Source organism: Urtica dioica, chromosome 10, assembly GCF_054948205.1.
Source record: "Urtica dioica subsp. dioica isolate 48M chromosome 10, U.dioica_male_clone48M_v1_H2, whole genome shotgun sequence".
NCBI classification, from domain to species: domain Eukaryota; kingdom Viridiplantae; phylum Streptophyta; class Magnoliopsida; order Rosales; family Urticaceae; genus Urtica; species Urtica dioica.
Window position 1 is genome coordinate 22,839,313 of NC_142765.1, and position 114,741 is coordinate 22,954,053.

General features: G+C 38.0%; 16 protein-coding genes across 18 annotated transcripts; 10 read left to right on the forward strand and 6 right to left on the reverse strand.

Moving 5' to 3' along the window:
- Positions 1–1,287: 1,287 nt before the first annotated feature.
- On the forward strand, positions 1,288–3,771 carry CAS (calcium sensing receptor). The gene is made up of 5 exons (XM_089627603.1): positions 1,288–1,844; positions 2,634–2,826; positions 2,953–3,094; positions 3,186–3,317; positions 3,491–3,771. Exons 1-5 carry the CDS (start codon positions 1,371–1,373, stop codon positions 3,726–3,728), a joined length of 1,179 nt encoding a protein of 392 aa, XP_089483729.1. The 5' UTR covers positions 1,288–1,370; the 3' UTR covers positions 3,729–3,771.
- A 4,772-nt stretch (positions 3,772–8,543) lies between these two features.
- Positions 8,544–13,997, reverse strand: LOC149384130 (callose synthase 12-like). Of its 2 annotated transcripts, XM_089628101.1 has the most exons (3): positions 10,568–13,962; positions 9,102–10,208; positions 8,544–8,996 (listed from the first exon to the last, which is right to left on the reverse strand). In XM_089628101.1, the coding sequence occupies exons 1-3, from the start codon at positions 13,928–13,930 to the stop codon at positions 8,742–8,744; spliced, it is 4,725 nt and encodes a 1,574-aa protein (XP_089484227.1). In that variant the 5' UTR covers positions 13,931–13,962; the 3' UTR covers positions 8,544–8,741. The 2 variants fall into 2 exon arrangements, with proteins under 2 accessions (XP_089484227.1, XP_089484229.1); XM_089628103.1 differs by having other exon boundaries at positions 8,544–10,208; positions 10,568–13,997.
- Positions 13,998–27,219: 13,222 nt separating this feature from the next.
- AAE17 (acyl-activating enzyme 17) lies at positions 27,220–33,817 on the forward strand. Its single transcript, XM_089628416.1, has 14 exons — positions 27,220–27,624; positions 27,996–28,125; positions 28,231–28,487; positions 28,627–28,831; positions 29,179–29,219; positions 29,335–29,460; positions 29,667–29,740; positions 30,395–30,615; positions 31,035–31,129; positions 31,212–31,428; positions 32,101–32,226; positions 32,310–32,408; positions 33,143–33,355; positions 33,448–33,817. The coding sequence occupies exons 1-14, from the start codon at positions 27,365–27,367 to the stop codon at positions 33,556–33,558; spliced, it is 2,175 nt and encodes a 724-aa protein (XP_089484542.1). The 5' UTR covers positions 27,220–27,364; the 3' UTR covers positions 33,559–33,817.
- Positions 33,818–34,949: 1,132 nt separating this feature from the next.
- CDF1 (cell growth defect factor-like protein (DUF3353)) lies at positions 34,950–37,376 on the forward strand. The gene is made up of 5 exons (XM_089628417.1): positions 34,950–35,103; positions 35,206–35,282; positions 35,897–36,279; positions 36,951–37,027; positions 37,132–37,376. The coding sequence occupies exons 1-5, from the start codon at positions 35,045–35,047 to the stop codon at positions 37,280–37,282; spliced, it is 747 nt and encodes a 248-aa protein (XP_089484543.1). The 5' UTR covers positions 34,950–35,044; the 3' UTR covers positions 37,283–37,376.
- A 2,093-nt stretch (positions 37,377–39,469) lies between these two features.
- Positions 39,470–41,379, reverse strand: TET12 (tetraspanin12). Its single transcript, XM_089627987.1, has 2 exons — positions 40,839–41,379; positions 39,470–39,781 (listed from the first exon to the last, which is right to left on the reverse strand). Exons 1-2 carry the CDS (start codon positions 41,340–41,342, stop codon positions 39,470–39,472), a joined length of 816 nt encoding a protein of 271 aa, XP_089484113.1. The 5' UTR covers positions 41,343–41,379.
- A 3,549-nt stretch (positions 41,380–44,928) lies between these two features.
- Positions 44,929–45,579, forward strand: LOC149384134 (uncharacterized). The gene has a single exon (XM_089627988.1). It carries the CDS (start codon positions 44,929–44,931, stop codon positions 45,577–45,579), a length of 651 nt encoding a protein of 216 aa, XP_089484114.1.
- Positions 45,580–47,211: 1,632 nt separating this feature from the next.
- Positions 47,212–48,945, forward strand: LOC149384135 (smr (Small MutS Related) domain-containing protein). The gene is made up of 2 exons (XM_089628075.1): positions 47,212–48,057; positions 48,128–48,945. Exons 1-2 carry the CDS (start codon positions 47,384–47,386, stop codon positions 48,192–48,194), a joined length of 741 nt encoding a protein of 246 aa, XP_089484201.1. The 5' UTR covers positions 47,212–47,383; the 3' UTR covers positions 48,195–48,945.
- Positions 48,946–51,896: 2,951 nt separating this feature from the next.
- LOC149384136 (vacuolar ATP synthase subunit H family protein) lies at positions 51,897–55,909 on the forward strand. 2 transcript variants are annotated; one of them, XM_089628822.1, is made up of 12 exons: positions 51,897–52,101; positions 52,190–52,232; positions 52,319–52,444; positions 52,529–52,631; positions 52,832–52,904; positions 52,978–53,043; positions 53,185–53,302; positions 53,852–54,013; positions 54,133–54,258; positions 54,430–54,555; positions 54,849–55,028; positions 55,332–55,909. In XM_089628822.1, the coding sequence occupies exons 2-12, from the start codon at positions 52,203–52,205 to the stop codon at positions 55,578–55,580; spliced, it is 1,359 nt and encodes a 452-aa protein (XP_089484948.1). In that variant the 5' UTR covers positions 51,897–52,101; positions 52,190–52,202; the 3' UTR covers positions 55,581–55,909. The 2 variants fall into 2 exon arrangements, with proteins under 2 accessions (XP_089484948.1, XP_089484949.1); XM_089628823.1 differs by having other exon boundaries at positions 51,898–52,105.
- A 1,914-nt stretch (positions 55,910–57,823) lies between these two features.
- MIS12 (minichromosome instability 12 (mis12)-like protein) lies at positions 57,824–61,071 on the forward strand. Its single transcript, XM_089629272.1, has 7 exons — positions 57,824–58,048; positions 58,126–58,183; positions 58,565–58,684; positions 59,520–59,615; positions 59,732–59,870; positions 60,615–60,752; positions 60,854–61,071. Exons 1-7 carry the CDS (start codon positions 57,927–57,929, stop codon positions 60,919–60,921), a joined length of 741 nt encoding a protein of 246 aa, XP_089485398.1. The 5' UTR covers positions 57,824–57,926; the 3' UTR covers positions 60,922–61,071.
- A 672-nt stretch (positions 61,072–61,743) lies between these two features.
- On the forward strand, positions 61,744–66,298 carry LOC149384138 (2-aminoethanethiol dioxygenase, putative (DUF1637)). Its single transcript, XM_089628403.1, has 6 exons — positions 61,744–62,191; positions 62,859–63,483; positions 64,208–64,356; positions 65,242–65,401; positions 65,599–65,799; positions 65,874–66,298. Exons 2-6 carry the CDS (start codon positions 63,156–63,158, stop codon positions 65,999–66,001), a joined length of 966 nt encoding a protein of 321 aa, XP_089484529.1. The 5' UTR covers positions 61,744–62,191; positions 62,859–63,155; the 3' UTR covers positions 66,002–66,298.
- A 96-nt stretch (positions 66,299–66,394) lies between these two features.
- On the reverse strand, positions 66,395–69,732 carry ENO1 (enolase 1). The gene is made up of 7 exons (XM_089628402.1): positions 69,145–69,732; positions 68,006–68,313; positions 67,683–67,837; positions 67,289–67,606; positions 67,063–67,209; positions 66,920–66,970; positions 66,395–66,679 (listed from the first exon to the last, which is right to left on the reverse strand). The coding sequence occupies exons 1-7, from the start codon at positions 69,576–69,578 to the stop codon at positions 66,614–66,616; spliced, it is 1,479 nt and encodes a 492-aa protein (XP_089484528.1). The 5' UTR covers positions 69,579–69,732; the 3' UTR covers positions 66,395–66,613.
- Positions 69,733–74,557: 4,825 nt separating this feature from the next.
- On the forward strand, positions 74,558–80,603 carry LOC149384140 (Phosphoribulokinase / Uridine kinase family). The gene is made up of 13 exons (XM_089628980.1): positions 74,558–74,681; positions 74,781–74,871; positions 75,653–76,029; positions 76,720–76,834; positions 77,033–77,228; positions 77,318–77,431; positions 77,519–77,692; positions 78,205–78,399; positions 78,787–78,909; positions 78,988–79,100; positions 79,389–79,512; positions 79,619–79,891; positions 80,251–80,603. The coding sequence occupies exons 3-13, from the start codon at positions 75,684–75,686 to the stop codon at positions 80,467–80,469; spliced, it is 1,992 nt and encodes a 663-aa protein (XP_089485106.1). The 5' UTR covers positions 74,558–74,681; positions 74,781–74,871; positions 75,653–75,683; the 3' UTR covers positions 80,470–80,603.
- Positions 80,604–81,806: 1,203 nt separating this feature from the next.
- LOC149384141 (Ribosomal protein L7Ae/L30e/S12e/Gadd45 family protein) lies at positions 81,807–83,209 on the reverse strand. The gene is made up of 4 exons (XM_089628168.1): positions 82,959–83,209; positions 82,533–82,602; positions 82,311–82,416; positions 81,807–82,219 (listed from the first exon to the last, which is right to left on the reverse strand). The coding sequence occupies exons 1-4, from the start codon at positions 83,092–83,094 to the stop codon at positions 82,058–82,060; spliced, it is 474 nt and encodes a 157-aa protein (XP_089484294.1). The 5' UTR covers positions 83,095–83,209; the 3' UTR covers positions 81,807–82,057.
- Positions 83,210–86,600: 3,391 nt separating this feature from the next.
- LOC149384142 (protein STRICTOSIDINE SYNTHASE-LIKE 11-like) lies at positions 86,601–88,798 on the forward strand. The gene is made up of 3 exons (XM_089629275.1): positions 86,601–86,882; positions 87,260–87,532; positions 88,104–88,798. The coding sequence occupies exons 1-3, from the start codon at positions 86,644–86,646 to the stop codon at positions 88,585–88,587; spliced, it is 996 nt and encodes a 331-aa protein (XP_089485401.1). The 5' UTR covers positions 86,601–86,643; the 3' UTR covers positions 88,588–88,798.
- Positions 88,799–89,190: 392 nt separating this feature from the next.
- SPPA (signal peptide peptidase) lies at positions 89,191–96,926 on the reverse strand. The gene is made up of 13 exons (XM_089629548.1): positions 96,471–96,926; positions 95,982–96,165; positions 94,993–95,130; positions 94,739–94,909; positions 94,570–94,673; positions 94,152–94,219; positions 93,300–93,463; positions 93,127–93,196; positions 92,299–92,453; positions 91,766–91,871; positions 90,354–90,441; positions 90,121–90,264; positions 89,191–89,662 (listed from the first exon to the last, which is right to left on the reverse strand). Exons 1-13 carry the CDS (start codon positions 96,894–96,896, stop codon positions 89,432–89,434), a joined length of 2,049 nt encoding a protein of 682 aa, XP_089485674.1. The 5' UTR covers positions 96,897–96,926; the 3' UTR covers positions 89,191–89,431.
- Positions 96,927–107,246: 10,320 nt separating this feature from the next.
- LOC149384144 (uncharacterized) lies at positions 107,247–108,321 on the reverse strand. The gene is made up of 2 exons (XM_089627989.1): positions 107,984–108,321; positions 107,247–107,265 (listed from the first exon to the last, which is right to left on the reverse strand). Exons 1-2 carry the CDS (start codon positions 108,319–108,321, stop codon positions 107,247–107,249), a joined length of 357 nt encoding a protein of 118 aa, XP_089484115.1.
- Positions 108,322–114,741: the final 6,420 nt, after the last annotated feature.

Genomic DNA, 114,741 nt, shown 5'->3' on the forward strand with positions numbered 1-114,741 from the left:
TCATTGGAGTTGCGCGCTTACTCTGATGCTGATTGGGCTGGTGATCTTACGGATCGCAAGTCCACCACTGGATTCTGTGTTTTCCTTGGAGATTCACTCATCTCTTGGAAGAGCAAGAAGCAGGATGTTATTTCTCGCTCTTCCACTGAAGCTGAGTATCGCGCTATGGCTACGACTACATGTGAGATTGTTTGGTTACGCTGGTTACTTGCTGATCTGGGTGTCACTCTTCATCATCCTACGCCGTTATACTGTGATAATCAGAGTTCCATTCAGATTGCTCGTAACTCGGTCTTTCATGAGCGAACCAAACATATTGAGATTGATTGTCATTACACCCGCCATCATCTACAGCTTGGTACAATCACATTGCCATATGTTCCCTCTTCACTTCAGATTGCCGATTTATTCACGAAGGCTCATTCCACTTCGCGCTTCCGCTTCTTAGTTGACAAACTCTCAATGCTTATTGCTGTAGCATCGTGAGTTTGAGGGGGGATATTAGCGTATATATATAATATATTAGTCATTATTATTATTATTGTATTTATGATTATTTCCCTTTTTCTTTATTTCCTTTTTTGGTTGTATTAGGGTTATATATACCCAGACTATTCTATTCTGTAATTCATCAATTCAGACTTCATCTTTTTCTCTGAATCCCTAAATCTTCAGGAACCACCTGTGAAGAGAACCGGTGCAAGCTTCTCCGAAAGGGACACGAGGCGGTGGCGATCGAGTTCGAAGCTCTTTCTTGGTCACCGGCAACGGGGAATTGGAGAGGAAGATTGTAGTGTGGTGTTTGGGTATTTGGGTGTGGTGTTTGAGTATTTGGGTGTGGTGTTTGAGTGTGGAAAAGAATGATATTTTGGGACGTTAATCAATGTTGACTATATTTTAAAATAAATTGATAATTTGACTACTATTTTAATCTCTCCTCTTAATAGAGGCTAGATACTAATAAATCTCTTTTTTTTCCTTACTAATGAAATCGTAAACAATAAGTAAATAATGTTAAATAAAACCCAAGATAATAAATCAATTTTTAGAAAAAGACAGTATGCATAAAAAAAAAAAGAAAAAAAGAAGAGAAAAAAGAAGACCGTCTAAAACTTAAAAAAAAAAAAAAAAAAAAGCTATTTTGTAAAAATTCTAAACATTAAAAAAAAAGCTATAAAAAACAATATTTACTGAATAAAATTGCCACATTGGAAGGAGTAGGACCACCACTGACCAATCAGCAAAGGCTTTGTCATCGACGGCCAATACTCGTCAAGATTTTAGCCCACTGATTCCTGATCACAACTTTCTCTCTCTCTCTCTCTCTCTCTCTCTCTCCATTCTTCAGCGGTGGCCGGCGATTCGCAAAGATGGCAATGCAAATGGCCGTCCGAGGAGCTATAGCCACCCCAAGAAAAACCCAACTCTCAATTTCATCGTCATTACCGAATCCCAAGCCGAGGAGGGCTTCTTCTTCGGTCTCATTCCCGGCTTCGACAACGCTCACACTTCTCGGGGGTCTCGTCGCAGCAACGACGTGGCACGAAGCAAAGGCCGTGGCTTTCTCCAAGGACCAGATCGTGTCTTCTCTGACGGAGGTGGAGAGCTCGATCGAGCAGGCTCAGCAAGTGGGGGCGAGCGTGTTCGACACGACGGGGAGAGTGGTCGACGCGGTGGTCGCTGCTCTGAGGCCCGCCGTCGAAGCGGCGTTGCCGATCGCCAAACGGGCCGGAGAGGAGGCTTTCAAGCTCGCTTCTCCGGTCGTCTCCGAGGCTTCCAAGAAAGCTCAGGAGGCCATTCAAAGCGCCGGAGTCGATACCACCCCGGTTTTCACCGCCGCCAAGGTTCAATTTTTTTTTTTTTTATTTTTATTTTAATGTTAATTTGCCACATTTATCTTGGGAAAACATTATTTTTTTTTTTATTTATTTCTCTGTATGCTATTTGATATTTAAGTCTTTAAGGTGATTTTTTTTTTTTTTTTTTTTAGAAAAATGGTCATGATTTTTCTTTTTCAAATGAAAAGTTTACTCTTAATAAAATCTATTACTCGTTAATAAAATGGTCTTTATACACTAATTTTTACGCTACTTGAATTTTTGTGCTACATGATATTTAAGTCTTTAAAGGAAGTTTTAGCAAAATGGTCTTTATATTATTTTTATTTTTTTTTATTTCTTTTTCAAATGAGAAGCTTATTCTTAATAAAATCTGTTACTCGTTAATTTTAGTGAAGAAACTCCTTAATTTATGTTGTTTAATAAAAAAAAAAAAAAAACTGCAAATTTAGATTGGTAGAGTGAAAATTTGTTTTAATGGTAAAAACTAAAACGTTATGAATAAATTATTTAAGTTTGTAAATATATTTTGAGTTGTCAGGTGCTGGATTTGATTTAGAAACAAAAATGCCAGGGAGAAAAAAAAATGCATTGTTATGGAAAGAAAGTCAGTGTGATTCTCATCCCTACCTGGTTCTGTGTCCTGGCTTTATAATGAACTGAATTTCCTCGGGGGAAATTCTGTATGATAAATTTGAGAAAGATACTGATTGTGTTATACAATTCCACAAATGCCACAGTGCTGCTAATACAATTTCTTTTAATTTTTTTTTTCTCCTCTTTTTTCTATTAAAGACTGTAGCCGGGGCAGCACAGCAGACTGGGAAGGTGATCGACGTTGCAAAGCCGATCGCTTCATCGGCCATGGATTCCATTTTCTCGGCAGAGCCGCTCACTCTCGCTGGCTCGGCCGGAGCTTTGGTCGTTGCTTATTTCCTTTTCCCACCTCTATGGTCCGCCATTTCTTTTGGCCTCCGAGGTTACCGAGGTTGTTGATCATTTCTCTTCGAATCCCATCATAATTTCTCTCTGTCCGTCACTTCTCGTTCTCTTTTCAATGTGGGATCGTCGAGGATTTCGCTAAATGTCTTATATTTTTATTTTTTATTTTTAGGTGATCTCACCCCGGCTCAAACGCTTGATCTCATATCAACGAAGAATTACGTTTTGGTTGACATTCGAACCGACAAAGACAAGGACAAGGCCGGAATTCCCCGCCTTCCTTCTAGTGCCAAGAGCAAATTGATCTCCGTCCCGTGAGTAATCTCTCGATCAGTAATTTTGGCTATCCCAGATCATATCATACTCTTCTTCTGATTTTTTTTTTCTTTTCTTTTATTTATTCAGCTTGGAAGAAACACCTAGCAAGTTGAAAGGTCTTGTCAAAAACGTTAAGAAATTGGAAGCAGAAATCGCAGCCTTGAAAATATATTACCTCAAAAGAGTCAACAAAGGCTCAAACGTCATCATCTTGGACTCGTCAGTATTTTTTTTTTAACCCATTTCTTCTCTCATTATTTGCGACATTTTGGTCCCTAAACTTATTTTACGAGCAAAAGACGGTTACTCAAACTAGTAGTTTTGTGGTATTTTAGTCATGTTCATAGAATATACCAAAAAAAAAAACTAACTTGTGGACCGAAATGTGTCAGATACGCTGACTCAGCAAAGACGGTGGCGAAGACGCTGACGAGTCTGGGGCTGAGCAAGTGTTGGGTGGTGGCGGATGGGTTCTCCGGGGGACGAGGCTGGCTTCAGAGCCGCCTTGGGACCGATTCTTACAACTTCTCATTCGCCGAAGTCTTTTCACCCTCGAAAGTCATTCCCGCCGGCAGACGATTCGGAACTACGGCTTCCACGCCCTCGTCCGCCCAAAAACTGCTTCCGTAATGACAAGTGTTTGATCCTGAAAAAAAAAAAAAAAAAAAAACAACCGAGTTCTGTTCTCAATGTGCATAAAGCATTATGTGTTTAAAAAAAAAAAAAATTAGATTGTGACTGGGTTGTGGGTATTTGTGTGGTGTATAAAATTATTATATTACTCAAACGATAGTCTTCCAAGTTTGTTTAGTCCTGTTTTGAGACGTCGATGGTAAGTTCGTTTTGTAATTGTTTTAACTATGGGTAGTGTAGATTTATAGCCAATCTGAAACTTATAGATTTTGTTTTTAGCCTATGTTTCATATTTTTTAGGGAAATAACCAATAAGCTTAGGTGGCAATATTTATTAGACTAATTTGCCATTTTATTTATACAAACAGAAGTAATGAAAATATAAGGAAATTGTAAAAAAAAAAACTGCATATTTTAAAAAAGAAACATGGTAATTAGAATTTGTCAATTTTGAAAACTTCCTCCCTAAATCACGTATATTAATTTCCGAAAAAAATGATATTGAAAATATACGAGTTAAAAAAAAAAATCCAAAGAACATGATGAAGCTTGTCGAAGAAGATGAAGACGTCTTCATATTAACAATAATTAACAACTATTAACGAAAATTAACGTTAATTGTCAAAAAATATGAAGAAGAAATCTTGGCATGTTGAAGGTTAAAAAAAAAACTCAGATCTGGTTTTGTGGAGAGAGAAAGAGAAAGGCAGCGGTTGGAGTCGCGGGTGGAGTCGCGCATCCAGCAGGCGGAGGAGAACCGCACGGCGCTACTGCGGGCCCACCGGCAGCGGCGCGCCTCCCTCGGGGAGCGGTCGTCCCAGACGCTCCTGCGCAAGGCCGCCCGCGAGACCAAGTACAAGGAGCGCGTGCGCGCCACCATCCACCAGAAGCGCGCCGCCGCCGACAAGAAGCGCCTCGCCCTCCTCGACGCCGACCGCCGCCGCGCCCGCGTCTCCCGCGTCCTCCGCGTCACCAAGTCCGTCTCCTCCCAGAGGGACCTCGACGCCCGCCGCTTGCGCGACCGCCTCGAGGACCGCCTTCAGTGAGCCCGCAGGACCAGGGCCGACTGTTTGCGCCGCAGAGGACCAGGGCCGACTATTTTTTTTTTAAATTCCTATTTTGTAGAGAGAGAGAGAGAGAGAGAGAGAGAGAGAGAGAGAGAGAGAGAGAGAGAGAGAGAGAGATAACGTGGATACAAAAATCTGGTAACTACTTTCTACAAAATAAGAATTTAACATGCACAAAAAAAGGAAAAAAAAAAAACTTGATTTTAAAAAACTAAATTAATTATTGAAGGACAAAAAAGTAAAAAATATTAGGCCACCTAATACGTTTGGCTATTTCCCTAAAAATCTCCAAACATATGCTAGATCACAAACCAAACGTTTTAGGTGGCCTAGTTAGTTATAAATCTCTTTAACTATTAATACACACATGATTAAAATTTTAAAACAAACATACATAAATCGAGGCCTTTTGTGCAGCTGACGAACAAACCACACAAAAATCATGAAAGATTCATATTAATCGTCACGGACTAACCGGACTAGTGGTGTCAATTGAGTCCGACCGGACTGCCACGGGCTAACCGGCTAGGCCTTATGGTATAAGCTTTCAAGTCTGGCTTGGGGCCTCAAAAAATTCTAGTTCAGACCCGGCTCTGGTCCTAATTAGACTCGATTCGGGCCCAACTCATTTTAAATAAAATTACTAACTTATTTTTGTTTAAAATTTATGTTTTTTTTTTTTTTATGTTTAAAAAGTACTTTTGACACATACACCCAATTTTATTATTGATGATATAAATATTTTTTACTACATTTTTTGTTGTTTTGATTAAAAGTGTTTATTTTGAATTTTAAAAAATACGTTTTTTAATATTTCTTTTATCATTATAGTTTGGACTTTTTAAGGCCCAATTTAATCCATTTTCAAGCTCGGGCCTGCGCTCAGCTCTGAGGGTCGAGAGCTTGGTCATGGGTTGATCCTAAGGTCATATTCCATAGGCGCGGCTAGGCCCGGCCCTTCAATAAAAAGGTTTGGGTCGGGCCGGGCCCAGACCTCTTTTTGGCTTAAAAAAAAGGACCAGGTCGGGTCCTCTTTTAGGCTTAAAAAAATGGGCAGGGCCGACTCGGCTCGACCCTTTTGACACCTTTACACCCGACCGCTCAAAGATTAATGTTTTTTTTTTCAATTTCTCAATAAAAATTATTATATTTTTTTTCCTCACAAATTTCTCACTTATCACATGAATTACTTAATGTTATTTTCTTTTTAATTTATTTATTATTTCTTTTTCTTATTGCATTCTACTTAATTTTTTAAATTTATTTATTAGCTTGCTGGACTTAACCGTGCGAAAGTGTTTGAATGCAAAAACTTTGTATTAATACTCAGGATAAATGGCTTGCTCAAATTTATGAATACCTTACAAATGAAACGAAGGATTTATGACTTGCTCAAATTTTTGTATGTCTTGCAAATAAAATGAAATGACGCTCCTATTTATAAAGTTGACTAACAAATATTGAAGACTCTAGAGAATTAAGATTTTTTTTTATACAAAAATGTCTCTTCTAGCATGTTCTCTAGGAGATACAAACTTGGACCACCTTCTAGATGATTCCGCTGAGAGACTTGTAGAGTCTTCTAGAATGTGTTTGGAAAAATGGCTCCTTGTGCGTTGTTGTCTCTTGGGTCAGAATGTTGCTTGGGCCCAACCTCCATATGCTTGTGAGCTCCATTGGGCCAAGATGGCCGTCTTGAGCTAACTTTAGTAGGCGCGTGATGTTCTCCCCTATCTAATAACGTGACGCCCTTGCCGCGTCGTTAGTCTTGAATTGTTGGATGAGTTCCTTGGAATGTTAAAATGCATCTTCGTGTTTCCAACAGGCTTTAGTCTCCGTTAAGCCCTTCCACTTGACAAAGTATTCTATGTAGTATTGGATCCCGCGCCTTGTAATAGTTCGATCTGTTAGTTACTCTTCAACGATTTTGTCGCACGAAGTAATCGCAGTTGTTGGTGCTCTCGTCGGTATCCCTCTTGATGGGTCTTCATGGTATGGCTTAAGTTGGCTCACATGGAAGACTTGATGAATTTTCACCTTCAGTGAAGTTGAAGCTTGTACGGGACTTGGTGATTTCCTGCTCACATCGAGTTGTGACACTCGTTGATGAGCTCCATCCTCATTAGGTTGTCCCATCGTGGCACATAGACTCGATTCTCCTTTGAGTAGAGTACTCTGCCATCAAGCCATAATTGCATTGTCTTGCCCTCGTGCACCATGGAGACAATAGTCTTGGCTAATGGTTCTTCCTCTAGTCCCGTATTGATTCGCTCCATCATCGTGCTAGTTACTCGGTTAATTGTCGTGAGATCCGCCTCCCGACTCAAGGCATCCGAGACGACGTTTGCTTTGTCGGGCTTGTACTCAAAACGGTACTCAAATTCTGCCTAGAAGTCTTGCCAACGAGCTTAGGACTCAACTTCTTTTGAGACCTACATCCATTTCCTTAGAAGAAAATCCACTATCAATGAGAAAAGCTCTCAAGAATTCGAATTATAACGTTTGCTAGATGCCTTGTCCGAGAACTTTAGCCGATTCGTCAATTTTGTTGTTGTTGACATTGTCATTAAAATTTTCAACGATTTATATAAATAATTTATCATTTAAAAAAAAATTAATCACGTAGTCAAAAATTATTGAAACTTGATACTTTGCACATATATACTATTTCACTAATATTAGATAATCTTGCATATTCAGTTAATTCCAATTAGTTATAATACCAACGACAAACTTTTTGGTTAAAGCCAATAGATGTTGTAGTGATATATGTGAATATTAAAAAAAAACAATAAATCATTTAGATACCGTGCCTAGAGACTATTATTGCTATTGTTTTGCGAAAATAATATTATGTAGAATTATAGACACCTTTATTGCAACCAGGGTTAGTAAAAGAAAAAAAAAACATAATTTAGCACGTACACTCTTTTTACACGTGTCATTGCTAATATAAACCCTGGTATAAATTCTCCACAAAAGCAATAAGAAACATGGAGAGAAATTAAAGGACTGCAATACATAATTAGTCTGATGAGCATGTGTAAATTAAGTGAAACTTTCGTCAAGAATCATTGACATTAGACTGATCTGGCTGCACATCGATTACAACTAAGCTTATGAATAACCAGGTTGTTTCATATTTGCCCAAGCATATACGAACTCTTCGAGCTCGAACTCTTTCGTTCGATGATTTGTTTTTAGCCACAGGAAGAGAAAACTCAGCTAATTAAATTTCCATATTGTCAGTGAATTATAAAAATTATATATTCGGCATGTTGAAGAGAACCCAAGGCATAAATTAACATACACAAGAGAAAGCTCTTCAGATTAGTGTTCGTTATTTCGTAAATATATGCTTATGTTTTTTTTTTTATATAGTTGTTATCAGAGAAGAATAGTCGACGATAGATAATCAGAGGGAGAAGAAAAACGAGAGGAAAGAGTAACATGCAAAGTTTTAACCTTTTTTTTTTCTATATCCAAAATCTGACGGGAGAGTAAATGTGTAACAACTTAAAAGTAATCATATATTATTATATATATTAAAAAAGCACGGAAACACTATTCACGTAAACACATTTTATTAATATATTGTATTGTAGCAAAATCATCCACATTCTATTTAAACTATTTTCAGTTAAATACAGTGAAACTTGACTTGAGGTAGCTTGATATATTTTGGATGTGACTTAATCTCAAATAGCCAAATGCATAAACACCGCCAATTAAGCTAACGAAAACACATTATGTGACCGTTTTTGAAGCCGCGGTTTTATTCTGATTGGATTTTGAAGACGTGTGACATTTTATCACACAAAAAACTATATTACATTTCATACGACGACGGTGATCTAAACTATATACATCAAATTCACAAGCATATCAGCCAAAAAAAAAAAAAAAATAGATTCAGTGTGTTACCACATTCAGAATATACACCTTATAAAAAGTCATAGATGGGCTCGTTTCGGGGCTTCTTTTTTCCGGTGACGATCTGAAAGGCGTTGAGTCCGGTGCTGAAGGCTTCGTTGAACAATATCCTTGTCTGCATAGACTGAACCCCGGGAAGCCACGATAAGAAAGCCACGGGAGCCATGATTATGAGCCCTAAAAGCAAGTCATAGAGTCGAGCCACAGACACCACTGTCTCCCAAATCACAGTCTTTTGCAGGCGATCACGGAGCACCTGCGCAATCTGTAGCAAACCCCACCCGGTGGGGACAAAACCCACCAGACTGGTCAACGTGTCTGTCACGGCAAAATCAGTGAAATTTCGCAGCAGTGGAACGACCACAAAAACCCCGAAAAACAACACCAGAAACTGAACCAGGCGATAGTATATGTGATGGTTCGCTTCGTACTTGTTCCGAGCCCACAATAAGAGCGCATACACGCCAAGAGCCGCGAAGACGTAGAGCCACGACAGCAAGTAGACGACGAAGCTGGAACTATCGGCTGCAATCTCGAGTCGGTACACGATGCCGTACTGGAAGAAGAAGAATCGGAGGCTCAGAAGAATCTCCGCAATATTTCCCCATAAACCGGTGGTCCTCAGGTGTCGTTGCTCGTCGTACCACCACCTTTCCCAGCTCTCGTCGGGCCTCGCGAACACGCTGCCGCCGCGGAACCAAATCCAGGCGACGAAGCCCTCGTAGTCGTTCACGGCCTTGAGCCAGTCGAAGCCGGAGGGGTTGAACACGAACGGAGCCATGGCCCACGAGGCGACCAAGAACCAGCTCGAGACGGTCAAGGCGGCGTAGACCAAAGACGAGGTGTGGGCCGCGGCGCTGTAACGCGCGTACACGGCGAGCACGAGCCCGAGCTCGGCGGCTTTCGCGAAGTGGGTGCGAGCGTAGAGCCTGTAGTTTTCCGCGAAGGCGGTGTGGTGGACGGCGAATTCGCGGCCGGTGGGGCGGTACTTTGCGCCGCCGTGGAGGACGGTGCGGCCGAAGAAGTGGGCCCGCGTCCCGACCGAGAAGGCGTAGAAGACGGAAGAGAGCTGGAGCTGCATCATCAGCGCCTCCCAGAAGGACGCTAGGAAGCCTCTCTCGAGCGAGCTCTCGAGTATCATCGGGAGGACGGTGAAGAGGCCGAGCTGGATCACGAACTCTTGGTTCAATATCGTGGCCAGCACTACATTGCTGCTCTGCGACGTCATAGAGCCCTCGATGCCGCTGAGAGCCATGTACATTCGGGACCATAAGAAGGCGTAGAGAGCGAAGATGAACACGGATGTGCTGAAAAAGAACCCCACGGTGGTGTAGAAGAAGGAGAGCATTCGGAACAAGTCGAGGGTGTGACCCAGCCTGTACACGTCTCTGCTCAGAGACTGTTCCGCGCTGCCGCTCGCAATCTTGGCCTCAAACGCCGAGATCTGGCTCAGTCCCACGTCTCTTCCCTTCCCTACCTGAGTGCCCACGGCAATACACATACTCATTGTTCATGATGGCGGACTATTTTTTTAATAAAATGAAACTTTGACTATTTTTAAACAAATATTTTTAGCGATATAAGCCCAATAACAGAAGCATTTGCATTTTAGCCATTATTTTGTAAATATTTCGTAAATAACCAAAAATATGATGTAATCAACGTTATTTACACATATTTACTAGAAATTTACTCTGCGTAAATAGATTTTCGTGGCTATTTACAAAAATTTCTAATGTTTTATATGACTAGATAGCAACTGGACCCATTTTTAAAAGGAGGGTGAACTATTGAGCTACTGACCTGATTGGCAAAAAAAAAAATTGAAGTTATTACCTGGATGTACTCATGGTGGGTGACGGAGCCACCGCGCAGGGTACAATTGAAGCCGGCGAAGATGTCTTCGTTGACGTTGAGAGCCCTGGAAGCCTTGCTGAGGCCGCCTCGCGTGAGAAACCACAGTCTGTCGAACATGTCGGGGTGGCCGTAGTGCATCCTCACCTTGAGGACGTTGGCGAACACACGGTGCCCCAACGTCACGAAGCTCGCGTCCTGAGACGACATGAACCACGCCAGCGTCGACACCGGCCCCGTGAATATGTGCTCTCTCACCCCCAAGATCCTAGCCTTATCTCCCGCGCCAAACTCTTCCAGAAGATTCCTTACTTTGAGAGCCTCCTCGAAGTAGTTGTCTTGGTTCATATCGATCGTCTGCACCGCGTCCCCGCGTGTGAACGCGATCCCGTTGTTCTGATTCTCGGGCTTCCCTTCTCCGATCTCCAGCGCGCCTGGCAGCTTTATGCGGTAGATCTCCGCCTCCTTATCCGATTCCTCGTCGTACTTGACCAGCACGGAGTAATAGTCTTTCTCGCCTCGCTCGGTGGACACCGGGTCCACGTACGCAACGCGCATGGCTCGGTTGGTTTTCATCAGATACTGAATATCGTCAGCTCTCGGATCTTGCTCCTCTTTGTGTTTTGCGTAGTTTTGACAAGCCACCACGTACGTGAACTTCATCGACATCACAGCCTCCGTCGCCGCTGACGGGGAGTCGAGAGAGGCCAGCAAGCGCAGAGCTCGCTGGTAATACATCATTCCCCGAACGGTGCGTGCAAGTGTTTGGCCTCTGAAAGACGCCCAGAGCCTGACAGAGCTCCGTGTGTCCAACGTTCCTTGCCGGAGAATCCTCTCGACGAAATTCTCCCACTCGTCGGGGTATATGGTCTGCAAGTAATACAAAGTCGAAATCCCGTCTTCGTTCGCCTTCGCGAGCTCGTCTCTGCCGTACATCACGGCCTCGTCGTAGTAGGGCGTGAGGACGCTGAAAGCCCTCATGTTCTCCACCGGCGGAGCGCTCGGCATCCTCATGAACATCGAGTTGGTGAAGAAAGTGATCCTTCGCTTTGCTTCGGGGTTGGACGGGATGTTCTGCATCGAGTCCCGGGACGCGAGTATGGTATAAAGCCGTCGGACCTGCCTGTGCAACCCTTCTTCTGGCAGCTCGACGGCGTCCTCGAAGACGATCCGTTTCGTAGAACGTGTCTTGAAAAGATCTCGAATGACGATCTCGTACAGGTCTTGGAGGGCGTTCACCACCGCACGGTCCGCACCGACTTCCTTCTCGGGACTGTTCAGGTGTCCGACGAGCTCGACCAGCTTGGAGTAGAGTCGGGGAAGCGCGGCCATCTCGAAATGTGCGGTGAATTCCTTGGTCTCGAGACGGTGGTGGTCGATCTCTCCGAACAAGGTCGTGATTACGGAGAACTCCTCGGCGGTACGTTTGACGATGGAGAGAACCAAGTGCTTCACGCTGTCGTAGGCTTCGATCACGGCACAACGCCTGAACTCATTCTTGCAGATCTTGCGCCACAGGCACTCGTCGCTGGCGTCGGCGAACTCCGCGGCAAAACTCACCGCGATCAGAAGTTCGTTGCAGAGGAGAAAGCAAGGCCACCGAATCACTCCGACGTTCCACGAGCCACACGGCATCTCTAGCAGCTCTACCTCCCGGTCGGAGACCATGTCCTCTTCCCTGAGGATAGCAATGATCTCGTTCCATATCAGACAAAACTTCTCGCCCTTGCCCTCGCTCGAATCGAGCTTCTCGTAGGGATGAGCGAGACCGACTCCGAGCTTCAACCGGTGGACCGTGTCGCCGAGATCGCTCGACGCGCTTGACACGCGCTCCCGCGGGATGAGGTTGAACTGAAGCGCACCGGCGAAGTACTGGAAGTGGTGCCTAAGGCTTCGAGTGGATTGAATCTCGCCCAAGTGCGCGAACAGCCCGATCGCCACGCCCACCACGGACGTGTATATGGCGTACCAAATCTGCATATCCACGAGGTACACGAGCAGCACGGGGAGCCACGTCAGCGCCACCACAAATCTGTTGCTGCCAAGGAAAAACTCGTGCCACTCGTACTCGACCTTCGTAGCGCCCGACCCCAACATAGTCCTCGTCGCCGTCACAGTCGGCTCGATCTGCAACTTGTAGCTAAAACTGAACTTTGTCGCCAACACCGCGCCCCAAAACAAGGCATACTTCGCTCTGTCGTATGTCCCTTCTCTCATCCCGCGCCCCACGAAGACCCCGCCCCGGAAGCACCGCGAGTCCCCGACCCACGAAGCGGCGTAAAGCGCCGCGGCCACCGCGAGAAAAACCGCGACGCGGGAAAGATCGTCCCTTTGCGTCCATATCCTCCCGTAAGACCACCCGAGAGCCGCGGTCCACGCAGCCTCGACGGCGATCTTGAGCAACATCTTCGCCCCGACCGCCTTCGTGTCCCACGACACGAGGCCGTGCTGCGTCGCAGCGTCCAGAAGCGCGCGAAAAAGCCTCATCCCGCTCCACGTGACTAGCACCGACAAAACCCGCAAAAAAACGACCCGCTTGTCCTTTTCCCGCCCTTCTTTTTCCAAGACCACCACGATCGAAGCTTGGAGGAACAGCACGTGCACGATCCACAGCCTGTCGAAGCTGCGGTACAAGCTCAAGAACGACCGACGCTCCACGAAGCCGGCCTTGCGGCCGGCCGCCGCGAAGAAGTCGCTACGGAGGTCGATCGGCCACTTGAGGCTCTCGAAGCAGCGCCGGGTCCAGAAGAACTCGTTGACGTCGTCGTAGTTCCGCCACGCGCTGTAAGGTGCGGTGGCGTTCCGGCTGCCGGCGACCTCCGCCCTGATCGCGTCGTGGATCGGCTTCACCACTCCCTCAAGGAACGCGTGGTCGTTCGCGCCCGAGACGACCGAGGAAGAGCGACCCTCCAAAACGTCGTTCAGTTCCGTAGCCATGTGGTGGAAAATGAAGCAAATGCATTCCGGGACGAACCTGAGACTCGCGGACTCGCCCCAGATCAAGAGGTACAGCGAGACGTAGAGTAGGTCCCGGCCGTTGCGGTGCACGCTGGATTTCTTGCCGAGGAAGGAACACCACTCCGTGTAGTTTTTCAGGAGCTTGTCCCGAAACCGGCGGACCACGGCGGCGCCGGCGGAGATCTCTCCGGTCATGTGGGCGTTGGCGAGGTGGAGGACGATGTGCTCTCGCTGGTTTCTGGCGTTGTCCCGCTGAAACCCGAAGAGCAAAGCCACCCACTCCACGAGGTCTATCGACTCCCACCGGAGCGCCGCCATGGCCGCGACGACCGAGGGGTGGTCAGAAACCAGGTCGTCGACGGGGATTATGTTGTACGGATCGGCCATTATGATCCAAATCCAAAGAACTACTGTTGGGATCGAAGGCTTGCTGGGTCTTTCACTATTTATGTCAACGCGGAAATTTTCCGCGAAACTTCGTCAACGAAGCTGATGATTTGACTTAGTACATTGTGACGAAAATTAGGAAGGTTTTTGAAACTATCAGCAATTTTCCAGTGGGTATTTATATAAACAACGGGAATGATTTTTGTCCCGACGCACGACCCTCACGATTCCCCACCAAAAGTAATAAACACAAAAAAAACTCTTTAAAATTGTCCACTTGTCAGAGGACGTATGGATCGTCCAAATTCGGGCTGGTGTCAAATAGCTTAACATATATATGCACACACATATATATGTATCCATCGGTCGGTCTATCCATCTTCTCTTTCAGTATCAGTATACATCTCAATATCTCATTGATTTTTTTTCATATAAACATTATTTTAATCAAATAAATTGACTGACTCCTTCTTGGTTGAAGAAAAATTGATTCTTTTATAAAAGGTGGATAGTCGTGTTAAAGGTTAATGATAATTTATACCTTCACTTATATATATGAGAAAAGTAATGATATGAATTCACAAAAATATTACTATCACAGCAAAAAGTAAGTACTAATTTATTTTTAATAGATAAAAATATTGCATGAGATTAATTTATATAAAATTTTAAGATAATCATCTAATTAATGTTTAAAAAAACAAAAAATCAGTTAATAGTTTTTAATTTATTATAATTAATTAGTAATTATTTGAATACTTGAGTCGAAGTCAAATGATTATAATCCAATAAATTACATTTTACTGTTTAAGTGATGTTTCTAAAAATGTCCTAACACATTATGAAATAACTTATCAGTTTAGCTAAATATCATAAGCACACAAACTGAAAGTAAAGAAACACAAGATTTGACAGTTCAGTTCGGCGAAACATGCCTAATTCTAGAAGGATGATACTGTAACGCCGAAATAAACTACGATAAAATCTACTATTCTTAATAATAATTTTTTTATTGTTATTATTATTACTACTATTACCATTATTAATTTGCTTTGCAGTGAAATATCCATCGACGGCTCCAGCGATTATAAAGTGTCCATATTAAGTAATGGTGACAAATTACACCTATAACTAAAATTTTAAATTTAATAGATATGTGTGTATATATATTATGTCTATACATGTGTGCATATAGTATTATAACTAGTCTTACGTGTACATAACAGATTTTTTATTATTATTATTACTTTGGCATAACTTCTTTGAGGTGTAATGTGAATATACGTAGTATTATTTGATAGCTTTCAATTCAAACCCACTACCTAAGTTTTCTAGAAGGAAAGAAAATCAATTTCAGTTACGGTAGTACACAATTTTTTACAAGTCCAACTTGTGTACTATTTACACTCTAACAACATATTAAACATTTTTTTTTTCTTTCTTTCATGTAGCCAAAATTAGCAACTATAATTTCACATTCATTCATTCTTTCAATTTTCTACTGGCAAACGTAAAAGACTTTCCTGGTGTGCTTAGTCAACATTATCAAGCTAATGATGTGTGCATGCATAATTTCCTACTCTAACAACATACTATTATTTTACGTACATAACATATTATTGTTATTATTATTATTATTTTTGTTCCTTCGAGAATGGACAGCCAATTACGTTCATGTGTGATGTTTTTTTTTTTTTTTTGAAAACGTGGACGGCACCACGGAAAATGACATTAAAACCCTCACTTAGGTGGCGGAGGAAAAAGCGCGAAAGCGAATCAGACAAAAAACTTATTAGCATAAATCCACGTCATTGTACTGACGTGTAAAACAAACACTTCATGTTCTAGGAGATGTTTCCCCAACATCACAGAGAACAACATATTTGTCATAACAAAACCAAAACAACAACAAGTATACGAACTTTCTTTCCTTAAACAAATTATTCTTAATGTTCGGTGTCATAGATATATTTTGTTCTCATACATAAATAAAATATAATTTGGTGCTTATAATTTACATATTTTGACTAGGCCTGTACATCGGGTTGGGTTATCCGGATTTGTACATTTTCATGAACCCGACCCGAAATCTTCGGGTTGTCATTTTTATAACCCAACCCGAACCGTTTATGGTGCTAAAACCAAACCAACCCGAACCGATATTAGTCGGGTTGGTTTGGTTTGATTTATTTAGGGTGGGTTAAGTCAGTTTGTTCGACTTAATTTGTCACAACAAATGTACAAAATATAATCATTGAATCAAATTCATAAAAACCATGCAAATATTAAGAATAAATAAATTATGTCTCATCTCAAATTTCATATTAAATAAAAATCTAGACCTCGTGAAAATATGTAAAGTAATAAAAAAAAGAGTTGTAGAAACTAATATAAGTAAATCTTTATGATCATATCTAGTCTACTTATATTTTCATTTTAAAACCATAAATCATATGGTGTATTTTTTATTTTACATTGATTAACATTTTTCATTTTTCTAGAAAATCTTTTTTTATTTATTTTAATAGGATCGGGTTGGTTTATTTCAATCCAATCTCATGACGTTCAAAAACTAAACCAATCCGAAACACTTGTGGGTTGGGTTGGTTTCAACCCAAACTTCTTCGGATTATAATGGGGCGGGTTAGAGAAGAGTGTGGTATGGTTTGGATGATCAGATTGTTTGGTTTATCGATTCTCGTGAACACCCCTCATTTTGACTGTGTTATATCTTACGATAAGAAAACAATAAGTTATGTGGATACTTTATTATCATAAAAATGTAACAAATATTGTCGCTGCAAAGCGCAGCTATCCCTTTTGTTATATATATAGAGTGTTTAAATCAATGAACCATGTTGGACGTTGTCAAACGTCCATATGCAAGTTTTTAGCTATATTAGTTTAGTTTTTATGTAATTAATATTTATTATAGATAATAACAGTCTGTTACATATTAATTAGGATAGTTTGTTTGTTTCACAAAGTCAGCCCTGTTTGTTAAGTATTTTCAGCGATATTTACTTGTACTCAGCCTATAAAAGGCAACACATATCAGCAATAAAATCACTCAATTACTTCTCTCCATATCACGCTTATCAGCTTTTATTATGGTATCAGAGCAGTAATCTCTTCTTCCTACGATTTTATTCTAAAACGTTATCAAAATTGTAGGCCTTTTTTATCAACATCTTAATTATCAGTTTATTGTCTCCTCTTATAATCGCTGCTTTTTCTATTAGCAGCAATTTTTTATTTATTTTGTCTGTTGCTTTTCTATTAGCAGCAATTCCATATCAGACTATTGCTTTAGCAATTTTCTTTCCTTCTCAACAATATATACGGTCATCACAGCCTGTATTTTCTTTCCATATTAGACTATTGCTTTAACAATTCTATATATGTATACTGTCTTCTTATTTACTCATATATAATTGCTGCTAATTAAAGCAATCCTAATATAACAATCTCTAGCATCACAGACTACTTAATTCCATATATATCGATATTATTTTTTAATATCAATCGTTCAAATTGTTTCACTATCAACAAAGATTCATAAGTCTATTATCATTCTCACGTATTTTTTTCTCTTTCTCAGGATACACAAGCAATGTCTCTGTACTCTATCCACCATTCTGACAGCCCTTCCACGGTGCTTGTGACTCCTCTGCTGACGGGAGATAACTATGGATCATGGAGCCGCGCTATCACAATGGCGCTTCGTGCCAAAAACAAACTCGGTTTTGTGGATGACTGTATTTCAGCTCCAACGGAGGAAGAAGACCTTGCTAATTGGCGCCGATGTAACGATCTAGTTAGCAGCTGGATCCTCAATTCTGTGATGCCGGAGATCCGCCCGAGCATTCTATATGCTGAAACTGCAGCACAAATCTGGAACGATCTCAAAGATCGTGTTAATCAGTCCAACGCTCCAAAAATTTATCAATTGAAGCAATTGATCTCTGCTCATAAGCAAGAAGGTATGTCTGTATCTTCTTATTATACCCAACTGAAGTCCTTTTGGGATGAGCTCGGTTCTATCATTCCTCTACCTGCTTGTATTTGTGGGAATGCAAAATCTATCATTGAGCAGCAACATCAAGACCAAGCGATGGAATTTCTCCAAGGTCTCCATGACAACTTCACGGCTATTCGAAGCCAGATTCTCTTGATGGAGCCCTTTCCTTCTACCCAGCGCATCTACAATCTCGTGCTTCAAGAAGAGAAGCAACAAGAAATCAATATGCGTTCAACGCCATCAATTGATTCTGCAGCCTTAGTTGCTCCAAAAAATATGTCCCGTCCCTCAGGAAAAAGGCCACGTCCGTATTGTGAGCACTGCAACAAGCACGGACACACACTAGCAACCTGTTTCCAGATCCACGGCTTCCCCGACAAAAGGACCACGAAACAAGCTTCCGCTCACTACGCTGGAGAATCTGCCTCAACTCATTTTGCTGGAAATTTGACTACCGAGCAATACAACAAACTTCTAGCCCTCCTTGCAACTGAGAATTCTACCGAGCCATCGGTTCATCTCACAGGTAATGTACTCTCTTATTCTCCACCTATTTGGATTATAGATTCTGGTGCGTCTAACCACATAAGTTCATCAATATCGTATTTCTCTTCTTATGTTGCTATTAATACCAAAATATCTGTTCAATTACCCGATGGATCTTATGTATATGTCACTCATATTGGGACAGTCATTCATTCCCAAATCTGATTCTCACGAATGTCTTTTACATTCCTTCGTTCAAATTTAATTTGTTATCTGTCTCACAATTATCAAAATCGTCTAATTGTGAGATTATTTTCTCTTCTCCTGGTTGTCTATTTCAGGACCGAACAACGAAGACAACGATTGGTCGGGGTAGAACTCACAATGGACTTTATCATTTCGATGCTCGTTTTATTTCAAATTCTGCTTTTCATTCCCAAATTTGTAATAAGTTCGATTTATGGCATTCACGCCTCGGACACCCTTCTAATTCTCGTTTTCAGTTTCTAGTTAAAAATAATGCAAGTATTGTTGCTAATAAGAATTTTCTTTGTGATGTATGTCCTCGTGCAAAACAATCACGTCTCTCATTTCCTAATAGTACATCTGTTTCTTCTCATTGTTTTGAATTAATTCATGTTGATATTTGGGGCCCTTTTTCAATACCATCCAATAATGGCTCAAGATATTTTTTAACAATTGTCGACGACTTCTCAAGATGTACATGGATATACTTAATGAAAAATAAATCTGAAATATTTTATATGTTAACCCATTTTTTTAATCAAATCAATCGGTCTTTCAATAGAAGGATTATGAAAATCAATCATGGTAATGGTGGTATGTTCTTATCACAACTTCAAACAATCAGATCCGATAATGGAACCGAATTTCTTTCCAAACAAATTCAATCTTGGTTTCATGATAATGGAATCATTCATCAACGCGCGACACCACAACAAAATGGCATAGTCGAACGTAAACATCGTCACTTACTCGATGTCGCTCGTTCTTTACGCTTTCAAGCAAATTTACCTCTCTCTTTTTGGGGTGAATGTATCTTGACAGCTGCTTATCTCATTAATAAATTACCAACTCCATTGCTCAAATATCAATCACCTCATCAAATCCTTATCGGACACGCTCCATCATATTCATCTCTTCGTGTTTTTGGTTGCTTATGTTTCGCTAAAAATATGCATCCGCAACATAAGTTTGATTCTCGTGCCAAAGCCGGAATTTTTGTTGGGTACCCTTTTGGCCAAAAAGGATACCGAATATACGATCCATCAACAAAAAATATTTATGTTTCACGAGATGTAATTTTCCATGAACATGTTTTTCCCTTCCAAGACGTAGCATCCAAATCGTCTGATAACATACTCGGCATCACCCCACTTGATGATAATTGTGATATCTCTCCATCACCACCAAACACCGACTCTTCATCCACGTCTTTAGAGCCTAATAATCGTGCTCTCAATCAGCCAGCTTCTTCTCATCTTGGAGAATCTAGCGTTTCTCAAACAAACATTCACACTCGTCCTAATCGTGACCGCCATCCACCTCGTCACCTAAGTGATTACGTTTGCACTAATGTATCAACAATGACAAAATTTCCTTTAGCAAATTATTTCTCTTTGTCACGATATTCTCCCTCTCATCGAGTGTTTCTTTCCAAAATCATCGATTACTCAGAACCACAGTCTTATTCACATGCCATGAAATCTAATGATTGGCGCGATGCTATGGCCAAAGAAATAAAGGCACTTGAATCGAATAACACATGGTCTATATGCTCTCTTCCACCTGATAAAAATGCAATTGGGTGGAAATGGGTTTACAAAATCAAATACCGTGCTGATGGTAATATTGAACGATATAAGGCACGTTTGGTAGCTAAAGGCTACACTCAAATCGAAGGTGTGGACTTTCATGATACTTTTGCTCCAGTAGCCAAACTTGTCACTGTTCGTCTTTTACTTTCTATTGCATCCATTAAGAATTGGTCTCTTCACCAACTCGACGTGAACAATGCTTTTCTCCAAGGAGATCTTGATGAGGAAGTATACATGAAACTCCCTCCTGGTTTTTCAAAGTACAACAAAGACAAAGTTTGTAAGCTAAATAAATCGATTTACGGCTTAAAACAAGCTTCTCGTCAATGGTTCTCCAAATTTTCCTCTACTCTCATTCAACGTGGTTTTATCCAATCCATTTCTGACTATAGTCTATTCACTTACAATCGTGATGACATTTCAGTTTTTATTCTCGTTTATGTTGATGATATCATTATTACCGGCAACAATGACAATATGATCTCTAAAATGAAAACATTCCTTGCTAATTCATTTTCAATCAAAGACCTTGGACCTCTCCGATATTTTCTTGGAATTGAAGTCTCTCGGTCTAAACAAGGTATATTTCTTTGCCAACGAAAATATACACTTGATATCCTCTCTGATTCCGGACAGATTGGCTCTCGTCCATCCCCTTTTCCTATGGAACAAAATCTTAAATTACGGCCAACTGATGGAACACCTTTGTCTGATCCTACAGTTTATCGCCGCCTCGTAGGACGTCTTCTATATCTTACCGTTACACGCCCTGATATTCAATATTCTGTCAACACACTAAGTCAATTCATGCAAAATCCTCATTCTACTCATCTTGATGCAGCACATCGTGTTCTGCGCTACTTAAAAGGATCTGTTGGTACTGGACTCTTCCTTTCTGCTACCAGCTCCCTTTCTTTATCCGGCTATGCTGACTCTGATTGGGCTGGTTGTCCGACAACACGTCGTTCGACCACTGGTTATTTTACCATGTTAGGCTCTAGTCCGATCTCGTGGAAAACTAAGAAACAATAAACTGTCTCACGCTCTTCTGCTGAAGCGGAATATCGCTCGCTTTCATCCCTCACTTCAGAATTACTTTGGCTGCGGTATCTTCTTCGGGATCTTGGTATTTGTCACGACCATCCAATTCCTATATATTGCGACAATCAAGCGGCTATTCACATTGCTCAGAATCCTGTCTTTCACGAACGAACTAAACATATCGAAATTGACTGTCATTTTGTTCTTGAAAAAATTCAGAAAGGTATCATCTATACCGCCTACCTACGTTCTTGCGACCAATTAGCAGACATCTTCACCAAACCGCTCGGCGCCGATAATTTTCGTAGACTACTTTGCAAGTTGGGTGTTCTTGACATCTCAATCCCAGCTCCAACTTGACGGGGGGTGTTGGACGTTGTCAAACGTCCATATGCAAGTTTTTAGCTATATTAGTTTAGTTTTTATGTAATTAATATTTATTATAGATAATAACAGTCTGTTACATATTAATTAGGATAGTTTGTTTGTTTCACAAAGTCAGCCCTGTTTGTTAAGTATTTTCAGCGATATTTACTTGTACTCAGCCTATAAAAAGCAACACATATCAGCAATAAAATCACTCAATTACTTCTCTCCATATCACGCTTTTATTAAACCATCATACATCTTCAACATAAATTATGGCTGGAAGTGATGAACCTCGATTTAGAAGTTAGAACTATAATTGCGAACTATAGCCAAGAATATAATCAAAATAATTTTAAGAAACTGCTAAATAATAACAAATCACGCAGTTTGATGTTCTTTTTTGGGAACGACTAATTCTATAATATTATAGTTTCAGTTTACAATTCAGCTGCTTGCGAACTAGCTAGTTACCCAATAATTCAATCAGAAGCATACATAATGAGAAATGCTTTGATAATTATGCTCTTTTTTCGCCTGTCACTTTTAATCAATGTAAACCCTGGTTTAAATTCTCTGCAAAAGCGATTATGTGATGAGCAACTAGTTTTTAGGTGAAAATTCGTCAAGAATCATTAACATATAAGATTATGGAACCAGCAAAGAATTTGATCAAAATAATTAACATTAAAAAATAAACATCATGTACCTATCGAAGACATGTTTTTTTACCCTGTTAATTAATAAAGATAATAATTGTATTACTGCTAATTATAGAGAGCTTAAACAAAACACCTGGAAAAGTAAAAAAGAGCGGATGCATTACTCTGATCATATGGGCTACTAATTAACAGTTAAAAATTATGTTATTATTGAACCACTATTATTGAAAAATGGTTCAGGTGTATATAGTTCAAACTATCAGTTTAAAACTTTGATAAAGAACTAAAGCCATATACAAATTGCCTGTGTGTTTTAATCAATCAATCAATCAATCTTACATCTTCAACATAAGATTATGGATGAACCTCGATAATTTACAAGTATACTTAACATAACCAAGAATTTAATCAAAATAATTAAAATAATACCACTTAGTTAGATGATCTTTCTTCCCCATATGTATGTTACTGTCAACTAATGAAGAGTAGAAAAAAAAAGATTATGCATTAGTCTGACTCTGATGAGCAACTAATTTTTTTTTAAAGGGCTTAATATATATAAAGGAATACAACTAAAACCCATTTATGTAGCTTTTGAGTGCAGAAATTGCCTGGTTCATATCTGAATCAATGAATCCATCCATACAACGAAACTTCCAAACTAGCCAAGAATTTAATCAAAATAATAAAAAATTACGTAGTTAGATCAGATGTTCTTTTTTCTTCACATGTTACTGTTAGTAATCGAAGACGATGATCTCAACTTAATCCTACAATATTATATATATAAAAATCTAAAAAAATAATTATGCATTAGTCTGATGAACAAGCAACTAATAATGTGAGAAAAAAGGGTTTAGCTACACATTGCATTTGAAATAGAACTAAAACCCATATACGTGCATGTTGTTTTTTTTAGTGCAGGCATATGGATTATTTCCTGCGATCTGTGTGTTTAAATTAATGCATAAATTAATCAATCAGCACTACGTACTGTTCTGATGAGGCTCCGCCGGCTTGGGCTCGTCGTTGTTTTCCGAGTCTCCGGCGAACGATTTCCGGGCCCAGTCGATGGACATCTCTCCAACGACCGTTTTGGGCTTGTCGTCTTCGTCGTTCTTGTTATCCGAATCTCCGGCGAAAGCCTGTCGGACTTGGTCGACGGACATGTCACCGATGGCCGGTTTGGGCTTATCGTCGTCGTTGTTCTTGTCTGAATATCCGGCGAAACTCTGCCGGACTTGTTCGACGGACATATCTCCGATGGCCTCTGCGATTCTCGCCATGGCGAGGGAGACGAGTGGGCGGGGAGCGCCGAGGTGGTCGGCGGCGAGGGCGACCTCGAGGACGAAGACGTCGCCGAGTCCGGCGGCGAACTCGCCGTCCCACTTTCTGAGCCGATCGGCGTCGCCGGGGGTGAACTTCCTCTTCCTCTCCGCCGCGGCGTGCTTCTTGCACCAGACCAGAACTCGCCGGAGCGCCTTGGCCCTCACGTCGGCGAGTCTGATCTCTCCTTCCTCCTCCGCCCAGCTCGGCCGGTCTTCCAGAAGGTTCCAGAGAGATTCCAGCTTCCGCACCGCCGATTCCTCCGCCTGAACCACCTTCCCGTCCGACGTGGCCAGCTTCAGCTTCTTGTTGCTGTTATTACTATTGTTATTGTTATCATACGTAGTTTCCGTGGCGGCCATTGCTGTAGGGTTTGGGAGGATTGAGGATTAGGGTTTTTGTTTGGTTTATGGTTTCGAATAAGGAAGGTTTAATTTTTTTTGTTTTTAATATTTGTAGTGAGAATGGCTATGTTCATTGGGTTTATATCCCTAATTTTGTTTTGCGTGACGAAGTTTCTGCTTTGTTTTCTTCTGTAACTAACGCATATTGTTTTTCGAAATTATATTTTAATGCGGTTTTCTTATTAATTTCCACACCCAGGGTATTTTTGGTTGCTGACGTGGCCAGCGTAAAAGATAGGCACGTGTGTGATTTCAGCCTAGGTATTGGTGGGTGATTTGGCGCGGGAATCGAGAGGAGAACGAACGAAACTGGGTGGTATTAAACTATGAAGTAGAGAAATTTACATTTTTCAAATACAAAATAATACCTTGAAATGATTTAAAAACATATTCATAAATTAATAAATAGATAATCATTTGTTTTTCAAGACTCTTTTCCACTCCTCCTCTCTAGTAGAGACCCTTTTTCTTTTCACTTCCCTCGGATCATGAACTCGACGAATGAGAACTTGATCATTCTCTTCTAGCTGACTATTATCTTGTCTGCAAAATCGTCACTCGAGGACCTTCAAAGCAAGCCACTTTTCACTGACAAAACTCGGGGATTCCACGATGGGACTCATTTTCCGTCGAGGAAATACTGTTCTCGGAAAAAAAAAAAAAAAAAACACAATCAATCCACGACATAAATAATTTTCGTCATGGGAATGGTTTCACGATGAAAAAAAAAAAACTTCCATCGTGTAAGCGAGTAGTGTTTCTAGTAGTGTCGCCAAACTCCTCTACTCGAGCTGAGGTGAGGAGTGAATAAAAAAATCATCTCCCTTACATGTTTTTCAATGTGAAGTTATAATCATCAAACATGTATATTTTTGGGCCGTTTCATCCATGGTCGATGTTCAAACATGACCAACCTTATTATGAAAATTAGCACCATTGATCCATCTTCGATTAATCGCTTCTTATATGGACAATGGTTGCAATTCTAGTTCCCTCATGGTTAACTGCTTCGAAGTATGACTAAATATAGTTAATACTCTATTTGGATGAACATTTAGAGCATTGTGTCTGGATGTTCGACTCGTAGCATGCCTCATTAGAAAAAAGAGTCTTCAAACTTTCCTCACCTTAGAGAATAGAAGAAAGTGAGTTATCATGGGTGCATAGAGATTCTCCCTAATATACAATTAGGAGAGGTCCCATGCGAGTAGCGAAGGGCCCGCCAAGGCCGAGGTCCCGACCTTCATGTCGAACTTGCTCTTTGGGTTGCGGGCCCGACCTCGATGGCTGGCTCAATAGATGGATGAGCGCCAGACCTTTGATTCGAGCCTGTTCTTTGGGTCGATGGCTTGGCTGTTGGTTATTTCTTTTCACTTTACAAAAAAAATCTTTTGAAGTTCGGGTACGAGTTCGTGAAGCTCGTGACGGAAAGATGACAAGAAAAACTGTTTTTGTGTTTAATGCGGAAAGATGAATTCAAAATCATTTTAATTCAGAAACACTTTTAGCTTTTATCGTTGTTTTAGTTCTCGAGAAAATCTAATTAATTTAGATGAAGGTATGGCTAACAGAATAATCACAAGACAAAATGGTTAGAAATCAAAAAAATCTAAAATGTTTGACAAAATGAAATTCGTAGCTTTGAATAGGTTTAGTCAATTACAAATTTCTTAAATATTCACCAAATCGGATCATATTTATTATATAATATTTATTTTTTATTTAAGAAAAGCTCCAATTCTATTGAGCTTTGATCAAACAAATACAAGACTCATGTACCTCATTGTACACGCCTACCACAAGCCCTATTCGGCCTTGTGGGCTGATTTAAATTTCTCTTTTTAGGCTCATTTAAATCTTAGTGATATTTCAAAGTTATCTAACAATTAATAACTTATTCTTAAAGTATTTTTTTACGAATGCAAAAGATATTGCAACCAAGTTACAGTAGTGAGTGTGTAGTCAAATTCTCATATTTACTATAATAGTATTCTAACTCATTTCACCAGAGCTAACTTGGGGACTATGGACCTAATAACTCAAAGTTAGATAAACACGAGCGAGAACGTAGACACAATTAACTCTCTTCTTTCACTTCATCGAATCTTGGTGATATTCTACTAAAGTCTCAATACCAAAACATCTCGAAGTTATCAAAATTATATTCTTGATCCTAAAAGATAAGTGTCCATTGATTGATCGCGTCGAGTTTCTCGTATTTATTAATTCCTAGATTGATGTTAAACCCGAATCAAACAAGTATAGGTTTTTGTAATTTATTTTTGTTACATTAGAAAAAAACTACCAACGAATCTACGAGACGGGATCTCGTGCATTGGCGAGATCGACGAGGCACTATGCTGCACGTCTACAGCCCGTGCGTACGACACAACCGAGAGAAGAGAGACGAATTTGCGGGGCTGTTCTTCGACAACCCCACATCTGCATCGCTGGAGAAGCACAGGACGCGACGCTCTGCTGCCTGTGCGAGTTGAACCTTTGTGGTACTTACTATAATTTGTATATGTGGTATTTGCATTATTGAGAAAAATAATTATTAGTTTTTTTTATATATGTAGAGAAAATAATTAGTTTAAGATATATATTTTGCAAATTGTTTTGTGGTATTCATAGTATATTTGTGAAAATACTGCGATTTTTTTAGCATTTCGCAAAATGTTTAAATCAGTTTCAAAACGCGAGATGCAGATACTGGGAATGGGATATCGAAGAGATTGTATTTTAAACTTTACTTCATGTGACTCATAAATCCACTCTTTATTTAAAGTATTTTTTTTTATTTTGATATAAGTATTTTTTTTTTACTTTAAGAAAAAAAATCTAAATAGATCATGGGAAAATGGCACATATGTATCATGTGTTTTAGTGAAATGACGAGTTTAATATTCGATTTTTAAAATTGTCGAGTTTGTATTTTCTATTTAATTAATACACTATATTAGACAACAACGTCACAATTTTTTTTTTTTATTATTAATTTGTCATTGAAGCGGCATTTAATATTTATTTCTCTCCTCATTTTCATGTTTAAAAAAGAAGGATAAGATGATTTAAAAATTAAAACTCCTCGAGCGAATATTTAAATCAAATTTTAGGTTTTTTTATCCGAAAAATAACCAATCAACCAAACTGAAACAATTTACATCACTCTCACAGCTGCGAACTTTCACACCTAAAAGAAATCGCCAAATCAACCACCTTTCTTTCCCTCTTGCAGGAAGAAGGAACAAAATAAAAAAAAAAATAAAAAATAAAAAATAAAAAAAACAATGGCTCACATAAAATCCCTCGAAGAAATCACAGCCTCCGATATCGCCGCCTCGGGAATCGAGCCCGAAGCCGCCGAGAAGCTCCGGCGGGAAATCGCCGAGGTTCTGCGCAATTACAGCTCTGCCGCTCCGGAGTACACGTGGCGCGAGATCTCGAAGCGTATCCTCTCGCCGGAGCTACCATTCGCGTTCCACCAGATGACGTATCGCCGCTGCTACAAGGACTTCGGACCCGATCCTCCAGCCTGGATACCCGACCAGTATGTCCGCTCTCTTTCCGTCGAAATTTTAGTTTTTTATATTCAAGGAAATATTTTTGAGTTGTCATCATCATTGACGGAAAAAAAAAAGTAATCGTTTTATTTTATTTTATACAATTTGAGAACTGTTCCTCATTCAACAATGTGATTCCGCTATTGCTAAGTAATTTTGGCTCATCAGAGAACAATATTATGTATAGATATGGTTATAAACCAGTGGAATGAGTTATGTGTACAGAGTGACATAGATATCTTAGTGGACAAGTATCGCATGTTTGGATTCTTTTTCCATAGTTCTTTGAGAATTAGCTACTGTATGGATAAGATTAGAATCAATAAATCAATTTATTAATATTTTTCGGCATGGTCAGAGAGGTTGCGATTTCAACCAATGTTGGTAAGCTGTTGGAGAAACGGGGAAAAGAGTTCTTGGGATCAAGTTTTAAGGACCCCATATCGAGCTTCTCTGATTTCCAGGAATTTTCGGTCGCAAATCCCGAGGTAAAGTTTCATCTGTGGCTTTGAGTAGATACTATTTGTTTATAGCTTGTCGGGCCGCTTTTCATATTCCTTTTAACAGCGTTTTGTTTTTTCTTCGTTTCTCAGGTCTATTGGAAAACAGTGTTCGAGGAGATGGATGTAACATTTTCAAAGCCTCCAGATTGCATTTTGCGCGACGAAGAAACTCTCTCGCATCCAGGCGGTGAATGGCTTCCCGGGGCATATATTAATCCGGCAAAGAACTGTTTGAGCATAAACCGTAAGAGAAATTTAGATGATACGACGATCATTTGGCGTGACGAAGGAAAGGATGATCATCCGTTGAATAAGATGACGCTCAATGAACTGCGTTCTCAAGTCTGGTATAATGCTTAATTTAAAAATATTTGCAAATGCACATTTAAGGAATTCGGCTGTTTATGCCTAGTGAATATTCGTAAATGAAATTTCCTTGATTTCATTTATGGCACTTGGAATTCATTTTGGTGATGGACTTTGAAGGTTAGTCGCTTATGGTATAAGAGAGATGGGTTTGGAGAGAGGATCGGCGATTGCGATTGACATGCCAATGCATGTCCAGTCTGTCATCATCTACCTGGCTATTGTTCTAGCCGGCTATGTTGTCGTTTCTATCGCCGATAGTTTTGCTGCTCGTGAGATTTCGACGAGGCTCAAAATATCAAACGCAAAGGCCATATTTACACAGGTAGCGACACTCCTTCTCGTAAAATTTCTCGAATCTCTGTCTATGGCATGATTAACCATATGAATTCGTGGGAGTTTATCTTATTGATCTCTTCTGCATTGGCGTTACATAACGATTTTCATTATAGATTTGACTTTTGTGGAATAAATGACCCTTTCAAGGATAGAAATTGATTATTTAATGAAACAAAAAGAACATTAGACACTGATGGACCGTTTATATTACCTTAATTTTGCAGTATACAATACACGTATTTGTTATGTAACAATTTTCCTTTTTATCTGAACATCGCTTCGGTCTATTATTTTACCCTTCCTAAGTTTAGTTTACTTTTCCGTTTCTTTCAGGATCTTATTATTCGTGGTGAGAAAAGTATACCCTTATACAGGTACGGTGTCAATAATTCTTTGGCTACTCGTCAAAGTTCCTTTGATTTTTCCCTTTCCTTTCCCTGTTTTGTCTTCTTCTACAGTTCACCTCACAGGGCTGTTTCCTTTGTGCAGTCGAGTTGTGGATGCTCAGTCTCCAATGGCGATCGTTATTCCTACAAAGGGAACAAGTTTCAGCATAGAACTGCGCGATGGAGACATTTCTTGGCAAGGCTTTCTGGAAAGTGCAAAAGGCTTCAAGTATATTTCCAGTTTTCTTTTCTTGCTTGCTTACTTCAGTCTGTGTTTGCTGTTTTTCAATGAACATGTACTCTATGCTTTTGATGTTTTATTGATTCTGTCTAAAACAAGGTGCTTTATCATTTGGTGGATTATTTTCTGTTTTAATACGTTAAAACAGTTTTCATCAATATCAGTTTACTTAATTTTTGCTATCACAACTGCAGAGATTGTGAATTTGATCCGGCAGAGCTACCGGTTGACACATATACAAATATCCTGTTTTCATCCGGAACTACAGGTAATCATAAATTTGAACCATTTAGGTTGGGGAGTACTGTTTAAATATTTGCAAGTATCCTGTTTACATTCACCGGTGAGTTAGCTGAGGAGTACTTTAATTATCTATAACTCCAAGGGTTCTGATAGTTTAGTTTCGTCAACTCCTAGTATGTTGGCTTTTACAAAATCACAAGCTTGAATCCTCGAAAGTTGAAAATTTAAATAGACTCACCCCACCCTGAATAGATACATTCGTTATTTCCATCAAGCAAGAAATAATTTCTTTGATCCCTCAGCTGTACTGCTAAAATTTGAAGTTTTGACTTCTATCATTCTAGCTTTGAATTCATCCTCTTACTTGAGATTGCCTTGTCAGCCGAAAAAAGAAAACGGAATCCAAACTACTTTAAATAGCATTAAATATCTAATAATTTATCTATTTTTCCAGAGGATCCTCAAGCTTCTTGATAATCTTGATGAAGCAAATATGTTTGTAACTAACCCTATTTTTCACCTGGGCAATACTCTTACGTATCTCTTTGACTTCGAGGGTTATGCTAGTTTAGATTATTTTTAAACTCGTAACAAGTCTGGTTATGCAAAATCCATCGACTAAATGATTAATTATGTAAATTCCTGGGAATCTTAACTAAGTTGTGTGTGTGTGTTTTAGGCGATCCAAAAGCAGTTCCATGGACACAGGCAACTCCTTTAAAGGCTGCCGCGGATGCATGGTGCCACATGGACGTTCGAAAAGGCGATGTTGTGGCGTGGCCCACTAATCTCGGGTGGATGATGGGTCCTTGGCTTGTCTATGCTTCCCTCTTAAATGGGGCTTCCATTGCTTTGTATAATGGATCTCCGCTCGGCTCTAGCTTTGCCAAGTTTGTCCAGGTAACCATTAGGTAAATAGTCACATTTACAGTTTGACATTGCTAAATAGCCAACGTTTCGTAAATCTTAGGTAAATAGCCGCTTTCATATATTTACAGACATATGTACTTTTTTCGGCTGAGCCGCATTTTTCAATAAAAGTCCGAGTTTCTTTTTAAAAACAATATATATATTTACAGACATAAATCTTAGGTAAATAACCACTTCCATTTATTAGGCCACGTCATCTGTACGGCTATTTACCTAAGATTTACGAAACGTTAGCTATATAGCAATTCCAAACGTTTTAGTTGGCTATTTACCTAATCTTTTGAAAGAAAAAAATATATAGTTGTTTTAAGTATCATGACACTGTCAGATTTCACTTTATCCGGTTATTTATCTATTTATTTTACTTGTGCTGTGATACATATACTCAGGATGCGAAAGTGACAATGCTGGGCGTGATTCCAAGCATTGTCCGAACATGGAAAAGTGCAAATTCAACTCGTGGCTACGATTGGTCCACCATTCGGTGAGTAGGCTCTCCTTGTGCTCAATAATCTCTCGTCCATACTCTTTTTCATGTTCTTCCTTTCTTTCTTTCTCTCTTTCAGTTGCTTTGCGTCCACTGGTGAAGCATCGAGTGTGGATGAATACCTGTGGCTGATGGGAAGAGCTTGCTATAAGCCTGTTATTGAATATTGTGGCGGAACGGAGATTGGTGGCGGATTCGCAACCGGTTCATTATTACAGCCTCAATCATTGGCTGCTTTTAGCACACCAGCTATGGGCTGCACTTTGTTTATTCTTGGTCCCGATGCTCGTCCCCTTGTAAGCGCCAATCAAAACCCTGCAATCTGCATCTTTCGTACAATCTCCTAATTTTTCACAGCAAAAAAGGTTTTTAGCACATTTTAAGTGCCTGGATGTGAGTGACATTTTAGTCCTGAAACTAATATTTTGAGCAACACTGTCCTCAAACTATTTGGCTTATACTCTTTTTCAAAAGATAAGGACTTAAAATGTATTTTACAAAATTTATTAACTTGTTTATAATTTAAAAAGTTGAATCATTTAAACAAGATAATACTCTTAAAACCCAAAATTGTTCAACTTTTGTTTAACCTTTTTAGGATTAGAATATAATCTAATTGGTTTCTTTTGTTAAACAAGTTACTTGATGTGGAAAATATGCGAGGTTGTGAAGTTCGCTAAGAAGTTTGGTATATATATATATATATATATATATATATATATATACACGAAGAGGACTAAAATGCTACAAAGTAACTTTTGGAGTATTATTTTTCTTCAAAAAAAATTTAAGGACCAAAATGTCACTCGCATTTTATCTAATTCAACACTGATAATTGTTGAAGTATTCATTTTTTTTCACCACAGTGTTGGTGACGTGTCAGAAGTTGTGCTGTTGAACTGATTTCTATGTGCGACGAATTTTGGGTCAAGAAACTCAGTATGTTTGTTTGTATCACATAATGACAGCCAAAGAACAAACCGGGGATTGGAGAATTAGCACTCGGTCCCCTCATGTTTGGAGCTTCCAAGATATTGCTTAATGCGGATCACTATGACGTCTATTATAAGGGAATGCCATCGGTTAATGGAAAGGTAATTAGTTAACTTAAAAGCTTTCCTCTCACATCTCTCTTTACTTGCACAGTAAATGAGTGTTCATGATTTTTATTATTCAGGTGTTAAGAAGACACGGAGACGTGTTCGAACTGACACCAAAAGGATACTATCGGGCTCATGGGCGAGCTGACGATACAATGAATCTTGGAGGCATCAAGGTATACATGTCACCTCTTAAAACATTTTGTTAAAGGGATTTAAGTTCTGAAAGAAAAAAAAAATACCAGTGAAGTTGCTCAAATAGAAACGTGCAAATTGTTGGGGTTGATGAAGGAAAAAAGAAAAACAATTACGTGATCCTAAACTAAGAAAGATAACTGATACTGAATAAAATCAGAAGAAAAAAAAAACGCATCCTTAATAATTAATTCCTGGAGTGCGAAATCATGAGACTACAGAGAAAATAAGAAATTAGTGTTTAGTCTAGAAGTTGAGACAAATTTTATGAAAATGATTAGGAAGAAAAGGGGAGAGAATTTGGTGTCAAATATCTTACCTTCCTTTATCTAGTAAAAATTGAAACTTGAGATCTTAATAAAATATAATCGGCATTATCCCCAAAGGCTATATGGAGAGCAACCGAGTTATCAAAAGAACTGTTATTTTTCCATGCTGTCTATTGTGAATCCTCGTTTTGTTGGTTCAGCATGTTCTGGGATACTATATCCATTTTGTTCTGTATTTCAACGAAATTCTATCACCTTCAAATCCTTTACAAACTAAACTTAAAAGAGATGACTCGTCTCTGTAAGAAGCAGAAATGGGCAGAGAGAGAACTTAAGGAGTTGAGAAGAAACCGGTTTATTCAAATACCCGAGTTTATCAATATCACTATGAACTGCATTACAACTGGTTTATTCTTCTAATAAATTAATATATAAAAAAATTTCAGGTGAGTTCGGTTGAGATTGAGCGGATTTGTAACGGGGCCCACGAGAGCATCCTCGAAACAGCTGCAATCGGGGTTCCGCCTCAAACTGGTGGCGCTGAGCAGTTGGTCATCGCCGTTGTGTTTAAGGAGCCAAGTAACGAAATCCCAGATTTGAACCAATTAAAGGCGATTTTCAATTCTTCTCTGCAGAAGAAACTAAATCCTCTATTCAGGGTATATAATTACACTTTTTATTTATTTCTTGGGAGATTAATCAATTGTGATCATGCATATATTTAGACGAGTACTTGTGGTTTTTGGTGTAGGTCTCTCGTGTCGTGCCTCTCTCGTCTCTTCCGAGAACAGCGACTAATAAGGTTATGAGAAGAGTTTTGCGACAGCAATTTACTCAGCTTGACCAAACTTCTAAGATATGAATTGCTGTACATAAGGCTTTTTTTTTTTGCTGTTATATATATTTGTTTTTTACAATAGGGACCCTTTACAATACCAACTATTTTTTGCCATAATAATGTGCGTTGTCCGGGAACCTGTGTAATTAGTAATGGCTTAATGGGCAGTAGATTTTTCCATTTTTTTCTTAAATTTCTTTTCGATAATTATAAAAAAAAATCTCGATAATTCTGGCTGGTATTGACTGTTGTTTGAGCATATGTAGTAAGGAGTCTCTTAAGTATGTGTGTGTGTGTGTGTTTTTTTCTAAGTGTTTTGAGAATACTCGATTACGTAATCATGAATGAGTCCGTTTTTACAATTTCGTTCCTACAGATTATATGCGACATATGAGCTAGCTTCGCAGTGACGATTAAGCTTAGGAGCGACTGTTTGTGCTATATATTTCATATCAAACATATTCAAGGAAGTTCAATCTAACATATTTTTGTACTCCAGCTCAATATTCTGCTCAAAGTAAGAACTAACTAAAACCAAACCAGTGTCTTGTCTTTATGTCATGAAGTGAGCTAGTCTTGGTTTGTGGTGTTTGCTAGTTTTCGGTCTATTCCATGTCATGGGGTTTTCTACTTATCCGGTTCGAGAGTTGGAGGAGAGAAGAAGAGGAAGATGAAGAGAGCTTGGAATGCAACATATGGTGACAAGGCCGTAGCAACCGAGTCTTGGAACATATATGAGAGATATGGGAACTAATTTGTATTTTTTTCCGATTCCATCACGACATCTGTATCCAACAGGTGATATAAGGCAACCTATGATCTTATGATAGAGCAGAATCGTTTATCGACCTATTGAAGGTGAGTGAAAATCCGAGAATGGTGGTGCTGACAAGCACCATATTTGGGTTTAGCTACATGATATCGAATCAGGTTTCATGTCTGAAAGGTGGTGAGAGATCGAGCTTAGTAGTTTGGCGGGATTATCTGCTTACAAGTACTATAGAGATGGACAAAATTCTTAAACTAAAGATGGAAATATATACATATTTTAAAAATGTAAAAAAAAATGCAATAAATTCCATTTTCTTCGAGATTTAAATGCATGTATTTTAATTAATCACAATCAATTAAAAGTATATCACGTAAGAGAAATAGGTGGTGTCAAACTAATTGTTTCATCGAAAGCATTGATATCAAATTTATTAAAATAATAGTCTAAATAATAAATTATGCATTTTCTTAGACTTGGTAAGAAGAAAATAGACATTTATTTAGGGATTAAGAATTATCCAAATTTAATTTAAAATAAAACAAATGAAAAAAAAAAAAAAAAAAAAAAAAAAAAAAAGTGGATGCGCTTTGCGCACCCTGCGTGGGGTAGCTAAAATCGGTGATGTTTTAAAGAGAAACGTGACTGGTCTATCGTCTTCCTTCTCTCGCCCTTGCTTTCTCAGCTCCGAGGGCGGTCTCGTCAACAATTATCCGAATAATTAGGGTTTCTTCTCCAAAGATGGTTTCGCTTACACTCTCTAGGCCTAATCTCCAATCTCCATTCCTCGGAACTAAACCGTATTTCCTTTCTCTCTCTCGCCCCGGTTTTCAAGACTTAAAGCTTTGGTTAGGTCTTGAGATTTTGGCTGACGTGAATCTATTTAATTTCGCTTTTCGCAGTTCGTTTCGGAGAGAGTCAAGGAAGAACTGCGTCGCCGTAGGAAGCCCTAAATGTTCCGTGGAAACACCGTTTGGAGGTACTTATAATTCGAGTGAATTATTTTTATATTCTTGTTTGTGTTTATACTGGCAGAACATGTTTGTAATTAAACCAAATATGTGAATTTCTCAGTTCTGAGTGGGACGAAACTGAGAAATTTGGATTGGTGTGACTGAATTAAGAGTGTCTTGTTGTCTTCTTCTTTCCGGTTTCTTTGCTGTCTAATGTTCGAACTACAAATAATGCATTTTCTAATTGCTTCGAGACAGAGGAAAAGTACCAATGATTCGATTCTCTTGTGATTGCCTGTTGATTGGAATGAAAATAGTCTGGAGCTAAACCTGGTGACGAATAACATCCTCTAAAATTTGCAGTTGCTTATTTTATTAAATTGGTGACACTATGATTCTGTTTTCAATTCTTTCCTTAGTAACAGTGGCAAATAATCTACACTGGTGAGATCAATTGCAAGATTCATAATAGGCTTTTGTCTAATGTATCGCCATGTTAACTACATTGCCGCTCTGTATATAAGCTTCGTATTAAGTTTGTACCTGTTTTGGGGCAAGCTTTGAGAATGAGAAACTCTAATATGCAAGACCCACTAATAGAAGAATATCTGTAGTGAAAATAGTTTCTCTTTATATGCAGGCAACACCGCGAAATTCCCAAGGCTAAGAGTCTGGGATCCGTACAAACGTCTTGGTATAAGCCGTGATGCTTCTTCGGAAGAAATTTGGGGTTCTCGCAACTTTCTCTTGCAACAGTACACTGGACATGAGCAAAGTGAAGAGTCCATTGAAGCGGCCTTTGAAAGGCTTCTGATGGCGAGCTTCCAGCAGAGGAAGAAAACAAAAATCAATCTGAAGACGAGGTTGAAGAAGCAAGTTGAGGAGTCTCCGCCGTGGTTTAAGAACCTGCTAAACTTTGTTGAACTTCCTCCGACCGACATCATTTTGAGAAGATTGTTCCTCTTTGCGTTCATGGGTGGGTGGAGTATAATGAACTCCGCTGAAGGCGGACCAGCTTTTCAGGTGTGTCAAACTTATTCGAGAATTTTATAACTGCATTTCACTTCAATGTCTATGCTTCCTAAAATGGTAATCTTTTGGCCATTAAGACTGTTTGAAGGATGATGGGGAAACTCACATTTGTAGAATTTTTTTTGTTCCTATTTTGTTGACCTTAAATATGCACTGGTGAGAACTGCATGCATGTCCTTTGTGTCTACATTTGTGAGCATTTGTCTAGTCTTTGCTTTGCTCTACTCGCATTGATACTCGTTTTGTTACCCAGACTCTACTTTCTTCCTTTATCGACAATAACGGCCACGATTATTTTTCTCTTCATTATCAATCCAAGCCATTTACCATTAGTAGTATACAGTAATATTCCCTCGAGACCTCAACTCTGTTGCAGTAATTAACCATCCTTTTGTAGTGGACATTGGTTGAGTTGTAAATTCAACTTACCACGAATCCTTGCTTGAGTGATTATGGCAACACACATAATGATACAAATTTTAAACTATTATCCTTCATTACCCACATTCTAGTCTCCTTTGAGCCTTAAATCATAAGAGCAAATAACGTATTTGTTCACTAATACCCATGTTTGATAAATCCTGTATTATAAATTTCAAGAAAGCCTGTGATACTACTTCCTGCTTTATATAGTTACACTTAATAGCCTTTCATTAATGCAGGTGGCAATATCCCTCGCGGCTTGCATATATTTCCTAAATGAGAAGACGAAGAGCTTGGCCAGAGCCTTCATCATTGGGTAAGTTAACGAGGAATATGTAGTCTGTATTTCAACCATTTTACATATTCATTGCCCGTATACAATTTGGAATCGAGTAACTTAGTGTTTTTGTGTGCTTGCAGTTTTGGTTCATTGGTAGCTGGGTGGGTGTGTGGCTCTGTGTTGGTCCCAAATATTCCATCAGTTCTCATAAACCCGACTTGGACCCTAGAACTTGTTACATCGCTGGTAGTTTATGTTTTCTTATTTCTTGGTTGCACTTTTCTCAAGTAGAAACTCCAACTTTGTATTGCCTGAGTTCACTGCTATTTTACTGGAATATGCAAATTCGATAAAAGCTTAGCTTTACATGTCTTTGGTACTAGAATTATGATTTTGTCCAATTTACTTGTGCGGAAGAGTTAGAACAGGTCCATGTGATTACTGATGATACCATAAATATGCACATCACTTTTCTTTTGCCATTTTTTTTCCCCTTTGGTCTGAAAAACCTCGTCCTGACCTTGGCGGTAGAAGAATGGATGGTCAGTGTCTTTATTTTATGTTCCACAGAGCACCATTTTGGAGGTAGTGATGTGTGGACTCTGACATTGTATTGAATCATTTGCATTGCCCAAAGTCAACCAGCTAGAAAATAACTTGATCTTTCTGTAGGCACTTTAGCTTTCCCCCGGTCGATTCAAAGAAAGAAAAAAAAGCCTGCTTTCCAGTTTCCACGGCTTTTGGTTGAAATGAAACTCAACATAGAGTTTACATTGGAGTCTTTAGCCATGTTCTTCTATCTCTTGAACCTCCAAAATGGTGCCCGGAACTAAGCAATTTAACAAACCATAGGCTTCCCTTATCCTCAACCATGAGGTTTATTGTAAAGTTGTTCCAATTCCCTTTGCTTGTGGTGCCATTGTCACCTATTGACTACTGAAAGTTATTCAGTTTTCATTGATGTTGATTTTAATATTTATATGTAAGCCATATTTTACTCTATATATAATTTAGGGTCAAGCGGTTATATAGCCAAATAAAACTTAAGTTTTTGCAAAATAGCCATAATTTGTCAACTATAAGCAAATTAGCCAAAGTAAGATTAATCTAGGCTGGATTAAATTTAATCACAACGAACTATAAAGACAGAATTTAAGTTTTATGAAGGCTGAATTAAAATTAATCGAGGCAGGATTAAAAGTCGTAGTACTCTCAATTGGCTATTTTGCTATACCTAATGAAACTATGCTATTTTGCAAAAGTCATAGTTTGAATTGGCTATTTCATATCATTTTTCCTATAATTTATTTAAAAGCGAAAAAACAAACAACAATCATAGAATCATGGAGAATACATGCATAAGAAAAAAGATCAACAATCGATAGTCATCAAAATCACTTATTCGAGCGTTAAATCCAGGAGTCAGAGTTGCAATTCGAGGTAGGAGTTTTATTTCAAAATTGGAAATTTGCAGGTTGAGGTACTAGTTTGGGGTATGGTTCGGTTTCTTATATCAAGGTCAACAATAAATTACTTATAATAATCGTCAAAAAAATCTTGGTTGTCAAAAAAATTTTGAAAACATAAAATTTGACTACTTAACTGAAAAGTTGAAACATTGACTATTTTGCTAATCAATAAGTTTCAAATGCCTATTTTGTACAATTTTTCCATAATTTAACTAGCTAATATTAGGGATGGTTTTGCTTCTAATTACAACATAGGGATTAGAATGTCTCACGTCCAAAAAGTTAGGACCATGAGCCCAAAAAAAAAAAAAAAAAACTTTTCATTTAAAGAATGACTAAGATTCGTATATTAGTGTCAAGAAGAATATGCAAAGGATTGAATTCGATTAACTCGGAACTTATCTATATACAATTTCTTCTATTTGAAGGCAGATGCCGATGAATATGTTGGGAGTCAATAACAGCTATAAAACATTTGGGGTGTGTTGGAATGTATTGTCTAGAGAATTACAACTAATATAACCAATTCTACCATTTTTATAGTTACATATTATATGCATACCGTGCATCATGGATGAAAAAAATGGCGTGTAATACAGTCATCCTAGTCCATAAATTTCAAGGGGTTATATTGGGAATTTTAAATTCTTTTATTAGCTTTTAATATTCTTGGAATTTTCAACGATTTAACTAGTTCTAACTTCTAAGATTATTTAATATTACGTTATTGTTATTATAGTCACACTTTCTATCTAATTTTTTCTTCTTTTTTTTTTAAAATACAAAAAAAGAAACAATGACACAAAAGCACTGAAGAAAATGACTCATGTAACATCATTGTTAAAAATAAAAGAAAACATCACTAAAACACCTGATGAAGCAATATTCAAAACCTAAATTACACGGCCGTTTAATAAACACCATACACATCAAGATGAAGCGTAACAACCCAAGCTACAACATAAAAAAAATAAATAAATAAATAATTGAATGACAACAAAGATTATAATCAAGGTTGGGCTGATCTGTACTTAGACGAGGAGCGAGAGTTGTTGCGGGTGGCGCAGCAGCCGACGGTGTAGATGAGGATTAGGGCAACAAAGACACAACCGTTGAATATTGCCACGTGGCGCCACTGGCTCCGGATGTTGGCCAGCACTCCCGCCTTGCAAGACTTGCAGTCGAAGCAAAGCCTCTTCGGATCGTTGCTCCACGTCATGCAGTCCACGTCATCACTCGCCGGACCCGTCCCAGGCTTTTCCCAGAACGTCCCGTTCTTGTACTCGAAACCGCACATCGTCGGAGGCTTGCAACAACCCGACTAAAAAAGATAAAAAAATTAGGGTTTTATTATTAATCATCTGGAGAAATAGCATTGCATATGTATAAAATAATTGTTGTAAGATAACGTGGTTTTCTGTTTTTTAAACCTATAATATTTGGGAAATGACCATTGATATACATAAAAAAAAAATGTATTTTACATCTTTATTAGTCCTACTCCTAGTAATGAACGTGTTTTGGATTTTTTTTTTTTTTTTTTTTTGGTTTTTTTTACTAAGAGTTCTCTTTTTCTTAATTTTCCATACGGGAAGCGAAGAAGAAAGGATATTCAAAATAAATAATACATAAAAAAAATAAAAATAAAAACTTAATAGAAGTAGCTGTTATTTTGAATTTGAGAGAAAATGAATGAGACGTTATTATTTGAATATTATTGACTACCTCCGTGTGATCATAATTACGGTGAAATGAGGTTTTAGGTTCGAATTGTTTACTTAATTAAATTAATAAGAGATAAACTACGCGCTGAACAAGTATTTCCATAATTATTTAAATAAAAAATATATGAATTTAAAGGACAGTGAATTGGAAGTGTAAACTTTTTTTCCCCTATCTATAGAAACAAGAAACCGTGTGGGAATTTTTTTTTTAATTTTATTTTACCAAACTTGAACGAGACAGACACGTACAGATCCGATTTTAATTTTAATTGGGAATAAATCCAATTCAAAAGAAGAAAACAATCATCACCTAAATAAATATTCAAACCAATTCAAAATCATTCTTTTATTTTAAAAACAAAATTACATATGTATACGATCACATTATACTTTCTTAAATCAAATAACTGTTCCAAAAAAAAAAAAAAGCACAGACATGCATGAATCAGGTTTAAGAACATGCATGAACTGTTAAATTTGGAAATAGCGATCGTCAAATGATCAGAAGAATTTGGAAATAAATAAAACCCCCCCTTAAATTTGAATTATGTAATATTATTTTCAAATATTTCGAAACTTCAAAATCTGCATATCTTAACAACTTTAGCATTAATGGCTGATGAATTTAAAAAAAAAAAAAAAAGGAAAACAAACCTGAGTGGGCGAGAGATTATGCTTGTAAAACTGAGCCGGAGTGAGCGATTGATCTCCGGCGAGTGAGCGACAAACGCGAGCCTCAACAAGACAACTCCGAATCCCACCCCAATTCTTGTCATTCACAACATAATTCTGAAGCCAATGAGAGAAATCTCCGAGCCGATACTCCTTATATCCACGCCCAGAGACAGCCTGTCCTAGTCCTTTGTTGGTGACGAGGATAGCGAAAACCGTGAAGCCCATGAGACCCAATATCATCAGAAACATCACGCTCAGGTAAACGTACAGCAGCGAGTTTATCCGGCAACACGCTCCGGCGAGGCCCAGCGCCGATAGCACCACCAAGAACAAGCCCAGACCCAACAGCGGCGCGTGGATCGCACGCTGGCAATCCGTCGCGTTGTGGAAACGGAGGTACACCGACGCCGCGATCGCCGCGCTTCCTGCCAAAAGCGTGCAACCGTTTAGCAGACCCACCACGGTGTTGCTAACACGGAACATTTTTTTAAATTTTTTTTTTTTTTTTTTTTTTGCTTCTGGTAACTGAACACAGCTTTTTCTTTGGTTTAATCGGTGTTATGACCTACGTATGTATATATATAGGTTGGTTTTGCTTTGGTGGCTTTAACGGTTAGGTTTTTCAGGCATCTGCTAAATTTTTACGAGGTTGCCATCGGTTGAGACAGGTGTACGACTCTGGTTGGTTGATTTAGATTGTTAACGGTTTTTTTAGGGTGCAATGACGAGAATGACCCTGGGAATGGATGTGGGGGAAATGGGGTAGTGGGGTTCCGAGTCTTCATTGCACACGTTATTGAATAAGTTATTTATTTATATTTTAGTTAATATAGGGCACGTTGTACGGTTTCCGTTATGGAGAGAGTGGAAGATTTTTTTTTATTTTTTGTTTTTATAATTCGTTTCTTAAGAAGAAGAAATAAAATCTATGGACCGCGTAATATCAATATAATCATTTATCTAACTTGGTTAATTAGGGTTTACAATGTATAACTATTACTGTGGATTATAGAATTGGAAATTTTAAACAAAATTTCTGGAGTGTGGATTTAATTCAAGATAATCAGTTTAAAAGATATTTTGCCACTTATAAAAATAACTATATCACAATGAATATAGAGTATATTTTTTTTTTTAATTCCTTTGTAAGTTGCTATGTTTTTCAAATTTTTAATTTTTAAATTTTCTATGAATCGCATAATGTCATTAAAATCATTTATGGATTATCGAACTTTGGTTAATTATGAAATGAGAAATTTTTAACAAAATTTCTGAAGCGTGCATTTAATTCAAGATAGATGTTGATGTCGTCTTCGAGCCTCAACAATCGCGAAGAAAACAAAAAGATTAAAGGTGTTTGATTCGGTTTATTTATTTTTTTGGATCTCAAAAAGACGTCGTAAGGAAACGGAAGCCAAACTTTAAACCAAGAACTCTGAGAAAAATAGAACAAAAACGATTATATTAAGCTTGTCACAATACAAATACCGAGCTCAACAATTCAAGAATGGTTGGTAAGCGAGAGAGGGAAGAGAGGGAGAGAGAGAGAGAGAGAGAGAGAGAGAGAGAGAGAGAGAGAAAGAGAGAGAGAGAGAGAGAGAGAGAGAGAGAGAGAGAGAGAGAGAGAAAATGCCAACGAATAGTATTTGTGGGAGTGAATATCGTCCCCTTCCACCAGGCGAGTTGGACCAACTAGGCCCAAAGCCAGTTAGGCCCAAAAGGGCTCAATAGATGATCGCTAGTTCGGCCCAAAGCCCAGTTCGGCCTAAAAATCTCAGGCGTAGACGAGATCGGCCCAAGACGATAGCGAGGAATTCCTTGCTGGAGAACGAAGCCCAATTCGACCCAGGCCCATAGACATTCCTAGACGATCTCGCCAAATGATTTACGTGATCCACCTTCTCTATGAAACGGTCAAATCGCCTGGAGATGAGGACGAATACGAAATTGGTGGACTGAAGACCGGTTCTGCTCGTACACGTGTAACGATTTAAAGAAGAAGGAGGATCGACGAGCTAGCTATAAAATCCCACTCCACCTTCATTTTACGACTACTGATTTTCTGAAAAAGAAGAACATACGATTGTATCTTGACTTGTTATCATTGTTTAGATCTTATGCTCATTCCCTTTTATTTAGTATTGTTTACGTTCGAACATCAATAAAGAAATCTTATTTCGCTTGTTTCTTCTATATATTTTATATCATTTATAAATTTATTTCGGATCTCGGTTTAATCTTCATAATCGGATTCTGAGACCCTTCCTTCTCAAAAATAAATATACGAAGTCATTTAAATAATCTTTGTATAGATTGTCGGGACGAGAAATCGGCTCAACAATTTGGCGCCGTCTGTGGGAATTCACCATCAGAAACCTAACGCCGAAGAGCACAGATCGGATCTGAAAGGATGTCCTCTAACAGTGAGCACGAAATCCCAGTTTCTGGAGCCGATCCAGAGACACGGGCTCTTCTGCTGAAACTTGTTGAAGCCACCGCCGAATTCCAGAGATCAACCCGATCCCAGCCCGATAGCCTGACAGCTACGCAATCTTCGCTTCAAGAGCAGCTCGATGCTGAGCGAGCTATTCTGCTGAGTTCGACCGGTCCGCCCACCGCAAACGGGTGTAGGTTTACCCCGCTTGGAAGGCGTCTGAGCTTCTCCAGGATCCAGGTGTCGCCTAACACAGCCAGTCCTAGCAATATGGCTGGAATGGGTCAGTCCGATGGACAGGCCGAGGCCAGTGTTTGGCAAGCTCGACCGATCCAAAGCGACCTGCCGCCCCCGCCTCCAGGGGGCCCTCATCCTGGATATGTCCCTCAAATCATCAACCTCCCTCGTGAAGAAGGGATTCAAGAGGAACCGAATTATTTCGAGCCGGTAGCTTGACTGGAAAAAGATAACCCCCAGAGAGGACAAGTCCGAGCTGGATGAGAACAGTTCACCGTAGAAATCCCAAGGGATGATCACACCGCGTTCAACGCCTTCCACCAAATGGCGGAGGAAAAGTTCCGGGCTGTAGATTCTCGAATGCACTACGCCACGAGCTCGGCCCCCGAGATCGACCGGCTGATGGCAGATACTGGGCGAACCCATTTTGCTCCAAATATAACCCAGGTCAGAGTCGGGGATACCGGAAAGATCAGACTCCCCAAATACTCTGGAACCTCCAACCCGAAAACATATGTGACGGCCTTTCGCATCGCGATGGGTCGGACATGTCTGAGAGACAACGAGAGAGAAGCTGGATACTGTCAGTTGTTCGCCGAGAACCTGTCAGGAAACGCCTTGGATTGGTTTTCACGTCTCGAGGAATGGTCAATAAGTTCTTTTCAGCAGCTGTCGGCCGCCTTCATAAAACATTACTCGATGTTAGTGGAAGATATAGCGACCATGGCAGACCTATGGAACAACTAACAAGCCCGAGACGAAACCTTGAAAAATTTCATGACCAGATTTAAAACCGTCATGTCAAAAATCCCCTCCGTTGAAGGAGAATCAGCTTTGAACGCCCTAAAAAATAGACTCTGGCACGAGGCCAGATTCCGGGAGGAAATGACCATAAACAGGCCACCCACCATCGAGGATGCGATTCATCGCGCCTCAAACTACGCAAAGGCCGAGGAAGAAAGGGCCCTCCTAGCCAAAAAACACAATCCAAGGAAGATCCCTTCTATGACTCCCGTCCCAGCCATGGCCAGGACACCTGGCATGAGACCTTACCGGAACAATGAATGGAGGAAGCCTCCGAGCGCTCCAGAGCATACTTTTAACGTGAACGACGAGGGAACCTCCGAAGGAGGCGCCTCGAAATGGCCTCGTGACTAGAAAAGATACTACGATTTCCATAAGAATTACGGACATGACACTCTAGATTGCGTTGTGGCTCGGAAGGTGCTTATCGAAAAATATAAAAATTGAGAACTAAAAAATGTCGATCTGGGACCACCGCCCCAGAAAAAGGAATTTAATAATACCAAACCCCGAGGAAATTCCTCCCCAAAAAGGGGAAGGGCAAGGGAGGAGGATTGCAACGTGCCCCAAGCGAAACCCCGAATCGACTATATCATGGGAGGCTCGAAGTTTTGCAGAGATAGCGTGAATTCAATTAAGGCACACCAGCACCAACTTAAAGGTGCACCAAGATCTTCAGGACCCCAAAAGGTAGAAGATACCACGATCTCATTTAACGAAGATGACACCAAAAGGTTATACGGGCCCCATCATGACGCTTTGATCATCGAGCTCGAAGTGGGTAACTGCGTAGTAGTCAGGATCTTGGTCGATGGAGGAAGCTCTGTGGATGTTATATTCAAAGCCACTTTGGATAGAATGAACATCGAAGAGACTGAAATCAAACACAAACCCAACCAGCTATCCGGGTTCAATGGTGAGGTAACACATTCTCTAGGAATCATTGAACTTCCCGTGCGAGCCGGAGACGTAAACCGGATGGTCGAATTTACCGTATTCGACTGCCCATCCCCGTTCAACGCCATCCTCGGGAGACCCAGGATACACGGGATGATGGCGGTACCCTCAACCTACCACCTATGCGTACGTTTCCCGACTCCCAACGGGATACGAGAAATCAGGGGAAGCCAAGAGGCATCCCGAATTTGCTATATGAATAACCACAAAAGGATTGCCGAGAAGCACAAGCCAGATGAGAGCGATTCAGAAGGTCCGTCCGGCAAAGAAACCAACGAGGGTCAATAGCAATTAACGACCATCGGAAATGAGAGCGTCGATCCACCTCCAATGAAAAGTTCAGAGGAGAAGGATGAGCCTAATGTAGAGTCAATAGTACGAATTAAGATCGATGGGACTGACCCCGAGAGATGCGTGGGCATCGGGCCAAGTTGAAAGGAAGCATACGCCGAGAACTAATAGCATTCTTGAAGAAAAACAAGAAGACATTTGAATGGACGACAGAGGACATGCCAGGTATAGACCTCGAAATCACCGCACATCAACTCAACGTGGACCCTAGTTACAAGCCCGTAAAACAGAAACGTAGAAAACTCGGCCCCGAAAGGGCTAAGGGGGTCAACGAAGAGGTGGAACGGCTCCTAAAATCTGGGTTAATACGTGAAGTAAAATACCCCGATTGGCTTGTCAATACCGTTGTCGTTAAGAAAAAGAATGGTAAATGACGCGTGTGCGTCGACTACACCGATCTTAATAAAGCTTGTCCTAAAGACAGCTTTCCGCTACCACACATCGAACGCTTGGTGGAAGCCACAGCTGGTCTTAAAATCTTGTCATTTATGGACGCATTCTCAGGATACAACCAAATCCTCATGCATCCAAGTGACCAAGAGAAGACTGCTTTCACAACCGACAAAGGCATCTATTGCTATAAGGTGATGTCGTTCGAGCTCAAGAACGCAGGAGCCACATATCAACGATTGGTGAACAAGATGTTCGCCGATAAAATAGGCACGACGATAGAAGTTTACATCGACGACATGTTGGTAAAATCATTACAAGAGACAGACCACGTCTCACATTTGGAGGAATGTTTCAAAGTCCTGAACAAATACCAAATGAAGTTGAACCCCATCCAAGTGTACCTTCGGAGTATCATCTGGGAAGTTCCTCGGATACATGGTAACTCAAAGAGGGATCGAAGCAAACCCATACCAAATACAAGCACTCCGGAGTTTGCCCTCCCCCAGGTGGCAAGAATCCTGATCGATAACGGCTGAGAAAAATGAACGTCGACGAATCTGCTATGGAGATGGAATTAACCGACCTAACCGGATTCAACGGCGCAACAACTCATTCCTTAAGAATGATTATGTTACCTATTAAGAATTATTACCAAATATTAACTGAACACGATTTAGAAGATAAAATTTACAATCATTGTTGATGATCTTCTCGCCAATATTCAAACCCTAATTCTAGCTTCGTTCTTCGGTTGTGAGTCTTACATCAAGCAACTAGTGAAAAACAACAAAGAAATCAAGTCCTAATTTTTCAAATCCTAAATCGGATAAAAATGAAAAATCATTTTGGAGGTTGGAACAGCGGATAAATTTTATACTGATTTGCAAAATTCCGATTTTATGTTCACATACTGCATCAAAGAGACCGATTTGAGAGAGAGAGAGAAGGTAGAGAGAGTGAAATCGCACTGAGGGAGATTTTGCTAATAAAATGATTATTTTCAATTGCAAATTTTTTTATTTAATTAAATAATAAAAATAAAGGTACAAAAAATCCGCCACTTCGGCACATGATGATTATTTATTAAAAACGATGAAACGTTGGATAAAATTAAATCCACAAGTTTTAAGTGGCTTATTTGATGAAAATTCAAAGAATATTATTGGTGTCATAGAAAAGGTGGTCTCAGGAATACAATGAAGTCAAAATAGAAAACGCGTAACGGGAATTTGGTAATTTTAAGGACCAGGGCAAAGCCTTTGTGGTTTATCTGTGTGGTCGAAACAAACACTCGCTGCAATTGAAATCCATTGATTCAGAGAGAGAGAGAGAGAGAGAGAGAGAGGAGATGGCTGTTGAGCCGTGGAGGAAAACCGGTGGTCCTGGCTGGGCCGCCATGGACGCTCAGCTCCGAAACAACAACGTAGATACCGTTGACCCATTCCCGACTTTAATCAGCAACAACAACAACAAAGCCAGATCTTTGCCACGGCGGTCACCCAGCGACGCCGTTGACTATTCCCACGGCAACAACGTCGATAGTGGCAGATCATCATCATCATCATCATCAAACCCTAAAATTCGGGGCATTCCGATGGAGCCAGACGAGTGGGAGGAAGAAGACGACGGCGACATCTACCTAAGGCACCGCCGCGAGGCCCTGAGAGAGTCGAAGTCGGCCTCTCGGCACTCCGAAGCCGCCGCGAAGGCGTTCCTCAGAGGCGACCACGAATCGGCGCGCCGACACTCCCTCGCGGCGCGCCAGCACAGCTCCGCCGCCAGCTCCCTCCACTCCGACGCCGCCGCGGCGATCTCCGCCCTCCGAAACCCTAATTCCGGCGGAGATCTGGACCTCCACGGCCTCCACGCCCCCGAGGCCCTCCGCCTCCTCCGCCACCGCCTCCAGAACCCCCCTCCCTCCTCCTCCTCCCGCCACCTCCACGTCATCACCGGCGTCGGAAACCACAGTCGCGGTCCCGCTTCGCTCCCCTCCGCCGTCAAAGGATTCCTCGCTGAGAACAGGTCGCTCTCACTCACACCTTTTGGTAGTCTTTGGCTAGTTCTTATTTGGTATTTATGTTGTTTCTCTCAGATATTATTTTGAAGAGACAAAGCCTGGCGTGATCTCCGTTCGCCTCAAGTTTCGCCTCCCAACTTAATAAAAGGTTTGAAGGTTTAACGGCATTGTTCAATGTACGAACAAATCGATGGTGGCATGAACATGATTCACTCATCGCTCTCCCGAAGAAAAGCAATTCGGTCTGAGAATTTCTCGAAAGATCACTCAGAAGGCTAATTTCTCCGAGAAGAGCACAGGGGTCGCCATCGGTCACATGGTCACCTTCGTCAATATCGTAAAAAAACAAATCTCAGAAGTTGGAGCAAAACGATACTCGAGAGGATGTCCAAGAAAATGGATTGCCAAGACACTGGAATGTGAAAGACTTGGCAAGGAAGGCGTTTCTCATTCTAATTTTATGGCAATCCATTTTTTTCTAGAATGTCGAGAATCTCCTTGACTTTGAAGCCGTATCGTAATTATGCGACATCGTTCTTTATTTCTTAGATGTCTTCTCAGGTGTCGTTTGGCTTCAATGTCGAGATTTTTTTTTTTTTTTTATGATATTGGCGAAGGTGACCGTGCGACCGATGGCGACCCCTTTGCTCTTCTCATCGTCTGACAATGCTGAGATATTAAGCTTATGAAAGAATCTTTGAAATACACTCGTTCCTTCGAGAAATCCCCATATAGGATTAATTGATTCTTCAATATGAGTAATCAATCATGTAATGTTATTGTTTGCCATGTTGTACGCCGGTTTGTATTCATGTATGTATCATCGTTGTTCTTACTTTGCAATGTGTCTCCATTGTCGATGCCATGAATGAAGAGTACATTTTGTGAGTTTAGAGAGATTTAGTTCATTCTAGTTATATCAGATTTCATGCCAGCTTTGTGTGAAAGCCGAGTCTTAACCAAGAACACAATTGATCTTTACCAATAAGCTCTGTACATCCCTTCAATAACAAGGTTGAGTATTGGATTCAGACAAATGCAAAAAGTCTTGGACATAATTCAATATAATAAATGTATAAAAAGAAAAATTTAACTAATAAAAAATATATATTTTTAATTATAATACTGCATTTTTCAACATTTTATATAATTAGTTTATAGTTATATTACTGCATTTAGAAAATCAATGTTAAAAAAAATAAAAAAATTGGTAACTACCTTTGAATATATATTATATATATATATATATATATATATATATATATATATATTACAAATAGTAAATATACAAAGCGCATTTAAAAAAAAAAACATTACTGCGGAGAATATATATTGAATAAAATAAGGATAAACATATATTAAATGTATATAATTTTATAACATAAATATTGAATATTTTTCAAGTTTAAAAATTAAAAGATATGCATATTACACAACACTTTCCCCGTGTGATATTAACATGTCGATTTTTCCTGTAAAACAAAGATAAGGATTGAGAATCAAGATGGCTTGTTAGAGAGAAAATCTTTGAATTCTCATTAATTACTATGATTTCATTCTTTTAGTGTGCGTGTGTATATATATATATATATATATATATATATATATATATATATATATATATATATATTATGCTCTAATTATCACTAGAACTCTAACAGAAACTGTTATCTGTGGGGGTCTAAAAATTCAATATTATTTCGGGTTGGGCTTTGGCCCAACTGAAGCCCATAGTCGGTTTGGAGACCAGCCCACGAAATCAATTACGGGCCCAATTCACTCTCCAACAGATCGGCCCAAGATTAGCGACACTTCTCGCCTCGACGGACTCCAGCTCGACCACGTCTTTCGGATCGCAAGGATCAGTCAGTCAAGGAGCGAACTACGCCGCAAAGACCGGATCTTGGATGACTTCAGCCTTGACGAGGAGTATGGATCTGAGAACACGTGTCTTCGGCCTAAAGATTCCATTTCGCCTATAAATAGAGGAAGAAAGGACGATTTTTAGACACAATCTCTTACTCTCAGTTTTCGACATTCTATATTGTATTCTTTACGTTTATTGCCTTGAGCTCGACCTGTTGAGTTCGTCACCTCGTCCTTTGTACTCTTTTCCATATTAATAAAACATTAATATTCGTATATTATTATTCTAAATTATTAAACTGTTTCTTATACGACGTCTTTCTAAACCCCCTTTTCAAAAATATTTTATCGTTTCATCCTTTATTTGTGATTGTTGATCGATCCAAAAATCAACATCAACATTATCAAAGCTAGTTCATGTACTCATGTTATAGGACCACACTCACTTCTCTCTTTATATGACGTGGTTGGTGATGTGGTTAGCTTTTCTAACAAACGGTATTTGAAAATGACAAATCAGTTTTTTTTTCTTCGACTTTTATGTGCGATTTTTCATCGACTGGTCGTTTTTTCATAAATCAGAAGGCTTGAAACGGTAATTAAAACGACATGTGAAATTTTAGTTACAATGTATTTAAATAGTGAGATGAGAAAGATCTGAACCATCTATTCTAAGCTGATTAGACACTAATCTAATTGTGCTAATTATTCATTACTTAGTACAACGTACGTAGTTTTATAATTTAGGGGCAATTAGATCAGGAGATTTGTAATTAACTAGACCACTTTAAACATATGAGCCTATGTTTGACAATTTTTAGAGATATAGCCAAATGATTTATGTGGTAATAATTAAGGTCTGACTTGCCCTTATTTATTAATAAATTCGTCATTTTTTCTTTCCTATTTTTTTCAAATAATTTTTTTTTCATCAAAAATTCATATATTTCTCATACGAACTCGAAATTGGGTGATTTCAGATTCTACAAATTCGTGACGTCGAGATTTTCAAAAATAGACCCATTGTGTTTGATGAAAATTATATTTATGTCGATAATTTCAAAAAATTTCAGTTATTTCCATATTTAAGGTAGTAACGTGGTTTTTCTACATCTATGCTATTAAACGTGATTTTTCATCAAACACAATGGATCTATTTCGAGTTCATATGAGATAGATATGTTTTTTTTGAAGTTTTTATGTAAAAAAAATGTAGGAAAAAAGTAGGAGAGAGAAATGATGAATTTGTTAATAAATAAGGGCAAATCAGACTTTAATTATTGCCACATAAATCTGTTGGCTATTTCCCTAAAAGTTGTGAAACATAAGTTAAAAACAAATTTTATAATTTCATTTTGGCTATTTTGCTACACTGCCCTTAGATCACTAGCTCAATAATTCACCATCTTTTTAAAAATAGTCCAAGTTTTATTTTATTAAAAAAATAGCCCACTAGTCCCGCAATAATTAATTAACTAAAAAGTAAATTTAATTAAGTAAAGAGTTAATTTAGTTTAGTGCAGGCTTGATAAGTTTTTTTTTTTTTAATAAAATGAATTTAACTAGAATCTTAAAATGAGCTATGAAAATAATTAGTTGCAATAAGTTGTTGTATACTTCATATATTTTATTGAAATAATTATTGATCGAGTTCTCTATACACACTTAAGATGAAGTATTGGTAATAATAGAAAGTGCATGATAAACTATTGGTGTTTCTTTTTTTTTTTTTTGAAAGCAACTATTGGTGTTTCTATACGTTGGTTTATTTTGTTTGACTATATAAATTTTCGGTATACACAGTTAAATATACGAGACATAAATTATTTTCAAACAATCATATTGTAAAATAAAATAAATAAATAAAAAACTAATTAATCAAGAAACCAAGAGAATCTTCAGAAATAAATTAAAAGAATTTAATTAAAAGTCTTGAATTGCAAAACCACAAAAACAAAAGGGATGTGTAGTAAAGAGGGGTTTTTTTTATGCAAATTAAGTCCGGCCGTGTTATTGAGAGAGATAAGATATTTACTCTCAGATCGCGCTCTCTCTCCATTCGCTCAATCTCGCGGGATCAGCGATCGATCGAAGCTGAGTCCATCTACGACGACCTCCTGAATTCCGGTGACCTAGAGTCACAACACACACTCACTCGCATCACCCAGTGACTACAAAGACAAGTCCGTAAGCGCGACGAATCTTCTATATCGTCGATTGATTTGATTATTTCTTCGCTGATTTGATTCTTCTTGTTCGCTCGCTCTGTAGGATATCGTGATCGATGGATCAAGCCGAACTCACCACGGAACAGGTAAGTGTGTTAACGTGAATTGGATTTCGATCTTTCAGTTACAGAGAATTGACGACTGAGTGAAAATTGGGTGTTTGGTGTCGAAGGTTCTGAAGAGGGACATCCCATGGGAGACCTACATGACCACCAAGCTCATTACCGGGACCTGCCTTCAGCTCTTGAGGCGCTACGACAACAGATCCGATAGTTACAGAGCCCAATTGCTTGACGACGTAAATTTATTGGCTTTTTCTCTGGATCATGTTGATCCCCGAAGTTATCATCTTGATTTTCAATTTTGTGTTTGTGTGTTACAGGACGGCCCGGCTTATGTTCGTGTGTTCGTCAGCATATTGCGCGACATCTTCAAGGAAGAGACCGTGGAATATGTGTTGGCATTGATTGATGAAATGCTTGCAGGTACGGCATTCTAATTTCTTGCTGCAAATTTTTTATTATGTAACCATCGCTCTGAAAAACCCTAGAACTTAAAATTACCAGCCAAAGTAGCGCTAGGCCAATCTTGCATTTGATCGGAGAAAACGAAAACAGTATTAAGTAAATCAGTAGATCACACAAACAAACACTCGCTCAGTTGTTGGGTCAATTTTCCTCTGTAGCGAACCCCAAAAGAGCTCTGTTGTTCCATGACAAGTCGCTTGCTAGTGAGGATACTTATGAGCCTTTCTTAAGGTAAGTAACAGACATTCTTTTTCTTTCTAGTTACTGTAATGTAGAAACGCAAAATGATTATTTCAGTTTTCAGATTGCTCTGGAAAGGTAACTGGTTCATACAAGAGAAGAGTTGTAGGGTACTCGCAGCGATTGTGAGGTAATTTTTGCTTCCCGCTCTTTTTTTCTTTCTTTCTCAAACAAGTGGGTTGCTCGTCAGGGTCATAATTGTCCAAAACCGTTTTCATGGACTGTATTTAACCTTTGCCTCTTACCTGTGTATTATCTCGTGTTTGAACAGTGCTAGGCCCAAATCCCGCGATGGGATCAGTGCAAACGGGGAAGCCTCAAATTCAAAGGCGAAGTCCACTTCTATTGATGACGTGCTGAAAGGATTGGTCGAATGGCTCTGTGCTCAGGTGGGTTGCTTTCGCTCGATTTAATTATTATTTTTTTTTAATCAGTATTCAGTAAAGCATTGCACAAATACTAATGCTTGATCCAAATCGTATCGGAACAATGTCTGTGTGTTGTTGGAAAATACCTAGGTCAAAAATCTTTCTTATGATCTCCGTTTTCTTTTATACTTTTATTTCATATTAGGCTTTTGCCTATGTTTTGGAATTTTACTGTTACATATCCAATATCAGTATTGTAATTGAGTACGTATTTGCCCCTGAAATCACCCAATGTGGATCCTGTGGTACGAATAACAACCTGGTTGGAGAGTTATTTCCCTTGCCAAAGATATCGACAATGAAGGCCATTAGGCGAATGCTGGGATGTGTGGGTAGGTGCGGTCTTAGGTTCAAAATCTTGGGACTACTAGGAGGTATCTAGGTTGATATGTCAAGGTTCCGCGGGCTTAGTCGGGCAAAGCCCAGATACCCACAGTTATATGAAGAAAAAAATTGATCATGGTGTGAGTGTTCTAGTGTCATGATCCTAATATTCTGTGTTGTTTGTAGCTGAAGAAGCCTTCCCATCCTAGCCGTGGCATCGCATCTGCTGTCAGTTGCCTCGCAACACTCCTTAAGGAACCTGTTGTTAGATCATCGTTTGTTCAAGCCGACGGTGTAAAGCTGCTCGTTCCCTTGATCACTCCAGCATCCACTCAACAGTCTATTCAGGTAATAGTCAACCATAATATATATATATATATATATATATATATATATATATATTTATATATATACATCCAGGTCATTTCAGGTATTTGATTGATTAACCAAGCGTTTCTTTGTAACAGCTTCTTTATGAAACATGCCTTTGCATCTGGCTCTTATCCTACTATGAGCCTGCAATTGAGTATCTAGCAACTTCGAGAATCCTACCACGACTCATAGAAGTTGTGAAGAGTTCCACAAAAGAAAAGGTGAGCATCTTGTGTTTTTGGTGCAGACAATTTGTTCCTCATGCTGTATCTTCTTTAATGGTGCATAATTACAGATCTTACGCTTTACACTACCCTATAGTCGGCCAAATTTGTTATGTTATTTTCCTGTGTTTAATTTATTTACTGGTGGTAATTACAATGTTGTGGTAGGTTGTTCGAGTGGTTGTCTTGATCATTAGGAACTTGCTCTCCAAAGGGACTTTTGGTGCACAAATGGTAGACCTTGGTCTTCCACAAGTAGTTCAGAGTTTGAAAGCTCAAGCATGGAGTGATGAGGTGGGGTTTTAGAGTGTTGTAATGGATTCCTACAAAATGTCACCTTTTTTTTTTTTTAATTTATATATAGATGTGCTTGAATTCTAGTTTCTGACCATAATATATAGATATGATAACAGAGCTCAAAATTTTATTGGCTCCCATTAGTCATAATTGATGTGTACTAAAGACCGCTCTTGTACCATTCTCATCCACTCGTAACTTGCAGCAACTTTATAATAATAGAAAGAAAAAAAAAAAGAAAAAAAAAAACTAGTCTTCCATATCTTAGCAACGATTGATGTTTTTGACAGGATCTGCTGGAGGCCCTAAACAAACTGGAAGATGGTCTCAAGGATAACATAAAACAATTGAGCTCTTTTGAAAAGTACAAACAAGAGGTCCTCCTTGGCCATCTCGATTGGTCTCCCATGCACAAAGCTCCCGCATTCTGGCGCGAGAATATTTCGAGTTTTGAAGAGAATGATTTTCAGGTACTCACTCTCTCTATTTATTTTAGATATATTGTCTATTTGTTCCTAAATTATGGTCGTTGCGTCACTTTCCCTGCTGATTAGAAAAATTGTAAAAAAAAAAAAGTGGTCACTGGAAGTTAGAAGTATTATAACTTTAGTCATTCGCTTAATATGTTGACTGAAATGGTCAAACTACTTAATTGCCAAAAACAGCGAAGACCACGAAACCCAAAACCCATTAAATTTTATGGTTTTCAGTTCCGTGTCAAAATAAATATTTATACGGGGGGCTTTATTACTGAAATTTATCTTGTGGTGTAGATCTTGAGGGTTTTGATAACGATTCTGGACACGTCGAGCGATCCAAGAGCTCTGGCCGTGGCTTGCTTTGACCTGTCACAGTTCATCCAGAACCACCCTGCTGGCCGAGTGATAGTCACTGATCTCAAAGCCAAGGAACGAGTTATGAAGCTGATGAATCACGAGAGCGCCGAGGTGACTAAAAATGCCCTGCTCTGCATCCAGAGGCTTTTCCTTGGGGCCAAGTATGCCAGCTTTTTGCAGGTTTAATTATCCAGAATTCCAACCAAGAACAAGATGAAGATCAAGAACTGTATTTATTTTATTATATTGGCCACCTTCTCTTTCTGTAGATTACGACAATGTGGGGGTCTATTTATTTTTCTATACCCAAGTACGAGGAGTGTCGAGTTACGAATAAATATTTCCAAAATCTGTCGTCCGGGAATGGGAGGGCTCTTCTTTCCTTTGTTGCCCTCTTACATTATTTATTTATTTGTTTATTTTTCTTGCGAACTTGTTGCATCTAAATATGTTGGATGATTTTCAGCTGCGGAATTGAATAAAATGAAATAAAATTCGAGAGTGAGTGATTTGAAGTTTTGTTGGGATCAATCATTCAGACGGTTAATACTAACGAGTCTAGATTTCTCTTTCCCTTTTCTGTCTCCTCATTGTGCGTCTTCATTCAAATACAACGACTATGTCCCCAAATTCAAAAGAGTTTCTTGTTTTAATTATTTTCTAACTATTATAAAAAGAAGTTAGTTAGATGAATACCTACAATTATATGGTATTATTTCAAAAATTAACCTTTGCTTCTTATGTCCGATTATATGAAGAAATAATTAGGGGATTTTGATTTCAGGGTTTTGTAAGTTCGATGCTTGTTTGAGATAGAATTCGATGATGTTTCTATAATTCTGTTGATTGCTTGAAATATCCCTCTTTGTTTGATGTGTTGGGTCTGAATCCTCGTGGTTTTGGGGCTTCCGGATTGTTTAGGACGGAGATAATGAATGATGGATTTTGAAAGAAGACTCGTCAGGAAACTCAAGCGTGTCGATTCGCTCGATGGCAAGGCTTTAGAACTTTTTGGATGCTCGATGTTAGATTTTAATTTGATATTGAAGATTACTACTATTATTATTGTTATTATTATTATTATTTTAAATGTTGGATCTGAATTATTTGACATGAGATGTTTACAGTCCATTTGTAATTTGCATCGATAGATTAACAAACATGTCAATAAAACACTATATTTATTGACAAAAATGTGAATAATTATATGCATTTATTGACAAAAATGTTAATAGCAGAGTTAAACTGTAATGTTAATTTGATAAATTTCAAATTCTTAAATGGAACAATATTGAACATCCATAAAATAAATATTTAAGTTGCAAATATTTAAATATTGGGCCCTCCGGTGTCTCATTTTATCTTCGCCAATGGCACATTATTATTCACTCGGGCCTCGGTAGATCAAGCAAGAGTTATGAAGTATTTAGAGAAGTAAGTGTAATGGTCGGGCCAAGTGGTTAACGTTGGCAAGTCGGTGTGGTGTTCTACGATGACTTATGGCAAACTCGAACTTTCCGACTCAATGTGTTGAATATCCAAGTTGTTATCACAAGCAGGGTGTACCACTAGTCTCTTCGGTTCTCCAAAGTGTACCACTCTATTATATGTCCGATTTCGTATTCCTTAAGCGATATGTGAAGATTTTGATAGTTCTTGAGTAAGTTTTTGTGAGAGGGTTCTCAAGACAAAGGACAATTTTCTTGCTCTAAGAAAATGGGATGATTTGTTTCAACCCCCACGGTATGGAGTTAGCCCAAGTGATCCTTTCCCCCAAGACAAATCTAAACGCTCCTTAAAAAAAAAAAAAAAAATCTTGTAACCATATTATAATTTTATTTTCAAAATATTTTTTCTGATAACATACACTTTTGACACATTAGAAAGACCATTATTAAGAGATTTTTTTGGATTTCATCGACCACTGCCAGATTTCACCCGCAACAAAAAAAAGAAAAAAAAGAAAAGAGCAATAACAATTCTCTCAATCTGTTTGACACACCATTAATTGATCATTATCATTTAAATTAATAAATTAGATGTTTTTATGTGTTTTTTTGAACAAAAAAATCAGAAAACATTCAACTAAGTTATTTGGTATTTAAATGGTAAATTGGCCATTATTTTAATTCAAATTGGCACGATTAAATTTTTTGAACCTATTAGCTGTATACAAAAAATGCAGTGGATTAAAATTTTGAACATTTAGAATAATTATTTTGAAAATAATTAAGGTTATATTAATATTTTTACATTATAAGTGGCTAAAATGCACTCACTTATGAATCTTTGATTATTTTGTTAAAATTTGTAATTTTAAATGAGCTACTTTTTACAGGAAAAAAAAAATTAAAATAACACTAACTTTTTACACACACAAACACAAAAAAAAAAAAAAGCATTCACCTGATTTGAAATCTTAATTTAAATTGAATGGTCATTTATTGGAGTTTGGCGGTATAATCATGCGTGAGAGAAAATTGAAATTCAGAGCAGACTTAACAGAACTAAGGTGAAGGAGCGGAGTCGAAAATGGAAGGAAGCAAAAGTGAAGCGGTGTTCGATTCCATGGACGCTAACCCTAAGCTCTTCATCAACACTGTCCTTAACACCCTCGACGATTTGGTTGACGACGCTTTCGATTATTTTCTCCAGTATATCTCTCTCTCTCTCTCGTTTCCATTTCCATATCTTAAGAAATTCGTATTAACTGTACTTCTGATTGATTCAGACAGGCCTCATCTACTCTGAATACTAAGGACACCGATAGATCCCAGGATTTGTCTGAGGTATTTCTGCTGTGTGCGTGTGTGTGATTTTCACGAATATATTTTAAGAATTTCCATAGAATTTTGTTGGTTGATTCTTGTCTTTATTAGGTTTCTATGTATTTATTACTGAATACGGTTGTAGTGTTGGACATGACTCAAATTTCGGACCAGGTTTCTCAAAAAAGGAATACATGCCTGTGTATTTGTGAAATTGATGTGAATCGTTCATGGAGAAAGTTGAAGTCATTGGCTATTTGTGATTTTTGGCTGAAAGAAGATAATGGATTTTTGTTTGTGTGGAATGATGAAGCCAAGTGTTTAGCTGGGGTTGGATTATAACTAGAGTGCACTGATCAATCGGACCATTGTTTTGACTGGCTGTCTTTGTTTTCTTTGTAGGGCTTGGAAGTGCTACGGAAATCGATTCAATGCACATTGGACAGACGCGTATCTATGTGGGAAGAGTATTGCCTGAAATGTTGCTTTGACGTTCCTGAGGGTTTTTCAATGCCCAACACTGTATGTTCCTCATCGTTTGATATGCATTTACTCTCTCTCTCTCTCTCTCTCTCTCTCTCTCTCTCTGACTTTGATTTTTGGTTATTTGGTTTGCATAAATTGAGGTGTCTTCTGTCTTGGCATTAGTGGTCACATTCTGTATGGTTGTTTCAGAAATATTGTTTTCTGTTAGAAATATCGAATAATAACATTCTTGTGATTCTATGTGGACTATGACAATCCTAACATTCCAAATCCATATTATAGAAGACAAGGCAATAGTTGTTGGGTTCATGAACCATAACAACATAAATATTATGGAGTTCCCAACTTCCCACAGTGCAGTTTATTGAAGTGTACTATTGATTTGTGTTTACATCAATTTCATGGAAAGACTGATGATTTAGCCTAGCCTTTGGTATGGTTGATATGCTCTTATGCATTTCACTTCCTTATTTTTTGCAACCGGAGATTGTTTTCGTACTCATATCATTGTCTTTGATAATCTGCAAAGCAATAGATATAGAAGAGTGTGTTGTATATGACTTTAGAACTTTTCTGCTTGAGTATTCACTGCTATGATTAATTGGATTTTTTTTTCCTCTTCTTTCTGCTGTGTATTCTGACAATATGTTCTGTGTCACCAGGTTGGTGGGTACTATAATGCAATATAGTCTTATATGAACATTTGATAATATTGCCTAATAGGTATAGTGAAATTTAAAGCAATCACTGGGAAATTTGCACATATCTAGCATATACATCTTGATCCTGAAAACATCCAGTGGAGGGTATTCATATGTAAAACTAGTCCCTCAGTACATATCGAAGCTAAATTTAAGCATTTCTTTATCAGGATGAATCAAACGATAACAATTCAGTTTGTCTAGATGCACTGTGTGATCCAGGTCTTGATGCTGAGCTAGATTCATTGAGAAACAAGATCTCTGCGGTAAATAATAAACTATTTGCTTTTTTGAAATACATGTTACATTGTCTCTCTTTTCTCTTGTTTATATAGCATTGAATCTCTTTTGTTGTAATTTGTAACGGAACTTCGATGTAAAGGTTAGCAAGGACACTGCTGCTATTAACAGAGAGCTCCGAACTTTGGAGAAGCAGTCTGTTGCCGAGGGACATTTCACTGAGCTGATTACTGAGGCAATGAAATCATATGACCAGACATTTTTCAATCAAATGTTTGAAGGTAATAACACAACATGAGTTCCTAGAATGGAGTCATATCTCAGCATTCTAAAATATGATTTTACATTTCTTCATAGTGTTGATAACTCTTACAATAGAAGGATCTGAAATCTCAATTTTCCTTATTTAAAGTCCTTCCACCTCTGTTTCACCTATTCAATTCAATTTAGTACCTAGCAAATCGAGTTTTTCTAGCTTAAGATAATTGGGAATTTCTGATGTATTATTTACTGAAATTGAATACATATTTATACACATATAGTTGAGAATATATTAGGAGATCTGAAGCTCTAGAAACGACTACTTTGTATCTCCACAATATAAATACAATTATTGAATGGGATGACCTTAGCTAAAAAATGTGCATTCAATTAAACTTATAAAATAATATGAACGAATAATTCACTCAGCTCTTATTTATTTATTTAATTGTTATTTTGTAACTTGTATTATGATTTCCTCAAGTATATATGTTCAACCGATACTTTGTATACATTTGATCATATCCACATTATATTGTTATTTCATTTTGTTTTAAACCCAAAGAGCGCAAACAACAAATTACAGGAAACAATAGGGTTTGATATACTCTCTGGATACTTCTGTTGCTGAACCAATGCCATAGGGCGTGTGAAGTATTACACTATTTAAAAATAAAAAATAATGTGAATGATTCTAGACTTTTGTCTGGTATATGTTTTCTACAAGTAAAATGCTGAATTGGTTTTTTATTTTCTTCCTGCAGAGATGGCAAAAACAGTATGCGAGTTGAAAACAAAAGCGAGAAAGTTGAAGAAAAGAAGAGACGATAATAATGGCATTGGAGCAAATGAGAAGCTTAAGATACTACAGGGAGACTCCTTTTTGTTGGATCAGAAAAATGGTATTCATTACATTTATCTTTATTGTTTCTATTTCCTACAATCGGGATAATCTGTTTGTTTTATTGTTATCTTATAATATTTCCATGTTCTTGCTCGACAGTCTTCATTGATGCTAAATTGGAAGATCTTCAAGAGTTTTTGGCCAAAATGAAGAAAATCCAAGCTTGACCTTGTAAATGTCCCTATTGTAATATGGTAGTTATGCTCCTACTAGCCATTTGTAAGATTAGGTAATTTGAGGTACTTTTAACTCGGTATTTGTGAATTGTACGTGGTTTTTTGTTTTTGTTATTTGTTTTGAAAATTATATGTTAAACAAGATATAAATATATTGTGATATTTTTTTTTGGGTATTGAACCCACGACCTTCGCACATGAACTGGTGTGTAATTACCACTAGGCTAACATAAGTATCACATATATTGTGATATTTAAACTGTAGACGTATTTCTTTGTTTTTTTGGCTAATCCTCTTAGTTTAGTTTGCATTAAATTTAAAATAAATGTCTTACTTATTTTTTGGATTAAAAAATCTTATTTTAAAAACTAATTTGATGACTTATTTGCAATGACTATTTTTTTTTCCTCAATTAATATATGTATGTTTTTATTGGAGAAAATGATCTAACCACTGTTTTGTTGGAAAAAATAAGAGAATTTTATTAAGAGTACGTGTGAAAAAAAAAAAAACACATAAAATCTTGGTTTATAAAATGGTCTGCCTAAATCCCGGCTAAGAATAGAAAGAACAAGAATATTTGGCTCTGTTTGGTAAGTAATTCAAAAACAGTTTTTGACTTTTCAAGTCATTAAAATAGAAAACAAAAAATAAAATTGATGTTTGGTTACAATTTCCTAGTAATAGTTTTTGAAAAGTACTGAAGTTGTTTTTAAAATATACAAAGAAAGTTGAAAATAATAAATCGGTGTTTTGTAAAACACTTTTCATTTCTCTCTCAACATATACCCTCTGCAGTATTCACGTCCATGGCTCTAGTAGAGAGAGAAAGAGAGCGTTCATAGCTCTAGAGAGAGAGAAAGAGAGCAGAGAGAGAGAGCGTCCGGGTCACCGCCGTGGAGAAGCCGATCGGTCGCCGGGTCGCCGCCGCGGAGAAGCGCCGCCGCAGAGAAGCCCTCGGTCGTCGGGTCACCGCCGCCAAGCCTCACCATCGCCGCCACCTTATCTCTCTCTCCTTCTATCTCCTTCTTCATCGCCGTGGAACGAACCCGGGCGCGCGACCGCCGAGCCTCATCGAGCGCGCGACCGCCGTGAAGGCTGAGCCACCGCGAGTTGGAGAGGACGCCGGCGAGTGAGAAGGTGAACGCCGAGCCTCATCGAGCGCGCGATTGTCGTGAAGGCTGAGCCGCCGCGAGTTGGAGAGGACGCCGGCGAGTGAGAAGGTGAACGCCGGAGGGGTTCAATTCCTCCAGAAACGAGGTGAGGTTTTTTTTCCCGAATTGAAATTCAAGATGTTAGAGGTTTTGGATTTGGGGCTTTTCTTAATCTGAGTTGTTTATGAGCAATTGATTGAGGTTAATGGTTGGTGGAGCTTGATAATCGATGTTGATGATTTGAAATTTAGAAATTGAACTCGAATTTGGTTGGGTTTTGTTGTTATAGCCGTGTGACTAATCTTGGCTGTGTGTTTGTTGTGGCCGTGGGCTTGGTTTTGGCTGTGTGTTTCGGTTTGTGACTTGTCTTGGCTGTGTGTTTGTTGTGGCCGTGTGACTTGTCTTTGGCTGTGTGTTTGTTGTGGCCGTGGGCTTGGTTTTGGCTGTGTGTTTCGGTTTGTGACTTGTCTTGGCTGTGTGTTTGTTGTGGCCGTGTGACTTGTCTTGGCTGTGTGTTTGTTGTGGCCGTGAGCTTGGTTTTGGCTGTGTGTTTCGGTTTGTGACTTGTCTTGGCTGTGTGTTTGTTGTGGCCGTGTGACTTGTCTTGGCTGTGTGTTTGTTGTGGCCGTGGGCTTGGTTTAGTTACTCGGATTCGGGTTATGTTTACTTTTGAATTGGTTCGGGTTTGAGATGTCGGGTTTTGGATTTTGGAATTGATACGAGTTTGAAATTGTGAAATTGACTCGTTATCGGATTCGATGACTTGATTACAGATTTGGACGAACGAGCAGGAACCGGCAGAGTCGAAGGCAACGAAGCCGGAGTTTGAAATTTTCCTTAAAAAACACAACCTTTATCTCTCAATGATTAATCACAACGTAACGTAATGTAGTGACGCACTTCAACAAAAATATTTTCCTTAAAAAAAATAAAGTAAAAAGATGATAATTTGTAGAGCTCGCGAAAATAATTTGTAAATATATAATATTTCTCGCACTTAAATTTTTAGAGACGCTTTCAAAAACAAAATAAAAAATTTAGAGACATATTAACAAAAAAAATCTCCCCAAATGTGCCGACTCATTACAGTCTCTTCTTCTTCTTCCCTAACTCAAACACCGCTCACTGACAAATCTCTCTCTTTTCAATCTTGTACGAAATTGCACATCAACCCCAAAATGTTCTCGAAATTCCAAAAGGCATCAGATAAGCTTCGTTTATTCGTACACACCAGAGCCAACGGTTCGTCGTTCGGATCGACCATGTCCACGACGACGAGCAAGAAGAGCTCGCCCGTAATCCAAGACCTCTACGACCTCTGCAAAAATACGTTTTTGCCCTCCGTCTCTCATCTTTCTCCGTCCTCTAGCTCTGTCCAGACGATATGTTCTCTTTTGGGTATTTCGCTCTCTCATCTCATGCACTATTTCTTTTCCGCATTTGTATTTTTATTTTGGTGAATTTAGGTGAAATTATATTTGGAATTTCGGTGGTTTGAAGTGATTGATTGGTAAAAGCTCAGTCTAGTGTTGTTCATATATATTTATATGGTCAGCAATTTATTTGATGATCCTTAGTGCTGAATGTGATTGATCGAAATGGACATGTCACAATGTTTTGGAACAGCAATGTACCAGGAAAATAATTGAACTTTTTTACTTTGAGCATGAAATGCTGTTGAAATTAAGAAATTGCAGCTTTCTGGGATAGTCCCTAAGGGTGGTTGGCATTAGGTTTGTTCTAATTAGTTTAAACAAACGAATTATCCGAAAATTCTAATCTTTTTTGTTTTTCTAAGTACGAAGCTAATCAATAGACGGTTAATAGAATGTCAACGCTTCGAAGATGATATGATGCTCAGTTGTGGCTAATTATAAAGCGCCACTCTCGTTTTTGGATTGTTTTGTATGAAGCTTTTAGAGATCTGTCTAACCATATGCCAGGTTTCTTTGAGGTTTTTTTTTTTTTTTTTTTGGTGGTAGTAAAATTCTTTACTAATTCATTATAAATTGTATCATCATAACTGGCTGGTGATTTTATTCGCGGAACTTAAAGCTGAAGTGCAAACTAAACAATCATTCGCTTTTATGTTTCTAATTAGACTCGGTGATTTTTTTTACAGATACGGTGGGTCCCGCAGATGTTGGACTTAAAGAAGATAATCCAGATGTCGATAATGGCCATGGATTTGGTCCTATTTCGCTAAATAGGATTGCCCGATGGTCACAGCCAATCACATTCCTGGATATATTTGAGTCTGATCGTTTCACGGTAAATTATAATCTCTCTTTGGTATCTGTCCCGTATCGTTCTATGCAAAGCTTTTGATTGAGTCGAGCCGTGAATCAAAAGAGTCAAACTAGTAAACATGAGTGCTAAAAACTTCAGCTTTATCTGTAAAGAGGCTTTTGCCTTATTCAATATATATACTAGGAGGTTACTGTTTCAAAAAAAAAAAAAAAAAAAACTTCAGCTTTATTAGATCATTTAGTGTTAGAACAACACCAGTTGCTGAGCATGCATATGTATTTATCTTAAAAAAAATGGATGAGTTTTTAGAAATTCTCGTTTTACCTAACTTAGAAAAGTGGCATATACTTCTAATTTTGAAAATGTTTCAATGTCAGAACCGATTATGTGGCAGTTATTTCCGTTTCTACTTTCTATAATGAGGTTTATTAAACTATTGGGCTCCGGGTTTTTGTGTGATGAGTGTTTATCTCGTGTCGTTTTGTTTATTTTTTTCCTTCAGCTTTTTTCTTTGTAAGAATGTTTTCATGATCAATAAGTTAAAAAAAAAAAAAAAAAAATCCTTGGATGGTTCTGTATAAAAACGTAAAATAGGAAGGAGATCATTAGGAACACTGCTAATGAATATTATTCATCCGTCGTCAAACGTCAGAAAACTAATCTCCTTTTATATTGTTTACATCAGGGAAATAAAAAAAAAGAAAAAGAAAAAATAAAAAAACTAACTAACTGAATATCCCAAAAATAATCAAGCTAAGTACTTATCCAGAAAACAATAGTTATAATAATCTATATCACTATTTGATAAACGTTTGTAGAAACTGGGTTGGTCCCATTTTTTTCTCTCGATAAATGTTTGGTATTACTACTTTTACTTGTGTAACAAGTAATTGATTTTTGACGCAGATGTGTATATTTTGTTTCCCTAGCTCATCAGTCATACCACTCCACGACCATCCTGGGATGACCGTGTTTAGCAAAATCCTCTACGGCTCTTTGCACGTAAAAGCCTATGACTGGGTTGACCCTCCTTTCCCAGAAACCAAGGGTCAACTTTCCTTTCAAGGTCTCTCTCTTCTCTTTTGTCCTTTTCCTCGGTTTAACTGGCTGTGAATGGAAAGTCCGATAGTTTCTCTTCCGAGGCTTCTTCTTCGAATTTTCTTTTGAAGCTTCTAATACCCAAGTGATCTATAGTACTGTTTAGGGTAATTAAGCTTCTAATAAGTGACTGTCTTTTTTTTTTTTTTTTTTTTTTTTTTGCAGGAAGACTGGCGAAACTAGTAAAAGATGAGGTCGTGACAGCACCGTGTGACACGTCGGTTTTGTATCCAAAAAGCGGAGGAAATCTCCATTGCTTCACTGCAATCACACCCTGTGCCGTTCTCGACATTCTCGCCCCGCCTTACAGAGAAGACATGGGCAGAGGATGCACATATTTCACCGACTATCCTTATGCCTCGTATGGTCAGTCACTAAAAGAATATATTATTTACACAGGCTCTCTGAGGACCACTGTTTAACGGGAAATGTCGATGCAGCCCCCAGGAACGGTGCTCGGATAAAAGACGGAAAAGAAGAGGATTATGCGTGGCTTGTTGAGGTCGAAACACCTGAGAATCTGTATATGCGCCAGGGGAGATATGTTGGTCCAACCATTCAGGTTTGATTAATGAAATAATTATTTTTGAGAATGATTCTGGAAATCGTAAAGAGCTTTAAGTTAATTTTTTTAGTTTGTTAGCACTAGCAGTGGATTGTTTCCTTTAGCTGCTTGTAACATTAGTCAATTGAGAAGCGGTTTGTTGCAAAAAGGGCCAATTTCTCATTCTGAAGTGTTCTTCAATTGACTACACAGAATAGAAGAGTCACTCCTTTTGCGACTTGCTTTAAAATCTTACGAATTTCAGTTTCTTTACTTGAAACAAAACAATAAACAATATATATTTGGCAACATGACAAAAAATAAAATAAAAAATCGTAAGAGAATTTGTGTATCTGGAAAAGGATGTAATTGGCAACATGACAAAAATTAAATAAAAATCAATAGAACCATTTTCTATGAAAGAACAAAACTTGCTTCACTTGTATTTAGGGTTCAAAATGAAGATAATTTTAAATAAAATGAAAAGATAATAATTTATTCCTTATTAGCAAAAACCCTAAATATCTAACCTATTCTGTTCCTCTCAAAACTCTATGCAGATTATTCATATAAAAGAAAGAAAAGAAGATTAATATTCAACCATTTTTAATAAAAAAGATATTTCTCTATCAATACTCATGGTGATCTGAAAGCTTCACCGGCGTAACGCACATTTCCAAGCTCCTCTTCAATTCGGAGAAGCTGAGACCAAAGGTAAAAAAAAACAGAATCAAAATGAGGGTTGACATAAGCTATAAAATTTACACAACTCCTAAAGACACAACAATAAGAGACGGAACAGTTTTTATCTGATTTAATAGCATTTATGTGTATGAAGAAATGTTATGATCATTTCAGATAGTCAATAATTAAGTTAAATGATTAGAGCTAAAATCATGACGGGGATGAGAACAAGTTGAAGTTTTTTTTTTTTTTTTTTACCTGATTGTACTTTGCCAACCGCTCACTTCGGCATGGCGCTCCAGTCTTGATCTACACAAAAGAATATGCAATGATCAGCGACGCAGCTATTTATGACAATACATGAATAAACAAACCGATATTCGAGAGTTCAATCAAGAAACCTGTCCACTGGCCAAGCCAACAGCTAGATCGGCGATGAAGTTGTCCTCAGTTTCTCCGCTGCGATGGCTAACCATAACACCCCAACCCGCGGCCTTTGAGTCGAGCGCTGCTTGAATAGATTCAGTAACTGAACCAATCTGGTTTACCTGTAGAGTTCATCAAAGGACAAAAAAGGTCAAAATTCTAGTCATTAAAGTCGGGTTATGTAGATGTTGATTTTCTTGCCTTTAAAAGTAGAGCACTGCAAGCCTTCTTCTGAATCGCTTCGGCGATTCTCTTCGGGTTGGTGACCAACAAGTCGTCTCCGACGATCTGGGTATCGACAGAGGACTGCAGCGAAGCCCACGAGCTCCAATCGTCTTGATCGAAAGGGTCTTCAATGGATACGATGGGGAAGTCTTTGATGAACTTCTTGTAGAGGTCGCACAGGCTCTGCGCCGACAAGGCTTGGTCTCCTTTGTTTCCTTTCTTTTTGTAGTTCAAATCGTATCTCCCGTCTTTCATCAGAAACTCCGAAGCCGCGACATCCATTCCTATTTTGATCTGCACCACTAAAACGTGAATACGGGCACACAGAAAAATTACCCTACAATAGAAACTCGAAGGAAAAACCATTTACCTTGCCAGTGTAACCAGCTTCTTCAATTGCATCTATGAGCAGAACAAGCCCTTCTCTGCTGTCCTGAACATTCGGGGCAAAACCGCCTTCATCTCCCACATTGCAAGCATCTTGGCCATATTTTTTCTTGATGATTCCTTTCAGAACGTGGTAAACTGTTTCGACAAAACAATAAACGCATAAACATATAATCCCGAAGCCAGATAGCCATTATAAACCTGAAGTTTGACATTCTAAAATACCTCTCAATTCAATTATCGTATACGTTTCTCTAAAAATAACAATTAAGACAAAAAGATTATCCAAATTGTAAAAACACTGACCTTCGCTGCCCATGCGAAGTGCCTCGGAGAACGAGGCGGCTCCAACAGGCAAGATCATGAATTCTTGCATAGCAAGGTTGTTTCCGGCGTGGCTACCTCCATTGATCACATTGAAAGCAGGGACGGGCATAACAAGCTCTTTCGTTCCAGAAAGATGCTGAATGTGCTTGTACAACGCCACTCCCTTTGCTCCAGCACCGGCTCTACACACGCTCAGAGACACTCCCAGAATTGCATTTGCCCCTAATTTCGACTTGTTTGCTGTCCCGTCGATTTCGAGCATCACAGCATCCACATCGGCCTGGTTTCTGTTTGGAGTAGCCAAAAGAGAGAGGTCAAAATTTTATAATTTGGCCGGAAAATACGAGGCCAATTTAAAATCATGTCAGAAATTGACGAAAATTGTTGAAAAAAAAATCCTTGTTTACTAGCCCTCACCATACTTTCTCCTCCAATCTCAAATCTTTTTTTTTCCCTCAAATTTGTCCTCAAGCACAAAAAACAAAAACTAATTTGGTTACTGGTCATGTAGTTGGTAGTTCCAAGTTAAAGCTTGGATTGATTGTATTATTCGTACACTCTCTTTGTCTTTTATTGATGATTTTTAATAGCAAATTTATTTATTTCTTTTCCACAAAAGAAAATAAAACTTTTACAGGTTGTACTTCCGCTGTAGTTAGAGGAGAGAGCCTTTTGCTAATTCTTTTCCCCATATTTTTACTTCTGCTATAAAAATAAATAAAGATATTTATCTTTGGAATAACTGAGCAAAAAACAGAACTCCACGCACATATCTATAACGCTTTGAATTTTTTCTTCTTTTTTTTTTTTAAACTTTGATACGTTTTTAATATTAAAAAAAAACCCTAATAATGGTTAGTATCATAATCGCAATCAATTAAATCTGTTAAGATTGAGTACTTAGCGGGTCTTAATTCACAAACACAGTGAGTCAACTCCACTCAATGCGAGAAAAATTATTGACGTGACAGGAATAACGAACATAGTCAATGACTCGAAAACGATTAACAACTTCAGTATTTTATTGACGTGACGAGAAGTAAATTTGTGACAAATTAATTTTAAACTTTTCTTTTATAATAAAATCGATCAAAGAACAGGAAAAAAAAAAAGCTAACCTGACATCGACGCCAACAAGCTTGGGACCGAGAATCTCATTGATGTTCTTGACAGCTTTGAGGACTCCTTTTCCGCCATAGACGCTCTTATCACCGTCCCTAAGCTCCAAGGCCTCGTAGATCCCGGTCGACGCGCCGCTCGGAACCGCCGATCGGTAGACGCTATCGCCGGCGAATAGATCGACCTCGACCGTCGGATTGCCTCTGCTGTCGATGATCTGACGCGCGCGGACGGACTTCACGGCGTGATCCTTGGCAGCCGAAGCCGCAGAAGACGGCGCAACGGCGACGGAGCACCGGACGGCGGGGTAGCGCCGGGAAGATGAAGCGATCGGAGCGGCGAAGAGGAGCTTCTTCGGCGACGGAGTCGGAGAAGAGGAGAGGAAGGGCTTTTGGATGAGAGCGTTAGTGGAGGATTGAGAAGCCAATGCCATATTTTTTTAATTTTTTTTTTTTAGTTTGGGAAGAGGAAAAGCTGAGAGGGGTTTTTATGAGTGTTGGAAAGTCCGCTCTAAAGAGGCGATGGAATCAGCGAAGGAGGCTTTTGGTAGTTGTTGAGAGACACACTTCAAGAGAGGAGAAAAACGTAGGTTAGGTGAGTGCATGTAGAGACATTTGTTTGATCTTTTTTTCTCTTTTATCATTATATTATTCTATTTTATTTTTGTTATATTATTATTTTATAACTGAATCTCAATGGGATGCGTGTGTTTTTTTTTGTTTTTGTTTGAGCCACGTGTTTTGTTTAATTTTTTTTTTTTTAAGGAGATGTGTTTTAAACTTAAAAATGTTCTTCCAAGGTGTTTTCACCTTTTCTTTTTAACCTCCATCAAGTGCCATTTTAAAAACTTAAAAAAATGTGTTATTTACAAAAAAAATACCTTATCCGATAAAGAAATAGAATAACTTCAAATCAAAATTGAAAAAAAGGGGAGCCTTGAAAGGATATTTTAAGTGAGATAGAGTAGTTGATGACGAGAGTTAGAAATATGGGGATTGGAATTTGAGATTTTTTTTTTACATGTGAGCCTTGAGTGAGTAGAAGGAAGAGGAATCGAATTGAGAGATTAGTCGGTGATGATGTAGTGAAAGGTGGGATTAAATCCCTTGCTAAATGGGCTTTGATGAGCCCGTGAAAGAATCGTCGGCCTCTTTGAAATAAAACGCCCGCGTTCTTCTTGGGCTAGGAATAGAGGCCCACGCGGATGAAGAGTAGGAAGTCAACGATAGCCCAAATACTCGGTCAAATCCAGGAAGCGTAGACACAATTGCAAGGAGAAGATTATGTGGAGCAAGCAGGAGAGTGGAAAGAACCGGCTATAGCCACCTCATCTTCCTATCTTTTTAGGATCTAGGAATTTAAATCTTTTTGTTGTCCATAGATAAGCATGTATCAATAAGAAAATGTACGTTACTTTGGTTCACACAAAATATACATTACAATCTCAATATTCATTGTTCTACTTGCAAATTTATTCTTCTCAATTTATTATTCTCGCACTTTATTTCTATCTTTGTCTTCAGTTCTTGAATTCGAGCATCATCGACGTGATCGAGACTCATCAATTATAATAAATTGATCCTTTATTCTTAGTCTTCATGACTTTTTTATTTCAGTTTTTTTTTTATTTCAACAGTTTGGCGCCGTCTGTGGAAAACCAATCGAATTCGCTAGTTACAAATCTCGATTCAACGACACGATGGCCACGGATCCTTCTCAGACAGAAAACTCGAACGAAACCACCATTGCCGACCTAAAATCCATCTTGGATCTCCTCTTCCAAAGGTCAGCTGACACGACGATCACCTATTGACTTTAACCACGGAAATGACCGATGCTAGCGCCAAGACAACCGCTGCAGGTGATACTATTGAAAATGAAGGGATCGTCCCTCGATAGAGGTGTTTGAGGAGATTACTTTGGACATTCGTCCCTTGGCATCATCTAGATTAAGTTTTTGATTTCGCCACTGATTGTATTAACGAGTTTTTACTTAATCCCTTCTCTAGTGAGAAAATTCAAAGGGTTGTCTTTCTGATTAACCCTCTAAGAGTCCTCAGGTTATGCGGATGAGTTTATTCTCTTGTTTTATCACCAATATTAATCTCATTGATTAGTCTCTCACTATAGTTTGGTTGGGCTGTTAGTCATTAAGTCATCCAATAATGCAGTTTGAATCTAACTCAACACGTTTGCTATATGCGGAAGGAGCAACATATCTAATACCAATAATCAAATGAACGATAATTTAAGGCATGTTTGGTAGTTCACTCAAACTGTTTTTCGTTTTCTGTTTTCAGTTTTTATAGTTGTAGTCTAATAATTTTTGCAGTTGTTTTTAAATAACTGTTTGGTAGAGATTTATGTTTTTATTCAATTTTTTTTTTGTGGTTGTAGTGTAATAATCCACTGAAGAATTAAGCTTCAAGATACATACTAATTGAAAGCCTTTCATGCGAGTATCATTGTCGTACCTTTCGTTTTTTATGATTGGTCACAGAGTCACCGAAAAACATTATGTTTGTCACCCGAGTAAGAACGACATCTATCAGATTTGAAACCTAATTTTGACTAAAAAAATAGTGGAAACTGATTTACTCAACGAGAGGATCACGACCCAATTTACAGTTTATGAAACGGAGTTCCGGTTGTTGAGATATTAGAGCTTAAAGTTTTCGCTAGAATCGTAAAACTTGAGTTTTCCGGGGGAACGAAAACAAATTTGATAGTAGAAAGTGAGGAAGATGAATGATGTTTAAAAGGAGAGAATGAGATTTTAAGAAACGATAGTAAAATAAAAATTAAAAAAAAAGTTATAAAGTTGAGTGAAAAAATAGGAAAACACCTAAAAACTATTTTATGATTTTTTTATTAAAATAATTTACAGTTTGAAATTTTTTTGAGTCGCATTATGATAATTATCAAATGAAAATTGAATTCAGTTTTTGTATATTTTACTATTCAAGTTAGTAAAGTCAAAACAATTTTCAAATTATCAAACAAACAAAGGTCCTTAATATCTTATGATCCATTTTTAGGAATTCTAGTTCGATTTGAATATAAAATTTTGATTTAGATAAAATGTAAAAAGGAACCTATTGAATTTTTTATTCTTCCGCTGCTACTCTTTAGAATCTATCTCGCTAAATTTATCGCTCAGATACATTTACTCATTCCTCTTATAGATGAACCAACACTGTAATCTTATAAGCTATTTTTTAGATGAACTCGGACGAAAGTATGGGCTGATCATTTCTCAATAAAGTTAAACGGGAGGTATAAAGTGGTCACGTTTGTGGAATAAGATGAATTTAATTTTCTGAGATATATATATATATATATATATATATATATATATATATATATATATATATATATATATATATATATATATATATATATTGAAAATCACTTGTTGAGAAAATGCAACGGGCGAATTTCAACTCCACAACAAACCTCTATCAGAAGTTTTTCAAGATTATAAGCCTTAGGAAAAACAATAAAATATATACTCAACCGCTTTATTCTATTTTTATTTGTTTAGATATAATAAAATATAATCCACACTTATTATATTATATTAGTGAGCATAAAATAGAATCATAACTTATTTTATTCGGTATTGTTAGGATAAAGTAGAATCTTAACATAAAGTTTAGATTTGTCTACTAATCATATTTGTAGAATATTTTTATATTTTATTCCACTAAACCTTAGAATTTAAATTTATAATAAAACTATTATAACCCTGCACTAATTATGTGTCACAGTTGTGATTTTCAATCTAATTACTCATGCATACATTAATCACTAACTAAATTTTGGCGTATAATATCTTACTTAGTGCATTTATCAAAAATCTGTTAAATAATTGTAATCAAAGATTGAAATACCGGGGTTACCGGAAGAAAACCGGTCAGTATGCCAGTTTTTGGCACTTGCCGGTAACGATATGAACAAAACCGCTAGATACCGAAAAAACCGTCGGTAACCGGAAGAAAACCGAATCGGTTACCGAAACCCCGAAAACCAGGTCAATTTTTTTAAATTAAAAAAAAAATGGGCCAATTTTTAAAATTTTAAAATATTTCAGCCAATGATCGTGGACCGACCTTTGAAAATTTTGAAATTTTAAGCTCATGATCGTGGGTGTTAAATACTAGAGGGTAAATAGCTCCAATGAGTATGTTGAAGAGCAAAACGTGATGTATTGTAATGAAAATATTGTAGATTATTTACATTTTTATCCTATGTTTTAAAAAAAAATTATATACCGATGTGTTCACTGGATACCCCTCGGTAAATCCGTTATTTTTCGGTAAACTACGTCAGTAATGGTAATTTTATCGATACAGTTTACCCTTACCCTCACTGGATACCTCGGTAAATCATTGGTATCTCCCGATAATCCAGCAAAATATGAGTCCCGGTACGGTATCGGTAACAGTATTTCAATCCTTGATTGTAATTATACTTTTATGATGTATACTCGATGAAAGACCACAATGAGACAATATCACTCTTACTCTAAGGTGACAAAGGAATAGAGAGTGAAAATTTTGATCTATCAATCTTTGCAACATCATCTATGAAGTGGTCATGGGGTGTTTGATGATTGGCTCAAGGTGTCAATGGGTCTAGTGGCGGAGCCACATTGGAGCTAGAGGAGCCTAATTTTTATCCTAATTTTTTTATCATTTCTTTTAAAATATTTTTAACTTAAATTTATATAATTTTCTTAAATTTTTCCCTTGAATTTTTTTTTTTTTCAAATTTGACGGTGTGACTTTAGTTCTTGGCTCTTGTCATATCTTAAATCATAGCGCCTCCATCGAAGAAAGGCTGATTATGGATAACGTTCCGCCCCACCCTCTCAACTCCAAGTGGCATTTTTTACAACAAGAATTTGGATTTATAATGTAGCTAAATACAAATGTGTACTTTCAACCTCTTTGATGGCAAAACAAAGCTCAGAAAATCCAGGACGAACTGACGGTCTTGAGTTAATTAAAGGGAAACTTGAGTTTTCAAGATCAATGTAGCATCACATTTGGAAATCAAGATTCTTTAGGAAAACAAAGTCTTTGAGTCCCTAAATTATCCATACTTCGTGCGTGAAGAAGCGAAGAAGGGAAGAATGTGAAGTGGAGAGAGAGATAATAGAGTAGTAAAGTAATGAAGATAATTTTAATTTAAGGAAAATTTGGACAATTCATGGGTCCAACAGAAGATAATTTTAATTTAAGGGGACAATTCAGGGGTCCAACGAGCATGATTTTCCAAAGAATCCTATTTGGTTTGGTTTTCAAATGTTACGCTAGATTGAGGTTGGAATCTCAACTTCTCTACTTAAATTTAGGAAAAAAAAATTAAGAAGGGTCAATGAAGTCTTTTTAGTCTTCTTAAATGAAACTGACAAAAAAAAATATAGAAAGAAAATGAGTTTAATGAGAGGTTTATATCTCGCTGTGAAAAGACTCCCAAACACAACACCCATGAATTCTTGTCCAAGCACCGAGAAACTTCCGGCATTAAGGTACACGCCAATTCTCGTTCCAGAAGTTCCTAGTTCTTCTCTTCGCTGCTCAATGTTTTTATTGTCGGTTTTGATTAATGTTTTTCGTCCGATTTTCAGATGAATCCTTGTTATGTGTATTCAATTTGAAGTCTTAGCCTGTGTGACGCTTGATCGATCGTTTGCTGATAACTCCATTATTGTTGAGCTAGTAAGTAACATGCTGATACTATGATCTGCAGTTAGGCATTCTGTGAGTTTTCCTAGAAGACATTGGAGAGTTATAAAATTCAGATTAGGACTTGCTGTAATGAAATGATATTTGGAAGATGAGATTCTAATATTTTTATGCTATGTTGACAAGATTATTTTTTTTTTCTTCATATAGAGTATGTGTTCTTGCTGAATCGGGAAATGAATACTAGGTACAAAAATAATATTATATGCTATGCTAGACAAATTTTCTGTTCTTCTACGTAACCATGAGAAATTGGTTTAGTTACTGTAGAAACAAATTTAACATTTGAGGTGTTTTTAAAAATTTTATTACTATTATTGTCATTATTTTCAGTCTTTGGATATTTCTGTCAAGCTTAGTGCAAGTTTTGCATATATGGGCGATCGGAATCTTTTCTATTTTTTTTTGTTATCATACAAAAAATGTAGATAACATAGGAGATTATGGGTTCGTCATCTCATTAGGTTCGTACTGTAGAAGCAGACAATACAACAACAGCGAACAAAATGACATCCTTCACATTTCAATACAAATAAATTATGTGATTTCGTTTTACGTACTGTTATTGTGTATTTTTTTGGTGATGAATTAGGGACTTTAGAAGATTAGACTGTAACTCGGTGCAGGTACCATTGTAATATTATATTATCTGAGTACTTTTTCTGTAAAAAAAAAAAAAAAAATTCCATTGCGATATTTCATATGTGAGGTTTATTCTGAGAATAGTATTTCATATCATGTGTATTTTCACCAGATATTTTTGAGGCGTGAGTAAAATCTACGAAATGGCTCAGAACACACATGCCGGCGCTGTTGTTGTTTCGCCCCGCCGGCGTTCTGGTCTCCTAAGAGATCAGCTCCAGCTCGTGAAAAAGAAGGACAGTGAGCGCTACGAAATCGTACCGATTCAAGACACGCTATCGTTCGAGAAAGGTTTCTTCATCGTGATCCGTGCTTGCCAGTTACTGGCACAGAAAAACGAAGGGATAACGTTCGTTGGAGTTGCGGGCCCCTCTGGAGCTGGGAAGACTGTTTTCACCGAGAAGGTTCTGAGCTTCATGCCCAGCATCGCTGTCATTTCAATGGACAACTACAACGATTCTAGCCGTATCATTGATGGGAATTTTGACGGTAAGATATCTTGCTTTTGTTGGTATTTGTTGCAGTTTGGAATATTTTGTGTTTCGTTTTTGTCGCAATGGCATTCTGTAATAGGGTGGTAATACCAAGTTTGTTCGTCTGAGATTCTTACCTTAGCATAAAAATGAGCATATTTTGAAAAATGTATGGCAACTGGAAGACTTGGAGTTTAATCAAAGACTCTATATACAGTGCCGTTTGGACTCTATGATTTCCTGTTAACAATTTTAGGGCTGTATATGCCAAATGATGAGAGTAAGAGGAAGAAAAAAAAGGACTTCATGCTATGGTGAAGATTTCAGTGCTCTGTAGTATGTGTCTGTTTGCTGAATTGTCTAGGCACTGGGCTAGCTCTTTGTAAAGGCTTTTGCCTACTTTCTTCTCTCGACGAGAAGGGTTTAGGTTAGGGAATTGGGTTGGTGTGTTCGATAAGCGCTTAGTCTGGTTTTTTCCCCTTTTCTCGGCTTCTCGCATTGTATTTTCCGACGGCTTTGCCGATTTTCAATAAAATATTACCAGTGTTTCTTTTAAAAAAATTGAGTGCTTCTTTGGTCGAGGATTTCTTGTTTCCGATATGCACTTATTATACTTAGCAAACACGCTGTTTCTTGCTGCAAGTTCGCATTGTGCTTTAGACTTTGGGGCTAAAATCCTAATTACTTGATTATACTCTTTGGATAGATCCACGTCTTACGGATTATACCACGCTGCTTGAGAACATGCAAGGCTTAAGAGAAGGGAAACCTGTACAGGTTCCGATATATGACTTCAAGAGTAGCTCTCGCGTAGGTTACAGGTATTGCATTTCTCTAGCTTTATACTGTATTAAATATACACTTTTGTTACAAATATTCTACAGTTTTCTTTAGTATTCTAGGCTAATAGTTTTTTAATTTTTTTTTTATGTGTTGTTATCTTAAGAATGACGTCTCACTTCATTTTTATTTACTGTGTTTGGATTAGTAGTAGATGATGATTTTCATGCTGCTATCAGGACAGTTGATGTGCCTAGCTCCAATATCGTGATAGTCGAGGGGATATATGCTCTGAGTGAGAAATTGAGACCGTACCTGGACCTCCGTGTTTCGGTCACTGGTGGAGTTCATTTTGACCTTGTCAAACGGGTTTTACGGGACATTCAACGTGCAGGCCAGGAGCCCGAAGAAATTATTCATCAGATATCCGAAACGGTGTTCATTCAACTATTTTACTATATAGTATAGTCTTCCCGAGTTACCTCTGTATTTATTATCAAGTACTGAATATATTTCTCGAGCAGGTGTATCCTATGTACAAGGCTTTTATTGAACCGGATCTCCAGACGGCACACATAAAAATCACCAACAAATTTAACCCCTTTACTGGATTTCAGAACCCTACCTATATTTTAAAGGTGGAAGTACAATTATCCATACTGGTGTGTCTTAAATATCACCATATTATCTTTGTACTGTATGTTAAATGACCCCTCTTTTTGCAGTCAACTAAGGTTGTGACAGATGAGGAGATCAAGGCAGTTCTTTCTGAAGGTTACAAAGAATCCACCGAGGAAACTTATGATATTTATCTCCTTCCTCCCGGTGAAGATCCGGAAGCATGCCAATCCTATTTGCGGATGAGGAACAGAGATGGAAAGTACAATCTCATGTTCGAGGTAGACCATCATTATACAAGTATATCAAGATATCATATTAATCACTTAAACTAGTTTAATCTTCTACGGACGTTCCTATTTTTCTTGCTTGCAACATGACCCATCCTCTCTCTCCCTCTCTCTCGCTCTGTTAGAGGCACGTTTTTTAGTTTCAGAGGATACCAAATGAGTCCGAGAGTGTGTTGGGAGTATTTGTACAATCAAATTTTGTGGCTTAAGTTATGTCTGAGTTTCCTTTTTCATGAACCATTGATATTATGTTTGTTGTACCATTAAGTGTTCATGTACAAACATGTTGACTTTTCTAATGCATTTTTTTCCCTATCTTTGATTGGTAGAGAGATCTAATTGGTAATATAGAAATATGGTTGCAGTAGAATTTTGGTATCGATCCTCTCTTGAAAAGTCAAGATAGTTCACGAATGATAGTGTTAAAAGAAGCATCTCTATGTATTTACCGGAGATAGTATTCATGACCATTTCTAATCTTCTCTTCTTCATTCTTTATCTAGGAGTGGGTTACCGATACTCCATTCATAATATCACCACGAATAACATTTGAAGTAAGCGTTCGCCTTCTTGGAGGGCTTATGGCTTTGGGGTATACAATTGCTAGCATTTTAAAAAGAAGAAGCCATATCTTTTGCGACGACAGGGTTTGTGTGAAAACTGATTTCTTGGAGCAACTTGATCGCCAATATGTTCAGGTATTATGGTGTTTCAATATCCATATTTCTTTTCTTTTATTTTCTCGTCCATATCCATTCTTTTTGACATTCGATTGGTCTTTTCCCCTTCTCTCTAGTCTGCATAAATGAAAACAACCCAACTAATCTAAAACTCCTGTATTCTTGTTTGGTTGATAAAGAAAAACTGGCGACACTGATTCACCAACTAATCAACCCTTTCATCTTCCGTTCTTGGTGAAATATGGTTCGTGTTCAATGATTCCTATAGACATCCCTGTGAAGCTCTCATCTGAAATAACGCGTCATTTGATGTTTTTATCGTCATCGTTCTGAAAGTATTTATAGTTGAAAATCATCCAGCAGATTACAGAAATTTTCAGTGGATAACATGTTTCTGATGTGAAGGTACAAGGGAAGGATAGGCTTTTTGTGAAATATATTGCGGAGCAGCTGGACTTGGAGGGCTCATATGTTGCGCGTACATATATCGAACAGATTCAGCTGGAGAAACTCTTAAATGATGTCATGGTACGCATCAATGTTTCCAGCGATATATAATGGGGTTTTCAAAAACTCGTATGTGGTTCTGATATATGTGATCCACAGGCTCTGCCGGAAGATTTGAAAACGAAACTCAGTATAGAGGACGACTTTGTTTTAAGCCCCAAGGAAGCCTTATCACGAGCATCCACGGACAGAAGAACCAAGTACCTTAGCAGGTAATCATTGTGTTCAGACACAATCCTTAATCCATCGAAACAGCGAACAGACTTGAAAAAAGAGTAAAAGAAACAAATAAGAATGTGATATAGAGTGAAATTTGATGAAGATTTCAATTCTGTTTCTTGTTTTTCTGATTGTCATAAATGTTTGATTGTTTGACTAGTGGGATATCAAAAGAACAAGGGCATAGCTGTGTTGTTATGGACAACGAATTTTAATCACAGTGAGAATCTGAACGGATTATGTATTTTGTTTGTCTAAAACACATGCTTTAATTTTGGTAGCGGTGTATCACAATCGTACTCCAACCAAAGGGACAAGACAATGGCAAAGCTAACTAGACTTGCTGTTAACAGCCGGAAGTTCGATGGGCGGGTCCCAGACTCACCAGCGACACATTCAAACCAGGCGAGTGATTCTCTGCAAGTTCCTAAATTGGTCAAACTTTTCTTTGCCTGTAGTTTATTTCACCCATATTTTTTTTCCTTGTCCCTTTTTTTTTTTATTATATCAGGGAGTTGTTACGCAACTATCTGAACAAATTTCGACACTGAACGAGAGAATGGATGAATTCACATCTCGGATCGAAGAACTGAATTCCAAATTCGCTGCCCGAAAAGTCTCAGCCAGCCAGCAAAACTTGGCTCTGCAGGTCGAGCCCTGTAATGGCTCGGGACCCACTTCGCTTTTCGTCAACGGCTTAAGCAATGGCTCATTGACTGGTTCTCTTCTTCCCAATTCCGCTTCGTCTTCTCAATTGGTCAAGGAGTCCCCGCTGGCAGAAGAGGTAATTTAATAAAATCCTATAATTCATGCTCTTATATATGCAATGCTTATGTGCAGGATTTATTTCACTCTTTTATAATCCTTTGAATTCTGCCTGGAAGAAAGTAAAAACTGTTCTTCGAATGACTAAATTATGCGATATGGGATTCCAAGATAACAATACTAGACCTAAGAATTCTGATGAAAAAACAATAATCTAGTTTTTTTTTTTTTTGTTTTTTTTTGGGACATTTTGACGAATCAAGTCAAAAATAATAATATTTCTATGATTATTATTTTTTTCTCCTGCCTTCGGATAAATGATCTGATTTTGTGTACTTGTCTCGTCCCGGTCATTGATGAGCGTTTTTGTTGACACAGTTGCTTGCAATTGCACGGGGGCAACGCCAGGTCATGCACCAGATTGATAATTTGAGCAATCTTGTCCGCGATTACGCCGCAGAGAGATCTCAGCAAGGAAGATCGGGTAGTGGTGGAAGAGCCTTCGATCTCGATTCAGTAACCGTTCCTCTTCTTCTAGCCTTGGCACTTGGTGGTTTTGGCGTATTCTTGTTCAGAAGCTTAAATTCACAGAGATGACCTCCAATGGCTCTTGGTGGTTCGGGTCTGATCCTCATAGTAAGGAAATGAATAAACTTTATTTTGTCTGTATTGGAGATTGCTGATGTTTATATATCTTGAGATATATGGTTCAGGATGTGTAATTAGTTTCCCATGTTGCTTGCAAACAAGTAAATGGTTGTAATGTTTAAGCAAAAGATAAAATAAATAAATAAAGCAAATGATTGTAATAATATTTGCAATGAAAAATACAAAATAGCAATATTTCCTGATTATAATTTCCAAGCTTATTCACTGTCTTGTCAAATTGTGGATTCTAATTTCAAATTAATGCGTCGGAGCAAAATGCGACTAATTAATGACATTTAGACACTGATTAACATTCGATTGTTTAAAAATAATTTATTGTTTCAAAATGCACAGTATTACAAGGAAGCAGGGGTGTAAACAAGTCGAGCCAAGTATTGGAATGCTCAAGCTCTGTTTATAATAGAAATTCCGTGTTCGATCTTGACCCTATTCGTTTAAAATTAGAGTATACCTCGAGATTTTGTCAAGCTATCAGGTTCGAGAACGTTTAGAGCTCAAAAGAGTGTTAATTCAGAGATTAGGAAAAGCTTTTATAGAGCTAAAAATTAGCATAAACTCTATTATAGCTCAAAATTCAACTACTTCACTCATCAACAAAAAGATGAGTTTATGAATATTGTTTTAGCAACATTGGATTACAAAAATTATACGTTATATTTAACAAATAAAAAAAATTATATTATCCTATCTTATAGTTGAGCTCTTTAATGAACTTGCTCTTTAACTCTTAAATTAACAAGTTCATAAACTAATAAACAAGAACATACACGCTTATATTGAGTTTGTCTGCGAACTCTTGAGCGGGCATTTTTCACGACTTCACCGAACTTGAGTATTTGAAAGCAATGCAAAGAAGCTTTCACCGAGTGTAGCTGATCCGAACTGGTAATTGACGAGGGTTTTTTTCTGATTGATTCAGGAGTTGATGTGTTATTGTAAAGAGCACATGGAAACAAATTGAACGTCCACAAATAAAAAGATCATTGTAGACTTCTCAACAATCCAACTCAACATTTTTTTTTCTTCAAAATGATCCAACTCAACATGTCGCCAAGCCTTCAAAGGGTCATCTCATTTGTAACTAACTGAAGACATGGCTTACTGCGAGCTTGTAACTATTCTTGTATTCTTCTGTTTTGTTATTAGTTAGCTATACAAGTACTTGTCACATTTCTATGCGGAAATTTAAGATATGAATATCCAGATGATTGAATAAAAAATTGGAAACATGACAAAAAAAAAATGCCAAAGCATGACAACTAAAATTCTTATAGACGGCATGAAGCTTTCTTCAGTTTTTTGTTGGAGTACAAACCAGGATACAAATTCCCTCTCTCATGTACCATCTCAATTTTGAATATCAAGAAAGGCTTACAATTTCGATATCAAGAAAGGCTTACAATTTTGAAAAGAAAACAATATGATACAGAAAAAAAGCCCAACCGAAAGTTTCTTTCTACGAGAATAAACTAAACCATGTGATGGTGACAGAAAAATAATGAAATTACGAGCTAAATCAGAAGAGTGTCGTTGCGAGTTCAGTCAGCTCTGTCGCGACTTGGGTATAATCCGACTTCAGTTTCTCTTGCTCTTCGGAACTGAGTTCTCCTTTGGTAGGTTTGGTCAATACCAGAACACAGCAAGTTGGCCTCTTTGTCGCTCCAGCGGTTGCCAAATCCTGCAGAAAAGAAGAAAAAAAAACATTGATTAGAAAGAAAGTGAATATGAAACACAGAAAAAAAAAAGAGACCAAACTGCGTAAAGCTTACTTCTTTTGAGGGGACATAAACGTATGGAATCTCCGACTCTTCGCACAGGATCGGTACATGAGTGATGACATCAATGGGAGAAATGTTGCCAGCTATGACACATATTCTAAAGCCATAGGAAAATAAGAAAGAAATCGAACCATAAACCTAAAAGACTCTGAAAGGTTACAATGATCTTCATTCACATTAAGAAATGAAACTTGAACACAAAACTAAACTAACCCTTTATGACCACGGCGTATGCTTTTGACAACCTCCTTTACTCCTCTTTTCAAGCATTTCTGCTCAGCGGCTGTAAAAAAAAGGTAACAATAAATCTTTGCTAAATACGAGACTACTACTATGCTATAAACCCTATTATCAATGTTCAGGATTTTTTTTTTACTTTTTACAAATTACATACCATCAATCAGTCTGAAAGATCACAAATTTTCTCAAAATTTAACTTCTATTTTACATTCATGCTAATCCGAGAATAGTTACAAAATTAAATCACATAGCTTCTATACAAACTTCCTTAATTTTACAAGGAATATATGTTACTCCTGAAATACGAGTACATGTGTATATATCTTAAATCAATCCGCATCTAAGAAAACAGGTTTGAGACGTAAGATACTAAATGCTCCATAAGGACTCCATTGTTACCTCTGCGAACAAGCTTTAGGGTTCGCTTGCAGAGCTTCTTTCCGGCGAGAGGTTTGGCGATGGGAGCGAGAGCCAGAAGCTTCTTCTTCTCCTTCTCCTTCTGGTGCGACTTCTCTACTTCACTATCGCTTCCCATTTTCTACACTTCAAAGCTCCGATGGAAGAAAAAAAGCACAGGAAGCTCCGACAATAGTGATGGCTTGAGAGAGTAACAATCTGCGAATTAGGGTTTCTATGAACCGTAGGGTTTAAGAGTCAGACTTCTCACGTGCTGAATTCCCACATCCACACGTGCCCAATATGGACGCTACTAACTGGTTGGCCAAACAAGACCAAATATCTTACTCCAAGCCCAAGCCCAAGCCCAAGCCCAAGCCCAAGCCCAAACCCGTATATATTTTATTTCAAAACTATGACAATTCATTTTGTAGAATTACGTATTTAATCCTACTTTTCTTTTCCTTCCCTTTCATCGCTTGGTTTACTTCTCCTCATAAAAAAAAAAAATTAGTGCTTAAAAAAAACGGATCAAATTTTAAATTACCAGATTTTAAATCGTAAAAAAATTACAAAAACTACTAGATTTATTGATATTTATAAATTTATTGACAAATATGTCAATAAATTTTCAAAAAAAAAAATTATTCCTAAACCATAACATCCTCAATAATTTAGGACTAAAATTCAATAAGTCAAAATTAATCCAAAAATATGACTTTCATATTTGTAAGTACGAAAATACATTTAATGGAATATAATTTTATTTTCTTTTATATTTAATTTTGTTATTTACTTAATGATCAGAAAACTAAGTTAGAGATCATTTTTCGATTGGCATGTGAAGTTAGAAAAAAAAAACTTTGAAAATTTAAAAATCTGGAGAAAAAAAATGGTTTGAAAAATTTGAAAATTTGTTTGAGGATTTATTGACAGTTTGTCTTTTATATGTCAATAAATCTTTAAACGATTATGGAAAATTCTTTGAAAATTTATTGACATCGTTGTCAATAAATTTTATGCATGTCAATAAATCTTCAACATACCAAATTCTTTAAAGATTTATTGACATCCAGAAAATTAATTGACATCGATGTCAATAAATCTTCAAAGAATTTCCCAAAATTGTTTGAAGATTTATTGACATCATGCAATAAAAAGACAAAATGTCAATAAATTTTCAAACGATTTTCCAGATTCCTAATATATATATATTCCAGATTTCTCAAATTATTAGGTATATACGAGACTTTGGAGGGAGTAGAATCGTTAAACACGTTGATATGGACATAAATCTCTCTCTCTCTCTCTCTCTCTCTCTCTCTCTCTCTCTCTATTCGCCTTCATACCAATTCCTAAACTATGACCTCCTCAATATTTTAGGACCAAAATCCAATAAGTCAAAATTAATCCAAAAGTATGATTTTTATACATGTGTAAGTACAACTATACCCTCAATGAAATAAAAAAATTATTTTTTTAATATAATTTTGTTATTTACTTAATAGTCACAAAATCAAAGTTAGAGATCATTTTAGGAATAATCTTGTTTAAGGAACCGTTAAGACACACAATCAAGATAGTTGCAATCGGACTTATGCTGAGCGTCCGGACGAGTCGGGAGAAACCCCTTTGCATCGCTTTAGATTACTTTTCTCTATTTTTTAAGGTTATGATGAGGTATGAACGATATTCTGACGAGACAACGACGGCAAATTATGAGATTTCACCCCCATTTAATTTTAATGTATGCGCGATCATAAAGTCCAGTTCTATATTGAATCGGGTAAGACTCCAAGTGTTGATCCAAATCAACATTAACTATAGGCATACATAATAATATAAAATAGGACATATAAATGTATAGTTATTAGAAAGTGATCGTCCAGAGACTATCAAATCAATCCATAGCGTAGAAGCTAGTCAATACCAAGATGCTTAATGCATGGCCCTGAACAATCCGGGAATACATGGCCTTCGTTAATCCGCAACGTATCAACGTCTATTAGCAACTTTTCAACAAAATCGGCCTACAAATCATATGGAAAACTATGATTGATTACTCTCAAATTTGGAGGGCTTTAGATATCGGCAAAACAAATTTGTGACCATATTTGTTCTTTTGCTAACAGCTTTAGATTTTTTTTTTTTTTTTTGGACGGCTCGGCATGTAAGGTGTGAACAACGACCCTCTGTCATTCTTTGTCTCTATATAATATTTATATATATCCGTTCAGACGATATGGCATAATCGAATTGAAGAGGGATAAGATAATAAGACACCGAAAAAGACCCGGGTTACAATATGTACATACAAGTCGTTTTAGTTGACATTAGTGTAAACAAGCTGTTTGAGTAGTGGAATAAGACATAGTATCTCGATCACAAAATTTTATGGTAAAGAAATTGGGGTCTGCTAGAAGTTCCATTGACATCTTAATCTATAAACGTAACAAACTGCCTCTATGATGATCTGCCCTTATATTTATAGGTTATCTATTTAATTCACATCAATCGATCGATATCATAAAAGGACAATTCCAAAGTATAATTCTTATTGTATATTTAAAAAAAAAACTTTTTTATACACATTAATATTTAATTTAAATCAAATCTTGGTATATATTGAATGGTATCCGGACTCTATTTTTTTGCAATAATTATAAAAGTAACACAATATTATTTCAATTTAATCGGAATAATAACTTCAATTAGCCCGGTAGCCAATAATTCACTTTCATTTTGTAAAATAGCCCAAGTTCGGATTATTTACAAAAATATCCGAACTGAAGCCCGAAGTTACACCCTGTACAAATAGCCTATCGCAGCTCTCGTTCAAGCTCAAATAGGTATCGCACAAGCTGAGTCGTCGGCCGGGAGGCCAGTGATGTTGAAGAGGCTCGATCAGACGAAGTCTGGTGCATCGAGGGCGCGGGGGACTGAAATTCATGGACGAATACAAGGTCTAAAACGAAGGCTGGTCTGAGGTTACTCAGAGGTTTGATCGCCTTGTCGGCACCTATGGAGCGATTCCGAGATCTTGATTCGCGCAGCGCATCATCAATGACTGGGATGAACGAGCCGAGTGAATTCTCGCGCAGATCTACCACCACCATCAGGTCTGCAGTAAGTAAATTAACTGGAAGAGTAAATTAAATTAACTAAAGAACAAATTAAATAAATTCTTATCCGACGCCAACTTTTCTCTTTTGCACCTCTCACGCAATCACAACCACTACCAGTAAATTAAATTAACTTTGAAGTAAATTAAATTAACTACATATTAAATCAAATTAAGTTTGCAGTAAATGAAATTAGCTACAAGAGTAAATTAAATTAACTTAACTCTTCTCTACAGGGGCATAATTATACCTGTAAAAATATGTGAGCTATTTATCTAATAAAATAAAACTGAGGCTATAATCTAAAAAAAAGATTGATTAATTACAACAAATTCTTCAATTAATAACTTCAATTATATATATCATATTATTTAAAAGTAACACTGAACCTCAATCAGATGGTCAACGTACTTAATAAATAAATAAAATGTTACACATGATATTTTACCTCGAGATATTAGATAATATATCAGACGTCATATCACTAGGTGAATTAATAGAGACAAATTTTGTTATAAATACATTCATTTTCACAACAAATATATAAAGTGCATTGCAGGTACGCCATGATATCCAATATAGTAGTTATCTTTGTATGTTTGAGTTTTCCGGTGAGTGTGAATTCCCAAGGTGCTGGAATAGTGGGTTTTGGACGTCTTGATCTCCCGGGAACTTCAAGAGGCCCTAAATCAACAACCTTCGATGCCAACGGAACACCGTATACGGGGATCTCAGATGGCCGAGTTCTCAGATACGATCGGCCAAATATGAACTTCACAGAGCTTTACGTCACTTCACCTTTGAGGTATAATCATAATTTCTTACTTGATCATCATTTATATATATATATATATATATATATATATATATAACATTCCACAAAGATAGTTATTTGAAACTAAATTATTAGCAAAATAACTAAACTTTCGAATTTTCAATAAAATAACTACAGTTACAATGTAATTTTTTTTTTTTTTTTACATTGTCACTAATTTTTTTTTGACATTTAAGCAATTTATCACTTTCAAACTAACTTTAGCTATTTTGCAAATCCATTAATTTCAATTGGCGATTTAGCTATAACACTCTTAAATATATCTATCATAAGAAGTGGAGTCGTATGTACATATTTTTTTTTTTTCTTGGATGTTATATAATTGTTTTCTTTTTAATTATTTTCAGGACAAGTTTGGAATGTGATGGAACAGATGATCCGGAGAGGCTAGGGTATATTTGTGGGAGGCCGACAGGTCTAGGGTTTTATTTGAAAGAGAAGAAGTTGTATATTGGAGATGCTTATAGAGGGCTTCTTGTGGTTGGAGCTCAGGACAGGCTTGCACTTCCGGTCATTCCAAACGATACGACACGACCAATCTCGGTCGTCACTGCATTGGACGTTGACCAAGTCACCGGAGACGTTTATCACACAGTTGCCAGTCTTAAGTTCAATCTCAGGTACTATGATATATCTATACGATTTCATTCCTTAATTTCACACCAAATGAATTATGATTCTCTTTTTCTTTTACTGCTTAGCCTGGTATCCAAAAAAAAAAAAAAAAAACATTTATTTTATTTGTTTTTGTTCATATATAATACGAAAAAATGGAAATAACAACAATAAGAGTAAATTTATATTAATTTGCGGTTGTATCTTAAAGGGGCATATATTAGAAACTATATAATTTAGGGGTTGAGTAATAGAATTAAAGCTAATTTACTTTTATAATAGGGTCCATTGACTATATAACCATATGAAATATCAAAAAATTTTAAATAGTCAACATTTCGTTAATTTTTTTTATAAATAACCACGTAAATATATTGACGCTGTCAAAATGACCAAAACGAATAGTAAATTTCTAGTAAATATGTGTAAATGATGTTGGCTACGTCATATTTTTGGCTATTTACGAAATATTTACAAAACGTTGACTAAAACGCAAACGCTTATGTTTTTGTGGCTTATATCGCTAAGTTTCTGTTTATAATAATATGCACAATCTTTATGTGAATGGTTTTCTAGCCAAATGCCAATGGCAGCCGCGGCCAACGACGCAACAGGAAGGTTACTAAGATACAACCGTAATACTAATCGAGTGACGATACTTCTAAATAATCTGGGCGGCCCGGTCGGGGTTGCATTGAGTTCGGACCGTTCATACGTTCTAGTGAGCGAGTACATATCCCAAAAAATAACAAAATATTGGCTAACGGGCTCGAAGGCTTTTACGTCAGAGGTACTTCTCGGGTTTTTGGGAAGGCCCGAAGGAATCAAGAGGAGCATGGTTGGAGATTTTTGGGTCGCCGTTAACAACGTTCCGTTGAATGGGATTAAACGTCCAGCGGCTATACAAATCGACGGAAATGGAAAGTTTGTGGCTGGAGAAGATCTGAGCAAGTTTTACAACAATCAGACGATTAGTGAATTTCATGAGCGGGTCAGAACGTGGTACGGTCAGTACTATGTTGGATCCATGGAAGCAGATTTTCTTGCTAAAATAAACTGAATGTACTCCTATGTGACATTATATGCTCGGTACGAAATGTTACTTGACATGTACTAGAGTGTTTCAAGAGAAATTATATAAATATCATGTTAAAAATGGTAACCTTTTTGGTATTTTGGTATAATTTGATTTGATTGAATGTGTTTTTTTTTTTCTACTTTGCATGAGATGTATTTTTAAATTTTTTAGAATAACAATGTGAAACACTTCTAACAATGTGATATGCTCCAAGTTCATTGGCTTAATTTAAATTAGTTTTAGGTATATTATCTAGTATTTTAGGATTTGTCATTTCTAAGGAAGAGCTTTTTTTTATTTTTTATTTATTTTGAAGTTTAGGATTATTAAGTACTCCTACGTTAGGATTATTAAGTACTTCTACGTTGTAGTATGTATTTTCTCCTTCAGTATATGGAGATTAGTTTTATTTGCATATTGAAGCTGATACAGACCACCAGGTTGTATCACAAAGTAGAAAGAGAATCGCGAGACGATGAAATTTCAAAAAGCTGAACCATAGAAGTGCAAAAATGGTGGAAAGAGCAACCCAATTCCTTTCTTCGAACAGATTATGTGTGTCAAATAACTATTAAATTTATCTGCAACTTTCTTCATAGGGTACCATTTTAATTTACCGAAAGAGAAATTACGACTGTAAGATTGTGCCTCGGTTTGGTTTCGAAAAAGAAGTCTACCTTACCAAAGACTCAATATGTATATATATGCAGTCGTATAAAGGTTTACGAGCAAGTGAAGAATTATTACGTCTCTTAAACATGTAGACAATGAAGATCGGGAGACACATCAGAAGGCTTTAAAAAGAATTAAGTAGAATTGTATAACCTCAGAGAGAGCTGAGATAATCCTTTAACAATGCAAAGAATGGATTGGCATTGGAAGATCCTTCTAGCCTCTCGAACAAGATTCCATCGGCTCGGGCTTGAACACCATCGCCGAACGTCATGTCCCGAAGCAGTCCTTTCACCGTTGCATCAACTCCGATGATACTACTTCCCACGCCGCTCAATATCTCCGGCAGCGACGGGGAAGGTCTCGAGACCTCCACGAGCGTCACCTGAAAACCGAGACGGACCATAAGAGCTAACACCTCAAAACCGATTAAGGAAAATAACAAATCTGTTCCCTGACTTATGTCAAAATTCACTTCAACCCTGAGTTGATAAAATTGATGCAAATATATCCATTCCTTTTTTTTTCTTTTCTTTTTTAATTTATGGCATTAAAAAATTATAGCTAAGCCACTACATGTTCTGAATCTCAATCAAGCTGCGGAAAACTGAACTAATTTTATTTTTCCCCACAAAGCTTCATGATCTTTTTTTTTTCGGCTGTCAAAGGGAAATCTGAAACATATTGATAAACTTAATGTCATACGTTTAATTTTGAAACATACTGAGCGCAAAAGAGAATTTTGAACAGATTTGTTACTTTGACACAAGTATATAGTCATAAATTTAGAACTATATTAAAAGAATAGAGAAGAATTCATAAAGAAGCCTATAATCGTCAAACCTGTGCGTCTTGGGGTATATCGGCCTTTTGCTTTGCAATTGCCACAGCACGAGACAGCCCGCCAATCGCATCGACTAAACCTCGTGCCACAGCGTCTTTACCAGACCAAACTCTCCCTTGTGCAACTTCCTCCATTTCATCTACCTGGAAGTACAATCATGGGATCCGAGATTTTAATTAAACCTTATAACCAAACCAGAAACTCGGCGTTAGAACAGGCTTGGCTTATTTACCGTCATTGATCTGGAAGAGGCAGCCTTGTCACGGAACTGCTGATAGGAATTGCGGGCAGATCTGGAAAATAGCTCTGCTTCATCTGGTCTGTTAAAAGAGAGAGTTTGTGAGGGACACTTTTAGATTCCAAGATCACGGTACCAACGTAGACTACACAATGACATTACATGCACATGCATGGGTAAAATGGTCAACTACTGACATTAAGCTATATAGCCACACGGATATAGTGGATTGAGATATAGCCCACCTTTAGTTAATTTCTTGTAAATAGTCAAGTAAACTTATTAACAGATTAATAAAAGACTTATTTAACACAATCAAACATATTTTAGGTAGTTAATAGGCTGCCACATATGCAAGTTGGCTATTTACAAAGTATTTACCAAAGGTTGGCTAATTTACAATTCCTATAGTTTAGGTGACTTATGTAGCCAATTTTTTTATATATATATATGTATATATATTGTATTTTATGAGAGAGAGAGAGAGAGAGAGAGAGAGAGAGAGAGAGAGAGACCATTAAATCAGCCTTTCCTTACAAATAGAATGATGTTACAAATACAGATTAGCAACTACTACTTACTACTGGAAAGGCTGATAGACCATTAAATCAGCCTTACCTGTCTAATATATATACTGCTTTGGATCTATTTTAATTTTATTGCTCTCTCATTTCCAGAGGTTTGTATGTTCTGTCTTAATCTGTAGCAAGAAACCAATTCTGATTCATTGTACAGTTAGATAAAGTTAACCCTGTCACTTCAGGGAATACGCAAAATTTTCCAGGCACAGACCCCTTCTACGCATTTATTATGGCATTTATTTATGAATATGGACACCCAGTTAGTGAATGCATCATTTAGTTGTTTTTTTTTTTTTTTTTTATACCAAAAGTGAATGCATCATTTAGTACACATTACTACGAATAAAAAACGAAAAAAGATCACTGTGTCCATCAATGGGAAAACAACAAAGAGATACACGACACATCACTAAAATATTGACTTAGTATGTGGGTCTTTGGCATCCTCTGACGAGTTCTACCTAAGGGATTGTAACAATTGGTATCAGAGCTAATTCCACGCCAACCCACCTTGTGGAATGAACAACAAAGGGAGGGGCAACCTGGAAAAGCCAGAGTGGGATATCCAGGGTGTGGACTTCAGTGTCGGAAGTGTGGTGGTATGTACCATGTAACTAAAGTATGAGCATAGTATGCAAGTCTAAAACCCCTTGGGCACTCTCTCCTTAATAGCTAACTTTTGGGGATGAGTTCTACCCAAGGGGTGTATAATTTTATATTCATCATTCTGGGCTAGACTCCATCAAGGTAAGTTAAGGTCATTATAATGGACTACACTTCAATAGTGCAATGTTTTCTAACAAAATATGACTAACGGTGTCTAACCTGAAAGGTCGGTTTTCAGTGGCAAGAAGCTCAGCGTATTTTCCCCGGGATATGGTCTCTTTGTTGAACCCAATCTTCTCGTAAAGCTTTTCTAGATTAAATTTTCCTATGAAAGAGGAGAAATAAAATCAAATCAAATACACCATTATATTGGTAAGAAAAATAAGTCAACGATGATAATTTCAAACTAATGTTTGGTAATTTCTTCCACATTTTACCAACTATCACTTGTCCCACCAAAGTGCTCTCCATGCCACCAAACGAAAATTTAGAAAAAAAATGGTTACTTTTGTTAATAACACATTTAGTTTGTTTCAATTCATGATACACTGTAGCCTTCAACATAACATTCTGCAGACTTTTAGTTCGCTTCGATAGAGATTGGCCTAGTGCCATTCAGCTTGTATCTTGCTTCGATCTAGCCGAAGCTTTCTCTTCTTTTCTATTAATAATTACATTTTAGTCTCTTCTTTTTATATATCTACTCTATATATATATATACGCGCACACACACACATTCAGCATGACTTCACCTGTCACAACGCCAATTGAGCCAGTTAAGGTCAGATTTTCTGCAACGATGGCCTGTGCCCCCATTGCCATATAGTATCCTCCACTAGCTGCCAGATCAGACATGGAAGCAATTACCGGCTTGGATTCAGCCAATAATCTGATCTCCCTCCACATCCTTCACATCATAACAAAAACCAGTAAACATTAAGATGGCCGTAAAAAAAAAAACGTATAAAACGTTTTCACAATACAAAACCAGTCATTCTTTGTACCGGTGAAAAAAAAATTACAAGCAATATGTTAATCTTCTATCCTGTTTCGAAAGAGATCAACTATTATTGATACCAACGGAACTTTTTCTACATAAGGATGTAAATCCTTAGTTACAACGGAAAGTGAAGCTTTGTTACAACACTACAAAGACAGCAGATATAGATCTTTGAATGCCTTTCCACATAAGCCTCTGGTCAACTATAAAGGTATTTGTCCTATAGCTTCATCGTAGGTATCGTTTCCTGAAGGGTTTTATAGTGAAACTGAGTGGTTGGCCCTTGGTTTCTTTCCAAGAGGTTCTAGGTTCAAGCCCTTCTAATGGTACCACTTTAGCAATTGCTGGTGTTTCCAGATCTTCAAATGCTGTGGGGTCAGGCGTGGACTTGGGGACTAAACTGATTTTTGAAAGCGAAGCTATCAAGGAGTGTTTAGTATATATACGCAACATTATAGTTTCGTGGTGTTGTACTAGAACAGATGAAGAATATACATTCTGTTCTTTTTTCTTTTTGGTAGAGACAGGCCAGGCATGTCTGTTCGTATAAATTAGGCTGATTTTTTAAGATATCACTTACAAATCTGAAGCAAGTGCATCACCTCCTGGACTGTCAATTCGAATAATAGCAGCCTTATACTTTTTGGACTCTGGAAAGATAAAACATCCAAACGACTGGAAAATATAAGAAAATGCAGAAGTAAGTGCAAGTTGAGGTTAGTAAAAAAAGATCAATCAAGCAATCTTAACTACCTCTCACACTACGAATCTTCTCAATGAATTGTTCACCAACAATTCCAGAACCAGAACTAAAAGGACTGCGTACACGGCTAATACTCCCTGAAGCTCTGATCACAGCGATTCGATCTTTACCCCCCAATAAACCAAGTGTCCATTTTCTAACCTTACTGTACTTCCTGAATCAGAAAAAAAAATGCGTTTAACAGGTGCTTTGCTAGCTAAGAAACGGGGAAGTGAAAAACAAATACAACAAAAAATATTAAGTGTCCAAAAATTACACAACCATAATACCTTAGAGCATGAAACACGAAAACCATCCCATCATTACAAATTCAAGAGTGTCCAAAAATGAAATAAAATAAAATAATTTATGTATTCCCGGCACTAAAAACTTCCGGTAAATATGTACTAGTAATATATATACAGCGAAATTAGTTCCTAGGTTATAGGGATGTGATTTATCTGTGTTCCATGTGCATTTTTATTCTATTTAATATATAGCTGGTTTTTGCTATTTTCTAGGCGTTCAGTAGGTTTATACAGTTTTCTTTATAAATTACGAGAGATGAATAAGATTATTATTCCTCAAAATTTATCTGAGCTTTTAAACGAATATAATGAAACACTGAACACTATGGCTAATGCATAAACTATATTGTAAAATTCTGATAATGGCACATCGACGCATATAATGGAGCATTAAACCATAAGAATCAATCCAGATTCAAACAAACTTACCTGCCTAACTAGTGATTTGGTATACGAAGAAGATGTAAATGGCTAACGAAATGGTTAGATGCACATGGACATGTGGTAGCACCGAATTCATATTTTGTGCAGGTCACATATAGTAAGTCATATAACCTGTAGTCAACCACTGGAAGTTCTTTATCCTTCTTCACTCCAAGCCTCTCTTTCAACATTGTGGTAATCTGCAAGGCATGAGAGTTACTACATAGACTGAATCGAACTTTTATTTTATGTCACCGTGAGGAAACCAGTCCTAAATCTAAATGTAAATCAGTAAACCTATACACCTACCAACTAATTAGCGTTGGGACCGAACAACGTGTCGGAGTTCTCGGAGTCATTTTTCTTTGTAACTTCTTTTAATTCTAATAAAAACTTTGAGTTTCTTCTAAGAAAACTAAAAACATAAATAAAAAAAATTTCAGGAAGCAAAAATGAAAAAGGAAGCCATATAATTGTACGAACTCATTCAAACTAGGTAAGTACAAGAACAGTTGACCACTAGTCGGACAGCAATGTCAGAGTTCTATACCTCATCATCATATTTTATGTTGGTTATCCAGCCATCCTCTTTCAGCCTTTCAATTTGAAAGACTCCTTCATTAACAAACTCCAAAACCTTCTCTCTTTCCTTTCCTATAAGGAATTGTAGATGAATTATTTGAAACCTAAAAATTTCGAAATTATGATAAAGTACGCACCTTTTGAGGCAGCGACTGCATCCAGCCAATGCCCATTAATGTTGTCAAGCAATGCAGTGAGCATCTCACAATTTTCATCAGACATGGTTGTACGTTTTAGCTGATCACCAGCACTTTTATATTTACCTATTCTTTCAATTTGAGGTTCTACTCCAACTTTATCAAGAACACCTAAAACCAAAAGTTTCCATGTTACCTGAACTTCAAAATTTTATCAGAGTCTAATTCACACAAGGACAGCATAATGACGATACCTCTAAGAAATGATGCTTGAACCGTAAAGCCAAAAATAGAAAAATAGGCACTTGGAGGGGCATATATCTCGTCACAAGCACAAGCAAGATAGTACTCCTTCTCTCGACAAACCGGTAAAAAGGCTACGATGAATTTACCTAGAAGAAACATTAGAAGTTAGTCACAGCAGAACGGAACACCTGTGAAAGTTAATTTATGTCCATGAATATCTAAGAAACTGCTCTGCCAAGGGGTTCAAGCCTTTAAGAAACTACTCTGCTTGTTTAAGCCAGAAAAATATCAGCTATTAAAGGTCCACTACTTGTGAATGCATAAAAGGAAGCGACAACTGCGCAAAAAATGCAACAGGTCTCTCCAAAGTCACAAAAAGAACACTTAACTCTTTTAAAATCAAAATTAGTAACTGGTTTATTGCACGGCAGAACATTAACTATATTGCCAGGGCCTCGATTCCCCCTGGACGCAACAATCCGGGACACTGGGATAGTCTCCCAGTCGATAATGCCAGGGCCTCGTGGAATTTAGTCAGGTCCAAACCAGACACCACAGTTATATAAAAAAAAATAGTTTATCAGTTTGTGTCAGCTTTTGTTTGAAACGTTTACGATGGAAATCATTTTACGAGATAGTGGAGGATAGATGAACTTTTGTAGCCTTATTCCAAACATGACTCAGAGGCACTTGAAGGCTTCATAAAGCTTCCCAGAGACAAAGGCTATACAAGCATAATAATAGTCCCCACAGACTCTATGTGGCATAAAGTGAGCCCACAAACCACTGACTCTAGGCTATGTGAACGCCTACATAGCATATATAAGCTTTTTGAAATGCATTTCGAGAAGAGAACCCATGAATGTTGGAAATGAAAAAGTGTTTGTACGCCTGCGTGTTTGTGTTCTTGTGCTTACACTATGGAGCCCTCGAGAAGTCCAGTAACATAAAATCGAGGCATGAACTCTAGACGACCAACACAAGCTCGAAGAAGTACCTGATTTCTTGAAATCCAAAATGTGCCTTCGAATTTCTTCAACTTTTGCCCACCCGCAAGTCAACGAATCAATATGGAGATAGATACCAGATACTCGAGGATCATAAGCCGCTTTCACGAAATTCTCACAAACTTGAGGCAGAGATAGTCCAGAAGCAAAACGGCTCTTCAGCTGATCAGATATCTGAATTCAAACTCCATAGCAAGACACTAATTAGTTCACATAATCCGCAACAACTGTTTCAATAAAATTTAAATCATAACGACCCCTAGTTACCAAATTATCCATCTCTGTCTCTGAAACATTAGATAAACATTGCTCCAGATACTTTATCTAATATATATAAAAAATAAAAATAAAAATGGCTAATTTCTCTTTTCTAATCTTATTTTTTTCCTCTTTAATCATCTCTAAGCGAAACGGACGAAAAATAAATTGATTTAAAGCGAATTAAGAAATTATATCTGATTCAGTGAAGGAATCGAAACCTGGCCACGCAATTTCATGGTGAGAACACTTCCTTTCCGAACTCGCTCCCATGGAAAAGCCACAAGCATTCGCAGCTTGACGACGAAGCTCTTCAACGCACTCGGCTTCTCAAACCGAAACTCGCCGCTCGGATATTCCTCCTCCGATCGTCTCACTCTCTCGCTATGAACCTTCTCTTCCGTCTCCGCGTCTTCATCTCCAAGCTTCGCCGAATCAGACGAAGATGAAGATTCGAAAGCGCGAACCGAGAAGCTCCGACGAGTAGGGCCAGCGAGACCTCGGGGACAAAGCGAGAGCGCGAATCTGAGCGATGAAGAAGAAGGAACGTCGATGGAGTTCGAAGCAGAGAGAATTACCGATGCAATACTTCGACGATTGATTGGAGTGGTGAGGAGAGAAGAATGTAAAAGAAGGAGCTTCGACATTGTTGATCACTGAACTCAACCGCCGAAAAGTGCGTTATTTCATGCGTTTGAAAATGCTCGACGGAAAAAAGGAAAGATGACAAGGCTATGTTTTGTCCACGTCATCGTATCTCGGTTTGTCCACGTCTAATTTTTCTTTATAAATTAAATCTGTTACGTTAAGAGAGTAATAATTATCACGATAAACTCTTGAACTCAACTACATTAAAATAGAATTAGACTGAACTGAACTAATCACTTCCTCTTTTTTTTTTCCTCCCCATATGCGGTATATCAATTTTCGTTCACTCGGGAAACAATGCATATCAATTTTCGTTTGTTTTAGTTATGGAGACTAATTTATCGACATCAAGATCTTACGACAATGATTATAACGCAAATCGACATTTACGGTCATCAAATCGCGTAAAGATTAAAAAGGAGGTAGTTTCAGACCGAAGGTCACCTATACTTGAAATCAACATAAAAACTTTTTATTTTTATTTTTATTTTTTTTTTCGAGTAGAAAATAGCACGTGGTTAGCTTGGTCTTCACCACAGTACATCCACTTGTGATTAGCTCGGCCATTATAAAAAAATTGATGGACTTGAAGATAATTTCGAGGGACTTGAAGATCTTATCCTAGACATGCATCACATTCAAAACCATCACTCAAAAGATTGGTACATTCGTATCAAGATCCATGGGTGATCACTTGTACTTAAAACTTGCATACTTTAAACAATGGTTTTTGGTTCATTTATAGTGAATTTTTTTTAAACTCCGCCATGCGAAGTCACGTTAAATGTTTTACAATCAAACTACACTTTCCTATACAAACATGTTGAAGCTCTAACGAATTGGCTCTTTATAACATCTACACATGTGTCCGATCTTCTTCCCAAGAAAATCTATGTGATATGTCTCATTCAAGATTTAAAATGTCGGTTGTCGATTTTGTGCCGAGAATCCAAAAAATTGAAAAGTGCGATTGAAATATTGTGAAAATTTGAAGAAAAAAAAGTTGTGTCCACGAAAATTGCAATGACCGATGAAAATTACGGTAAAACATAGAAATTGCGACAGAAATAATGTTACATATTCAATATATATATATATATATATATATATATGTTAAATATTTTCATACTCAAACTAGGCACATCTTAAGGAATTATGTTATAAATAGGCATATCTTAAGAAATTATATATTGTATCAATTTGCTAGATACATAAATTAATATTTATAATATTTTTTTGAAATGGTAGACTTTTAACAAGCATATTAATGTGAAAAAAAAATTATATCAAAATGAAATAAAAAGAAAAAAGAAAAAATGTAAATCAATGAAGTGTAGTTGCAAATAACAATTGGTTTGTGCGTTTGAGCTTCAGAATATTAGAAAGCCCTAAAACAAAATTACAATGTATGAGTGGGATCAGTGAAGTTTAAATGAAACCAAAGCCAAAAGATTTGACCTAGGCACATGAAAACCTATCTCTTATTCTCCCGACATCTTTCACGCTCTTATCACTCACTGAGTGTAGGGTGTCGTTCTTTCTTTTCTAGTCGCTCATCCATACTCGTATTTCTTTCACATTCAGCAACCACTATAACATAAAGTACTTTTGGATGCGACAAATGTCACATCCAAAAGTCCAATATAGTCGCATCCAATGGTCAAAATGGATGTGACATTGGATGCGACAAAGTCGCATTCAATAGTCCATATTTTTTTTACCATGGATGCGACTAGTCGCATCCAAAAGGCTTGGATTTTCGGATGCGACTTTTTGGATGCGTAGCTAAAAGCATAATTTTTCCCAGTTAACCCCAACTTTCATTCGAAAAAATTAAAATAAAAAACATATGTAAATTACCAGGAAAATTCAATCAACAATTTTAAAAAAAATTAAAAAAGTCCTCAAAAAGGACATTTGAGTAACTGACCAAAACAGATCTACGGAAATTTGATGGGAAGAATCCCAAACTTTTGGCGAAATCAACAAAATATTGTTGGATCTTCACTAACGATGGTGACGGGTGTCGCCGAAATTGGATCAACACTAAAGAACCATATGCGGTCCAACCCAGGGCCGAACCTTGAGGTTGCACGTAGGCTGGTGTCGTCAAACGTCTGAGATCACCGACCTTCAAAAGATGATCAGGAGTCTGGTCAGTATCATTGAGCGTTCACTCGAACAGCTAGAAGCATATAATTCACCCGAGAGATGTTTCCCTAGAACGCACAAGAAAGTGCCATGAATGTTGAAGTCATCCAGGAGATGCAATCAAGACGCCCCTAGAACGTAAACAAAAATGTCATGAGAGATAGATTAATCTACGAGACACAACTAAGACATCCCCCATAACACAAAATAAGAGTGCGATGAGTGTCAAAGTTGTCTAGGAGACAAAATCATGGCTTTCCCCAAAAAGTGCTAAGAGTCCGAAAAACATCAAAGAGATAGCAAATGATTCATCCCAAACTATATGTTAAAACATAAAAAAGTCGAGACAAATATAGAAGAAGAAGTAAACACCTATTTGGAGTCAAAATATTCTCTAAGAGAAGAGTTGCAACCAATCAAAGACACGTAGAAAAAAAAATCTAAAGATAAGGAATAGCTGGTTCACACATTCTCATCCACGTTTAAGATCGCAAAGTCTCTGTGCTAGTCGCCTATATCGTGACAATAAATTGTACAAAAACCGGTCCTTATGCCCATCAACGTTCAAGCTGCATCGACATCATGATCCATCTTGGAGAGGAATTCAAAGATAAATTGAGCTCCCAGGTGGTGACAAAGCGCATGGGAACATCATTCATGGAATTCTCGTCAATAGTTACAAGCTCATCTTGAGCCGAATGGGATGCTCTCGCGGACTCAAATGGGATGATCTCTCTACAACGTCTTGAACCTTGTTACTACTTTCTCTACAGTGGCCCGGGCACAACCACACTCCTCCGGACCCGAATCATGTATTTAATTATGCTTTTGTAAATATGTTATTAATTAGTTTGATATCTTTATATATGTATTGATAAAATGATATCCAATTCAATTATTATTTTTTAAGACCTTCATCAAATGCATAATTTTAAAGTTCCATATTTCATTTCTCAAACTCCTCGCACTCGATCGACATATTTATTTTTATTTGTTTCCCTAGCTATACGTGACATACGTTTGGTTATACATGTCTAGACAATGTATATGTTATATGGTTTTTTAAACATTTATTTCAATTGTATATGTGTTTAGACAATCGTAAATGTAAAAATATGTAGTTTATATAAGTGTAATAATTTTTTTTTTAAAATTCTATATTTTTATGATTAGTCTTTTTTAATTGTATAAGTAATTAGTATATTTTGTATAGAAAATTCAAATAATGATCTAATCTATAATATTATCAAGTAACAAAAGAATACATATAACTATGATACATACATACATATATATACATACATACATATATATATACATACATATATATATATATAGCGTTACAAATTTTATATTAATTGGTTACACCCCCGACCATTCATGGCTTTGTGTATGCTCACAACGAACCTATCTCACAAAAGCATGTAGGATAAGACATGTTCACACTTAGAAAACTTCTCACAAGCTTAGCCCCTAGGGCATGATCCCTTGGCCAAGACGAGCAAATCTAAATGACACTAGATTTGTATATGTTTATCTTATGTCACGTAATAGATCCTACAATTCATTTTTAACTAGTAACAGCTAGAAAAAAAAATATATATATATATATATATATATATATATATATATATATATATATATATATATAGCCACACGGTTATAGTGAATTGAGATATAGCTCACATTTCGTTAATTTTTTGTAAATAGCCAAGTTAACTTATTAACAGATTAATAAAATACTTATTTAATCTAGTTAAACATGTAAAAATAGTTAATAGGCTGCCATGTATGCGAGTTGGCTATTTACAAAGTATTTACCAAAAGTTGACTAATTTACAATTACTATAACTTAAGTGGTTTACGTAGCCAATTTATATATATATATATATATATATATATATATATATATTGTTGACCTGTAAAATTAGTACAACAATATCTCACGAAAATACACAGACTCCGAGTATGAAGCCTCCGAGTACAGAGGTGATTTAGGCGAGACTTTCTCTTTATACAGACGAATCAAATACAAGAGAGCAGTGTTTTCTAGAGATTTCAAGTGAAAGAAAGTGTGTAAAAAGTCCGTGTTTCGTTCTGTGCCGCGTCTTCAATTTATACTCGTCTGGTGTAGCTTCGTGGTCGTGTCTTTGACGGTTATTCTGAGGAACGTGGGGTGATCAATCCCACGTTCTGGACGGTTTTGGGTAACTGCCTCTTGATGAGGTGGACGGTTAATACTCTTCGTATGGTTCCTGAACCGTCAAGGTGTGCGTTTTAGAGTTTGAAACATGTTTTCTATTGATTTTGACTAGTCTTTGACCCACGTTCTTCTCTTCTCTTCGAAGTTCTGATCGGTGGGTTTCGTTCTTGACTTATGAACGGTTCGTTCCTTTTCAATGGATGGCCCTTGGGTTTACTTAACCTGAGCTCGGTGCTGGATTCTTCTCGCTGCTCGGTAGTCCGACTATCCTACTCGGAGTCTGACTAATTTATCCCGTATCAGCTGCCCTCCAGTTTCTTAGTTTTTTCTTTAGCAAAAATGGTAAGGAACTATTTCGGTTTGCTTCGTGACCGTGTTCATCTTTGCTTACTTGTCTCGGGATGATCCGAGTAGAATTCTTCATTCTTTTGTTCTTTTTGCAGGACGACGTCGCTCGTCTTCTGGCATTTCTGAACCGTAGCGTCTTTTTGCTTCGACGGTCAGATGTGTTTGGCTTCCTGGACAAGCTTAATCCTCGCCGTTCGTGAGGTCTTTATATAAGGCCTTTTCTCAACTTTTGACTTCATTTCGCTTTTTCTCCTAAATTTTAGTCTCAGAGCGTTTTCGGCTTGATCTGCTTATTCAGATTGTGCTCTTGGCTCTTTCGTTTTTGCTCGGATCTTCCGATCTTCAATCTCGCGGGTAAGGTCTTTTTATCATTGATTTGATACATTCCTTTTGTTCTGAGATCGTTATTCGGCGATCGGTATTTTCTTTATTTCTCGTATTCGGACCCTTCGGACTTTAGGGATCTTAGTTTCTCAACTTCATTAGGGCTATGAGAGGACTTGCGCGTCCTGATCTAAGCTTTGATCCTCGCGTCGTTCGGCGATCGGAACTTGATCCCGATAGCGTTATTTTGTTGGATGGGTCCAAGTTTCCTTTCCTCAGGAGTCGCGTGTGGTATCATGTCCCGGAGATCGGATGGGACCGTCCTGTAATGGCATATGATGAATCATGCGTGCCTCCCAGTCCTGAGTCCGAGGGAGTTGATAACGAGAAAAAGGTTTTTGACTCGTCTTCCCTGTCGTGTAGGGACACCATGGTCGTGGAGATATCGTCTTCGTCCGCTTCTTCGAGGGAGAGCGGGTCGGAGTCTCGTGATATGACGAGCCTTTCTCTTTCGCAAGACCGAGGAGAGGGCTGCTCTCAGAGTATTCCGGGATCGAGTGGGAGGACCTTTGGGGTTGATCTCCCAGAGGAAGAGGATGAGGCCTTGGTCTTTGAACGGAAAGAGGGCCAGTTTTCGGCCAAGGTTTGGACTTCTCGGGTTACCGAGAAATATATACGAGATCTGAGGGAGGAATTTGAAATAGCCGAGGGGATTATCATCTCGGCGCCCTTGGAACATGAAAGGGCCGATCAGCCTCCTGCCGGGAAAGTAGCGTTCAATAGGGCTATTTTGAACGTGATCGGAGGGTTGCCGATGCATCCTTTAATTTCCCAGTTTGTTTCTGACCTGGGTTGTTCCCCTACCCAGCTTGTCCCCAATGTGTATAAGATCTTCGTCGGGATGGTCGTGCTATGGGCGAAAATTTATGATCGCCCTGTCACCTTGCAAGATTTTTCGCAATACTACTCGTTTAAGTCGGCCCCAGGGCAGCATGGTTACTATTATGCTCGGGCCAATGATGACCAATCTAAGGTGGTTACTCGCCTGCCGACCAGCCAGAAAAATTGGAAAGACCATTTCTTTTGGGTTGAAGGGAAAGGTTCTTATGAAAGGTGCCCCATAAGGGCTCCGTTCTCGGAACTGGGTGTGACTCTGGTTCAGAATTCTTATTTGATAATCTGAGCCAGTTTTTTGTTATGGGTTCTTATATGTTTTATGTTTGATTCCAGGTTCCCTTCCGCAATACCCCGAGGGCGAGCGACCACTCCACTCAGAAATTTTTGATCTTTCAGAGGCTGATCGGTCGACGTTTTTGTTGTCGGACCCGGACCTGCTCGACCAATATTATTATTACCCTTATTCAAGTAAGTATTTTACTTGCCCTTTATCAACTCGCGTATGTTCCAGTCTTCTCTCATTTTCATTTGTGTTTCTTAACAGAGATTGCCCAGATGGCGAAAAAGAAATCCGCTCCCGAGCTGATCCCTCCCAATCCGAAACGTGTCAAGGCTTCTAAGGCTTCGGCTGTCGGCAAGCGGGCGGCCTCGTCTATTTCGAAAGTTTCGGAGCCTCTGAGCTCTTCTCCGGTTAAGAGCGTGGCCGAGCCTTCTTCTGCCTCTGATCCTTTGGCTCCGGTTGTCACTTTCCTCCGCGAGCGTTTCCCTGCCGAGAAGGTTCAGGAGGTTCTCAGGTTCGAGCCTTTGGAGAGGCTTAACCAGGCCACCGATTCGGCGATTTCGGTAAGTTTTTACTTGTCTAGTCGGCACCTTTTCCCCTTTTTGATAACTCATTGTGGCTGACCATTTGATCGTTGCAGAGTTTTGTCAGTATGACCGGTCTCGTCGGACTGCTAGGCTCCGAGCTCACTTCCCTGAGACAAAGGAATGATCGATTCCTCAAGGAGAGAGATGCTGCCAGGGATGAGACAACCAAGGTTAGGTCTGAGCTAACCCGGAAGTTCCGAGAAGACCTTGAGGCTGCTCGTTTAGCGGCGGTGGAAGAGTACAAAGCTTCCGATGATTATCGTGATATGCGCGATGATCTCTATATCGCTGGAATGACCGAGGCTGTTCGGCTTCTTGGTCCGAAGAATCCTACTCTGGATGCGACGGATCTCGATCTCGACTCGGAGTCAAGGGCCAGCGAAGAAGGCGACCAGGAGTAGAATTTATATTTATTGTTGTTTATTTTTTGATTTCTGCTAACCCGCTTGGGCTTTGAACAATTGATCCGAGGTCGGATCTTTATTATGTAATTTTCGTTTTTCCCTTTCGGGATTTGAACAATTGATCCTTGGTTGGATCTATATTTTGTGTAAATTCACTTAAGTTTCAAAATTTTGGCAAAGTAAAGTATCACTAGGTATATTTTCTAAAAAACTGTTTGTTAGTTATCTAGCCGCCCAGTTTACTTTGTTGAAATGAAAGATAATTAACACATAACGTGATAAATAATACATAATCCGATTCCCTGACAACATAACTAATTCTGAGCAGAGGAATGAAAGACGAACAATTACTTGAAATCATAAGTACGTGATTACTCGAAATTCCGAGTAGAAGATCGAAAGATAGAAAATTACTTGAATTTATAAGTACGTGCGACCAAGCCGCTTTTCGAAATTGTAAACATAATTCATGCGACCAAGCCGCTTTTTGAAAATGTAACGAATAAAAAACTTAAACGTAAAATCGGCGAAGGTGCTCAGCATTCCAGGGGTTTTTCTCCATATCGCCGCTCAACTGTTGTAGCCGGTAGGCCCCGTTTCCGAAGTCTTCTCGGATGATGTAGGGTCCTTCCCAGTTTGCGTTAAAGGTCCTTCCTGGTGGATTTTGGTGTGGAGAAAAACTCTTCTGAGGACTTTGTCGCCGACTTTGAATGATCTTGGTCGGACTTTCCTGTTGAAATACCGAGAAACCTTTTGTTGGTTAGCTAGATTTCTTAATCTGGCGTTTTCTCTTTTTTCTTCTAACAGGTCTAGACTAATTTCAAGCATGTCGTTGTTTACCTTTGTTGAGTAATTTTCTCTTCTCGTTGTTGGTATTAAGACGTCGGTCGGTATGGCCGCGTCGGAACCGTATGCGAGGGAGAAAGGCGTTTCGCCAGTTGCGGAGTGCTCGGTGGTCCTGTATGACCAGAGGACTTCTTGGAGCATATCCACCCACTCTGACTTTTGCTCGTCTAACTTCGTTTTCAGGCCATGTTTTATTGTTTTGTTGACGGCCTCCACCAATCCGTTGGACTGTGGTCTGACTGTTGTAGAAAAAACTTTGTTAATGCCATATTTTTCACAAAAACCTTTGAAGGAATCGCAGTCGAACTGAGTTCCGTGGTCGGATACAATTTTGACTGGTATTCCAAAACGAGTAATGATATTTTTCCATACGAATTTCTCAATTGCATGGGCCGTTATTTTGTTTAAGGGCTCGGCTTCAACCCATTTTGAGAAATAGTCGATGGCTACAATCGCGTACCTGCATCCGCCTCGGCCTGTTGGCAAAGCTCCGATTAGGTCTATTCCCCACTCTGCGAATGGGATCGGGCATGAGAGAGAGATGAGGGGGTTAGATGGAAGCCTCGGTATGTTTGAAAACTTTTGACACTTGACGCATCTTTGCGTCATGTGCCGAGCATCGGCCTTTAATGTCGGCCAGTAGAGTCCTTGTCGGATGATCTTTTGCGCCAATGCTTCGCATCCGATGTGACTTCCGCATATCCTTTCATGGATTTCTTTGAGAGCGTACTCGGCTTCGTCTTCATCTAGGCACTTGAGTAGAGCTTGGGAAAATCCCCTTTTGTAGAGATTCTGACCTTCGAGGAAATATCGGGCATCTCTGAACTTCAAACTTCTAGCCTCATTTTTTTCTTTGGGTAGAGTTCCCTGCTGCAAGTATTCCCTGATCGGAGTTTGCCAAGACTTTCGTCGCTCAATATGAAGCACATGGGTGGCTTGCTCGATGCTGGGCTGCCCAATTTTGATCACTGGGATTGACTCCGAGTATGAGCCTTGAGTGGCGTGCTTTGCTAATGCGTCGGCCTCTTCGTTCATGGCTCTTGGGACTTTGGTGATCTCGCAAAGTTCGAATTCGTTTGCTAAGTTTTTAGTTTTCTCGGCATATAGCGACATCTTTTCGCCTTTTGCCTGAAATTCACATTTCATTTTATTAACAATTAACTGAGAATCCGAATATACTTTGAGCTTTTTGATTTCTAAATCTTTTGCTATTTGCAGCCCATGTATCATAGCTTCGTACTCAGCTTCATTGTTCGAAGTATTAAAATCGAATTTTAAAGCGAATTTTACCTTGTCTCCTTCTGGACTGGATAGCGCAATTCCGACCCCGGACCCCTTTTCGTTGACTGCTCCGTCTACATACATGTCCCAAATCGGGAATTCGACTGGCCTGTATATGAACTCTGCAATGAAGTCAGCGACTGCTTGTCCTTTAATTGCTGGTCGGGGGCTGAAGTGTATGTCATATTGTGTCAACTCAATTGACAATTTCATTAGCCTTCCGGACACGTCAGGCTTTTGCAGCACCTTGCGCAGTGGGAAATTGGTGAGGACCGTAATCGGATGTGCAAGGAAGTAGTGTTTTAGCTTCCGAGAAGCAGTGATGAGGGCGAAAGCTAGCTTTTCGAGTTCCGGGTATCTTCCTTCCGCCTCGTTAAGGCGCCGCGAAGTATAATAAACCGGGACCTGGTGTTTTCCCTCATTCTTGATCAGCGCTGAGGTTACTGCATGTTCCGAGACTGCTAGGTAGATCTCCAGGGGCTCTCCTTCCTGCACTTTCCTTAAAGTCGGAGGCCATGCCAAGTGTTCCTTTAAGGATTCGAAGCTTTCGTCGCACTGCTTGGTCCATTCAAATTCCTTGGAGCTTCTGAGTATATTGAAGAAATGAATACTTCGGTCGGTAGACCGAGAGATAAAGCGACTTAATGCAGCTATGCATCCTGTCAGTTTTTGCACTTCTTTGATGTTCCGTGGTGGTCTCATGTTCCATAGGGCTGTGATCTTTTTCGGATTCACTTCGATGCCTCGTTCATGAACGATGAAACCTAAGAATTTTCCTGCAGAGACACCAAACGTACATTTTAGAGGGTTTAGTTTCATGCGATATTGCCTTAAAAGTTCGAATGATCTTCTAAGATCATTCGTATGTTCAATTATTTTTCGGCTTTTAACTAACAAGTCATCGATGTATGCTTCCATCGTGATCCCGAGTAATTCAGCGAACATTCGATTTATTAATCTTTGATATGTTGCTCCAGCATTTTTTAACCCGAAAGGCATTACCGTGTAACAGTATAACCCCCGATCAGTTATGAATGCCGTGTGGTCCTGGTCGGGACCATACATAGGGATTTGATTGTAGCCAGAGTAGGCATCCATAAAACTTAGGATTTCATGGCCTGCCGTGGCGTCTACTAACTGATCAATTCTCGGCATAGGAAAACTATCCTTTGGGCAAGACTTGTTCAGATCTGTAAAATCCACACAAGTTCTCCATTTCCCGTTAGGTTTCCTGACCAGGACGGGGTTGGCTACCCATTTAGGATATTTAGTTTCTTTTATTGATCCGTTAGAAATCAGTTTGTCTACTTCTTCTTTTAGAGCAGTATACATTTCGGAGTTTAAAGCCCTTCTTTTTTGTCTGATAGGTTTTTCTTTAGGATCTATATTTAACCTATGACATGCTATTTGGGAATCTATCCCCGTCATGTCGGACTGTGACCAGGCAAATATATCTAAGCTATTAGATAGGAGAGTAATTAAGTTACTTTTGGTACCTGATTCAAGATATTTTCCAATCTTGAGCTTCTTCTCAGGTTGCTTTGGATCTGGGGCGACTTCCTCGACTTCGTCTCCTGGGCCAATTTCTTCTCGGCTCGGGAGGCGTGGGTCAAAATCCGAATCGATCATCATAACATTGTGGACATCTTTGTCCTGACTCTCTTTGAGATAATTCGCATAGCAGCTCCTTGCGATAGCCTGAGTTCCGACTACTTCACCTACCCCGTGCTCGGTAGGGAACTTCATCTTCAAATATTCCACTGACGCGACGGCCCCGAGGGACTGCAAGGTCGGCCTGCCAATGATCGCATTGAACGAAGATTTTCCGGGGACCACTATCCATGTTGTGTTGGTGGTTTTACTCCTCGGGTTTTCTCCCACAGTTATTGGGAGTGAGACTAATCCCTTGGGCTGGATTGAATCTCCCGTGAAGCCATAGAGATTTTCAGGAGAAGGAGCCAACGCGTCTTGCTTAAGACCCATCTTATTGAACGTGTCTTCATAGAGCACGTCAACAGCACTTCCAATGTCTACCAAAATTCGGTGTACATTCCTGTTGCCGATTAGAGCCGAAATGACCAATGGATCGTTGTGAGGATACATCACCCACCGAGCATCTTCTGCTGTAAAGGTAATTGGCTCCGAGCTAGATTTGGCTATCTTGTTAGGCCTCTGTTCGGCTGTAAACAAGATCTGCCGGGGTCCTGCGTAGGCTTCCCTTACATAGCTCTTATGAGCGCTCCTTGAAGTTCCTCCCACATGTGGTCCTCCGACTATGAGTGAGATTTCGGCATATGCCTCACCTTTCTGTTCCTCTTGCTCCCCTTGCTCGGCCTTGAATTTCTTCAACGCTCCTCTTCGGATTAGAGCTTCTATGGCTTCTTTGAGGTTGAAACAGTCGGCAGTGCGGTGACCGATGTCAGCGTGGAAAGCGTAATATTTTGTTTTATCTCTCCTTGAGATATCTTTCTTGATCGGCCTTGGCTTAGGGAAATCTTCCTTGTCCTGTGTAAGACTAAATATCTCCTCTATCGGGGCATTGAGCTTATGATATTTATCGAACTTACTGGAAAAAGGTTTCAGAGGTCCTGCTCCTGACCGGCTCTTCTTCGGTGGGCGGTTGTCCTCAGAATGTCGTTCCCTATGCTCTTCTCGGTAGCTCTTCGGCGGCTTTGCTTTTCTTGCCGCCAGCCTTGCTTCCTCCGCGTTGATATATTTCTGAGCTCTCTTCAGGAAATCGTTGTAGTCCCTTGGACTAGTCTTCTGAAGTGACCACCAGAATTCTGATTCTGTTCGGACGCCGGAGGAGATCCCGAAGAGCTTAAAGTCTTCGTTCAGATCGTCAACTTGAAGTGCTTGCTCCGAATAGCGATTAATAAAATCTTTTAGAGACTCGTCATGGGCTTGTCTTACCGCCAGCAGTCTTTCTTTGGGAGTTTTCCCTGAGCTGGAGCCGACAAACTGTTCCATGAATTTTCTAGATAGCTGTTTCCAGGATCCTATGGAGTTTGACTTTAATTTTCTGTACCATCTTTTGGCTGAGCCAGTCAGAGTGATAGAGAAAGCTCTGCACATAACTTCTGGTCCGGCTCCTTGCAGCAGCATCCAAGAGGAAAAGGTGTCTATATGGTCTCCCGGGTCGGTCTATTCATCGTATACTGGGATGCTTGGCATCCTAAACCGATCAGGCAACGGGTGTTCTAACACGCGGACCGTGAAAGGGGAGATAGCTTCTCCGACCTTTGGAACAGACTCCTTCTGACCTAGGGCTACCTCTTCGATCCGACGTTCCAATCTTCTAAGATTTGTTTTGTTGGTGCTTGCACTGTCTTCGGTCTCCGAGCTTTCTAAGCTGTGCCTGAAAGTGCTTGAATGTCCTTGTCCATGCTGGGCTGGTACCGATCAGGAATCTTTTCCTGACTGTACTGTTCCTTCTCGGACTCAGAAACATCTTCCATCCTCTCATACCGATCTCTAGCATGTTTCCGAGGTTTCTTAACCTGCGGATCTTGTCCGATGGGTTCTTTCCCTGATCGGTGCGAGAGCTCTTCATCTGGGATCACTATCGCGCTTCGCAGTGTGACCCTTTTTGCCTGCAACCTTTTCTTCAAATCCCTGTTATTTGCCTCTAAGACCGAGAGACGCTCTTGCATCTGTCTGAATTGTTCTTCGAGGCTGGGTTCCGGAAGGAGTTCAGCTATTTCTTCCGAGGTGAGAGGCAGGGTGCGGTTATGGTGTTCTATCTCCGTTTCCTGGTTAGAGACAGCGTTCACGGGTGCGGACGAACTAGCCATATTCTTCAGCTGGTCCCCCTCCTTCTAGCGCCAACTGTTGACCTGTAAAATTAGTACAACAATATCTCACGAAAATACACAGACTCCGAGTACGAAGCCTCCGAGTACAGAGGTGATTTAGGCGAGACTTTCTCTTTATACAGACGAATCAAATACAAGAGAGCAGTGTTTTCTAGAGATTTCAAGTGAAAGAAAGTGTGTAAAAAGTCCGTGTTTCGTTCTGTGCCGCGTCTTCAATTTATACTCGTCTGGTGTAGCTTCGTGGTCGTGTCTTTGACGGTTATTCTGAGGAACGTGGGGTGATCAATCCCACGTTCTGGACGGTTTTGGGTAACTGCCTCTTGATGAGGTGGACGGTTAATACTCTTCGTATGGTTCCTGAACCGTCAAGGTGTGCGTTTTAGAGTTTGAAACATGTTTTCTATTGATTTTGACTAGTCTTTGACCCACGTTCTTCTCTTCTCTTCGAAGTTCTGATCGGTGGGTTTCGTTCTTGACTTATGAACGGTTCATTCCTTTTCAATGGATGGCCCTTGAGTTTACTTAACCTGAGCTCGGTGCTGGATTCTTCTCGCTGCTCGGTAGTCCGACTATCCTACTCGGAGTCTGACTAATTTATCCCGTAACATATATATATATATATATATATATATATATTTATATAAATATATCAGAACAATCGATGTAAGTGAACAATAATTCGCATATATACGATAAGCGCGCGACTAGGCATTGATACTGTCATCTCTTTAGTTAATACATTCGCATACAATAATTCATTGATGAAAAAGGACGTCTATACTATAATCGGTATACAGACATTTACATGCGACGTACGGCGGAAGAATAAATTTTAAATTACATTTATGGTATAGTGGGTACGCTATAACTATATATAAAGGTTGTCCGAGTAAACAATAATTCATATTAATATGCGTTACATTCGACCAAATTCGTGCATGTTCTAAAGTTCGAAAGGTATATCCTTATACTTTGTAAGTTCAATAAATATGTGGCGTAACATGCTTCGGAATTTACGTGTGCTTCAGAAACTCAATAAATTTATTATCAATTCCGCACGAGTGCCAGCTGCTAAAGAAAGAGATGTTTGTATAATAAGAACATGGAAGCCTCTACTCTTTCAGCCACCAAATTTATATTATAATAAGTTGATTTATATTTTTTATTTTTTAAATAACTTAGTTTACGACGCAAATGTGGACCGGCGTTGTGACTTTTCAACCAGACAAGGAATATGCAACCGATCTGTCGCTGAAATGAGTAATATAAATAATATAATAGAAATTTGACGTTGTTTGTTCTTCTTACTATATATTTAGAGTCTAGACATATGGGTCCATTATAAACTGTAGCAAAAAAATGTTTTTACACAATCAAATTACGAATGAACTTCATTGATCCTTGTCAGCCCTCACTCATGAAGGAGAGAGCTGTTTTTCTCTCCACTCGTGTGCGTCTTTCATTAATTATGATCTAATTAAATGATTATGCTCTAAACCAACATTAATAAATCATATTATTCACCAAACTCCATGTTCATCTATCTTGAAACGCGCGTTATACAAGAAGCTCATGGTAAACAGTAACACTAAACACGTCTCTCTCTCTCTCTCTCTCTCTCTCTCTCTCTCTATATATATATATATATATATATATATACACACACACATATATATAGAGATATGTATATAGATATAGATAGATACACCAACTATCATGAAGTAAATAATAACTAAGAGATTTATATAACTTTTACTGGCTCGATATGAGAAACCTTTGTACATTCAAAAAAGTCATAAGTGATGACTAACAGTAATAAAATATACCAACCCTTCAGAACAAGCTAATAATAAATAAATAAAATAAACAAAAAAAAAAAAAGCCAATAATGATGATCATAACCGGTTAACCAAAAACAAATATAGATGAGAATATATATCTCCCAACTTTCCAAAAAGCTTTTCTCTCATCATCATCATCATCAAGTTATGATCACCTATATAAGTAAACTTAATAATAATTACTCTTTCTTCCTGATTTCCGATCTCGTCTGCTTTTTCTTTCCTTTCTTGTCCAAGGAATACATGTTTTCCTTTCCCTCGTTACCTTGTCGGCGTTCGGTGGTGGTTATTCGCTTCGGCCCGGAAGAAGCGTCTGAGGTCATGGAATCGTCGCTGTCGTCGCTGTCGTTTTTATTCACTTTGTTGTCGTTTTCTTCTTCAACGTCGATAGTGCTGTGCTCTTCGTCGTTTTTGTCGTCGTCGTACACGCTCTGGATGTCGTTTTGAGGCGATCCCAGATACATTGTCCACCCAGACTCACTGCTTTGGCAATCTTCGTTCTCATCAATTCCAATCACTTGTGAAGACTCCATGAGAGAGAGAGAGAGATGTTTTTTTCTCTAATAAAAAAATATGGACGGAGCTATTATATCATGGACGTGTATGTATATATATATATATAGATAGAGATACATTTATATCACCTGGACAAAAATGATAGAACTTGTTTCAGGAGACAGCTACACGGGGTGGGGATGAAAGTGAAATAATCGTCCGATCTTTTTTGCAGAGAAATGGCATGATTATAGAATATCAATTGAATAAATAATAGAAATCTTCTCTTCGATTTGAAAAGACATGTGGTGGTTCACTGGGACATCAAGATCAACATATAGAGCAAGAGAGAGATATTGCGAGAGAGAGAGAGAGAGAGAGAGAGAGAGAGAGGATAGTAATTTATTTCTCTCTGCAATAAAAATAAAAAATTGAGTAACTTATTGAATGATGGTATAGCTTTAAATGCCAGGGCAGGGCAGAGGAGAAGGAAATAAATAGAGAAATGGGTTCAAATCAATTCCAGGGGCTACTTTTAATAAAGTAAAACTTGTTTAAAAAAAAAAAAAAAAAAAGCAAAACCAATTTTTTTGTTCTTTCCATAAATTAATAAAACCAATTGGGAGAGAGTATAATATGACCCAACTCTTGAAGAGACCAACGGAGACCTATACATATACCTTAATTAGGTAACCGAATTCATTTTTTTTTATTAATTCCTTTGTCATGTCATTGGATGGAAAAATAAGGAACATGCAAAGCGACCCAACTGGAATATTTTATTTTTATTTTTAAGAGATATATTTGTATTGAGAAAGGGACTTGTTTGTGATAGAAGGAAAAAAATTGTCTCAGAATTTAAATTCTTGTCAGGCTAAGTTTGTGCAACTATGTCCTCATCCAATTTGCTGGTTTATGACTCATAAAAAGAGCAGGACTAAATGCCTTTTGTGTTCTTGGGGGATGTACCAAATGGTTCCCCCTGAACCCAATTATTTGCCCTATCTCTCTCCCTCTCCTCAAAACAAGCAAAAACCTTAATTTGGGTATCCAAATATATGCCATTTTTTGTTTTAAATATATTCCACATATATATGTATTATATTTTGTCTAGTTTTAGGACATCCGTAACGAAACAAAATAAAATTTTTGTTTCATTATAATTTGTTCACAATAATATCATAATTTTATATTGATATTGTTCAAGGAACATAAATTTCAGAACTGTTCTGGAACTATTTATCGATTTTTTTTTTAATATGAGTTAGACTATATAATATATATTTAGGACAACCGGAATGAAAATGTTCTGTTCTGGTTTGACAAGAATTTATACATGAGACTGTAACATTTCGATTCGTTAAGCGTCGGAATTCTGGTTCAGTATGTTGATATATCCTTTTGACCTCAACATATATATATATATATATATATATATATATATATATATATATATATATATATGTGTATTTTGGCGCTTCTAAGTTATTTTAAACCAATTTGAAAAATACTACTCGTGTGTGCTCGGTTAAAAGATCATGCATGTTTATAAAAACACAACAACTATTGATATTACTAATTGTAATATGTTTGTGAGCATTTGAATTTATGTTTAGATATATCATCATATTTATTTATCTCTAATTAACCTCTTAGCATAAACAAAAAATTTATTGGTGCGACAGTTTCGTTTATTTTAGTGATAACTAGTTAGTTGATTCCTCATGCGTAGAGTTATACGTTTGACTTGGTGCTTGGTTAATTAATCGAATCATTATTGTAATATTTTTGTGTACGAACCATTTCACAAAGTTTGACTCTAAATCGTAGTTGATCATCCATCACCAACAAATGTACACACTTGGTTTATAATTAATTATTTTGTGGGGAGTTAGATTTTCATGGATTTTGAGTTGACAGAAAAATATGGTTAAAGATAATTCAACCAAAATTATTGGTTAAAATTAATTGAACGTTTCATATTACTTTTTAGAAAGAAAAAAAAAGTTAAAATAAAAGAAAACTCAAATTTTTTTAGTACATTTTGGATTATAAAAAGCTGTTAGTGTTGGTTAACCAATAACTAATTTAATAATAATAAGAAGAAGAAAATTGATTAATGATAACTGAAACTAACCTAAACTCCCTTTAAAGATGCAGTAATTGGTGTAGATATTAATACCCATCGATCCAACCATATGTAAGTCTCTGGTAATAAAAAGATAATAACGCATGTGGGTGTAATAATGGTATCTAGATATGATTTTGGAACAGCTTAATAAGTAGTTCGATACTCTAATGAAATCTTCGTCATTCATTGAGCTTCCTTTTTTTCTTTTTCTTTTTTTTTTTCTTTTTTTTTTTAATTGGGT

Coding starts and splice junctions, on each gene's coding strand:
- CAS (XM_089627603.1), top strand. CDS start 1,371: ATGGCAATGCAAATGGCCGTCCGAGGAGCTATAGCCACCCCAAGAAAA. Junction 1,845..2,633: donor CGGTTTTCACCGCCGCCAAG/GTTCAATTTTTT, acceptor TTTCTATTAAAG/ACTGTAGCCGGGGCAGCACA. Junction 3,318..3,490: donor AACGTCATCATCTTGGACTC/GTCAGTATTTTT, acceptor GAAATGTGTCAG/ATACGCTGACTCAGCAAAGA.
- LOC149384130 (XM_089628103.1), bottom strand. CDS start 13,930: ATGGCCGATCCGTACAACATAATCCCCGTCGACGACCTGGTTTCTGAC. Junction 10,209..10,567: donor CCCACCATGAGTACATCCAG/GTAATAACTTCA, acceptor GTGGGCACTCAG/GTAGGGAAGGGAAGAGACGT.
- AAE17 (XM_089628416.1), top strand. CDS start 27,365: ATGGCTCACATAAAATCCCTCGAAGAAATCACAGCCTCCGATATCGCC. Junction 29,741..30,394: donor GTTTTCATCCGGAACTACAG/GTAATCATAAAT, acceptor TGTGTGTTTTAG/GCGATCCAAAAGCAGTTCCA. Junction 33,356..33,447: donor AACTAAATCCTCTATTCAGG/GTATATAATTAC, acceptor TTTTTGGTGTAG/GTCTCTCGTGTCGTGCCTCT.
- CDF1 (XM_089628417.1), top strand. CDS start 35,045: ATGGTTTCGCTTACACTCTCTAGGCCTAATCTCCAATCTCCATTCCTC. Junction 36,280..36,950: donor AAGGCGGACCAGCTTTTCAG/GTGTGTCAAACT, acceptor TCATTAATGCAG/GTGGCAATATCCCTCGCGGC. Junction 37,028..37,131: donor GCCAGAGCCTTCATCATTGG/GTAAGTTAACGA, acceptor GTGTGCTTGCAG/TTTTGGTTCATTGGTAGCTG.
- TET12 (XM_089627987.1), bottom strand. CDS start 41,342: ATGTTCCGTGTTAGCAACACCGTGGTGGGTCTGCTAAACGGTTGCACG. Junction 39,782..40,838: donor ATAATCTCTCGCCCACTCAG/GTTTGTTTTCCT, acceptor TATCTTTTTTAG/TCGGGTTGTTGCAAGCCTCC.
- LOC149384134 (XM_089627988.1), top strand. CDS start 44,929: ATGGGAGGCTCGAAGTTTTGCAGAGATAGCGTGAATTCAATTAAGGCA.
- LOC149384135 (XM_089628075.1), top strand. CDS start 47,384: ATGGCTGTTGAGCCGTGGAGGAAAACCGGTGGTCCTGGCTGGGCCGCC. Junction 48,058..48,127: donor GGATTCCTCGCTGAGAACAG/GTCGCTCTCACT, acceptor TGTTTCTCTCAG/ATATTATTTTGAAGAGACAA.
- LOC149384136 (XM_089628822.1), top strand. CDS start 52,203: ATGGATCAAGCCGAACTCACCACGGAACAG. Junction 52,905..52,977: donor ACTTATGAGCCTTTCTTAAG/GTAAGTAACAGA, acceptor TTCAGTTTTCAG/ATTGCTCTGGAAAGGTAACT. Junction 54,259..54,429: donor AGAGTTCCACAAAAGAAAAG/GTGAGCATCTTG, acceptor ATGTTGTGGTAG/GTTGTTCGAGTGGTTGTCTT.
- MIS12 (XM_089629272.1), top strand. CDS start 57,927: ATGGAAGGAAGCAAAAGTGAAGCGGTGTTCGATTCCATGGACGCTAAC. Junction 58,685..59,519: donor GTTTTTCAATGCCCAACACT/GTATGTTCCTCA, acceptor TTTCTTTATCAG/GATGAATCAAACGATAACAA. Junction 59,871..60,614: donor TTTCAATCAAATGTTTGAAG/GTAATAACACAA, acceptor TTCTTCCTGCAG/AGATGGCAAAAACAGTATGC.
- LOC149384138 (XM_089628403.1), top strand. CDS start 63,156: ATGTGCCGACTCATTACAGTCTCTTCTTCTTCTTCCCTAACTCAAACA. Junction 65,402..65,598: donor GGGTCAACTTTCCTTTCAAG/GTCTCTCTCTTC, acceptor TTTTTTTTGCAG/GAAGACTGGCGAAACTAGTA. Junction 65,800..65,873: donor CTATCCTTATGCCTCGTATG/GTCAGTCACTAA, acceptor ATGTCGATGCAG/CCCCCAGGAACGGTGCTCGG.
- ENO1 (XM_089628402.1), bottom strand. CDS start 69,578: ATGGCATTGGCTTCTCAATCCTCCACTAACGCTCTCATCCAAAAGCCC. Junction 68,314..69,144: donor CTTGTTGGCGTCGATGTCAG/GTTAGCTTTTTT, acceptor TACTCCAAACAG/AAACCAGGCCGATGTGGATG. Junction 67,210..67,288: donor GCAGTGCTCTACTTTTAAAG/GCAAGAAAATCA, acceptor TGAACTCTACAG/GTAAACCAGATTGGTTCAGT.
- LOC149384140 (XM_089628980.1), top strand. CDS start 75,684: ATGGCTCAGAACACACATGCCGGCGCTGTTGTTGTTTCGCCCCGCCGG. Junction 76,835..77,032: donor AGCTCTCGCGTAGGTTACAG/GTATTGCATTTC, acceptor TGCTGCTATCAG/GACAGTTGATGTGCCTAGCT. Junction 78,910..78,987: donor AACTCTTAAATGATGTCATG/GTACGCATCAAT, acceptor TGTGATCCACAG/GCTCTGCCGGAAGATTTGAA.
- LOC149384141 (XM_089628168.1), bottom strand. CDS start 83,094: ATGGGAAGCGATAGTGAAGTAGAGAAGTCGCACCAGAAGGAGAAGGAG. Junction 82,603..82,958: donor CCTAAAGCTTGTTCGCAGAG/GTAACAATGGAG, acceptor TTTTTTTTACAG/CCGCTGAGCAGAAATGCTTG. Junction 82,417..82,532: donor ATACGCCGTGGTCATAAAGG/GTTAGTTTAGTT, acceptor CTATGGCTTTAG/AATATGTGTCATAGCTGGCA.
- LOC149384142 (XM_089629275.1), top strand. CDS start 86,644: ATGATATCCAATATAGTAGTTATCTTTGTATGTTTGAGTTTTCCGGTG. Junction 86,883..87,259: donor TACGTCACTTCACCTTTGAG/GTATAATCATAA, acceptor AATTATTTTCAG/GACAAGTTTGGAATGTGATG. Junction 87,533..88,103: donor AGTCTTAAGTTCAATCTCAG/GTACTATGATAT, acceptor ATGGTTTTCTAG/CCAAATGCCAATGGCAGCCG.
- SPPA (XM_089629548.1), bottom strand. CDS start 96,896: ATGTCGAAGCTCCTTCTTTTACATTCTTCTCTCCTCACCACTCCAATC. Junction 93,464..94,151: donor CTTCCAGTGGTTGACTACAG/GTTATATGACTT, acceptor TTTCTGATTCAG/GAAGTACAGTAAGGTTAGAA. Junction 90,265..90,353: donor CCTCTTCCAGATCAATGACG/GTAAATAAGCCA, acceptor TTGTACTTCCAG/GTAGATGAAATGGAGGAAGT.
- LOC149384144 (XM_089627989.1), bottom strand. CDS start 108,321: ATGTATCCTCACAACGATCCATTGGTCATTTCGGCTCTAATCGGCAAC.